At 36.4% G+C, this 111778-nt stretch overlaps 2 protein-coding genes across 2 annotated transcripts; one reads left to right on the top strand and one right to left on the bottom strand.

Annotated features, from left to right (window-relative positions):
* Window positions 1–16413: 16413 nt before the first annotated feature.
* Window positions 16414–39785, bottom strand: NDUFAF5 (NADH:ubiquinone oxidoreductase complex assembly factor 5; the record flags this gene model as incomplete). The annotated part of the gene is made up of 11 exons (XM_084246702.1): window positions 16414–16506; window positions 16670–16752; window positions 17082–17165; window positions 26176–26236; window positions 26649–26846; window positions 28969–29008; window positions 30897–31000; window positions 32431–32478; window positions 33612–33675; window positions 36794–36834; window positions 39564–39785. The coding sequence occupies 11 exons, from the start codon at window positions 39783–39785 to the stop codon at window positions 16414–16416; spliced, it is 1038 nt and encodes a 345-aa protein (XP_084102828.1).
* A 1458-nt stretch (window positions 39786–41243) lies between these two features.
* ESF1 (ESF1 nucleolar pre-rRNA processing protein homolog) lies at window positions 41244–97885 on the top strand (the record flags this gene model as incomplete). Its single annotated transcript, XM_084246493.1, has 13 exons — window positions 41244–41886; window positions 45420–45829; window positions 46387–46500; window positions 47582–47682; window positions 48603–48755; window positions 51511–51625; window positions 54000–54147; window positions 58474–58629; window positions 83845–83966; window positions 86302–86389; window positions 92824–92900; window positions 96138–96284; window positions 97592–97885. 13 exons carry the CDS (start codon window positions 41244–41246, stop codon window positions 97883–97885), a joined length of 2568 nt encoding a protein of 855 aa, XP_084102619.1.
* Window positions 97886–111778: the final 13893 nt, after the last annotated feature.

Raw genomic sequence — 111778 nt, 5'->3', positions numbered from 1 at the left:
CAGTTTAGGGCCTAATGCATAGACTGACTGTGCAATTAAATCTCAGGTGTCTGGAATGTGAGCATCTCAGAGACGGCAGTAAGGGCAAAGGAGTGTGGAAAGCAAAGGAGATGAGTCCCGGTTCTAAGTGTGGATGGAAAATTAACTCCTTAAAAATAAAGCCTGTGAGAATGTTGCTGGCAGGCAAGAACAGAAGACTGGGTCTTGCTATATAGCATAGAATACTACCCGAAATACAGGAACAAGGGTAGCAGGAGCTCATGGATTTCCCATTTCATCTAACTGTTCCAAGTTGTACGGTAAAGAAAATGTCAGGCTTTTCTACCCTCCCGCCATCAGGATAGATGATGGATCCTTGCGATCCTGAATGCATGCCTGATGGCGGGTACCTGGAGTAGGGTGTGGGCATAGGTAGATGGGATTCACCTGGGCTAAGACTGTGCTTTTTAAGGGCGGCGTCACGGGGACGCCAGTAAAAGCCGAAAGAGAAGCCAAGAAAGAAGCAGCAGAAGCCGAGAGAGAAGCAGAGAACGCTGGAGAGCCCAGATAGAGTGAAGACTTGCTGGGGGCTGGGAGGCCTGCCAGCCTCCCGGCCCCCCAGCACCCTTTTCTGCTGTGTACTGGGTAAATCCCAATAAAAAACCTGCAAAAGCCACCGAGGTCTCCAGGACTCTGACTCCTCCTTTACCCGGTCTGCTGGATCAGAAAACCTGCACTGTGTCCACTCCTGACTTTACAACATGGTTAAAAATAATGGCCAAGTCTGAAGACAATGCCAGTAGAACCAATCATTCAATGAGCAGCATTTTGAACAGCACTGTCCTACAGAATTTTCTGTGGGAACGGCAAAGTTCTGTATCTGCTCTGTCTTATATGTGGCAAATAAGTACTTAAAATGTGTCTAGAATTACCAAGCAAACAAACTTTAAATTTTTAAAAATTTTAAGTAAATTTAAACACCTGCAATAGGGTGTGGGCATAGGTAGATGGGATTCACCTGGGCTGAGACTGGGCTTTTAAGGGCGGCGTCATGGGGATGCCAGCAGAAGCCAAAGAGAAGCCGAGAGAGAAGCAAAGAGCAGAGAAGCAGAGAGAACGCCAGAGAGCCCAGATAGAGTAAGGACTTGCTGGGGGCTGGGAGGCCTGCCAGCCTCCCAGCCCCCCAGCATCCCTGCCTGCCATATGCCTGGTAAACCCCAATAAAAGCCTGCAAAAGGCCACTAAGGACTCTGACTCCTTTACCCGGTCTGCTGGATCAGATAACCTGCACTGTGGCCTGTCCTGCCCCTACACAAGTAAATGTGAGTAAAGGCTTTGAAAGTGTGAGCAATTTAGGGTGGTTGAATCATTCACATGTCCCGTTCTGGGCCTCTTCTCTGGAGCCACCCCTTATAGCAGTTCCTACCACCGCCTTCTGCCACTTGGGCAGTTCCTACCTTCTGGCACCTGGGTAGCTTTGTGATGACTGACCAAGGGAGAAAGAGCTGCTTGTAAGCAACCCATCTTTTCTTATCTGACTATGACAATCCCATCCCTTCCATGCTCCCACGAAGCCCCTATTCTTTCTCCTAATTCTGATAACCTTTTATAAAAACTGATAACCTTTGGAATATAACACAACTTTCTAAAAGTCTGTTTTTTTGCCCTTTTATCCTCTACAATTTCTTCCCTAATCTTCTATTAAAGTGGAGTAGCTATTCAAGTCAATACATTTTTTTTAAGTCAAGTGAAGTAAATCATTTTTTCTTTCTAAAGCAGGGTTTCACAGTCATTTGAAGAGGAACTTGCTTCTGGAATTCTGTGTTTTTCCCCAATCTAAAACAAAGCATTTTTTAAAACAGATTTGTGGCTATGAGTGACTGAGGAGAAAATCCTGAGGGAAGAAGGGGCAGGTGGTGCTTCTTGCTGCCTTTCCTTCCCTGGGAATTCAGGAGCTTTAGAGAAGAGGGTTTTGGGAGACTGACAGGAGGAGCAAGGAACACCTGGAACTCCCCACTCAGCTCCACCCTCTCCGGTCTATTTGTTTTCTTTTTCTATCTTCATGATGAAACTGGGAGGTGGATGTAACTACCCTTATTTAATACAGGAGGAAAGTGAGACTAAGAGAACTTGGTAACCTGTTTAGAAAAAATAGGAGCAAAGGCTGCAAGGGCTCATAAATTTTCCATTTCAGCTAATTGTGTAATTAATGAATATGATTGTGGAAATAATGAATTTAGAATTTGAGTACTGCTCTGACTTCAAAATGTTTTCTTTACTCAATATTACTGGCCAGTTATATTTAGCAACTTAACAATTTATTTTAACATAGTGATTTAAAACAACAATCATTTATATCTCAGGAATCAGGCAGGGTGTGGCTGTATGATTCTTCTGTATGGATAGAGGTTCATATTTTTCTATAGAGCTTCTAAGACTTCTAGAAGGCTTGGCTTTAGCTATGAATATTGACAATAACGTCTACATATCACATGTGACCCCTTCGACATGATGGACACAGTTGTGGTACTTAATAGACAGAAGTTCAGGGCTTCTGAAGAGCGTGTTCAGAGACCCAGGCAGAAGTCATATTGCTACTGGGAATAGGCCTGAGTTCTGCTGCCTGTCACTACAAAAAAACCAATAAGCAGAGACAGGAGTTGAATCAATAAGCAGTGCATTTATTTAGATAGCTGGCCAGCGATCAGAGAATGGTGGGTATATCACCTTGAAGAAACCATTCTCCATGGCCATTGGTCTGAGAGAATGGAGGGACCATTCTGCCATCTCATCTGGAGCTGACCTTTTTATAATGAGTTAAAAATAGTCATAAGCAAACAGCCCATCAGAACAGCCCATCATAGTTGATTTTTGTTGTTCTTGGTATTTGTCATGTTCAACACCCAGAATTTGTTATCAGCTTCTCAGTAATCTTGACATTGGTACATTTATGATGTCAATGTCTGGCACTCATTTGGTTATCATTGGGACAGGAATTTCAGTTTTAAAGCCAGAGTTTTAGTTTAAAGAAAACAGATTATTAGTCAGATAGTGCGTCCTTGCAGCCTGTGCTGGGTGTATATGCGCAGACTCCTACACTACAATAGTTATCAACATGTCTCCTAAGACCTACCTCAGAAGTTCCAGAATATCACTTCTGCCACATTCCATTAGTTAAGCATCAGGCTCCACCACCCAATAAGAGGAGTTGATAAGAATCTGCACCATATTTAACCTACTGCATATAAACTGTTTAAAAATCTATCATGGGTTACATATTCCAGCACAGAAATTGGCAGAAGAAAAATGCAGCCTTGAAATTGAGTTGCTTTTCTTGGAAGGCAAGAATTGGACAGATTAATCAGCTCCATGCCTGGCCCCCTCTTCTCATCTTTCAGATTGAAGAAATCTAGGTGTCTGATGATTCTTAGAGGATGAAAAAAAATATCCTCTCTTCCTCAATAGGCACAGGTGCACACATACCTTTAAAGAATCTCAACTCTTTCTCTGTTTGGACTCAAGTGATGCGCACTAAGAGGTACATAGGTCCAGGATGCTATCCCCTGGAGCACCATAGGAGCAGGCTCCATCCACCCTGTGTGTCAAGACTTGCACCTGCCATGCACTCCAGCTAACAGGAGACGTAGCTCAGATCCTCTGCCCTCTGGCCCAACTTCATTCATCTTCCCTTCCCAAACCTACCCCTAAAAGACCATCTCCTCTGCCTCATCTTGTGGAACTAAGGCCCTCCTGTTGAGATGTGGCATGGGATGTTATAAGTATTCCCTGTTCTATAGTCCTGATAACAGAGAGGGGGGTGTAAAGGCAGGAATGGGCACAGTGCAGGTTTTCTGATCCCATGCAGACTGGGTGAAGGAGTCCTAGAGAGTCCTCAGTGGGTTTTTGCAGGTCTTTTATTGGGATTACCAGGTACACAGCAGGCAGGGGTGCTGGGGGGCCGGGAAGCTGGCAGGCCTCCCAGCCCCCAGCAAGTCTTCACTCTGGGCTTTCCAGCCTTCTCTGCTTCTCTCTCAGCTTCTGTTCGTTCTCAGCTTCTTGGCTTCTGCTGGCGTCCCTGTGACGCCGCCCTTAAAAGCCCAGTCTTAGCCCAGGTGAATCCCATCTACCTATGCCCACACCCTACTCCAGGTGCCCGCCATCAGGCATGCATTCAGGACCGCAAGGATCCATCATCTATCCTGATGATGGGAGGGCAGAAAAGCTTGACATAGTTCCTTACCCTGCAGGGGGGAATCAGGAAACTTCACAACCTTGGATCAGGGAGAAACCAGTCCAATCAGCACCCTAAATAACTTTTTCATGATAATTCCTCCAAGCTCTTCCAGCTTGTCCTCCCACCATCATGCACTGTTCTCCACACTATATTTTTAAGGGTCTGTTTTTTTTTAAGATTTATTTTTTTATTTATACAATAGCTGGGGTACAGGTCAGAGGCACAGGAGGGTGAGAGTATTCACCAGAGACAGAGTGGGGAGCAGAACAGGCAGCCAGACTGAAAGCACTGCTGAGGGGAGCAGCGGGCGTGACAGGAGAGGTCTGGAGCGCCATGTAGGAATCTCCCTGGCCGGTTGGGAATCGAACCCACACTGCAGACTGTGGACAGCTTCACAGCACTGTGCTCAACCCGCTGCACCACAAGGGAGACCCTCTCCACATTATTTATAGAAAGACAATACACTATGCCCTGAGTGCACCCTCAATGAAGTCTCCTAATAGAATCAGAGGAAAAGATGGTCACAATATTCAGTCCTTGTCTTCATGAAATCCATGAGATTGGGCACCTTATCACTATACCACCCAAGGGAGGAAGACAAGGGAGCTGGGGGTGTTTATTCATAACTCACAGTGGTCATTAGTTGAGGTACATAAGTGGGGCATTAATTCTCTGCACTTCCAGCCCTCCACATGGCCAGGTGCAGCCCTGGAGCTAACCCTAGGTGAACAGATGCAGGGGCTGGCATTTAACAGTCTCACCTGCCAACAGCAGTAAAGGCTGGAGGGAGGACACCAACATCTGCTGCTGCAGTGATTAAGAGCTGCTTTCTGGACCCTCCCATCCTCTATCCCCTAATATATTGAGCACTTACAGTGTCCCAAATACTCTGCCAAAGACCTGGGATATAAAACGATCTGTGTGGTCTATACCCTTTGGAAGCTTGCAACATGTAGCGTAGGAGAGAGAAGATTCCATCATTAGAGCACCCACCATGTGCCAGGTGTTTTCCTAGTGTTAGCTCACTTCATGCACTCAGTGAGGTGGGATTCTTCTTCCCTTTCTATGGATACACTGTGCAGTGAACTGATTACTTCTTCAGAATAGTATTATCACTAACGGTATTTTTTTTTAAATAATAAATTTTATTTTTATATTCCCCATACAATTGCAACCCCCCCATTCTGATCCCAATCCCTCCCCTCCCGCCCCCCACCCCCAAAAAAGTGTCTCTGGTTCATAGTTTTTTGTTGATTTTGATTTTCACTTTCTTATAGTCATTCTAAATGTTAGTATCATGATTCTCTCACTGATGAATAGTTTCAGTCCGTAAAAGAAATGCAAATGCTAACAGAGTTTAGGAAGATGACAAATGTAAACAGTATGCTGAAATAACTGAATGCAGTAAATCAGGTCCGAGGTGGCCCACCAACACCTGAGTGAGGGGGAAAGAGGTGTGGAAAATGGTCAATTTCTGCTTTTAATTCTCCTCCTCCAGGAGGATTGGGATTACCTGTCTCTGGCTCCTCCTTCATTGAAGGGAGACTTGGTAAGAGGTGTGGATTAAAGAGTAGAAAAGACTTTACTAAAGCAGTAAAGAAATAATCCTGCAAAGGTGCCCACTGAGCTTACAATTTCACTGGGAACCATGTGCTTTTGTTTGGGATCTTCCAAAAGCGGAGCCAGAAACAAGGATTTGAATGTAGGTAATTCATTTGGGAGGTGATTCCAGGAATCACAAATGAGGGAGTAGGAGGGTAGGAAGGATGAAAAGTCATTAAAAATTATTGAGGTCACTAATAGAGGCAAAGGCAACTGTATAATACCAAGATCCAAAAAGTTTTTAAAATACCTCCCAGAATTGTCTATCTGAAAGATAAGAGGCTGAGGCACTTGCCAACCATATCTCTTCATCATTGAGGACTGCCTCGAGGATACACTAGACTATCCCCTCACCAGTCTAGGTTGCTTCTCCGAGGTTTTGGAGAAACCTGAGGCAGAAAAAGTTGTGCAAACTATTGAGCTCCCAAAACGTCTCAGAATCTGCTTCTGTGGAAACCCAAGCTCAAACAATCTGAAGGTACTGTCACATCTTCCAGATAAGGACACCCTGACTCAGAAAGCAGATAAGCAACTTGCCCAAGATCATATTTCCAGTGAGTGGAAAGATTTTGGATTCAAATTCAGAATCAACCCTAAAACCAGTGCTCACTCTTCCATTCTCTCCCCTTCATGTTGTCTTATTATCTTATTGTCAAATACAGCTTTCAGTGTGATAACTATCATTTTTCACATTAGAAATATTAGGCACACAGCAGGGGAGGAGGAGGGAGAGGGTTCAAAATAGGGGAGAGAAGAGCACAAGGGACTGTGGTGATCCATTGCAGTTACTATGGTGGTGGGAGAGCAACAGGGACCACCCCAGAGGGGAGAAATCAAATACTACCCAAAAATTAACAAAGATAAAAAATCAAGTTTCAAAAACATCAAAAAAAATTAGGCAAAAGTTAAATTTATACACTTAATTTAAAAATCCTTTTAAAAATCAAGTTGAAAAGCATCTTAGAGAAAACCCTGATAACATACAAAAATACAAAAGGCATCATTAATCTTGTTATGTGATTCATGGATGACTCAAAATGGAATGTGAAATCTTCATCGTGATCATTCAGTACTGTTGGCCTATGGTATTGTGGTTGTTCTCTGAGCTGCACTCACTACACTGTGCAGTTTTCTCTCCCATACTTCCCCCTCCCCACTCTATGCAGATATACTTTCCAAAGACTGCTCCTTTCCCAGATGGAAAGGGAGTAGATTACTGTAGTAGATTACTATCAGTGCCCCACCCATGTCCAGGAGCCTATTGAGATCACCTGCATCTTCCAGGAGCGGTCTCCTGCCATCCATGGAGAAGGCTCTCTGGCTGCAGGACCATTCCTGGCTCCAATCAGAGCCGGACAGAAATGCCAGTTAACGCTTCCAGGAGCAACTCTCAACTAATGAGCAACAGGAATTCCCTGCTTTCCTTGCCCCTCTGTGGGCTGATTCAGTATATTTTCTGGAGAGTATTTCAGGTGTCCAGCAGATTGAACCCCAGTTGTCCACTGCAGTATCTTGCTCATTAACACCCTCTATATTGACTTCCTACCCCTCCTCTTTTCCAGCCCCTCCCCTCCCCACTCCCTTGCCAAATAAACTATTTGCACTCAAAACATTGTCTCAGGGAATGCTTTTGGGGGATCATAAGCCATGAAAAAGTCCAAGGAAAGTTCATGCTAACTATACTAGAAGACATGGGGTAATAACCGAGTTGGGAGTAATCAATACCAATTCATAGATTGTAAGTCTGTGGAACAGGGATACATTTTTTATTTGGTCAGTATTATATCTTCAGCACCTAGGACTATGCTTGTACATAATTTATCTAAAATATTTTTAAAATAAATTAACTTAGTCTTTAATTAATGGGTCAGAACTCCTACCTCTCTTAAGTTCTTCAAACTTAAGATGACGAGTTTTCCTATTTAATGCCAAAGAAAGGATGGGGGGCCTCCCCTGTGGTGCAGCGGTTGAGCGCTGGTCTGCGAAGCTGCCCGCAGCCTCTGCAGTGCCGGCTCGATCCCCGGCCACTGGCGAGGCTCCCACAAGGCACACAGACCCCTCCTGCTGCGCCCGCTGCTCCCCTCAGCAGTGTATTTATTTCATCAGTCTGTCTGTTCTGCTCCCCACTCTGTCTCTGGTGAATCCTATCAACCCCCTGCACCTATGGCCTGTACCCCCATTCTTATATGCATAAATAAATAAATCTTTAAAAAAAAAAAGAAAATAATAAAGGACAGGGAATATAAAAGGAATCTGAAATGGTGTAACAAATTAAATAATCATGAGGTAGTAATAACTGCATTTGTCAATAAATTATAAAGTTATGATAATTAACCATTTGAATAAAGCAGAATAGAGCACTCAAATAAGCCAAATATGTAAAGTAGCATTTCAAATCATTGGGAAAATGATCTATTTATCTCATAGTGGCTGTTTCCTTGATAATGCTAAATTTTTGAAGTTACAATTATCTAGATCTAAGCTCTTAGACAAAGAATTTTCTTCTCTATATGGTCCAAGGGAGCTGGAGAGAGTTTGTCCTGCTAGTATTCATTTATTCATTCATTCATTCATTCATTCATCCACCATGTTTCCCAAAAGCCTACTCAGTGCAAGCCCCCTGTCACTGTACATAATTGTCTTTTATTAAATAAGCTCAATCCGATATGTGTAAGTACTTAGGATGGTGCCTGGTCCAACCTAAGTACACAGGGTTATCTATTACTACCTTATCTCATTAATTCTAAGAAACATCTTTTCCCAAATTTTAACATCTTCAAAATCAGAATACAATTCACAATGAATGGCTCTCAGAATTGAGGAACTTTGTATTATTTGTTGTTCTCTTCCACTAACTCTAGGGACCTTAATAACTGGGGCACCTTTATCATTATATCCCACCAGCTGACATGCTACCTGGGAGTTACTATGTTCTCAGGAAATTGGTGAAATGAAAGAATTAACACAGCCTTTCTTGATACCACCCCAGCCCCCACCACACACAGATTGCACCTCATCTTTCTCCTCTGAACTTCCAAGACAGTTTGGTCAGATCTCTTTTCTGGCATTTCTCATCTTCTACCTGAAACTATAGATGAGTGCCTGCGTACACCTGCACCACTGATATGAAAGTAGGTCCCTCTATCTTATCTGAGGATCTCCACACAGTATTTAGCACAGTACCTTCACAGAAGTGTCTCAATTCAAGCACTTTGGTTGCAAGAAAATGCACAATGTCAACTTGATTGTAGTCTCCAGTCTGCCTGTGAATTCTTGAGGGTTGTGATGAGATCCTTCTCATATCTAGGAATCCAGTGCCTTACAGGTGTTCAGGAAGTTTTGAATGACCAACTTTCCACACTCAGCTTTCTTTACCCTCTCCAACACACAGTGACACACCTTCCCTCTCCAATACAAGCCCATCACAAGTGCACAATGACTCATGTCTTTACAACCAACACAGAAATCCCTCAAAATTCCTGACTGCAACAGAGAGTTAACTTGGGTCTTTGATTCATACAATTTTCTCTCTGCAGCAAAGCTATTGCTCTGGAGCAAGGCCAATACCTCTCAAAATTCCTGATGCCTTAACTGGAATCCTTGGGGTTTGGCGTTAGGCAGCAGTATTTTTTTCAGTTCTCAACATGCACCCCAGGCTGAGATCTGCTGCAATCTGCTCAAAACGAATTCAGTATAAGGGGTGACTTGATTTTGCAAAGGACTCAATACTGAAGACCTGTGAATGGAGAGTCTGGGGATATCAGCAACATTCATTTGCCACACCTTTCAAGACTCTACCACCGGAGTAGGGAAGGCTCAGCAGTGTTCTCTGCTGGGGTTGCTGGAGTAATGGTAAGTCAGCCATAGGTCACTGGACAACTCTAGAGCACCTACATTCCAGGCCTGTCACTCCAGGACTAGTACTGACCTCAGACAAATAAGTCCCACTGTGAGACTCAGTTTCCTTAACTGCAAACTAAAATTTCTCTGCTGTTTTATAGTTGAGAAATTATGTGATTTTCATCTACCCTCTCAGATGAAAAGGTGTATAAAAGAAAAATGTTTTAAAATCTTTCCATGTGTGGCAAAAGTTTTTAAGCTGAGAGATTTCATTCTTAGCTCTTTTTAAATTCCATCAGCATTTGTCTTTGATTTTTTGTGGTGTATATGCTTGTGTGAAATGAATAACTTACATCAGTAATCAAAAAATAATTTCTAGGTAAAGTATCTCTAAAAAAAGAAACATTCAATTTCTACCAAATAGAGTGTAAGAACAAACCTCTCATATTTAACATCTATTTGGATTTTGCCATACAGACAAAGCTCCTGTCATTTGATTTATTCTTTTTTAAAAGGGTCAGCAACTTAAAGCCGTAGTTGTTTAGGAATCAATCTTGTGTGAGTAAAGAGGGTATTTTTATGTAGGACAAATGGTAAGCTAACATCACAATAGCAATCAATAATTTATTCTTGAAAGTGTCTCTAAAATTCATTCTGTCTAGAATAGCTTACATATTATTTATGTTCCAGCACTGTTCTAACCAAATAAATTAACAACTCATTTGATCTTCACAACTACCTTCCTTGGTGGATACCCTCTATTACTTTCCCTCTTTTATATACTGGGGTCAAGTAACTTGTTCAAGGACACACAGTCAGGATAAACAGGTCTAAAGTGCATGCTCCTAAACACTGCACTGGACAGCCTTGAGAAATTTCATAATATGGCAAGTGAATATGTTCTGATAACTGAATGAGGTTTTCCCAGAATGATACAAATTATTTGACAAGCCTCTACAGAGCCTAGCATTGTACCAGACGGTTTCCCAAAATACATTTAAGATTTTTCAAGATGTTCCTTGATAAAGGGTTATTCAGTTATTAAATCTAGATTGAATTCTAGATTAAATCTAACCTTGAATTCAAAGAGTGACTGACCCCAGAAATTTGTAGCTGAATGTGTCCAATACCAACTGTCTCTGTAGTCTCCTTTGCTGTGCTCAGTATTCCCATTGTCTGCCTGGCAGTGGATCATCTGGACCCTTGCTGTGATTGATGGAACTCTGGTTATAGCAGTGCCAACACCCAAGGACCTAAACATTTAGCTGAAGGGACAGAACAGAACTGGACAGGAAACAATATATAAATGCTAAAGAAAGTGGAACAACTCAAGATGACCTGGGACAAGAAAGCAAGATGAACTTGAGCTAGAAATAAAGAATGAGCTCTCCTGCCTGCCTGTGACTATGCAGGTGCCTCTCTTTTTCTTTCTCATTTCCTAATAAACCTGTCCTTTTAAACTGTAAAAAAGAAAGAAAAAGAAAAAGGATGACTGAGCTTATAGTGAAAGGAATCACTGAGCTTATAAAAAAGGATTCAGAAGTTTGGAGAATAGGCAGTTCCACAAAGACAAAGATCCATAGGGATGAGCACGTATTGGACAGTGGAGAGAACCAGCTGCTAGGTGCAATATGCTTACTGAAGTAGGGTGGGAGGGTGGACACAGGTAAAGAGTGGGGGTGATGAGGAGGGTTAGTAGCTAATAGAAGCTCTGACCTCCAAAAAATGATGGCAAAATAAAATTGTTAATTGCACTAGCTCTGTCACATAGAAAACTGTAATCACTTACTGATTCTGCCATTTATGTGACCTTTCTATGCCTGTTTCATCTGAAATATATGGGGACAATAGTTCTAGTATTTACCTCCTAGGGATATGTGAGGATGAAATGAGAATTAATGCATATCAAAGGCTTAAGCACAATGCCTGGCAAGAGCATAATACACAGGCTTGTAAAAAGAAAGACATGACACATTGGTAGAGGTTGAATGACGCTCCCTTTGTTGATAATAATGAATGTTCAGCTGGCTTCTCAAGAAATGATGCAGAAATTAGCTACAGATTGCAAAGTACTTCATATAAATCCTGTCACTCAGTCTTCCAGAGTGCTGCCACAGGGAACTGGAGTGTTTTTCTGGTGTGACTTTTACACAGGAATGTTTTGCAAAATGCACTAATACTTCCCATTGAAATCTCAAGGTCAGAGCCTCTCAGATTTCATTTTGGACTAGTCCCAGTTAGGCTTCCAGAAAACTGACCCTAATATTCCTAGGGAAAGAAATCCGAGGCATACTAAATGTACTTTGAGAAAGAAGTTTTATTTTGAGATATCATGGACTCAAACCTCAAGGTAAGAATAGCTCAGGTCCAGTTTTCTCTGAAAATAGTTTGTGTTGACTTTACATAATTTCAAGTAAGTAGGCTATATTTTATACTAAAAGGAACAACTTGGCTACCCTGTGCACCAAACTTTCCCCACAGAGAAAGCTTATTAATTATCTAATGGTATGTAACAAACTATTCCAAACAGTGATTGAACCGCAAACATTTATTATTTGTCTTTGTGGGTCAGAAATTTGAAAGCAGCTTAGCTGGATGATTCTGGCTCAGGGTGTCTCAAGAGGTTGCCATTAAGATATCAACTGGGACAGATGGCAGCCAGTAATCTGAAAGTTAGACTGGATACAAAGATCTGCTTCCAAGTTGGCTAGCTGATAAAGGTTTTGGCAGGAGGCTCCTGTTCCTTACCTCTAGCACCTCCTCATAGTGCTGCCCTCATAAGATGAAGGCTGAACAGAGCAAAGAGGAAGCAAAGCCCTTATTTTCCTTCTCTTAGAAGTGACACATCACCACCTCCCTATTGTATTTGTTCGAAGAAAATCATCAAATTCAGGTCACACTCAAAGAGAAGAGAACAAAGCTCCATCTCTTAGGGAGAATATTAAAGAATCTGTGAATAGATTTTAAAACCACACACAGATACTAAAGCATTAGTTCCTTATTTTTTAATAACAACTTACCAGCGTCCACAATATGTTCTATCAATATTATTTTCAAATTGATTTTTCTAAAGCAGAAAGATGAATATCTGTCAAGTATATTAGCAGAGAATTAAAATACACCATTTTCTGGAAGAGAAAGTCTACTTATGTCAGTTTCCTCAAGATAAATTTCATATTAATAACAATACAAATAATCACTGTGAAAAGTATCCTTTTACTTTTTCAAATATCTATTAATAATCATTTTTTCCCACACAGAAGCTAATCCATGGTAAAATATTTTCCATCCTTATGGGATATACAGAGACAAAAATTGTAGCTATCTTCAATATAGGCCACACTAGAAGTGTTTCCACCTAGTGGGTAAAAGAAGGTACTATTGATAAAAGGGTTTGAAAAATAACAAAACTTGTTTCATAGATGTTTCTTGAGTTATGCACATCTTTCAGTGCACTTTTTACAATATCACATACTTGATGTTTAGGGAAGCTTCCACCGTAAATCTATAGAAATTTTTATAAAGCAACAATCTTTTGTTTTATAAATATAAAATTTCATATATACTGCTGCCTCTGGAATTCTCCAGGTAACAACCTGCAACAATTACCAAGAACCAAGAAGTAATCCAAGTGTCCCAGTGGCTAACATACATCCTAGTGTCCATACACTAAAGCCCTATTAAGCCAACAGCTAAAACCATAGAGAAGAACTGGAAGCCTGGCATACGAACCTCAGGATTTGATAAAAACCAACAAAGTCCAAGCATTTGACTTCAAAGGAGTCCTTCCAAACCTCCTTCCTCTTTGCCATAGTATACATGAGTCCTAGAAATCTTCTAATATGAATCTAAATCTCACAGTAGATCAGAGGGGCAAGAAGAACTGACTCAAGAAATAAAGAACTGAATCACTTTTGTCAAGCCATTGGAATTGACAACTGACAGCAAGGAAGAAAAGTATTGGCAAAGAGACATAAAACAAGCTACCTCATTCTCGGGGCCAAAGTGTTTATGACAATAATTGTGGACTTAGGGGCCTCCCTGGTGTGCAAGGGGTTAAGATGTAGCACTGTGAAGCTATCTTTAGCCACTGCAGTATGAGTTCGATCCCTGGCCAGGGAGGTGACCCACACAGCACAGCAGACCTCTCTTGTCTCACCCGCTGCTCCCCTCAGCAGTGTATTTCAGTCAATTCCCCTGTTCTGTTCCCCACTCTGTCTCTGGTGAATCCTCTCACCAGCACCTCTGGCCTGTACCCCAGTTCTTCTATGCATAAATCTTTAAAAAAAAAAACTGTGGAATTATAAAGTTACATTCCATACGCTGTTTAAAGATGTAACACATTTTGCAAAAGGATACCCTAATGAATGTGAGAAAGTATTTGCACATCATACATCTTACAAGGAACTATAATATCCAAGATCTATGAAGAACTCATATAACTCAAAAAAAAAAAAAAAAAAAAAAAACCCAATCCAAAAAATGGGCAGAACTAAACAGACACTTCTCCAAAGACATACAGACTGCAAAAAGGCACGCGAAGAAATATTCAACATCATTTATCAGGGAAATGCAAATTATGACCACAATGAGATACCATCTCACATCGGTGAGAATGGCCCTTACTGGAAAAAAACAGAAACAACAAATGCTGGTAAGGAGGTAGAGAAAAGGGAATGCTCTCACACTGCTGGTGGGAACGGAGACTTGTCCATCCCTTATCCAGAGTTGTATGGAGGGGTCTCAACACATTAAAAATAGATCTGCCATTTGAACCAGTAACACCACTCCTAGAGAATCTAACTGAAAAGTCAAAAACAGTAATTCAAAAGAAAACTTGCACTCCCACGTTCACTGCAGCCCTTTTTAAAAACTACTTTAATTTAAAAGTAAATAATAATGATAAAAAAGTAACAAGTTTTCAAACTATTTTTAAGAATTCATTTATTAAGTTCAATTTCTTAGAAAGATGAGCTCTTAATCATTTGGAAAACACAACTATTCAGAAAAATGAATTAAATCTTGATAAAGAATTCAAGCAAATATTATCTAAAAAGATTTTTACTACTGTCACTGACATTAATTGTATCAGTCATACATTAATTTTACTATCATTCACATTAATTAAGTGTCCTTAGTTATGCTAAATTTTCTTTTTTTTAAAACCAATAATTGAAGCTTATTTTTGAGAAAATCCAGGATAGAGTCTTCCCTAGCTCTATCATAGGTGTCTTCCACATATTCGCTATTGGTTAAAAAATAAAAGTAGTGTCCTTGGTGAGAAACTTCAAATTTGCAGAACTTTAAAACAAATAGTACCACTCTCCTACCTACTTTTCTAACAACCTCTTGCACTGCTGACAAGACACAGAATACCTAGTTCCTTTGTCCCTTACCTTAGCAATAATTACTTAACAGATTTGTATGTACTGTCTTCAAAAGCAAACATAAATACAATATAAGCACATGTCCTTTAGGGAAAACAGGGAATTTATTTTTTCCTCAGTCATCAGTTTGCACTTGAAAACAGGATTTTTTGATATTGTTTTCTTCCTTCAAATTCTGAAAGGTAACTATAAAAATCTTTTGGAGTACATTAAAGGGTACATAATTTTATACAATTCAAAATATAAGTGAATACCTACTATGTGCAAAATACTAAGTTATGTACAGGTCAAAAGGGAAGACTTTTTGTACTCATATAGTAGAGGGAGGAAAAGTACGCAAGAGAGGGAGAGATTTAAGCAAATAACTAACCTAAGACTGGAGAGAGGGAGGGGCTATGCCCAGGTTAAATAAAAAGAATGGTAAATAGCTACCACTAATTGGTGAAAACAGACTTGGTACTCACTCTTGTGTGTATCCTAGCTGTCACATCTTCTCCTCCCTATTCTATGCTGTCTGAGTTTGATTGCTTCCAAGTAATTTTGATGACTGCTAGATGACAACTGGATAGTGGACTTGGAGCAGAATAACAGTACCAAAGGCCTGCAATGACATAAGTCAAACAACAAACAGCTCTTTTCGCCACTTTCACGTGTGATTTTGCTTCTCTAATTCTTTAAGACTTTCCTTAATACCTAAGGTAGGATGGGGGTATAAAATGATGAGGGTCTCACACATATCGTGGAGGTGAAAAAGAATTAAGACTGGAATTCTGATGTTTAAAAATAGGCAAGGAAGGATTCCATGAACAATTTTCTAATGAACAAAGGTATATAATACATCAAGAGAAGAAAGTACATAATCTGTTCCTTTTTGTGACAAAAAAGACAGTGTGACAGATAATTTGGGTTTAAGAATCTTAGAGTAGTCATAAAAAATCTACGCTTTTATTCTAAATGAGTCAGAACTCTAAAACATCTACCAACTAGTCTTTCCTCCATGGCTATGGTCCTCTCACAGAAATAACATCAGAGGGTAAGGTACAAAACATTAATGTGAGTAATGACTTCCCCTCAAGATAGGAATTTATATATGTGAACATTTGTAGGTTTTCAGAGAAATTTTTTCTTGCTTTTGGTCTAAATCTGCACATAAGGCACTAAAACCACTACATAACAGTATCTATATGAAAACAGAAACCATGTGAAACCGAAATGGTTACAAAATACAGATATAGTATTAGGTTATACTAGTGGTTAGTATATTATTAACAAATAGCTTATATATTGCTTCTTGCTTCAAAATGTAATTTTAGATGTGAAATTTACCTCTTTAATGAAAACTATGAACTACAGTAACACTGAATAAAATATTTATTGTGATTTTTTGCTCTCTGACATAATATTGTTTATTTTTCCTAGCTGTCCAAATGACACAGTTGCCGAACCTCTTTCAGCTGGTTGTGCCTGAAAAATAAAGATTAAGGATATTAGAAACACATAAATACATATTCCTAATGAAACCCCTTAATGTTGTTTTATATTAAAGAAAAAAAAAACCCTTAAGTTAATAAATAAAAAATAAAGAAAATAAGAACCCACTGAAAATGTGATTTTGCTTTAATGTTACCTGTGAATCATGGTATTTCCATCCTATCATGTAATAGATCTGAAATGTGGCAGGTACTGAACCATCTTCATTTTTGTACATTTCTACAAAGATAACAATGTTTGTTAAAGTCTTATAAAAAATGCAAACAGGGAAAAAAATAACTCCTGCACAATAAAAGTCATGTCCCCAAAAGAAATGGATACTATGATTCTCAGAGGACTCACATGAAAAATCCTCACTACTGAGAAGCTGACAGTAAGAAAATAGTAAAGTCTGCTTGGAAAAAGGTTAGGCGTTACAGAATCTATGTTTTGAGATAAAGGACAAGAAATCTGATGGTGACATAGGAAAGGAAAAAAGACTGGCAATTTTGAGGGATAAACAAGTTCCTCAGTGAGGCATGGGTGGAAAGAGGGGCCAGTTCCCTCACCTCTGTACACCGCAGCAGCTGCAAGCATCGTATCTCGGTGCAGTAGAGCTTTTCTATTCCAAGCACAATTGCTCTCGCCCATACCTAAAAATAAACTACAGGCAGTTTTAGATAATACAGTAATATCACAGATAGACCTCCATCTCATCCAACAATATACCATCCCCATTCTCTAACAGTTATGCAAAAATAACCTAAACCTAATTTCTCTCTTAGTTGCACTTAGGCTGTTTAGTGATTTTAAGGCAAAACAGGTTGAAGCTCCTTGGATATAAACACAAGTAAAAAGTCAAATTTCAGGGGGCAAATCCTATAAATATTCTTCACTTGCGGGGAATGGTATAATGTAAGCCAGTTGGTCAAAAGTAGGGTGATGCCCTCCAAGTAAGTGATCCATAGTTTGCAAGTGCCTTTGCAAAGGAGAACAAGCACTTACATACCTCACTTCTTCTAAGCCACAAATGCAAGTGCTAACATTATAGATTCAATACATAGTCTAATTTAAACTTAGAAAAAGCTTTGAGACACCAAAGATAGCACCCAAAGTACTATATATTTTCAGATTTTACAAATCCTGGATTAAGTGTATTCTTTTCAGGGGCACTTTTCTTAATGTTTTAAAACATTTAAGATGTTTAATGTTTAAATGTTTATTTTTAATGGGCTAGAAGTAGAGGACATGAAATAATGAAGCTGCCTGAAATAAAAAGTAGTTTCTTTAAAAAAAAAAGTTTATTTTTTGATTTCTTTCAAGTTGATAGCTAAAAGCTAGATATCATACCACTGTTCACTAAGTATTATACATTTGATTTTCATGATTATATATTTGAGTTTTCTTTATGCATATACTCTACAAAATTACCTCGAAAGGTCACATTTTAAACTAGTTTGGAAAACTGAAATAATTTCAAACGTAAAAATCCTTTATATTCATTCTCTCTATACTACATGATCAAAATTTAGTTTCTTTGTCTTTCTATTTTCACAGAAGCAAATCAATTTCCGAGAATCAGTGTTCTTCAGGAGTTTGAAAATAATAACATCCCAAGTTTTTAATGGCCTTATTAGTTGTAATAACTAAACCTTTTTCTTCCTATCAATCCCAAATGTTCCCATAAATCCCCCAAATAATGATCTGACACTGAAAAAAATGTTCCACATCCCGTGAGGTATAACAGCTCCAATTCATTAAAAACAACCATACAAACTAGTAATTAATCATGAAAATAAATCTTTTTTTTTGCTGGCAGCTTGAGGACCTTAAACTAGTCACTCTGGGTCCTTAAGGTGGCCAAATTAGATGATCTCTAATGGCTTCTAATGCTAACATTATAGAGTCATTACACAGTCTAATTTAAAAACATTCTCCTACATAGAGAGTAGCAATTATCAAAAGACAAGTGTTAAATGGGGACTCATTCAAAGAGTCTATTGCAGATGATGGCTGCAGTATTTCCAATGCTGTTCAAATTCCCACTGACATGGTTTACTTATACATTATAGGCAACACTATTGCAAAACAGGCTGAATTTTTTTTAATGTAAATACTTAATGCACCAAAAATTTTTAAATACCTACTAAACAATCAGTGTCAGGATATTTAATTAAATTATTAGACATAATGTTCTTCAGCCAGACCTATGTCAGTCATGAAGAAATTCACTGCTGTATATAGCACATTTGGTAACTGCTGCTAGTGCTACCCACATTTCCCATACAAGAGAAGCACATGGCCATGTTAAACTTCCCTTCTCCTTGCAGAAGAAATAGGATGTGGTATGGTGTCTGGACTTTGCGATCATAATTCCAGTTCTGATCCTTAAGCAAAGTCATATATGCAAAGTATGCATTTAATCTCTACTAAACTCACTTTTAACATCTTCAAAATGGAATGCCAATACTTCATAACAAGTCATAGCAGACTTTTATTGAAAACCATACAGGAGGGGCCTCCCTGGTGGCAAAAGGAGTTAAGACACAACCTATGAAACAATCACAGCCACTGCGGCAATAGTTCCATCCCGGGCCAGGGAGCTGCCCACATGGCGCAGCAGACCTCTCCTGACTCGCCCGCTGCTCCCCTCAGCAATCTGCCTGTTCTTTTCCCCACTATGTCTCTGGTGAATCCTCTCATCCACCATGCCCTGGCCTGTGTCCCAGTTCTTGTATGCATAAATAAATTAAAAAAAAAAAAAAGAAAGAAAAAAAAAAAGAAAACCATACAGGAAACAGGGGCCTCCCTGGAGGCCTAAGTGGTTAAGTTGCAGCACTATGGAGCTACTGGTAGCCATTTTCATACAAGTTAGATCCCTGACCTAGGGAGGTGACCCACATGGCACAATAGATCTCTCCTGTCTCGCCCACTGCAGCAGTGTATTTCAGTCAGTCTGTCTGTTCTGTCCCCGACTCTGCCTCTGGTGAATTCTCTTACCACCCAACCCCCTGCACCTCTGGCCTGTACCCCGGTTCTTGTGTACATAAATAAATAAATTTTAAAAATTAAAAAAGGAAAAAACCATCCAGGAAACACATTTGGGAATTCAGACTAGCTCTGGGTTTTGGGATAACAAAGAAATCCAGGGCCTCCCCGGTGGCACAGCGGTTGAGCACTGGGCTGCAAAGCTGCCCACTGCCTCTACAGTGCCACTTTGATCCCCGATGAGGGTCCCACATGGCGCACAGACCTCTCCTGCCATGCCTGCTGCTTCCCTCAGCAGTGTATTTCGTTAGTCTGCCTGTTCTGTTCCCCGCTTTTGCTCTGGCGAATTCTCTCACCCTCCCGCGCTTCTGACTGTACCCAGTGCTTGTATAAATAAATAAATAAATCTTTAAAAAAAAAAATACAGCCAACAAGTAACTGTTTTTAAGACTCTCACAGTGTTTTTAAGGTTAAGTTCAACTACTGAATAAAAAACCTAATTTATTATTTATTATGGTTTACTAGGAACAATACAGAGTATTGCTTAAAAAAAAAAAAAGTAACTGAACTTACCTTAAAAATCACTGTGAAAGCCTCCAAAACTTTTCATGCATTCATCAACTTGTCAAATTAGATGCACATTCTGGACTTTTTCTGTGAATTAATAATAATAGCAGCTCAAATGAGACATACCACAACCATCAAGCAAAAACACCAAAAACCAGTCTGAATTAACACTATCTTCCAGTGCAAAGAAGTATAAGTGAAAGTCTCTCAAGTCCCTCCCCAACTCCATTCTTTCCCCAACCACTCTTCTTCCCATCTCAGCTGCCTTTGACGTTTTCAATGTAAAGTGGTTGAGAATTCAGGATCTGAGGCAAGCTGACAGACTGGTTTTAAATTCTAGCCATACCACTTACTGTGATCACCTTGGGTATGTTCCTTAACTCCTGTGACTCAGTTTCCTCAAGCATGACAAGAGAGGTTAAGTTAGCTATAGTCTTACCTTCCTCATAAAATCCACCTCATGGGCCTCCCTGGTGGCACAAGGGGTTAAGCACCGCACTATCATGCAAACCGTAGCCACTGCAGCATGAGTTCGATCCCCGGCTAGCCAGGGAGCAACCCACATGGCGAAGTAGACCTCTCGTCTCGCCCGCTGCTCCCCTCAGCAGTGTGCTTCAGTTAGTCTGCCTGTTCTATTCCCCACTCTGTCTCTGGTGAATCCTCTTACCCCCAAATCCCTGGCCTGTACCCCAGCTCTTGTACGCATAAATAAATAAAATCTTAAAAGAATAAAATAAAATAAAACCCACCTCCTGAACAATGCTCGAAGACAAACTTTGTAATATATGAACACAATTGTCCCTCCTCTGTACAATATTCTCAAAACATCACAAAATTCACCTGATAACATCTAGAATCCTCTGGTAGGCTTTCCGAGACCATTTCTCTTCACCTTCCTATTCAATACATTCAAGCAATACTGTATTACTATATAGTTCCTTAAATGAAAAGTGAAAAAAGTTTGTATATTCTTGCAGCTCCATGACACACAAGCCATTTCCTCATGCACAAGCCATTTCCTCAACCTGGAACACAATGTCCCTGCCCCATCCCTACCCCTACCTCAAAATTTGCACCTACCCCTTCATTCTACTGGTAAAGTCATTTTAGCTTGGGTGATACCTCCTTTTCTTTACAAAAGTAGCCCCAACTCCCTCTGCAGATTGAGAGACTTTCTCTTGCGTTCCCCCCTGTATTTCAAAAAACAATTATCTCCTTTTACAGTTAAACGTATCTCTCTATTTCTATGCATGTTTCTTTACTAGAGCATAAACTCCAAAATCAGGAAATATTTACTACCTCCACTGGCTCAGTGGTTAGCACATGGTAAATGCTCAATAAATGCTAGTAAATAAACATAAAATTAAGGAGCTAATGTTTATATCTATTGCTTTTACAAATTATCTGCAGATAACTCCTCTTAATCCCCCTCAGGATAGGAGAATTGAAGACATACGTTTTGTGTCAGAGACTTTACAGTAATAATAAGAAAAGCACTTATTTACAGGTAACATTTACAGGTAAATAGTAGGCAATTGAAAAATCTAGAAAACCCTTAGGGAAGATAGGGTTACTAACTGGGGAGGGGCATGAGGCAACCTTCTGGTGACTGGAAATTTTCTACACCTTGGTCTGGATCATGGTTAAAAACACAAGCAGTAGTACCTTTAATATTAATGCATTTTACTGAACAACTATGCTAACTTCAATGACAAAGACACATAACGCATGTATCAAGTATGCAGTATAGGACTCTGGATTCAAATCATAACCATAGATTTAGACAATGGACAAGATATTAAACTCCTCGCTGTTTCAATTTGCTTATTTGTAAAATTAGGATATTAGAATTATAACTAGCACAAAGTACTGTATTTTTAAATCTATGAGTAGTAAACTTTTTCAACCGATAGGTCTAATAACTTCCAGTCTCTCTTCTTTCTTGAAATGAATCACGAGCACCGAATTTACTATCTAGCAAGTACAAAAATAAATGGTGTATCAAAAAATATTTATCATTACAGTCTGAATGGTAAATCATCAGCCTACCTCTCAAGCTTTTGGATGAAAAGACTCTGTGATTACTCAGGGAAGCCAAGTGCCAAGGACAGGGTTTTGGATGGTGCTGTCTGGCTTATCATTGGTCCCATCATCTTGGGAATATATGCTATACAGGCTGCCAATCCCTGTATTAAAGTAAATGAAGACTATGACAGTAAGTTTTCAGCTATACATCTTTCTCCTTTTCAAGATGAGAGAAGCACAGTACTCAGAATAGGCTAAACAATGGGTAAAATAGGCAGGTACAAGGAACTGTGGAATCAGTTAGAACGTGCCACAGCAAGAATCAAGAAGGCAAGAGCCTGGCACCTAAGCTACTCTCTGGCAAGTGTTCTCTTGAAACTAAATGTTCTCATTTGTAATACTAATAAGGTAGTTTACCAGAGTTATTGAAAGAAACAAGTACAATAATGTACTCATAAAAATCTATGAATCAATAACAAACATGAGGTATTTATTTTAGTAATTCTCTTCCTTTAAAACTGACAAAATTTTCTGGGCCTCCCCGGTGGCACTGTAGATTGAGAGCAGCACTGTGAAGCTGTCCGCAGCCTCTGCAGCACGGATTCAATTCCCAGCCAGCCAGGGAAATTCCCACATGGCATGGCAGAACTCTCCTGTTGCACTCGGCAGACCTCCCCTCAGTAGTGCTTTCAGTCTGTCTGCCTGTTCTGTTCCCCTCTGTGTCTCTGGTGAATCCTCTCACCCTCCCACACCTCTGGCCTGTATCCCAGTTATTTATTTATACGCCAGTATAAATAAAAAATAAATCTTTAAAAAAAAACAAAACAAAAACTGACAAAAATTTTAAGCTCCAGATTAAGGCTCTCCTAGGTAAGTGTACCTGTGGTTTCACAGAACACACCCTTAATCCCTTGGCTACCCCACTAATCAAAATTAATAATGACACTTGTGTAACAAACATCACACATTCTCTCTGAGGTTCTCCTTTGATAAAAATCATTTTCCAGCATCCCCTTCAGTGGCAGATGTTTATTTTTGCATACCTTACCTCTTTTAGAATTGGATAGTAGAGCTTATGTCCTTGTTGCACCTCAAAGCCTCTTCCAGGTCATTACTAGTCTATTAAAAAACCTTGCCCTGCTGAGACGTATATTCTTTCTCACTTCTGCCTTGCTGTCTAGTAGTAGGCTCCATATCACTCCCTCACTGATCAAAGGCTTTTGGCAACTGCTTCAGGTTCCTTCTGTACACCAAGTCCTGTCACCACCCTAGGTGACGTCAGTGTTAATAGTTGTCAGGTACCCATAGCCTCTAAGATTATTTCAGTCTTCTCATCTCTAATGAACTTCATTATTCCACCTCTTGTCACTAAATCTGTAACATGTCGCAGATCAACATGTAACATGTCCCATTTTCTGACCATATCCTTCTATGTGTCAGGTTCATCAACCATAACCATTCTCTGACTACCTAGGAATTACCTATGAACTGCTCCTCTACTTTTTCCCAATTCATTTATATGTGTGTGTATGTGTATATGTCTATGTGTATATACACATAGACATATACACATACACATATATACACACACACACACACATAAATATATGTTTTACTTCCTTTTTTTTCCCTGCTCAGATTCTTTGGACTATTCAATTACACTCTTGGAATTATTTTTTGTCTCTGTCTTTTTGTCATCCTCACCTAGCAAAGCTCCAACTCAAACTAAGCCAACTACCTGTTTTGAGTCTAGTCCTGAGCTGTCAACTATTATTGGAGAAAGTGACAGATCTGTTTGACCAACTTCAAATGTACCTTTACAGATTCTTTAACTTTCTTGGATCAATTCATCTTCCCATTCTCTACAATCACTATTTCAAATTGTTCTGACTCCACTCTCAAACTTCTGACTCTTTCAATCTCAATATTACATTGTTTGACAAAGAAAACAGACTTATTAGATTGGAAATAATCTGCTATTAAACACAAACAGTATGTCCACTAGTATTAACCCTCCTTTCTTCTTTCTATGTCTGTTTCTCCTTCTATTCAATGCCAATTCTTCCCCGAGCCTTTGTATCTACTCCCTGTCACATTCTCCAATACCTGACATCATGAGTTATCCCTTCTCTCTCACAGTCACCTCAATGGAAACACTTAGATTCTTCCAATTAGTACTTCCAGCGCCTCACTGCCTATTCCTCTCCTCCCCCTCTGATATTTGTAATATTTCCACCTCTCTCACCTCTTCTACAGTCAAACTTCTTGAGAGTATAGTAGATATTTGCTGTCTCCAGTCCCTCACTTTCCACTTAGTCTGCAACCTATTCCTATTATTTCTATTCCCAGAACTCAAAGAGCTCTCACCATGGTCGCCAACAAACTTGTTGCTCTGTTTAGTGAAAGGTATTTTCAGGCTGCATCTCCTTTCTCAGCAACATTTGATGCATCTGAGTACTCTTAACCTTACAATACGGTTCTGGTGTTCCTCCTTAATACTTTTCTAGCTATTCTTTCTTAATCTCTGCAGGCTTCTCCATTTTACCAAGTCATTATATGATAGGTTCCTAAATGCTCAGTACCAGACCACTTTTTTTTTTTTTTTAAAGAGGCATGTGTTTTTAGTTATTTATTCGTTTGTTTTTTTGTTTTTTGTTTATACATGCACTGGGTACAGTCAGAAGTGCAGGAGGGTAAGAGAATTCACCAGAGCGGGGAGCAGAGCAGGTAGAAGGACCGAAGTACACTGCTGAGGGGAGCAGCGGGCGGCAGGAGAGGTCTGCGCACCATGTGGGACCCTCATCCGGTGGCCGGGGAGCAGCTGGGGATCGAACCGGTGCCTCAGAGGCTGCAGGCAGCTTCGCAACCCAGCGCTCAACCGCTGCGCCACCGGGGAGGCCCAGTACCAGACCACTTTATCTTTTCACTCCAGGTTCTTATCCTAGGCAATGCTTCAAACACCATCTATTCACAGATGACTCAATTTACCAGTTACCACCTCTCAGCTAAGTACCCACATACTTGACATCTCTTAAATATTTCAAAAGTACTTCAAACCCAATATATTCAAACGTGAATTCAATTGCTGTCTCTACACATACTTGGTCTCTTTCTACTGTTTTCATGATCAATGAAGGGTATCATCTATTTCATTGTGTGAGCTAGAAACAAAGTAGTTATGCTTGAAATGTCTCTTTCCTTCATCTATCCATATCTAAGCCACCAGTAAAAGCTGTCAAATTAACCTCCTAATATCTCTACAATCCATTCACTTCCATCTCCATTGCCACCCCCTTAGTATAAATCATTATCGCTCAGTGAAGCTACTTCAATGTTACAGTTATCTGCCAATCCATTCTTAGCAAAATAAAAATTCTCTGTCTGTATTCTCACCTCTTCCCCATTAAAATGCCCCTAAGAATGTTTTCAGACAAAGAAAAACAATCTTAGCAAGTTCCTAGCACAAGATCTATAGTCCTCATTTACCCAACAACTTAATCACTTAAGTCTCTTTTTTACTCCCTATTCTCTAGCCCAAATGCGCTTCTTTTGGTTCCTGCAGGCTCTTTGCACATACTGTTCTTGCCTGGGACACATCCCTCCCTTCCTATCCCCATCCTTTTCATCCTAGTTACCTCATCTTCACTTTTTTAAGGTCACAGTCATCACTACTTCATAAAAAACTTTATAGACTCTCAGGCCAGGATCCATTCATTTGACAAACCCCAATCCGAAATTAAATCAACTACCTGTTTCTTTGTGCCAGACACAAGCTGCCAGCTGTTGTTCAACACACTGAAATATACCACCATCATCAAATGCACCGTTTAAGATAATCCTGCTTTTTATAAGCAGTTATATAGCATTATGCGCCTCTACTTCATAGCTTACACATGCAAGAAAAATTAGTTTTTATCTCTGTAGTGTTTACCTGAGTGTGCCTTGCCCACTTTAAAATATAAGTTCCGTGAAGATAGTCTGGCTTCTCCTCACCAATGTATCCCTAATGCTTAGCCTGTGCCTGCCAGAGTCGGCTCTCAAAATATAACTCAAATTAAGTCTCAAACTCATTAAGTTCCTTACCTTGTAAATCTTCCATCAATTCAAACATTCCAGGATAGTTAACTTGAATTTCATCAGTGTCCTATTAAAAGTAAAAAGGGGGGGGGGGAGAATATTCACTTGACATTCATGATTAAAAATACAGATTTAAAAAGAGGTTGTTTTATCACTTCAATTACTGCAGTTATTGTTGACATCTGAGAAATAGCCTTCTTGTTAACTGAGGTACATTTTGTTTGAGCTACTTACTCCACTACAAATAATTAATTTTTCTCATTTCCATAGTACAGTGGTTAGCAGATTCACCTCAACAAAATAATTTTTACATTCTTGTGTGTTAATTGAGATATCTTTATACAAACTAACAAAGAGAGCAAGAGCAAGAAAATGCCAAAACCTTTCTATATCATCAATACCTCATTTTCTATCTCTAAAATAAGAAGTTGTCTCTGAACTACGTAATCAATGGGTTACTTGATCCTCTTGATAGTTACCACAGTCAGTGTATTGAAGCCAGCTCTCCCCAGCAGATGTCCTAGGTCATTGACAGCAGTGAATGGAGAGATATGTGGAGAAAATCCTCCTTCCCTTTCTGTTTCTGATAACTGTAATGAACACCGAAGTTCATAGAGCGTGTCACCTCCAAACATTGCACCAATAAATACTCCATCTGGTTTCAAAACATAATGAATCTGTAAGAAATATAAAACAAAACTATTCAAAATTTTATATATAAAAATTGTTTAAATAATAAATACATGGTGTCTAAATCAATATGATTACCATTATTTTGTCAAATTAGTAAACATAATTTAATAAATAATATCTATAATAACCAACTGTCAGAAAGTAATTGCCTTATGATATTATTGTAAAGATAGACAATACATTGAACTGGAATAAGCAGACAGGAAAATGAATGAATGCTATTTTTCGTTAGAAGTGTTTCAGTCTTTATTTAGTCTTTGTTGCTTTTGTTGACTAGAAATATGCCATAAGAACTTAACTAATCCTCATATCAATTAGCCTATAATAAAACTGGTTTTTATACTTAATATATTATAAAGCAATTACAAAATAGTATATAAGCAAACCAACTTAAAAACCTTTGATTTTATTCCTCTGCCCCTTTAAAGTTACTGTTTTCTCTTGTCATCAAACTCCAGTACAGCAGGTACCTATTTAGTACTCAGCAATTTGCAGCTTCTTTCTCCCTCAGAAGATTTATCATTTCCATGGATTTTAGAAGGATTGACTCTTCAGTCTGTATCTTTATGTCATCCCAGAACCCTAAATTCAACTTCAACTGCCTGGGGAATAGACATTTGTCTCTTGTTTCAATCCCCGAACAAATCCAACACATACCCAACACTCATTCTCAAAAAAAGTCCTCGCCCTATCAATTACCATTTTCTATTCCCATTATCTGATCATTACCATTCTTTCCCCCAAATTATTCTCCTAGGCACCTAAACTCAAAACTTTAGGTTGAGCAGTGACTCGTCATTCTCTTTGATCTAATCAGTCACCAAACTGTTGATTTTTTGTTTGCAGAGTTCTAAATGCCTCTCTCCTTTTTACAAGACCTACCATTGCCACCTGAGTTTAGTTTCTCATGCCTGGATCACCGAAACAGTCCCTCTTCTATTTAAATAAATTTTCCTGACATCAGTATTCTAATAAGCAAAACAAAATATCCTGCAGTCACTTAAAAATATATATAAAACAAAGCAGTGACTAGCACATAGTATATACTTAAGACATAGTAGCTATCTTGCCTACCAGCTTTTTTTTTTTTTTAAAGATTTATTTATTTATTTATACAAGCACTGGGTACAGTCAGAAGCGTGGGAGGGTGAGAGAATTCACCAGAGCCAGAGCTGGGAGCAGAGCAGGCAGAAGGACTGAAGTACACAGCTGAGGGGAGCAGCGGGCTGCAGGAGAGGTCTGCGCGCCATCTGGGACCCTCCTCCGGCAGCCGGGGAGCAGCCGAGGATCGAACTGGCACTGCAGAGGCTGCAGGCAGCTTTGCAAACCAGCACTCAACCGCTGAGCCACTGGGGAGGCCCACCCACCAGCTTTTTAATCATGCCATTCTCTTCAAAATACTCCGGTGGCTCTAAATCTGTCACCTAAGTACTTCTAAAACTGGCCTCAATATACCCCATCTCCCAGTTCTATACTAATCTCCAAAATCTAAGGCTTCCTCTCTGTCCTTCCATTCTCCTGAGACTCTCATACCTTTCCTACTTTATCCTGTGATTCTGCCTTCCTAGAATGCTTTTATGCTCTAAATCCAATCCACCCTCTACGGGTCTATTCAAGAAAGTTCGTTCTCTTGAACTTCCCTGGATCACTCCAAACTATAATGATCTCTTCCTTCCCCTGAACATAATGCTTTTTACCTACCCCTTGCCTTTTTGCTGATGAATGTCAACCAGCAAATATTTACATAGCACTCTCTACAGAGCATAGAGAAGACACAAATATAAACAAATAGGTTCTTATAAAAAATTTATCGGCAATTAAGGAACAAAAGAAACACACACAGAAAACGTCTTATATCAATATTATTTCCACAGTTACTTAAGTTTTCTACATATTTAAAACATATCCATTAATTAGAGTTCTTGAATTTCCAAGGAAGGGGAAATGACCCCATGTACTTAATATGCCAAAGAGTATCAAGTATTCACAGCCCACAGAAGAAAATACTTGATTTGCTTTCATTTTCCAACTGTCAGAACTGTAAAATGGGTTTATAATGTTTGAATAACAACATGGATTATGAGAATCAACATTATGTTTTCTCACCTGTTCAAGTGCTCTAGGAAGATCATTCACCCAGTGCAAACTACAATAAGAAAATATATTATTTGTTGTGGCTTAATTCATATAATTAGTATAATTACTTCTAGTATAATGATACATTATAAAAACGTGCCAATTTTGAAATTTGAAATTACACACCAAATTTCACTGATAGTTTTCATACAAATTTTAAAATAAAAAATATTCCTAAGAGAATAACCTTCCATGTCACACTAGAAAATGTGACAGTAAATCACTTTGCTGTTAAGATTTTCTGCCCAGGTTTTTCTTCACCGAATAAAGTAAAAGTCAGTTTTCCAAAGATATACAAATTGCCAACAGGTTGATAAAAAGATGCTCAAAATTATTAATCATCAGGAAAAGCACAATATCATATCACTTTATACCTATTAATGTGCATGCTAAGTAAAATAAGTCAAGCAAAAAAAGACATACTAAACATTCTCATATGCAGAATCTAAAAAAGTCAAACTCATAGAAAAAAAGAGTATAATGGTGGCTGTCCAGGTAAGGATGACAGAAACAAAGATATATTGGTTAAAGGGTACAAATTCTTATTGTGGCAATCATTTTACAATACATACATGAACCTAATCACTATATTGCATACCTTAAATATATATATTAATAATTTTTCAATAAAACTGAGGGGGTGAGATAAAGTAAAAGACATTCTTATCTGGCATCTAACATGAATTGTTATTCTGAGACTTTTTTAAAGGAAACAGTGAAAATAAGTACCTGACAACATGTTCAATGAAGCTCATCAAGTAAATCAAACAATTAAAGCTAGAGATACATAGTATCTAAGTCTCACTTTCTTAGAAAAAAGTAAAATTCATCAACACACCTATAATTTCCCCAGCAAATAGGATTATTCACCAGAACTTTAACTCAGTGAGTTTTCTGATAAATAACACATTTTTTAGTCATTACAAAAAAAGAGTTCTGTGAACTTAAAAACTTAATTCAAGCAACTTCTTGCATTGTCTATTGACTCTATTTAAACTTTAATGACGATAAGTGACAGAAAGACTTCACAGCCTTGGTGTCTGTATAGTCATACTTTCCTGGTGGAGTTGCTATACTCTTATGCTGACTTTCAGGACAGCACTGAACACCCACTTCAAACCATGTTGTATTATATTTATCTTTCATAATAATTGATTGATAATAACTGACTAAATGGAGAAACTGAAAATGTAAGAAATTAGTTACTTGCTAATAGCAAGATGAGCCAAAGTAAAACTCAGGTTCTGACTCCATGCTCAGGAGTCTTTTCTTTAGAATAAGACTTTATGATGATTTTTAATGTCATGATAGAACCTGAATACTTTTCTAAATTTGTTTAGATGCTTCAAAAAGCAAGCAAGAAATTACAAAACTCAATGAAGAAAGCAGCAAAAGTAACCAACTCTCCCAGTCTGCCTGCGAATGAGGGTTTTTGAGACATAGGCCTTTCAGTAACAATATTAGCAAAGTCAAGCAAACTGATGATTGTTACCCTACAAAAAGCTATCAAATGGGTTGTACTGATATAAGAATGTTCTAACATTTGAATTTTGGAGCCAGTATATGATTTCAAATTCCTATTCCCATCAATGTCAACTGCAGGATACTAATTTAAAAGGGAGGAAAACCCTTCATTACACATGAGCTTCAGCAAACTGAGGAAAGCTGGGGGGATAGAGGCAGAGGTGAGATATTAAATCATATTATATCCACTGGGGGGCATAAAATCCAAAATTCTATACCAGAGAAATTTTCCAAGGAATTGAAGATGGTTTGTAAGTTAAAAAAAAAAGTAAACTAAAAATTTACTCCATTATCTATTTTCTTTATCCTATAATATTAATACTTTATGGCATAAATTATAACATAATTTTTGAAAGTATAAATGGTTTACCAACCTTAAACTGCTAACCACCAGGTCAAATGAATTTTCTTGGAACGGAAGGAATTCTTCATCAGCTAAAACACTGACAGCAGGAATTTCTGTTTCTAAGCTATTTTTCTAAAGTTCAAAAAAAAGTTCAAAAACACATTTATAGAAAATTTCAATTACTAATACAATCATAGCATGTAAGATTAAAGTCACTGTTACATTTATGTGGTTTCTACCCCATGACCCCCCCAAAAAAAAACACAGAGAAGGCACTTAAAAAGTATTATTTAAAAAATATCAATTAGATGGAAAACATAAATAGGACATCCACCTCACATTAAAACAAACCTCGGAAATCTGAAAGTTTCAGTGGAATAACTGAAGTGACATAAGTACTACAGGAAATATGGGTGAGCATTTTTACATTCTTAGACAAAAACACTTAAGTAAACGAGACTCGAATGTCAGAAATTGAAAATAAAAAGGCGGATATATTTGGTGATAATCAAAAACTTCTAAAAAGTAATAATGTAAATGCCACACTGGGGAAAATATTTAGAACATATATGATGAAAGATTAAAATGCATCCCCAAAATACAAGTTTTTACTATCTAGAACAAGAACATTCCAAGGTCAACAAAGAAAGTATGAAGTATATGTACAATGTAAAATTACTTACAAAATTCGTGTTAAGAATTTCTAATAGTCAAAAGATATTAACTAGCTGTTAGTAATCAAAGAAATGCAAAGAAAAATAATAATATTCTACTTTCTGACTAGGAAATTGACAAAAACAAAATCACTTTGGTCCTGTTTTGCCAAAGACAAGGAGAAAAAAATACTTTTACATATTTTTTAATCTTTCTAAATGCAGTGTAGAGATACATATCAAAAATTAAAAGACAAACTTCAATAAATCCATAAATTATTTCCAGAAAGAAAAATACATCAAAAATACAAAGTTACATCACATAAGGATACTCATCATATTACTGGTTATCAAGAAACTAGAAATATAAGTGTCTTTCTAAAGTGATTCAGCAAAAATAAACATGGAATATAGGTATGTATCATTTAACAGTGGGGATATGTTCTGAGAAATGCATTGATAGGCAATTTCATCACTGTGTACATGTCACAGAGTGCAATTACACAAACCTAGATGATACAGTTTAACAGACACCTAACCTAGAACTACTGTTATATATTGCAGTCATTGATTGAAATGTCAATGTGTGGCAATGTCTGTATTAATATGGGAATAATACATAGTCATTTCAAGAGATGGTGGGTGTATGGCACATGTCAGTTTTGATGTAAAAGAATGACACGCTGTGAAAAATATGGCACACAAGCACTGAAATGAAACTATGTTTTGGAAAGATAGGTATATGTGATTTTTCCTTTCTCCTTTATATTTCCTGCCTTTTATTCTGTGTATGTACTATATTTATAATCAGAAAAAATAATGCTATTTTCATTTTGAAGGAAATAAAGAGAGAAGAACTGAAAATCCAACCAGGAAATCAGAAACCAACAAGATTAAAAAGTTACCTACCAGAGCATTTTCTGCAATGTCTGTTTGGAAAAACTTTCCAACAGTTTCCTACAATGGAATGAAATTGATCAGATAAAACTAAAACAAAACAAAAATTCCAATAATAAAACTACTATTGAAATTGCTAAAGGAGAAAGTGGTTATTATAGATCTATTTTCAGCTTTGTAAGGCTAGTTTTCTGCATAAAACCAGTATGATACCTTCATATATTAAATATCTTTATTTTTTTCAAATATCTTTAATAATGAATATTGTTGCACAGATTAAAACATATGCAGCCAACTCAGTAAAGTTCCCACTCATGTGCCACAAAAAATGTGGCAATTTCTTTCTGCCTATTAGCTGTTCATTACAGAGCTTACAAAGAGTATAGAAAAATCCCAGCTTCCTTGCTCCTCCCTGGCCTGGTTCCACAAGCCTGGGAGTCCCACTTTATTTCTGCTCCTTTTCTCCCTAATAAGCTTTCTCTTTCTCTTAAAAAAAAAAAAAAAAAAAAAGAGTATAGAAAATCTTAACAAATATGGATATGTGGAGAAACCCTATTGGTTCCATTTCCTTCCATTTTGCCTATCCTCTCTCTCTTCTAAGGGTAAACGGTACCATGATATTTCTCTTTCAGACAAACACCTTATTCTATGTTCTCTTTTCTTCAGAATCCTGTTTCCTCCATCACCATCCCTACCAATTTTTAATTTCTGTCTTCTGTCTTCTGTGTCTCTTTCCCTCACCTTACAACAGGCATAAGCCTCCCAACCTTGAAAAACCTCCCCCACCTTCTAGTTGCTGTGTTTATAATCCATGACTATTTTCACAAATGTCTCTGTGTAATATCACTTACATGTGGAATCTAAAAACAGTCAAATGTATAAAAAACAAAGAGTAAAATGAAGGTTGTAAGAGTTAAATGGTGATTACCAGGGGGTTGGGGGCTTAGGGGAGAAGACTGATATTTAAAGGCACAAAACCGCAATGACTAGTAAACAACCCAGAGAGATCTATTATATAATAACTATAGACAGATAATTACACTATAGATATAATTAGATAGAAAAGTTAAATGTCACTATATATGTATAAATGTTCCAAAAAACATGCTGCTATCTTCAACTTATACAATGATATATGTCAAATATATTCAATTAAAAAAAACTAGCCAATTTTTTCCATCAAACATCTATACCTTATTCAAATGTTGTGCTATGTAACCTCGTCCACAGCCAACATCCAAAGCAAGGGGAAAATCTCTTAAAAAAAAAAAACCAGAAAAATTATGCTTTGTCTGCAATATAATGGTACATAAAATAGTTTTTAAGAAATAATTTCTCATAAGTGAAAAAAATTTTTGTAAACACAACTTACAATGAGTTGTATCATCTACCTTTTCTGCCTCACCTGACAAGTTGTATCAAAGAACAGACCAGACAGAGTAGTTTTGTCTGACCTAGTCACTCATAGGATCACAAATCCATTGGTTCTCCCTAAGTTGCTCCATGTTGTGGGTTTGAAGATTTAATAAGTGTATTTAATTTGATAACACATACAAAGGAATGTAAATATGAAAATATTCAGGATACTTATCAGGAAATAATTATTCCTACTTCTCAAATTTGTTAAGGCAGCAGATGTCTTAAAAATCATGTGAAATACCATGAATTATGAATATGTTAGACTAAAAACATAATACCAATTAAATAGCTGTTACTAATAGCTTACCAGGTTTAAAGTATCATACTATGTGTTCAAAGTTAAGCAAGTTAACCAAGATCACTCAACTAATAAGAATTCAAATTCTGATTTGAATTCTGAACCAGAACTACTATCCCCTCTGCTCCAAATATAGCAAGTGATACCAAAACTGGATCACATATAATTAAAGGCCATAGAGTTAAATACTTGAGGCCAGAAAACAATCTTACTAATAACATTTTTCCCACTAGAATCAAAAAGTCCTTTTGCAATATCCGGTAAAAACCTATACCAAAAATATGGAATGCCAGTATGCAGTTGGAGAATCATTAGAGAGAAAGAACTATTCATTTACTTAATGCCCTCTGTTTTGATTATGAATATAGTCAGTATGGCAAGGCAAAGCTTTGAGATCAAAAAGATATGGGTTAAAATTCTGGGTCTGCAATCTGGTGGCCATAGACAACTGATTTAATCTTGTTGTATCTCAGTTTCCCCATCAAGAAAATGGAAAAGTTATTACTTCCCTCAGGTTGGTAATTCTCAGCTTGAGAATTTTATGAAACAGTGAGTAAAATGTGCAACAAAAGTTAGTTATGAGTTAACTATTAATCTCTGATTATAACATCATTAAGCGAGCCTCAGACCACACAAATACGACATTTAGTAATATGTGGGGTAAGTTTTTAAGTGAACAAGGCCTAAATATCAGTGCTGAAAATATAAACTACTTTTATTAATAATAGAATGTCAGTGCAAGGACATTTAGAGTGGTATTTTTAATAATTTAATTCCCAAGAGTGAATGTTAGTTTAGACATGTTTTTACCAAGCTAAGGGTCATATAAAGACAAACTTAAAAACTAATTCTTCAAAACTGACTATAGAACTGAAGCAGAGAAGGGAGAGGGTGAGGTAAGGGTAAGAATAAAAAGGGAAGGAAGCACAATGGACTAAGGTGGTAGATTACGGGTGATTCAGTGATGGGTGCACTATAGTGGCAATAGTATCTTAATACTGCCTCGATAAAAAATAAATGAATTTTAAAAAATATATAAGTTAAACTTTCATTCATATAACAAGACAAAAAGTATGGACATGCTTTTAGTCATAATCATAGGTCTCTTCATTGACCTGTGTTTTGTTTAGTACTACAACATAAAAAGTCTATAAAATCCAAACTGATTTGGAAACTTTAATGTTTCATTTATTAAATCACAAATAGCCTGAAATCCAGGAAAATGAATGACTACAGTAAAAATAGTAAGTGATTTTTTTCCTTAGAATTAGCTACTTCAGATTTTTTTTTTTAAGATTTATTTATTTATTTACACAAGAACCAGGGTACAGGCCAGATGTGCGGAAGGGTGAGAGGATTCACAGAGACAGAGTGGGGAACAGAACAGGCAGATTGACTGAAATACACTGCTGAGGGGAGCAGCAGGCGTGACAGGAGAGGTCTGCTGCACCATGTGGGCATCTCCATGGCTGGCGGGGATTGAACAGACACTGCAGAGGCTGCAGACAGCTCCACAGCGCTGTGCTCAACCGCCTGCACCACCAGGGAAGCCCACTTCAGATTTTTTAAAATGAAATAAAAAGGATGAAGTGGGTGTCTATTTGCAACAATGATGTATTTTTTTAATCTTATGAAATTAATTCATCCCAAGACTTATGCAACAGAATAAAGCTAAAATATTGAGTTTGTGATTTTCACAAAATTCTTTTGATAGGCAAATGTAATACATTTATCTCATATTGGTCAAATTTAGTGGCTGTCTTTTTAAACAAAAGAGTACAGTAAGTGATTTGCTAATGTCTCATAGTAATTTTAAAACAAAGCCATTGTAGATCTCCCTCAATTACCATGGGGTTATGTTCCAATAGAGCCATCACAAGTTGAAAATATTTTAAGTCAAAAATATTTATGGAGCTGAAGCCCACTACTAATTCCCAGCATTATAAGAAAATATCATATCTCAATTTCTACTGAATGTCTCTTTCATCCCTCCATAAATTTTAAAAATTGTAAGTAAAACCAATATAATCTGTATTTAACTGTGGTTTCCACAATGTAGTTGTAAACCTTGAATCTGTGAAGCAGATGAGAAGGCACTTTTCTCAAATCTGCTTCTATATAATTGTTACAGAACCCTCTTGGTATTAATAAGACTTAAGATAAAGTGTAAGGGGGGAAAAAAAGAGGAAGTCAAAATTAACAAAATAAAACATTTTAAAAAAAGACAGGATAAAATTATCAAGGTCTCATAAACTCATTGGGGAACGATTCTAGGTAGACTTTCTACCTAAGATGGCTAAAAAAAAAATCTGTTTTATTAAACATTTAAAAGTAATTTAAAGGTAAGTTTAGTAAATCTTAAAATTCCTTTTTTGGAGGATTCTTTCATTACTGGTTTTTGTCTGATCAAGTAGATCAGTCATTCAGATTCAGAAGCTATGAGCTGTGTAGTTCTATCTTTTTTTTTTTTTTTTTTACTAGAAAAGAACACTTGCTCTCTCAGACACACAGAAAAAGGAGACTTAGAGAGGGATTAAATCACTTATACTGGCAATAAATTCCTCTAGATCCTGCCATTCAGACAGCAAGTTCTCAGAATTTAGGCTCAAATTTTTAGTCAAGAGTTGATTATATCTAATTATGACAATCATCACTTACCTGGCTATGTCATATACACGATCCGCAATCCGACTTCCAACCTTAAATATAACAAAAGGAAAAAATGAGTGGATTTGACAAAGGTACACTCAGTACCCAGTACTCAACAATCCATAGGCACTTATCTTTTAACTGTTGATAAATACTCCCCTTTATCCCTTTTTCAAACTTTCCACAGCAACTTTCTTTCAAATTCTGATAGGAATCCAGGAAACAAACTGAGGTAAATTGCTTCAGAAGTCAATTTAAGGAAACCAAGACTAAACATTCTTTAGTTTAACTCTTTCAATTCCATGTGTCATAATTCTGCATAGATAAAAAGCAACAGGAAAAAAACAGGCACATGGTTGTTTAAAGATAATAGCATGAGGTATATGAAAGTGAAAAACTAGTTAGCTGGAGTGTATATCACTAAAAAAAATTCTATTAACAAATTTTGTGTAACTCCTAAATGAGCAAACAACTTTTCTAAACAACATTGATAAGTTAGAAAAAGTCAGTCAAATCTAAAGAAACTATGCTTCCCATCCTCTCCTCAATGCCACCCCAATCTAAAACAGATCCTATGATAGGTGTGTACCCTTTGCTGCACTAGCTTCAACTGGCAGGAATAAAGAGGTGGGAATCTAATATTCCCTACATTCCATTCATTTTCTCATAAACATTCCAGAGTTTCTTTTAGGAGTTGAAAGTTTAGAATCTTTTTTTTTTTTTTAATAGAGGCATGCTTTATTTATTTGTTTGCTGGTTTGTTTGTTTGTTTTTGTTTTTGTTTATACATGCACTGGGTACAGTCAGAAGCGCAGGAGGGTGAGAGAATTCACCAGAGCCAGAGCGGGGAGCAGAGCAGGTAGAAGGACTGAAGTACACTGCTGAGGGGAGCAGCGGGCGGCAGGAGCGGTCTGCACGCCATGTGGGACCCTCCTCCGTGGCCGGGGAGCAGCCGGGGATCGAACCGGCGCCGCAGAGGCCGCGGGCAGCTTCTCAACCCAGCGCTCAACCGCCGCCACCGGGGAGGCCCGAAAGTTTAGAATCTTTGGGGATATGAGTGGAAATAGCAACAGTTGTTTTCCCAAATGAGTTCACTTTGTACATCGTTCCTAATATGAGCATACACTGTGTCTATTATAAAAGGTAGTCTAATTTATTAAGGTCCTGCAAACTAGCAAGGCCTCAGTCAAGTTGTAATCCAGGCACTTTTCTTGGAGAAGGGTGGCTAGGGAAGCACATCTTCTAAGTACATGCCCCCATGAACCCTGAACATACATACACACAATCATCTGAGAGGCCAGGAATTGCACCCAAAGTAGGAGCTCAGGAGCAGACCAATGTGTTGCATGGACTTAAAAGAGCTCCTTATACTTGACTTGAATTTTGCTACATTTACCCAGGGAGGAAGGTACTACTGCAAATCCAGACAGAAACCCTGAATCCCTAGTTTAAGTAGGCACAGAAAAGATCTTTCAAACCAGCACAAATAAGTGATCTCCATTTATCTTAATTAATCTTTCCCAAACATAAACCAAATCTTATTACACTTGCTTAAAATCATCAGTCTCACATTTACTTCACTACTGTAGTGCCAATATTAAAATAAGAGCAAAATGTGTCATTTTAAATTTTCAAGCAGCCACTTTTAAAAAAGCAAAAATCAGGGCCTCCCCGGTGGCGCAGCGGTTGAGCGCTGGGTTGCGAAGCTGCCCGCAGCCTCTGCAGTGCAGGTTCGATCCCCGGCTGCTCCCCGGCCACCGGAGGAGGGTCCCACATGGCGCGCAGACCTCTCCTGCCGCCCGCTGCTCCCCTCAGCAGTGTACTTCGGTGGTCCTTCTGCCTGCTCTGCTCCCTGCTCTGGCTCTGGTGAATTCTCTCACCCTCCCGCGCTTCTGACTGTACCCAGTGCATGTATAAACAAAACAAAAACAAAACAAACAAATAAATAAATAAAATAAAAAAAATGCCTCTATAAAAAAAAAAAGCAAAAATCAACAGGAAATACTAATTCCAATGTATATTACTAATGACATGTCAAGAATATAATTTCAACAGAAAATCAATATGAAAAATTAATGAAGTATTTTACATCCTTTTTCACACACTTGAAATCCAGTGTATTTTATACTTACAGCATATTTCAACCGGACTACCTATATTTCAAGTGCTCAGGGGTCACATGTGGCCAAGAGATTACCGTATTGAAAGGAAAATTCAGACACAGAAGAAAATCAAAGTCTACCCCTTAAAGCCCTGACAATCTGGCCTCCCCCGGACCTCTCCCACTCCCTACTCATTAGAGGCTTCAACAAGGGTCTTCAGGCATCAAGAACTCCGCATTTCTCAATCCCTTTGCCTATAAGACGATCCCCCATCTCAGCATGTCTAATTTCTCATGTTTTCTGCTCGTGTGACCTTCCCCGATTATTGCAATCCACTTTATTTACCTCACTTTACTTCTTTAGAGGCAATTACGGTTTCCTCCCCTCCCCCTTCCTTCCCCCCGCACGAATGAAATCCCAAGAGAGCAGCGGTCTTTGCTTTTGCCCTGGCTACACCTTTAATTCAAAAAATAACTACTGAGTGATGAATAAACGAACGAGCGAAAAGCACCTTACAGCCCGAGCCCAGCCCTTCCGAGATGAGTAAAGGCCCAGAGAAGCAGAGTGACAGCTCAAGGTCACACCGCGAGGTGGGGGTCGGTCGGGGCTAGGCCGGTAGCTCCCTGACCCAAGCCTAAGATGGGTGCTGCCCTCCCCCAGCAGCCCCGAGGACTCACCTCCTCTTTCAGGTAGTCAAACTTCACCGTCTCAGGTTGCCGGGCCGCCCAGTTCTTCTGTTTCCTCTTCATATTCCGGTCGAAGATATTTAGCACTCTGGCAGAGGCATTGCGCGGGGGAGAGCGGCTGGAGGCGAATTTCCTGAGGCAGAGGGTCTCCCCGGAGACCCCAGCCGCCCCAGGTAGACGCCGGGGGACCCAAAGCCGCGTCAGGCGCTGCATGACGGACTAATAAGTCGGGAGCCCGCGCGCAATCGTGCGCATGCGCCGCCGAGGCTTCAGGAACTTCCGGAAACCTTCGCCGAAAGAAAGGGAAAGTAATTTGGCCCACTTCGCGTGCCGTTGCGGCGGAGCGTCGCGCGGAGGATTGTGGGTGTGGGCCCCATGTGAGAATCGGAGAGTGCCTGGAAGGGGTAAGTAGAGTTTTTCGTTCCAGAGGGAAGGATGTAGTGGCGCCGAACCAGCCTTTGGGAGGGTGCCCTTCGATGTGTGAAGGGTGCGCCTCTTCTTACTTTCCAGCCTCACTCTTCAGATGTCCTTATTCGTCCAATCGGTCCTGTTGGGGACTTCAACCCAGTATCTGGGAGTGGAGAAGAAAACCCAGGTTCTGGGGCCATCGCGGTGTTCCCAGTCTTAGAGGGTGAGAAAGGGAGGGTGGGCGTCTCAGATGAGATCAGGTGCCCTCGCGTCTCCGAATGTCTTGACGTTTATCGACTGGTTTAGTTCTAAACACTTAGGTGCACTACCTCTAAAAGTTGGATCAGATGGTACCGACCTCGTTAGTCGAAAGACTAAATGCTTAAGTACTTAATCGAAATTTTGAATTTTTCTTGGTATGTAAAAAGTTCTCAAATTTAAGGGGAGAAGTCTAGCTTTATAGTCAAGATTTTAAATAAAACACTGCTTCCCTCCAGTCATTTCCTTTTTGTGCTCAGTAATCAATGACTTTTTTTAACTCATTGCAAAACCAAATCTAGAGATGCTAAACCACTACTTACTACGAAAGGAACAATACCCTGCCCTTTTATATTCTGTGTTTTTGGCTGGAAATCAGCCCCTTTCGGCCTTGGTTACTCCTAAAATAAGTTACAGAAAGAAGTAATTATTGACTTAAGAGTGAAAATATCTGTTTCTTGTAGGGTGTTTGGATTTAAAGAGGGAACTTTGTGAGCTAAATCTGAATTGATTTTGTTCTGTGAAGAGACTGGCCTTGTAGAACTAAAGGCCATTGGAAGTAGCATGTGGTAAAAATGAACAGAATATGGTACTAGAATGTGAAGAAACGAATGAGACCAATGGAGGCATGAGAATCTTTTAGTTACATTAACTTTTAACTTGTGACACAGTTAAACATATAGATGTATAGAAATTGTAAGTGCCTGGTAAGCATTTCCCTCCACCATGAAGTCCTAGAGTTCTACCTGGTTATGTGTTAAATTTGTTTTTCCAAATATTCTGTAATTGAAAGAGAATATTCTTACAGTTAGTGTGTGTGTGTGACTTAGAATAAGTTTGGAAATGTAATTAAAAGTGTTATCTTTATATTTAACTGAAAATCTACTAGAAATATCTTTTCTTTCATCTTATTTAACTATTACTAACCTTGCATTATTCTGACATTTGTGTTATTTTTTAGTATTTGGTTTCTTCGAGAATTTTTCCAGAGAGACACTTAAAAAAATGACATCCCAACAAGAAATAATGAGTGACCAGCGGTTTCGGCGGGTTGCAAAGGACCCAAGATTTTGGGAAATGCCAGAAAAAGATCGAAAAGTTAAAATTGACAAGAGATTTCGAGCAATGTTTCATGACAAAAAGTTTAAGTTGAATTATGCGGTGGATAAAAGAGGACGCCCCATCAACCACAGCACTACAGAAGACTTGAAACGTTTTTATGATCTTTCAGATTCTGATTCAGATCTATCTGATGAAGATAACAAAGAATTAAACCAAAAGGAGATGAAGAAGAAAAAATCCCAGACTAAAAGTAAAATAGAATCCAAAAATCCAGCTGTGGAGAAGAAAAAACAAGCTAAGAAAGTTAATCAAAAGGATTCTAGAAACAAAGATGATTTAGATAACTCTGACAAAATTCAGGAAATGAAAACTGTATACAAAACTAAGAAGATAGATTCCAAAATAAGTCCCAAGAAAGATAGCCAAGAATTTACACAAAAAAGGGCAAAAGGGGAAAAAAACATTTTTCAACTTAGCACAGACTTGAGTCCCAAAGGAAAAGTAAGAACAGCAGACTTGGGCATCTCTGAAATTGTGAAATTTCCCAAGGCAAAATATTCTGAGACAAGAGGAAAAATGCAATCAGGTTGGTTGAAATGAATCTTAATTTTAGGGTTCTTTTGTATTACATTGCTTTTATATTCATATGTTGAAAAAGTAAACCAATGTCATAAGAATATTCATAGTATAAGGGGATGGTTCTAAGGCTTATTTTGAAGTGTAAAATTAAGGGGGGGGGGAATTACCATATAATATTGTTACTAGTTTTTTATTTGGTGCCATACCAGGTGGAAGAAAGATAAATAAAAACTTGTCCTGAGGCCACACAATAATTTTGATTTGTGATAGTTACTAGTATTATGTATTCAGTAACAGAGAATTTCAGAAACCAGAGAAAGTGTTGTATCTTCTCATCACATACGTGGTATCTAAGGAAATAAACAGAGATGGGTACTTACTCATTCAACTACTTTTAACTGGTTCATGGCAGATAAAGCCTGAATAAGACATGGTTCTCCATCTCGGGCATAATGGTAGCTTATCTAATGCCTGTGCAAATTAGAAAAAGGTATGCCCTTCTGAACACATAGAACTTCCAGTTTACTGAGGGACAGTACCTTTGAATATGACAATGGTTTCTATTCCCCTGAGCAGTCATGGCCCACCTGCAGGATGCATGGCTTGGTAAGTGGAATTTGGATTTGATTTTAATCCTTCTTGCTCCTTTGTAGATCCTCTTCTGCAAATAACCTGCTAGCCTCTATGCAGTAACGCTAGTCTAAAGTAACACTGTCCCATTCCATTTGTAGTGGAACCTGGCAGGAAACTGAGATATAGAGAAAAGGGCTATGAGTCTGGTTCCTGAAACGAGAATAAAGTCAGAATAGAAACAATAGCAAGGTTGGTTTGATGCTTAATTTGCAAGTCTTGAATCTTTTAAACATCACTAGATTTAGGACTGTGGCATAATGTAGCATCCATATAATCCTTGTACTGATTTTACAAAATCTTCTTACGTACCTTTTTTTCATTTTTGTAAATCACCTCAAGAAATTAGGATTTATTAGTCAGGAAACAAGGATAAAGTGACTTACCTAAGGATACAAATAGCTGAACCTGCAGTTCAAGTCTTTGAATCTTTTTACCCCACCAGCTTGATTTACATTCGTTGCAAGTCTACAAAAGATATTTGCCAGTAGGGACTAAGTGACTCCATATATAACCATCTTTTGTTCATTATTTATCTATCAATTATCATTCTAGCAACTATTATATGTAAGGGGCTTTTTAAATGCTATAAGGTGAAGATGATGTGAGAAGTTGCAGTTCAGTATTTGTCATTTTAAAGTGTTAATGTCTAATACTTGAATTTTTAAGAACTTATTTTAAGGAAATAATTGTAGATATGCAAACCTGTACTCCTAAAACATTCAGTTTTGTAAACCAAAGGTACCGCAGTAAACATAATAATTAGAAAAAAAGGTAATATGATGTGTAAAAACTGTGCATTGTAGCGTTTTTAAATTTTAAAAAATGGTCACAAATCATTTGAAGCTAGACTAAGTTAAAAGGTTAAACATGTTGGTGATACATGAAGTTTTAAAAATAGATTACAAAATAGTATAAATGGCATGATCAACTACTTGAAAGAAATTGGTGGGTATATCATAAAAAACAAATTTAGGGTGTTATGTGCCAAATAACCATTTAATTGTCTCTGAATGAAAAATTACTAGTCATCTTTATTTTGTTAACTAAGTTTTATTTTCTAAACTGTTTGCACTGAGCATCCAGTACTTTTGTAGTTAGGGGGGAAATGTTAAAGCATTTTTTAAAAGTGCTTGGATAAGTAGTAATGTTTACGATCTATGCCAGAGTAGTGCCTTCTAGGAATAGAGGTAATCTTACATTTTTTAACATAAGAATTTGTACATGGCAGGCTCAGAACAAATAGTTAGTGGGAGAATACTCTGAATGTATTTGCTATTGTCAAAAACATTAGAATACAAGGTCTCTTTAAATTTTCCATCTATCAGTTTATATAACTCAAGTATAATATGTGTATAATTGTATGTGAGATGTTATATGTCAGATAATCAAATTTATTCACATTAAGTTATGTAATTATTTCAACATCTTAGGGGAAAAATGTGACCATCGTAGCTGTGCTTTCAAGGATTTCATTTAGAACAAAACTAATTTTTTTATACAGATTTATTTATTTATACAAGCACTGGGGTATAGGCCAGAGGCGCAGGAGGGTGAGAGAATTCACCAGAGACAGAGCGGGGAGCAGAACAGGTAGAAGGACTGAAATACACTGGTGAGGGGAGCAGTGGGCGAGACAGAAAGGTCTGCCGCACCATGTGGGAATCTCATCCTGGCCTGCCGGGAATCGAACCGGTGCTGCAGAGGCTGCCCACAGCTTTACAGGGCTGCGCTCAACCTGCTGCGCCACCAGGGAAGCCCCCAAACTAATTTTTTATTAAAAATAATTTTTAATATAATGAAAATGATTGGTCATATACAAATTCATGATAATTCCTGTAGCCTCTTAAAGGACTCAAATGCACAGCATATTCAGCATATCAACCTGAACTCATGATCTGCCTCCACCAGAGAAATTGATTTTCTTCCAATGCTGCCAGTTTACTTATCTACACTTAACAATTGTCTAGCCCTGAAGGCCAAGAAACCAGCCTAATCTATATATCTAATTACTATTGGTTTTTACCTCTTAACTGATTTTGAAAGCCAGAAGTAACTCCATTCACTTCTCTGCTTCTCTCCAGCCATGAGCTTTGTGTTACCTTCATTTCTTGTCTGTAATAAAATACTACCCTTATAAGTCTTTATTCATATTCACTCTTGATTCCTCTGGTCATTTTTACAATATAGCCAAGATGATCTTTTCAATACGCAGATGTGATTGTGACCCTCCTAAAAATGTAGTGGTGACTTACTGCTTTATGAATAAAACCAACTTTTGTGTGTGATTTTTGGATAGTGTATTCCCACATAAATCTTCAGTTTAATTTTTTACTTGACTCCTTGCTTTCTGCAATTCAGACATGCTTGCCAGTTTTTCCTGTTAGTGGATCTTTACATCTACTATTCTTGTTGTCCAAAGTATTTCCTTCATCTGCTAGTCTAACTTTGATACCTCTTCTTCATCCTTCAAGTAGCAAATCACTTATCACTCACTGAGATCTGCTCTCTCTATATATATCATTCTCTTTGGCCCTTATTCTGGTAGTAATTTCATTTTTTATGTGTATTGATTGTGTATTGATTTGATTGATTTGATTTGATATCTATCAGTCTATCCTCTTCACTCAACTGGAAATTCATTGAGAGCATTGATTGCTTCTCTTTTGCTAATGATCATATAATGAGCACACGTAAGTACTACATGAATGTATGAACCTATTCTTATGATCTGGGTATTTATTAATATTTCCATTCAATAACTTGCACTGGGTATAAATTTTGCTGAATTTATATTTTCTTTTATTTGTTTTTTTAGAAATAATTTTATCAGATTTTAGGTCAAAATAGCTGTAATTCAGTATCTTGTCTACATTTTCTGAATTTCTTCCTCTTTTTATCTTTTTGCAGAAGTTCCACACAAAATGAATAGAGATAGTAATCATGAAAAATCACCAGCTGGTAAAATGTTTGACAAAGATGATCTGGAGGAAGATTTAGAAAGTGCTAGTGAAATAGGATCTGATGAAGAATCTGAATATGAAACAGCAGGCATTGGTAGAGCTCCGGCTGGTGATGATGACAGCGAAGATGATGAAGATGAAGATGAGAGTAGTGGTGATGATGATGATGATGATGATGATGATGATGATGATGATGATGAAGAAGAAAGTGACAGTGGCCCTGATCTAGCCAGGGGTAAAGGAAATATAGAAACTAGTTCTGAAGATGAAGAAGATATGGAAGATTACCTTCCACAGGAATCTGGTTTTGAACATGCTTGGAGAGAATTAGATAAGGATGCTCCTCGCGCTGATGAGGTGACCTTTTGAATACATGTTTGTGAAGAGCACACAGTACAAGTAACTTTTATGGATGGTAGGATTGATGTCATTAAATTGAGTAGGGAAAACCTTTTTGGTAAATAATTCATTTTTAATGATTCTACTTAAACCATCTTGAAATGATCTATATCTGTATTAATTAGCTCAAATTAGGACATAATAGAGAGAAGTCCTACATATTCATGAAATTTTTTAGAAAATACTTGTTTTAGTGAGCTTATAGTTTAGTTTCCACTACACTTATTGGAAATGATACAGAGTAACATACTTAACTTCCCTTCATATGCATGGATAGCAACGTTTAACAAAGTTAGTAGTTCAAAAATGGGTTCAATGCCATATTTTGATTTAAGAACTAAGAACCAAGTAAAAGAAAGTGCTAAGTGTTGAGTTGTTCTTTTTTATGACTGCTCTCCAGTTCTCTTTTGCATATTGAAAACACTTCAGAATTTGGGGGAAAGAAGGTATTATATTTTTAGTATGTTTTGCAAGCATTGGGAATGATATAATATTTAATATTTCTTGTTTCTTAGATTACACGTCGATTAGCAGTTTGCAACATGGACTGGGATAGATTAAAGGCAAAAGATTTGTTGGCCCTGTTCAATTCATTTAAACCTAAAGGAGGTGTTATATTTTCTGTAAAGGTGAGAATTGATTTCATTTTTAGTAAATAAAAGCATTTTAAGTTAATTTTCATTTTTAAGTCATAATTTTGCTTTTAAGGAAAAAATCTGGAAATTATCTAGTACAGTTAGACATGAAGCTATTAGACACAAAAGTTAGGAAGAAGTAAAATTGTTATTCATGGACTATATGATTGTGTATTCTTTAAAAAATCCAGATAAATCTTTTGGAATGCTATTATATCAATAAAAGAACAGGATATAAGATAAGTATTTTAAAAAAAATTATTCTTTATTGTCAGCATTAACCAATTAAGAAAATAACCATTTTTAGTAGGAGCAGAAAACCATAAAATCCATGGTAATTACCTTAAACACGTATGACCTATATTAAGAAAACTAACACTTGATAAACTTGGAAAACTTAAATAAATTTTGGGATACTGTATAAGTCTTTGTATAGAGAACTTATTTCAGTGCCTCACCTCATAATAGCTTAAAAACTTCAGATGAAGTAAAGGAAAAATACTGAAAATCAAACTACATTAGCAGAATAAAATAGAAAATCAGAAATCCTGGTGAGGGTAAATTTTTCTTGCATGAAGACTGTATAAACTATATGGTAAAATTGTCTAGTTAAAGAATTTTTTTCAGTAAGTATTGAATAGATGTGACAGGTATAACAAAATTGTTTTTCTTCATTACTTATATTTTATATATTTAATCATTTTATGTAATTCATGTAAACTATTTAATCCAGCCATTTTTCATTTATGTTTCTAATGAGTTCCTTGAGCTTGGAATCTCATTTTGCTTTTCTTAATTTTTTTCTTGTATCCAGAATCATTTTGTCCTACTTGGTATATGGAAGAGATACTCTTTTTTTTTTTTTCCCCCCCCAAGCCCTCCATCTGTTACTCAACAGCAAAAATGCCTATTTTTTAAGGTTATTCCTTAGGATTCTTTAGTTTTCTTTAGTGGGTTTGAAAGTGAGTAATCTTTGCCATTTTCATCAAGTCCAGTTGTAACACTTATAGTTCAGAATTGGATATTTAAGAAAAAGAAAATTGATCTAAAACTGATCTTTTTTCTGTGTGTTTAGATATACCCATCAGAGTTTGGAAAGGAGAGGATGAAGGAAGAGCAAGTTCAAGGACCAGTAGAGTTATTAAGTATCCCTGAAGATGCCCCTGAAAAGGATTGGTAATAAGTTACTATGGAAAATAAAACTAAATCACTAATTTAGAATTCTAGTCATTTTAATAGTTAGGACTATAAGTTTATATACTTGGTTAAAACAGGTTGCAAAGCAGAGTAAAGTCTTATTAAGGTGGCACACCATTTTGTATGCATATTTACATTTCTATATTCACGAAAAAAGCTATTGTACTTTTAAAAAACATTTGATAATTGAACTTATTTCCAGTTTTCTCATTCTCATTGCTCTGAATTTTTAAATGTTACCGTTTTCCTGATATAGGTGTATTTATCCTCAAATTGTTTGACTTATTTGAAGATTAAATACAAAAATGAAAGATGATAAAATTATTTACCATGTAGTATAGAAAAAAATTAAGGTAGTTTCAAACCACAAGGTGGAGCTGTCTGCTCACTTAGTAAAAATGGTGGTTAAATAGATTGGTGACAGCAGAGAGCAGATGAAGAACCTGTTAGTATTGTAGTTAAGTGAAATTAAATTTATAACCATTTGGACTTGATAACATGTATGTGGAATAAACATTGTACAACATCAGAAATCTTTGTAATTACAGCTAATACTTTATTAGCATTTTTAAAATACAGTGCTGTAATGAGAAGGCTATATGTAGAAATATAATTATTCTAAAATTTAAAATCAGAGGTAAACAAATGTAATTCTTGCATTCTCCTTTTCTAGGTATCATATTCCAATCAAAATACCTAAATTCTGTTCCTTGTCAAATTAATACATTGAACTTACTAAGTATTTACTGTTCATACAGCTAAAGTTATGAAGGAAAGCTGGATTAGAATGAGGGTCAGCTTGCGTATATTTTTCATGAAATAATTAAATTTGTTTTTAAAAGGGAGATAAGTATTTGTGCTCCTGTATTAGTAAGCTTAACGAGTTTTTCCCCTTTTAGGACTTCTAGAGAAAAATTGAGAGATTATCAATTCAAACGATTGAAGTACTATTATGCAGTAGTAGACTGTGATTCTCCTGCTACAGCCAGTAAAATTTATGAGGATTGTGATGGCCTGGAATTTGAAAGTAGTTGTTCATTCATAGATCTAAGGTAATCCGCTATTTATCTTACCAATTTAATCATCAACACAACATGTTTATAAGAGGTAAAATATTAGAGCTGGTGATGGTCTCTGTTGTTTCATATTCTAAATAAGAATTTTTTTCCTTTTGGATAAAAATCTATCCTATGAAACGGCACTCTTAAACTGGAATGAGAAAATGCTAAAACATTAATGTATGAGTCAATTCTACATTCATGTCTTTTCAAACATGTTGGCTATGTTTTTAGGTTGATGGGTTATATATGAAATATTTCTTTGCTGCTCTTAGAACTAAACCTGGTGAAGTAAGTTTTTAAGCGGTATTGAGATGGGGGCAAAAGGATTTGCTAATAAACTGGTACGCCTAAATCTGTGCTGATAGTCGTTACATCTGGCTGTTTAAATTTACTTAAAATTTTTAAAAATTTAAAGTTTGTTTGCTTGGTAATTTTAGACACATTTTAAGTATTTATTTGCCACATATAGGACAGAGCAGATACAGAACTTTGCTGTTCCCACAGAAAGTTCTGTAGGACAGTACTGTTCAAAATGCTGCTCATTGAATGATTGGTTCTACTGGCATTGTCTTCAGACTTGGGCATTATTTTTAACCATGTTGTAAAGTCAGGAGTGGACGTAGTGCAGGTTTTCTAATCCAGCAGACCGGGTAAAGGAGGAGTCAGAGTCCTGGAGACCTCGGTGGCTTTTGCAGGTTTTTTATTGGGATTGACCCAGTACACAGTAGGCAAGGGTGCTGGGGGGCCGGGAGGCTGGCAAGCCTCCCAGCCCCCAGCAAGTCTTTACTCTATCTGGGCTCTCCAGCATTCTCTGCTTCTTTCTTGGCTTCTCTTTCGGCTTTTACTGGCGTCCCCGTGACGCCGCCCTTAAAAGCACAGTCTTAGCCCAGGTGAATCCTATCTCCCTATGCCCACATCCTACTCCAGGTGCCCGCCATCAGGCATGCATTCAGGATCGCAGGGATCCATCATCTATCCTGATGGCGGGAGGGCAGAAAAGCCTGACATTTTTCCTTACCCTACACATGTGTTCAGGCTTCTCTAATGCAGCTAAAAAAACCTTACGTGTTTATAAATGTCAGTCCTAAAGAAATAGGAAATTGAACTTCTATACTATTTTATGATTAACCTAGTCCTTTGAACCTAGTAAACTGTTCAACAGTGACATTTAAAATAGAAATCACTTCTTGAGATCCAGGTTTGTTAGAGGCTTTATCTTATCAGATAAGCTATTCCTTTCCTGTTCTGTAAAAATTTCAATAGGAGGTACTCATTTAAATGTTTAAATAATAGTTACCAAACTGTTAAAATGTCAGACTCTGAGTATCATGAATTTACATCACATGTTCCTTTCCTGAATTGTTTTGCTCTTTCTGTTTCCCTTTTGGGATATTTCCATGTGGAGTTAGTATAAGTTCTGGCAGTGCCTAGAAAATAAGATCAATGACCTTAGAAAAAAATGTACATTCTCAGTTATATTTTCTTATATACAGCATCAGAAAAGAAAATTTGAGTTTTCTGCTGTGTAGGGTAAGGTAAAAAGTATCAGGCTTTTCTGCCCTCCCGCCATTAGGATAGATGAGGGAACCCTGTGGTCCTGAATGCATGCCTGATGGCGGGCACCTGAAGTGAGTACACCTGGACTGAGAGACTGAGTTTAAAAGGGCGGCGTCACAGGGACGCCAGCAGAAGCCAAGAACCAACAGAAGCCGAAAGAAGAAGAAGAGAAGCAGAGAGAACGCCAGAGAGCCCAGATAGAGTGAGGATTTGCTGGGGGCTGGGAGGACTGCCAGCCTCCTGGCCCCCCTGCACCCCTGCCTTCCATATGCCTGGTAAATCTAAATAAAAGACCTGCAAAAGCCACTGAGGACTCTGACTCCTCCTTTACCCAGTCTGCTGAATCAGAAACCCTGCACTGTGTCTAGTCCTGCCCATTACAGCTGACATCCAATTATCTAGGGGTACCCACTTCTGCCCCAAATATGAAAGTATGCATATTAATAACTTAAAAATGACTTCAGGTATTTTTTTCTAAGTCCATACAAAAGTGCAACTAGAGGAGACCTAATGAACCTTATTTATTCATCCATCCCCAGAAATATCCTTGTTGATGGCTGTGTGGCATATGCTTTTTGTATGGATAGAAACGAAATTACTAAACCTAAATATGATAATCATAGAGTGTTTTACTCTTTGCTTGTTATCCCACCATTGCTGATGCCTCAGAGTTGTTAAACAATTTGCAATAGTTAATTTGTATTTAATAGCTATTTGTGGGGGGAAATGTAAGATAAGATTTTTAGTCTTTAGGAATAAACTGTAAACTTTTTCCTACTTTCAGTGACATCTGATGTGTATGATACTTTAATTTCAGAATATTTAACCATTAGTATTTATATTTGATCTTCCAAATATACAGCAAGTCAGTACTACAGGTCATTTTAAAAGTATAAGGGACCTATGTGTGTTTGCACCTGACTCATATTAACTGACTCCTAAAAACAGGGTTTCTACATATACAGAGTACACTCAAAAATAGTGGAATTACAGATCTGTAGCTTTGAATTTCACAAGTTTTGTGCCGAGATTATTTCTAACGTTGTTTGCCTCATCTACATGTGTGTTCTGTAGAAACTATTATATGGTATGTATGTATAAACTATGACTAATTAAAAGGGAATCTAAACTCTGGTTGTTTATCGCTGCAGCATATGTTTAAATAAATTATTTTTTCTTTGTTTCCTAGGTTTATACCGGATGATATTACTTTTGATGAAGAGCCCAAGGACATAGCCTCAGAAGTGGATTTAACAGCATATAAACCAAAATATTTCACATCTGCTGCAATGGGAACGTCAACGGTATTTCTTAGCTTTTAGAAATGTCTAGCTGGACTCTATTATTTTAAGAAAAGACTTTGTATGTTATTTGCTTATAGCATCTCTGGAAATGGAGAGTATCCAAAATTTTATTTCATGAGTACAAAAAGAAATGAGCCACAGTACATTTGCATTTTTATCTACCACATCTGTTGGAACCTTTTTTCAGATCTTTGTTATGCCTTTAATCCCTAGTCAATTACCTGCAATTGTTTCTGTTTTTTCTTCTATCTTTCCCATACACTCTTATTCAGCTAGATTCTTTAATAAGTAATGTGTTGATTATTAATGTCCTAGGGAGTAGGGGGATGTAGGTAACAGATCCCCAAATCACAGTTAAAACAAATCAGAAAATTTAAAAATAAAAACATTTTTTCTGTAGATATGATCCAAAATTGTAAAAATATTTGAAGTGGAATAATTCAGGACTACTAGTTTTACGCTAACGCATCGCCACCAGCAACCAAAAGATTTCTATTGAATTGGTTTATTACTTAGCCATATACCTTTTCTCTTCCCTACTCCCTACCCACACCCCATAAACCTGTCTACACCTGGATCCTGTGGAAGCTTTCCACTGCCTTTCTGTGCCAAATCATTATGCTCTTCTAAGGATGGGCTAGTGGCAGAGAGGGAGCTACTGTGTCTTTCACCAGTGTGCTGTGGTGGGGACTATTTAACCTTGATTAGTTACTGATTATAGTGGAAGCCCCCAATTATACAATAAGTGAAGTCTAAAAATATCAGCCACATAAAACATAGGGTCATGTCATTTTCAAGACTACAAATAACCGTAGTAAGCCTGTCCAGCCAGCCAGTCTAGATTTCCTAGAGTTTGGCTGTGTCATCTACATCTCTTCCGTTCTACCAACAGTTTTGTGGTGATAACTGAGGCTTAATTACCAGGGAAGGGGTAATTCTAAATCCTGTCACTGGCTAAAACTTTAACACAATGACAGATATTCTAAGGATCCCCTGGTTAATTTTTGCCTACTATATTGTTTTGCTCTGAGGAGATTAGCCTGAGAAAAATAGTTGTGATGAAGATAAAACCTCTAATAGCATCCTATCTGAGAATAAGGCTGCTTACAGGACAGGAGCCAATCACCAGATCATTCATGTTATGGATCAATTCCTGTATTATGGTGGTCTGCTGTACTTCCAAACAATAGAAGCCTTTCTCATCAGTAGCTCTTTTTTTTTTTTTTTATTGCCCATCAGTTTATTCTCTTTGGGTTTTAATTATCTCCCATCTTTACTCTTTTTTTTTTTAATAATAAATTTTATTTTTATATTCCCCATACAATTGCAACCCCCCCATTCTGACCCCAATCCCTCCCCTCCCGCCCCCCACCCCCCAAAAAGTGTCTCTGGTTCATAGTTTTTTGTAGATTTTGATTTTCACTTTCTTATAGTTATTCATTTTCCTGGTCCCTTATTTAAGTTTTCTAGATTCCTGCTATGAGTGAGACCATCCGGTATTTTTCTTTTTCTTTCTGGCTTATTTCGCTGAGCATGAGCCCTTCCAGCGCCATCCATGTTGCTGCAAATTGCATGTGTTTATCTTTTTTGAATGCTGAGTAATATTCCATGGTATATATGTACCACATCTTCTTGATCCAGTCATCTATTTTTGGGCATTTGGGTTGTTTCCAAAGCTTAGCTATTGTAAACAGTGCTGCTATAAACATAGGGGTGCAGGTGCTCTTTGGAATTGATGTTTCTGTGTCCTTTGGGTAAATACCTAGGAGTGGAATTGCTGGATCATATGGAAGCTCTGTGTTTAGTAGTTCAAGAAATCTCCACACAGCTCTCCCTAGTGGTTGGACCAGTTTGCACTCCCACCAACAGTGCAGGAGAGTTCCTTTTTCTCCACAACCTCGCCAACATTTGTTGTTGCTAGTTTTTTTAGTATGTGCCATTCTCACTGGTCTCTTCAGTAGCTCTTAATCTTTTTTTTTTTTTTTTTTGGATAATAGACCCCATTTAGATTGTTTTAAAAGTTTTATTAAGAGATTTCACATAGTTTATAGATTCTTGAAACACCTAGAACTGAGTGAAAAACATATTTTCTCTGTTACATAGTAATTTTTTCAGTGGTATGTTTTCTTTTGTCTGCTCACTCACACACTGATGAATTTTTACTCCCAATAATGAAGTGCCTTGCATAATAGCAGAGAGTTAGGAGGAGGAAGGTAGATTCTCTTTCCACAAATAGAATGCTTATTAAATATGTAATTTATTTGTCTTGGCATAGCCTTGCTTTTTAGCTTTCTGTTAGACTTCCAAGTTAATGATAAATATTCTTTAACAAATTTGTGTTTCTAATTTTATTTTTTTAATGCATTGGTGAAAGGTGGAGATCACTTGGGATGAAACTGATCATGAAAGAATTACAACACTCAACAGGAAATTTAAAAAGGAAGAGCTTTTGGATATGGATTTTCAAGCCTACTTAGCTTCCTCTAGTGAAGATGACGAGGAACTAGAAGAGGAACTACAAAGTACTTGCTAATCTTTTAATGTTCTACATCTGTAGGCATTTGGATGACTAAATTAGAACTATTAACAGAAATAGGTCTTTGATAGTAGCTTGAAAGGTAGCACCAAATGAATTCTAAAACTTATACAAAGAATACTCACATGTATAGTATTATATACACCTATAGATAGTAATCGAGAATTTTTATTTAAAAATATTTTCTTAACCTGAATATCTTTAACCATAAGCATTTTCTTTAAAACCCTAAATTCACAAAGTTTAACCTTTTAGACTTGTCTTGATTCATTTAGTTATGCAGTCTTTTAACAAACTAGTAAAATGCTTTATTATTTCCTTTTTTAACTTGACTCTCCCTTTGGATGGATTGAATATTTCCTACATTTTTCTTGTTGACTAGGAAGCTCATGCTGTTGAATCTGCTGATAGACCTATCCATTGAGTTAATTCTGGTTATTGTATTTTCACCTTTAAAAATCTAGTGTGGCTGTTTTTCTTTCTTTTTTTTTTTTTTAAAGATTTTTTTTTTTTTTTTAAATAGAGGCATGTTTTATTTATTTATTTATTTGTTTGTTTGTTTATGCATGCACTGGGTACAGTCAGAAGCGCGGGAGGGTGAGAGAATTCACCAGAGCCAGAGCGGGGAGCAGAGCAGGCAGAAGGACCGAAGTACACTGCTGAGGGGAGCAGCGGGCGGCAGGAGAGGTCTGCGCGCCATTTGGGACCCTCCTCTGGTGGCCGGGGAGCAGCCGGGGATCGAACCTGCGTCGCAGAGGCCGCGGGCAGCTTCGCAACCCAGCGCTCAACCGCTGCGCCACCGGGGAGGTCCTAGTGTGGCTGTTTTTCAAGTCAGTAATATTACTTACAGTTTTGTATTCATCGCACATATTTTCAGCACTTTTATTTCTGTGAATAGTCAATGATACTTTCAGTTTTTCAAATCTTTTTGACTTGCTTTCTATTACTTTACAAGATATTTCTCTTCTGTTTACATGTGTGCTTGGTTAAATTTGTGTACTAATTTGATATTTGAGATGAGAGTATCTCATTAGAGAGACTTTATCTACTTAGGTGATTCCGAGAATGTATTACTCCAAGTTTTAAGGCTTGAAGGTACCTGGACTTTGTGGGTGATGCAGGTTTGGGTGAGGACTAGTTTATTTCTGATTGACTCTTGAGACTATCTCTGTGTCTGTGCTTAACTTTGTGTTTACTAGTTGAGACCCCCTCCTCTCTGGTTCTTTAACTTTCGTCTTTGTTCTACCAAGCTGCCAGAACTGTAATTCAGTTTCATAGCTATTTCTTCTGCAAATCAGTCAGTGTACTCAGGGCAAGGTAAGTCTTGGACACTGGAATCATCTTTCTGGTGCTGCCTTCTCCTTGATTTTGACTTGGTAATTCACTGATCTGTCAGTTCCTTGAAGTTTTCTTTACTTTTTTCTTCTTTTTAAACATGGAAACTTTGAAGGTGGTTTTTTAAAGTCTTTCATACAATCTGATGTCCTCAGTGAAAAAGGTAGCTCTACTGTACCTACCTTGTCATTAGTGGAAGAAACTCTGAGGTAATCTATCTCATTTAAATTTTTTTTTGATGATTGAATAATCAGTGGTGTATTTTTTAATTCTATATGCTGTTTGCTTAATATAATTCATTTATATAAAACAGAGCTAAAAACCCCATTCCTTTATACTGGATCTGACTCTATTTGGGAGTTTGGTTGCTTAATTGTAATTTGTTACCGTTTTTAGTTATTATCATTTCTCTGATGTCTTCATCCTTTTAAACTAATAGATAGCAAATAAAGAACCATAAATGTTTAACATAAATATTAGTATTTAGCAGGAATGAATATTCTTTTATTTGTAGTGTAACATTTTTCACAATTGTACTTTTGGTTTTCCTTTTGTCTAATGTATCATTTTTATAACCTAAATGTTAAAGTAATAAGTCCTAAAATGCTGTTTTAGTATTACCTTAGCACCATTAAACTAACTTTCTTAAATCATATCACCATTTCTTTTAGACTACTGAAGATATTGCTTCATTTTTCTAAATTTGTCATAAAATTCTACTCTTGAACTGTGTTCCACATATGGAATTAAAAATCTTGTTTTAGTGTTTATAGTTTCTTTCTTCAGACATCTCATATTAATAAAACCACACAATTTCTTAGGTATTTAATAGTCTTCAAAAAAAGTGGTTAAGCACATTTTTTTTTAAGTCTTCAGTAGCTGTTGCTTTCTAATTTTTTTGGCATTCCAAGTATTTGAGTGACCATGTTATTTCTGGTGTGCCCGGAACAGCTGAATCATTTTTCAAATAGCCCTTAAGTCTTTATCACTCATATATACACTAATTTATCTAATTTTATTTATATGCCTATATGGCCACTTAACACTTTCTGTGAAAATTCTGCATAGTTTTTCTTATCAGCTGTAAGGGAAAAGAAAAAAATATTCTACATATACTTGTACAGATTGAATACGGATTATTCAGATTGGTTTCTTTCAATGACATATTGACAGTTGGGCAGCTAGTCTTAGTAAAAAATAACCATTAATTTGTCAGTATATTCTTGTAAAGCTCTTGTTTTCCTGGTTTCAGAATCCTTACTTCACTGCTGCATAGTGAAGTTAAGGTGCTTAAGCCCCCATGCCTTTTTACTATAGTTGTGAAATGAGTATCATAATAGTACCTAATTCGTGGTTGGAATCATTGAGATAGTGTATATAAAGTTCTTAGCATACTACCTCATATCATATATTTTCACTGAAACATTAATGATTTTTTGTATGAAATATATTGTTTTTAAAAACACCTATTTTTCTTCAGTATTTCAATTGATTATAAGCTTGCCTTAATATTTAAGTTAGTGTTCTGGTAGATATATTAGAATATTTGAATGCCTTGTTATTAAGATGTTCCTGGTATGTATAAGAGATCATAGCAGGGCTTCTTTTACAATTATTTTACTTATAGAGCATTAAAGTTTTCACAAAGTTTTGTCTTAGAATTAGGAAAAAGCAGACCTACATGAGTTATGCCACATTTTAGAGCTTCAGAAAGTAAAATTTTAGTACTGGAAAAAATCAATTTAAAGTAGGCCATCAGAGACTTACCACTAAAATTTCAACCTGGAAGGAGCTTGCTTCTAATTATGTTTTCAGAAGTAAGCTTTTAATAGAAAGAACTACATTGCCATTTTGTTAATGTGTTCCTGATGTTTTATCCATTGAATTACGGGATACACGACAGAATTCCATCCAACGTTATTATTGTGGCACAAAGCACAAACAGGAAAAAAATGAATTTCAGCTGTTTGAGTGAAAATGTAAAAGTGTGATAGGATGGAAAGAATGTCCTGGACTATTTTTTATTCATTTAGAGAAAGAAACTATAAAAACATTTATTTAACCAATTTTTTTTTCCATATCACCTTTCTTAAGATGTAAGGACAATCTGTTAACATTGATGTTTCACAGCTAAATGTTTAATGTAAGATATTTTTAGTGACCAGTTTACCCATAACTCATAGAGGAGAGGGTCTTCATTATACTGCTACTGAGTTTTCCTTTACTGGGGAATTTAGTCAGTTTAATAAGTCTGTATGTTTTGCATTAAACCCAGGCTCTTAATTTATGGTTTTGACTTGGAGAATTATAGTGGAAATATAGAGCAAACAAACTTTTCACATATTAGTTTTCTTTGGTGTTTGATGCCCATGAATTTTATACTGTTCTTTTGTTTTCTGAGTGTTTTTGAAAAATTAGGAAATGAAAATGTGAATACTTTTCCATACAACTTAACTGAATTAATTTCTAATTCATTTTTATTCTCATTATATTAATGAAATTCTTAGAGTAAGTATGGTTGCTCACCATCAAATGGAAAGGACTCATTATTCTTCGTTTTAGATTACAAGCAGTTTCCTTTGTCTCATCAATATGTACAGAATACATCCCAGCCACATTTAGCCATACATTTTAAAACCATTCCACTCGATGCTGAAGGATAGAAAGAGAGATAAAAAGCCATCCCTACGTTCTTGCTAATAGAGAAAAGAAGTCTGAGAATGTTATAGGGCTACAAAATTATTTTGGAATATGATTCTCAAGAAGAATATGCTAATTTATATTGCTTATTTTTATTATAAACAAAAACTTTAATACATTTAATATTAAGATGTTAAAGTCAGATTTTTATATTCTGTTGTTGAAATATGTCTGACAGCATTTTTTGAAAGGCTATTGGAGTTACTTGGAGATTTAAAGTTAGAGTTAGAAGTAAATTATTTCTGTATATTAAATGAAATTTTTTTGTTGTTGTTAGGTGATGATGGAGTCAATGTGGAAGATGGGAAAACAAAGAAGAGTCAGAAGGATGATGAAGAACAAATTGCTAAGTATAGGCAGCTCTTGCAAGTTATACAAGAAAAAGAAAAAGGCAAAGAAAATGATATGGAAATGGAAATTAAGTGGGTTCCAGGTAAGAATTCCATACTCACTAACTACTCACTTTCATTTTAGGTTGTTGATTCCAGTTTAGATATGAATGAATAGATTAGCTCTTCTTTGGAAACATAATCTTAAAAAAATCTTAACTTTCCATGAGTATTTTGATGAAGAAAATAATGTAGTATTTGCATACATCATTTCGTTTACTTAGGACTATGGTTTTAAACTCTTGCCAGTTTATTCTTGGTTTCTTTGATTTATTTACTACAAATAGTCTCAATATAGAAACTTGAATCCAGGTACCATGTGTTCTAAAGTTACTAAACTTCTTCTCAAAATGCATAATTTACAAGTGGACTTTCTTCTATAGCTCCTACTAGACCTTAGTGAATTTTCACTAACATGAGGTTAATTACACAGTTTTCATCACAGCTTTGCTATGAATAGTCAAAGAAGTATAGTGCAGTGATTTTTTTAATGGCCTGAAGGTTTCAATTTTTTTTTAGAGTAGACAACACTATTATACTAAATTAAAGCCATGTCAGAGCTAAACAAAAATAAAAGCTAGGATAAACCAAGATTATTTTCAAACATAACTTTTTTCAACATCCTGGACAAAAGTATCCCTGCAACCAATACTGTTTTTGCAAATTATTGCTGTTTACATTTAGGATATCTTTTAAAGGTATACTTTTTGATAAGGAACTAGCTCTTTATTCTCAACTCATCTCTAGATGAAAGAATCTTGCTTGTAGGAATATATTGCTTAAAAATTAAGTATTCTGTATTCAGATACTTGCTTCTAATAGCTAGTATGTTTTTGTACTGGTATTAAAACAGTTATTTACTTAAGATTATTTAAATTTTGGCAAAGAAATCTACCATATTTTTATATTTCAGGGTTCATTGATTTGTGAATATTAGGATGGATACATCTACATATTGTTATAAAAATATGGTACTCTCTTGTAACTCATTTATTTTTAAATATCTGGAAGTAGTGGTAAGAAAAATGAAATTTAAGAGAACTAAATTAATTTAGCTTGGAGAGGAAAAGCCTAAAAAGTGACTTAATTGTTATTTTTAAGTACTTGCAAGATAAATATGTAAGTGAAGACTTGATCTCTTACGTCAGAAGTCACTGCAATTGCCAGTGGATAAACTCTAGAGAAAGATGGATTTCAATGTGTTATAAAGAAAAATTGTTACTAGAGTTGTCCAGCAAAAGAGCACAAAGGCTGTTTTAAGGGATTGTACACCCGTTGTTAGTAAACCTCACAAGACAGTATAACCATAACTCAGGGGTGTTTATGAGGAAAAACAAATATTTTAAGGTCAGTTTCTGACTTGTCTTCTTGGATATACAGTGCCAGCACAGTTTATTTGGGATCAGATAATTGCTCAGAAGGCTACATTGAATACATTATCATCCCTCAGCGTCTGTCATGCATAACTAGTTATCCTGATCCAGTTTGTCAAAAACCATCACAAGGGAGTGCATCGCACTGAAAAAAATAACTTGTATGTCATTGCTTAAAACTTCAAAACCAAGCCATAAAGTGATGAGAAAAAGATTTTTTTAAGCAAAATCCTCCCTCTTTTCTCTGACCTACTTTAAATTATAGAAAACATTTTAATAAAATAAATTATTTAGAGAATGTCAGTCATTCTTTTTTCTTAGCTTTACGTGTGATGATTTCAAATGTCCCTCTTACCCTCTCCTGGCATTGAGTATTATATCAGTTTTTAATGTCTTTTGAATGTTATGAATTATGAGGTTAAAAAATATAAATACTATTTTAATGACTAATACTGTAATTTTATTGAATTTTTTTCTTCCTGCATTTGCTATCATCTTCTCTGCATACCCAGTGTGATCTGTTTTAAATACACGTCTAAATGTGTTACTGCCTTGTTAACACCCTTCAGTGAATTTGTGAAGTAATTTTTTACCTGAGGTTCTTAACTTTATGATTCCAAGAAAGGTTGAGTTTTGTCTGTTAAGTCAAATATGTTATGATTATAGCTTAATTCTAATCTTAGAATGAGCTTATTTAGAAGATACTTTAAATGAGCATTTTAAAATTGAGATACTCGGTTGACTGAAAAAAGAAGATTTAAAATAAACTTGACTGAGAAGTTTTTATAACCAGATATTTCAAAATTATATTGAATAGATCAAATCTAACTTTGTCTTAATACAATTATAGAGGGCAAATAACAAAAATGGTATTTATATTTGTGTCTATAACTAGAAGATTTAAGCAGTATATTTTTCCTGTATTTTCCTCACTTGATCATGGTATATTATACTTTTTATATATTCCTGGACTTTATTTAGTAATGTGCTTAAGATTTTTGCACTTGATATTAAATGCAAATCAGGAATGGTTCTCTGTAGTTTTCATTTCTTGCACTCTCCTTAGTTTTTAGTATCAGGGTAATGCTAGCCTGATGAAGTGAATTGGGAACTTTTCTTTTTAACATTACTTTTTGTCTTGTCTTTTTAATTTGTTGATGTAATATTAGTGCAATACAAAGTACTTTTGGGATGTAAAATCAAAAATTATTATCTACAGTTCTACTACCATAATTCAGCCACTGGGTGATTAGATAGATTGTGGTCAAATTTATTTGTTTATTGTTGAGTATTTAATTATATTTCAGACCTTCCACTGTAGTATACAATTGACATTGAAAAGAAATCTGACCTTAGACTATTACTGATCCCAAACCCAAAAGTATCAGTACTTTCTTAGATCTGTTTATTCACTTTCATCACCAGCTAAGTAATTGACTTGTTATTTTAGTTAAAAAAAAAAATTTATTTTTCTTTATTTATGCATAAAAGAACTGGGGTGTAGGCCAGAGGTGTGGGGTTGAAAGGATTCACCAGAGACACTGTGGGGAGCAAAAGAGGTGGTTCTACTGAAATACACTGCTGAGGGGAGCAATGGGTGAGACAGAGGTCTGCTGTGCCATGTGGGTTAGCTCCCTGGCCAATGATCTAACTCATGCTGTAGTAGTTGGCGATAGCTTGATAGCGCTGAGACCTTAACCCCTGTGCCACCAGGGAGGCCCTGGCTTGTTACTTAGAGACTTTGGCTTTTAAGAGCAATTTTTTAATAAAGATGTTTTTCGGAACCTCCCTGGTGGCACAGCGGGTTGAGTGCAGGGCTGTGAAACTGTCCATAGCCTCTGCATCTTTGTTAAAAAATGGCACAGCAGGTTGAGTGCAGGGCTGTGAAGCTGTCCACAGCCTCTGCAGCCTGGGTTCAATTCCCTGCCGGCCAGGGAAATACCCACATGGCGTGGCAGACCTCTCCTGTCCCAGCCACTGCTCTCCTCAGCAGTGCTTTCAGTCCGTCTGTCTGTTCTGCTGCCCACTCTGTCTGGTGAATCCTCTTACCATCCTGTGCCTCTGGTCTATACCCCAGCTCTTATATAAATAAAATCTTAAAAAAAAAAAAAAGATTTTTTTTTTCCCCACCCCCAATTTTAGAATTGTTTCTGTTGTTTCTGTGCATGTAAGGACTGGTAGAGTGCAGTCAGACCACAAGTGGAAGCTTATGCTGGAAGTCAGCCTCAGTCACTAGTTAAGTTACGTGACTTCCTCACTCATGCAGTAACTTACATGTGTTGTGGATCAACCTGTGGTTCTCTCATAAGCTGTTAAAATTACCAGTGTCAAAACCTCAAATGTTAAATCTCAGAGACCTAGCATCTATGATGTTAGAAATAATCTATAGATTTTTCCATATTTTGAATTATTTTTATAGGATAGCTTCCCAGAAACACAATTACTAGGAAGGGAAAGAATACTTTCTGGGTCTTGAAATTACTGCCAAATTGCTTCCCAAAGGATTATACCAGCTTATAATGCTTCAACAATGAGTAAAAGTGCCAGTTTCATGGAATTATCAACATTGTATATACATATATTTATAGTTAATTGAATGAAGGAAAATTGATCCCCTGATATATAGTGCATTTAAAAAGATTTTAACTAGTATTTTTGAAGGCCCACATGGGGTATTACCAGCTGTGAAACCATAGTTTGTATGTGCACATGCTATATATGTGTGTATGAAATGTAGTCTTTTATGTACTAGACTTGTTAATTTAAATCAATAAGCTAATATTTCAGAAACTCAGTTTACACATTTGGAAAGTAGAACTAATAATGTCTGCTTAATTGGAGTTATTTATAAAGGTACCTCATAAACTAAAGAGTACTATTCATGTTATATTCATATTGTTGGAGTTGTGTTTTAAGAAATGTATCTTGGTTAACAGTTATCTTGAGCTTAGGGTTTTTGTGTTGTTATACTTCATTAAACCACAGAGGGTCAGTATAAGATTATACTGAGGCACTCATTGGTTTTTCTGCAGCTTGGATTTCCAGAATACTAAGTTCTACAGAAAAATACATGTTCTTAATCACTAACACTTGTTGGGATATCTCTTGGTTTAGTTTTTAAAAGAAACTGTAATTTAGACTATTAAAACTTTCTTTTTATATCATATTATATGGTATAATAACATCAGGGGTTTAATCTCTTAAGGATAATGTTAAGGGAGGCAACTAAGATACTCAAGTGTTAACAACTAGAATGAACTACTCTTCCTGTTTATATCCAAATTCCTTATGGAAATGTGATAGTACAGTCTTATTAATTGGGATTATAAATAAGTTAAAATATTGAATGACAAGATTTTTAAAGGGTAGGGATAAGATTAATTTAGGTTCAAGAGAGAATGAGAGGAATGAAACTGGAGACAGCAAGTACACGTGGCTCCTTTTTTCTAAAATCTTTACTGCTGGGAAGTTGCAAACATCATGACACTTCATCTCTTAAAAATTCTTCAACGTATGACTTCCAAAAACATTTTTCTATTGATACAAAAGCATAATGCTGCATCACACTAAGAGAAAACTAAGAGAATAGTAGTCAGATTTCTCTCTTTTCCAGTATATACTTTTTAAAAAAAAAAATAAGCTTTTATAGAGGTAACATTGGTTTATAACATTATATAAGCTTCAGACATGCTGCATTTTAATTCAACATATGTGATACTGCAATTTCATCACCAAAAGATTTAGTTTCTACCCATTATCATACAATTAACCCTCTTTACCTATTTCACCACCACTCTCCACCTCCTTTCCCTCTGTGATAAACACTAATCTGGTTTCTCTATCTAGAGTTTGTTTTTATTTGTTCATTTGCTTCTTAAATTTCACATAAGTGAAATCATGCAGTATTTGTCTTTTTCCCTCTGATGTATTTCACTTAGCATAATATACTAAAAGTCCTTCCATGTTGTGGCAGATGACAAGATCTCATCCTTTTTATAGCTGTGTAATACTCCATTGTGTGTATATACACCATATCATCTGTCCACTCCTCCATCAATAGACATTTAGTTTGTTTTCATATCTTGGCTATTGTAAATAGTGCTGCAGTGAACATAGTGATGCATATATATCTTTTAAATTACTGTTTTGTACTTTTCAGATAAATACCCAGAAGTGTAATAGCTGGATCATATGGTATTTCTATTCTTAATATTTTAAGAGATCAAGGAGCAAGCTTTTGACTCTACAAAAATTGTTTAAAATAAAGCCCAGAAAAGTTCTATCAGGAGATGCTAGAGAACATACATAAATACACACACACACACACACACACAAATACACACATACGTGCACACACACCCCAGAATCAACAGACACATATTCCTGTACAGTAATTAATCATACTAGGAAGACACTATCTTTTGTTACTCAGACATCAGAGAGGAACAAAACCTGTTTTGTCTTTAAAAAAGGTTTTGAGGGCCTCCCTGGTGGCGCAACCTGTGAAGCTATCCACAGCCACTGCAGCACGAGTTTGATCCCCAGCCAGGGAGCTACCCTCATGGTACAGCAGACTGCTCCTGACTCGCCCACTGCTCCCCTCAGCAGTGTATTTTAGTCAATCTGCCTGTTCTTTTCCCCACTCTCTCTCTGGTGGATCCTCTCACCCCCCCCCCCATACCTCTGACCTGTACCCCAGTTCTTGTATGCATAACTAATAAATAAGTCTTAAAAAAATTAAAAAAGGTTTTTGAAAATATCCCCAAGGAATTAGCAATACATTTCTTTTAACTACAGAGATCAGTGTGGTTCAACTTCTGAATACCTAATATAAAACCAACCCATTCTTCTCAGAAGAGATTCACTTTCATTGCATTTATAAAATATATTTTCCCCATACTACAAAGCTCAGAGTGCTTTCCAAACATTCTGTTACATACAAGGTTGAATCTGTCATTCTGAATTTTCTTGAAGTAATAGTAACAGCAAAAATTCATCTGGAAATTTTACAGTGAAATCTGTATCCCTTGATTCAAATACAAGCTAAGGAAGCTGAAAGAAGTTTCTTGACATCAAGAACCTGTCAACCCACTGTGTTTCTCACTATTAGACAGATTAGAGCAATCTAAATCTAGTTTCTCAAACCAGTAATATTTATAGTCCTTTCTTGATCCAAGTTTAGTTTCTTTTAAATATCTACAATAGTTGGATTATAGACTGTCCCACAGTCCTGATATCTTTGACTGTGACTTCACAATTAATTCAGATTAAAAGTTTTTGGCAAGAATTGGCTACAAATGATCTTGTATACTTCGTGTTGCCTCACATCAGGAGGCATATAATGTCAATTTGTCCCATTATTTATACTGTTAATTTTGCTCACTTGGTTTAGGTGATGTTTGACTGTTTACTCCATTGTAGAGGCACATTATTTTCCTTTGTAAACGATAAGTAATTTGTGGGGTGTGTAAATATCCTATTCCTTATATTTTACCTAGTAGTGTTAAGTATTTATTGATAATCCTTGTTAGGTATCTGCTGTGTCATGGTATGGCCTGATAATGAGATAATAAAATTGGAGACCATGGAGTGTAGTGCCAACCAGCAGACTGGAGTTGTCAGTATTACCACCTAAACAGAATACAGGGGAAACGGTGACCTCAAAAGAATACCAGGTCTCAGTGAGAATTAGAGTAAGAGGTATGAGTAAAGAGGATTTTGTTGATGACTAATTATAACTGACTAATGTTGTCAGGGCTTTCTTGCTGAAGAAAGATGGGGAATGGGAATGTTTGGTATCTTTTGAAGAGATGATGAATCTTGTGACAGATTTAAATAGGTGAAAAGCCTAAGGAGTTTAGTACAAAAGATTTTTAAACTACAAAAGTGGTGAGACTGTGAATGTTTTGGGGGGATCTTGTCTGGAACACCCAGAGTTCTTGGATTGTTACTCTTGTGAGACACACAAAGGTCAGAAGAAACAAGGAATATTTTTGTAGTATCCCTCTATTAGAGGAGTACTTTCTTCAGTCCCATTCATTGAGGCATGAGGTAGAAGTGCAGTTCTTCCTTTCTACTTAGTCTTACCTCCATTCTACTAATACAATTCTATTTTATTCCCATATCTGCTCTTTATCCTTGTGCTTCCTTTTTTCCTACCTTGATTCCATCTACTCAGTTCCCCACTTCAGAAGCTTAAACACAGGTATCAGAAACATGTATCTACAACCATTGTTTTACTCAATTTTTAAATTGTAAGTAAAATGTTTTTGAATCAATTGGGTATTCATTTTAGAAGGCTATCCAGTTTCAAACATTTCAATTTTCAGAAATCTCAAAATCTGTTCGCTATTTAGTTTTGGCTTTATCTCTATTTCCATTTGTTGCCAATGTATCCATTATTTGAAGTATATTCACGAAATGTTTTCTTGGTCAGAAGTTTTAAATAACCAGGTGTTTAAAATTTTGAGTTGAGTGTAGAGGAGAGAATTAAGTGGAAAACCTGAACTTTAAATAAGCTAAAAGAATTTGGTTATGGGGAGGAAGCCAGTTCTCAATGCACTATCAAAACTTGTATGCACACAGCTAAGTAGATTGAATTTTAAATCTTAGTGTGCACTCCTTTTTTTTAATAATCCAGTTTAACATTAAATGTAAGAGTTTTGTCAAGAATAAGCTGAACATTTTTATTATGTAAAAACTCTGAATCATTTATGGAATGTCTAATAAAAATTAGAAGCACCTAGGATTATCTAAAAATGATGCTAGTACATTTTCTCTGTAGATTTGTTAGTAAATTTATCAGAATTCACTGGGTTACTTCATAGATTATTTTCTCTTAATCATTAAGATATTAAGGTTTATTTTTTTAAAGTTTTCCAAGAGATTTAAAAGATCTAAAGCAAAACCAAGGATATTGTATGCTAGTAGTTTCAAAGAGTGCTAAAATCCTCATACCTTATAAAGTTTCAAGTTAATTGGTCTGCTGTTTTTACTCCCACAGAATCGCAACTAAATATGTAAATTATCAAAGGCCATTGGTAACTAGCATCTAAGATGGCCCTTTTCTCTTTGCATGTATATCACATGAGTTGTACTGTTTGCATATGTAGTCATTTCCAGACAGTAGTACTTGTTTTGACTTTGCCTTAGATTCACAGTCTACCTCAATTCCGTTGAAAAGAGCCTATAGCATGTGTTGTTTTCGCACAGCCCACAGCTATGCTGATTTATTTGAAGTTGTGAATTCTTTGGTCCTAAAGGCAAAACTTTTGCCTCTTGTATTTCAGTTTGTCCCACTTCATCATTCTATATATAACTGCCTGGCCAGCAAACTATCACTTTTCCTTACACATGTTCCATGTTATTTTGACAGAATTCATTCAGAGTACTCACTTTCAGTCGTTGTGTTATTGGCCTTTTTTCCTAAAACTGAAGTCATATAACCTTAAGTTTACTACTGTAATATATTTATTTCCCTTCTTTTTTTTAATTTTAATAATATACAACTTGCCATTTTATCTTTTTAAGTATTCAGTTCACTGGTATTAAGTACATTCATATTATTATGTAACCCTCACCAGCATCCATCTCTAGAACTCTTTTTCATCTTTGCAAAACTGGATCTGTATATCCATTAAACAATGGTTCTTTATTTCCCCTCCTTCCAGTATCTGGCAAGCATCATTCTGCTTTCTGTTTTTATGACTTTGACTACTCTGAATACTTCATATAAGTGTAGTCATACAGTATTTGTCTTTTTGTGACTGGCCTATTTCAGTTAGCATTATTGTCCTCAAGGTCCATCCATGTTTAGTCTATGTCAACATTCCCTTCCTATTTAAAGCAGTATTCCATTGCGTTTCTATACCACATTTGCTTATCCATTATTCCATGATTGGTCAGTTGGGTTGCTGCCATGATGCAGCTATAACATTCATCTTTACACATCTTCTACAAGTATACATAATTGATTATATCATACCCCACTTTTGCATTCTGCTTTTTGTTTTGTTTCTCAGACTTTTAATTTTTACATGCTTCTAGATAATCTTTTTAACCATAAGGCCTCCACTGCATTCCATTGTATTTCTGAAGTTGTAAGTCACTTCCTTGATAATATGTTTTAGGCTCTTTCAAATGTTTAATTGTTAAGGACAATATTATAACCCTTACATTGAAATTTCTCAAGGATAATTTTTTTTAAATATAAAAATGTTTTGATGAATTTTTTAAATTTCAGAAAATTTTTTTGCTAATCAGCTTAAATTGCAATTTTTATTTTATATAATTTTTGCATTATTTTTCATTTTTGCACAATGTATTCATTTTCATCTTGGTTATAGTCCCCCATACAATTCCCAAACCCTTGTTTTGATCCTACTCCCTTCCCCCCCCACCCCCCTGTAGTGTGTCTCCAGTTTATAGTCCTTGTTGATTTTGATTTTTACTTTATTATAATTAGTATTTTTCCTGATCCCTTATTTAGGTTTTCTAAATTCCTGTTAAAAGTGAGACCATCCGGTATTTTTCTTTTCCTTTCTGGCGTATTTCGCTGAGCATGATCCCTTACAGCTCCATCCATGTTGCTGCAAATTGCATAAGATTATCTTTTTTGATAGCTGAATAATATTCCATTGTGTATATGTACCACATCTTCTTAATCCAGTCATCTATTTTTGGGCATTTGGGTTGTTTCCTATTGTAAATAATGCCACTATAAACATAGGGGTGCAGGTGCCCTTTTGAATTGATGTTTCTGTGTCTTTTGGGTAAATACGTAGGAGTGGAATTGCTGGATCATATGGAAGCTCCATCTTTAGCAGACTGAGGAATCTCCACAAGCTCTCCATAGTGGTTGGACCAGTTTGCACTCCCACCAGCAGTTCAGGAGTTCCTTTTCTCCACATCCTCACCAACATTTGTTGTTGCTAGTTTTTTTAATATGTGCCATTCTCAATGGTGTGAGATGGTATCTCATTGTAGTTTTGATTTGCAGTTCCCTGATTGCAAGTGACGTTGAACATTTTTTCATATGCCTGTTGGCCATTTGCATTTCTTCTTCAGAGAAGTTTCTTTTTAGCTCTTCTGCCCATTTTTTGACTGGATTATTTTCTTTGTTGTTGTTGAGTCTCATCAGCTCTTTGTAGATTTTTGTGATCAGTCCTTTATCATTAGTGTTCTGAGCAAAAATGTTCTCCCAGTCAGTGGGGTTTCTCTTTGTTTTTATCATTGTCTCTTTTGCTGTGCAGAAGCTCTTTAATTTGATGTAGTCCCAGCTGTTTATCTTTGTCTTCACTATCACTGCTTTGGGTGATGTGTCTGTAAAGATGTCTTTGAGGTGCATGCCATGTAGTGTTCGCCTATATTTCCTTCTATGTACTGTATGGTTTCAGGTCTATGTCTAGTTCTTTAATCCATTTTGAGTTGGTTTTTCTGCATGGTGTGAGGTAGTAGTCAAGCTTCATTCTTTTGCATGTAGCGGCCCAGTTTTCCCAGCACCATTTATTGAACAAACTTTCTTTGCTCCAGTGCATATTCTTTGCTCCTTTGCCAAATATTAGTTGACCATAAATCTGTGGGTTTATTTCTGGATTTTCTGTTCGATTCCATTGGTCTGTGTGTCTGTTCTTGTTCCAGTACCATGCGGTTTTGATGATTATGGCTTTGTAGTAGAGTTTGAAGTCTGGGAGTGTGATGCCTCCATTCCCTTCTTTTTTTTTTTCAGGAGAACTTTGGCTATTTGGGGTTTTTGGTGATTCCATATGAATTTCATCAATAATTGTTCTATTTCTTTGAAGAATGTCATTGAAATTTTTATTGGAATAGCATTGAATCTGTATATTGCTTTTGGTAGGATGGCCATTTTGATGATGTTAATTCTTCCAATCCATGAGCAGGGATGTCTTTCCATTTCTTTGTGTCTTCTTCTATTTCTATTAACAGTGTTTTATAGCTTTTTTGTATAGGTCCTTTACCTCTTTTGTTAGATTTATTCCCAAGTATTTGATTTTTTTTGTTTCGATAATAAAAGGGATTTTTTTTTTTATTTCTTCAGATTTATTGTTTGTGTATAGGAAGGCTACTGATTTTTTTTTTAAAAGATTTATTTATTTATTTATACAAGCACTGGGTACAGTCAGAAGCACGGGAGGGTGAGAGAATTCACCAGAGCCAGAGCGGGGAGCAGAGCAGGCAGAAGGACCAAAGTATACTGCTGAGGGGAGCAGCAGGCGTCAGGAGAGGTCTGCGTGCCATGTGGGACCCTCCTCCGGTGGCCAGGGAGCAGCCGGGGATCGAACCGGCGCTGCAGAGGCTGTGGGCAGCTTCGCAACCCAGCACTCAACTGCTTCACCACCGGGGAGGCCCAAGGCTACTGATTTTTGCCTGTTGATTTTGGTGGTGTTGATCCCACCACTTTACTAAACTGATTGAATAATTGAATTAGTTTTTCTGTGGAGTTTTTGGGGTTCTCTATGTGTATTATCATATCATCTGCAAATAGTGATAGTTTAAATTCTTCTTTTCCTATTTGGATTCCTTGTATGTCTTTCTCTTGTCTTATTGCTCTGGCTAGGACTTCCAGTATTATATTGAAAAGCAGTGGTGAGAGTGGACATCCTTGTCTTGTTCCAGATCTTATTGGAATGCTTTCAGCGTTTCACAATTGAGAATGATACTGGCTGTTGGCTTGTCATATATGGCCTTTATGATGTTGAGGTATGTTCCTTGTATCCTAAGAATTTCAAGGGCTTTTATCATGAATGGATGTTGTACTTTGTCGAAAGGTTTCTCAGCATCTATTGATATTATCATATGGTTTTTATATTTCTTTTTGTTGATGTGTTGGATGACGTTGATTGATTTTCGGATGTTGAACCATCCTTGTGTTCCTGGCATGAATCCTACTTGGTCGTGGTGAATTGTCTTATGGATACATTGTTGAATTCTAATAGCTAAAATTTTATTGAGGATTTTTGCATCAGTGTTCATTAGATAGATTGGCCTGTAATTTTCTTTTTGTGTGTTGTCCTTGTTCGGTTTTGGTATTAGTGTAATGTTGGCTTCATAGAATGTGTTTGGTGTTATCCCTTCCTTGTCAATTTTTTGAAAGAGTTTGTGAAGGATAGGCACTAATTCGTCTCTGAATGTTTGGTAGAATTCATTTGTAAATCCATCAGGTCCCTGGGCTTTTGTTTTTGGGGAGGTTTTTGATTACCATTTCAATTTCGCTGCATGTAATTGGTCAGTTTAGGTGTTCTATTTCTTCTTTATCTAGCTTTGGGTGATTGTAGAGTTGTAGGAATTTGTCCATCTCTTCTAGATTGTTGAACTTGTTTCCATATAACTGTTAATAGTAGTCTCTGATTATCCTTTTGATTTCTGCTGTGTCCATTGTGATTTCTCCTCTTTCATTTGCAATCCTGTTTATTTGTGTTTTCTCCCGTTTTTTCTTTGTAAGCCTGGCTAGGGGTTTGTCTAATTTATTTTTTCGAAGAACCTGCTTTTGGTTTCATTGATCTTTTGGATTTTTTTTTAGTTTCGATTTCATTTATTTCTGCTTTGGTTTTTTTATTTTCTTCTACTGGTTTTAGGGGTTTTTTGTTATTCTTTTTCTAGTTCTTTGAGCTTTGAGATTAGGTTGTTTGAGTTCTTTCTTGTTTCTTGATATGAGCCTCTATTACTGTATATTTTCCTCTTATTACTGCTTTTGCTGCATCCCATACATTTAGGATATTGGTGTCCTCCTTGTCATTCAATTCAAAGAATTTTTTAATTTCTTCTTTGATCTCCTCATTAGTCCAGTGGTCTTCCAGTAGTGTGGGTTTCAATCTCCATGAGGTAGGAGAGTTCCTTTCCTTCTTTTTATGGTTTATTTCTAGTTTGATGCCTTCTTGGTCAGAGAAGATAGTTGGTATGATTTCAGTCTTGGTGTATCTGTTGATGTTTGTCTTGTGTTCCAGTATGTGATTGATCCTGGAGAATGATCCGTGTGTGCTTGAGAAAAATGTGTACTCAGATTTTTTGGGTTTAGTGTTCTAGTTTTTATTTAGTGTTTGGGTTTAGTGTTCTAGTTTTTATTTTTGGGTTTAAGCCCAAGTGCTCTAGATCCTTATTTAGAGCTTCAGTGTCTTTACTTATTTTTTGTTTCGTTGATCCATCCATTGTTGATAGCGGTGTGTTGAAGTCTCCTACTATGTATGTGTTTGATCTGTTTTCAAAGATGATAATAGTTGTCTGATATATTTTGGTGCTCCTTCATTTGGTGAGTATATGTTAATGAGTGTTAGTTTTTCTTGAGGTATTGTCCCCTTGATCATAATGTAGTGACCGTTGGGGTCTTATTTTACCTTTTTGAGTTTGAAGTCTGTTTATCAGATAAAAATATTGCCCTTCCTGCTTTCTTTTTTGGTCCATTTACTTGTAGGATTGTTTTCCATCCTTTAACTTTGAGTCTGTTTTTATCTTTTGTAGTTAAATGTATTTCCTGGAGACAGCAAAAGGTTAGGTTTTGTTTCTTAATACAGCTTGCAACTCTGTATCTTTTTATTGAAGAATTTAGTCCATTTACATTTACAGTTAATATTGATATGTTAGCATCTGTATTTGCCATTGTGTTTGTCTTTTCTCTGGTTTTATTTATTCTTTTAATAATTTTTTTTTTTTTGGCCTTCTTTCGTTGTTATTCATCCCTCTGTTGGTTCTGGCTTTAGGACCCCTTGTAGTATTTTTTGGAGTGGGGGTTTAGTTGTATGAAATTCCAGAGTTTCTGTTTGTCTGCAAAGGTCCTTGTTCTTTCTTCATAGAGGAAAGAAAGCTTTGCGGGATAGAGTATTCTTGGTTGGCATCTGTTTTCTTGGAGTCTGTTGACTATGTCCCTCCACTCTCTCCTTGCCCATAGTGTTTCTTTGGAGAAGTCTGATGTCAGTCTGATTGGTTTTCCTTTGAATGTTATCTGTTTCTTCCCTCTTGTCAGCTTCATTATTTTTTTCTTGTCTTGGATTCTTGGGAGCTTTACTATTATGTGTCTTGCTGTATTTTTCCTTTTGTCGTGGAAGTTTGGTGTTCTTCTTGCTTCTTGTGTGTGTGTTTTCAGCTCCCTCATGTTTGGGAAGTTCTCTTCAATTATTTCCTTGAATATTTTCTCTGTTCCTACGTCTCTCTCCTCTCCTGGGATTCCTATAACTCTCCTTTCCTCATGGAGTCAGATAGTTCCCAAAGTCTTTCTTTGGTCTTTTTCCTTCGAACTTCTCCTTCCTTTTCTGTTTTGGTTCTTTTTATTTCTGTGTCTTCAAGAGTACTTATTCGTTCTTCCATTTCTTCTATTCTGCTTTCATTGCTTTTCCCAGAGTCCTTTAGCACCTCCATTAATTCTTTGATCTCCTGCATTTCTTTTACTTCCCTCTTTAGGGACTCAATTTCATTCTGATCATTGATTATTTTTCCCTTATCATTGTTTTCCTTTATGTCTTCTGTCAGTTTTTTAATCACAGCAATTTAAATTCTCTTTCTGGAAAGCTCAGAAGTTCTTCCAAGTCACTGTCGTTGCCATCTAGTGGGTGGTTTTCTTTTTGTGGTGTGTCTTTCTCCTGAGGAGTTGCTAGGTTGCATGTAGTTTTTTTTCTCCCTGTTCCCTGTCTTCTAATTTGCCGTATGTGTTGGGACACTGTGCCGCTGGTACTGGCTGGCATCTTTTTGGTGTGCTCTTTGTGGGGTTTCGGAAACTGGTGGTCCAAACGAGTCAAATACTGTTATGCCAGAAGTCTAGGGAGGCAGTGGTATTTTGAGTATATTAATGGTCGCTGTCACAGAATATTTCCTCCTTCTGTGTTTAATTACAAAGGTGTGTCTTGAAGTCCCTCAAACTTCCCTAGAGGTAGGGCAGCTGGATTGCACTCTAAGTTCAAAAAAAACAGGATCCCCCTCTGGGGTCCAGCTTCCTGCCAGGCGGGACCAGGCTGGGAACCTTCCCTCTCTGGCTCCGCTGGGAGCCTTCCGCCAGTTTCAAGCAGTCTTTATTGAAGAAAGGTCCCTGTTCTAAAATGGCGATGCAGGGACTCACTCCCCTGTGCATCCAGTCTGCCCCTGGCCATGGGTGCCTGCTCACCTCTGCCTCCGCTGGGAGCCTTCTGCTGGTTTCAAGCAGTCTTTATTAAGGAAAGGTCACTGTTCTAAAATGGCGATGTGGGGATGCACTCCCCTGAGCGCCCGGTCTGCCCTGGCTTGGGTGCTGCTCCCCCTCTGGGCTTGGACTGCTGGCCAGAAGGGGCCTGGTGTGGGTGAACTTCCCAGCTCACCTCTGGATCTGCCGGGAGCCTTCTGCTGGTTTCAAGCAGTCTTCATTGAAGAAAGGTCCTGTTCTAAAAAGGCGATACGGGTACGCACTCCCCTGCATGCCCAGTCTTGCTCCAGACCTTATTTCCCTCCTTATGCCTGTTTGTGTGGCCCACCCTCTCTCAGCGCCTGAGGGTGTTTTTGTGATCCCTGGTTTCCAACTATAGGGTGTTGGCGATTTTTTTTCTGGTCACTAGGTAGCACCAGAGATCTTTCCTAGTGTCCTTCGGGAACCGTTTTTAACCCCGTGGGTCAGGGCAACAGAGTGGGAGTGGTGTGGAGAGCCTCAACGGCGTGGGGGTGCTGTGTCTGCCTTGTGCCCCACCGTCGTGGGGATCCCACGGCCTGAATTTCGTGCCCTGGGTCTCAGTTCCCAAAGCCCTCAGGTCCAGGACGCGGGCTGTAGCCCAGTTCAGTGTCCGCAGAAATGGCACCCCGCTCCCTTGTCCAGGCACCTGGTTTCTGATTACTCAGTGAGGGACATTCACCTCAATGAGGGTCCCCTCACGTCTCCCCGCAAGCCTTGGTCGCAGGCACGGGGACCTGGGCAGCCCCAATCCGCATATGCTTTTCAAGCACCCTGCTTTTCCACACAAGCTTATCGGCTGGCCTTGGGCTGTTTGTAGGTCTCCTGGGAGTCTTTATTTTTCTCCAGTGGCACCTGGAGCCCTTCGCTCACCTCCGTGGCGAATTCTGCACGGTTCTCCACGGTTCCAGTTCACAAGGTGCGGTGGCTGAAATAGTTCCTTTCCACTCACAGACCCTCTTGATGCGTAGTTTGTTCTTGTTAGTTGTTTCAGTTTTTTGTTTTCTTTTCCCCTCCTTTTTGTTGGTTTGAGAGTGCCGACTTTGTGGGTGGGGGAGGGTAGCAGGGTTCTGAGCTTTCCTCCCTTCTAGTCTTCTTTTATGGCAACTTTCTTCTTTGGGCAGTTTGCCAGAGTCGCCCCTTTATCTTCCGTGTCCAAGTTCTTGCAGGGACCTGCAGCTTTTCCTCCCTATTAACTTTTTTTTATGGGAGGTCTTACTCGCAGCATTTCCTCGCCACCATGTTGATGACGTCTCGTGCCTTTGTTTTATTGATTCATAAGAGTTCTTCATGTATTTTAGGCTATACTATCATCAGTCATATGTCTTTTTTTTTTTAAATAATAAATTTTATTTTTATATTTCCCATACAATTGCAGCCCCCCCCCCATTCTGACCCCAATCCCTCCCCTCCCGCCCCCGCCCCCCTAAAAGTGTCTCTGGTTCATAGTTTTTTGTTGATTTTGATTTTCACTTTCTTATAGTTATTCATTTTTGACATGCTGCATTTAACCGGCCTATCCCTAGACCATTACCACACATCTTGAAATTGGATGAAGAACCCTAATGACCCCCACTCTAGGCCAGTTGGTATGAGGCCTCTGTGAAGAAAACATCACCAACAACAGCAGATAACCACTTTGAAAGGGCTACAGGGTGCTTCTGTCCTCAGGGGAGAGACAGGTTTCAGTAAGAACAAAAAGATGAAGAAAACGTTCAAAGATACAATAATTGAATCTCCATTGGTTATAGACTATGAATTCCAGAGAACTTAGTGAGCAGTTATGGGAAGTAGGAGATAGTGGCAAAAGAGTGAATGTACAGTTAATTCTGAGGATAAGAACATGGAAGATGAAGAAAAACCTAGTCCGTACTATCTTTTTATGGTGACCAAAATAAAGAACAGTAAAAAATACGAAGACATTTTTCCTGGTATGTTCAAGGTAGATTGTGGTGTTGGTATAATGACCAAACTTGGTCTTTCGCTCAAGCCCAGAAAGCCAAACTCTGAATCGCAAGAGTTGTCTTTACATGAAGTTTTATTAGAGTTGAACATCAAGGGAGTCACCAGAATAAGCACCCAAAAACTGGCTCCCCAAATGGTAGGAATGCTTGGATTATATAAGGGGCAAAGGAATGTGAGGGAAGCGTAGGACTTTATATTTCCAGAACTAAGGAGTTGCCCAGAAGTCTGGGTGACATGAGTCTTCTCAGCAGTCAGCAGCTTTTGGTTTATAAGGCCACCGTCAACTCCAGGGCGCACAGAAATTTATTAGGAGTGTCACACGATCAATTTTCCAAACTTCCAGGGACACAAGTGGAGCCATTTAAGTGTTAATGCCCTGGAGGAGGTAGAGGGAAGAGAGAGCAAAGGGTGTTTAAAAGTTTAATTCCACTTATTCCTTAATTTTTATTGTAGGGCAATTTTTTTATTAATTAGGTTGCAAAATGGAAGAGATCTGGCTATACTGGGATTGTGAGTACTGAGGGTTAGGAACAGAAAGGTATCTATTCTTGTGATGGATGTGCCAACCAGTCTACTTCTTAGTACCTTTCTGAGAAATGGCAAATTTTCTCTGAACTTAAGACTCTTTGAACCCTGTTCAAAGTGAGGAAGCCAGCATAACTAAGGAACATACTATGTTAAGTTAATCCCAGGACCTAGGGACCTCTTTTGAACCCTCTCAAAAAGGGCCTGTTTCACACCATTGCCTATAGTTCCTGGCTTTTAAAAATACTGTACTGTTCTACAGTTTAAATATACTGTATCTAGATCATTTTTTGCTTTATAGCTTTAGTTTTCCTTGGAATTAATTGGATACATCAATTCTGCAAATTTCTGTGCCTTAAAAAATAAAGTATTACCTTTTACTAACTTATTTTCTCTTTCTGGAAATATTTTATATGCATGGTACCTTGTCATTCTGTATCTGCTGATTCTTACTCTCTATACCTTTGAATCTATGCAACATGCAGGATAATTTCTTCAGTTCTGTCTTTTTTGCTGATTTTTTCCTTTACCCTGTAGTCTGCCATTTAACATGATTGTTGACTTTATAATTCAATTGTTTTTATTTGTTTTTTTCCAAATCTATCCTGTGCTTTGATAGTCTTATCATTTAATTTCCTCTTTTGTTTTTTAATGTGCTGATTTTATATTATGTAATAATTTCAAAATCTGTACTCTTTCTGGATCTGACTTGTATTATTTTTGTTTCTGTTTACTCTGGTTCATCTTGGATCTTGATTGTGATCTTTTTGTTCTTGGATCTTTCTTCTTACCTATGGAAATCCTCAAAGGCCTTGGTTAAAAGTGCTTCTTTCCGAGAGTATTTGCCAGGTGCCTAAGGGCACTTCCAGTTCAAGACCACTGAAACCACAAATTGTTGTATTGGGTTATTTAGGCCAAACAGAGTGAATACCAACCTATACCCATGGATTTCTGGTTATAGATCCAGGGAGTGGGAGGGAAAGTGGTTTTACATCCTTTTTTCTACCCTTAGCCAAAGTGCAAATAGACATGTGTTCCCTTTTGAAGAAAGTACAAAGTACCCTCTAAAGGCATCCTTAAGGATTTTGACTTCATGTAGTGGCTTCTGGTGGTTCCTGCCTCCATGATTAGGATTCAAACTTTGCCTCCTGTCCCCTTGACTAGCAGCCTATTAAAACCCAAGATACATACTAGTATTACTGTATGTCCCTAAGGAAAACTCCCAACTTTGGATCTAGCTTAACATTTGTTTGAATTTTCTTGTGACTAGACTCTAAATTATTTTCTTTGTTTCCTTTTATTTTAGCCATTCATTTCAAAGTTTCCGTTCTTGTCTGTAAATGTGTAAAAATAACATTAGAATAAGTAGCTCTTTGATTCTTTTTGCCATAAATTTAAGAGTGATTTCACCAGACTTGGCCAGGATATTAATCTGTTGACATTAGAACAGCGTGATAGTATATAATTGTGATTACAGACTACTTGAAAAGCAGAGAAAGCATACAAATAAAGTACAAATACATGAAACAGGAAACTATAGCTCCCTAATGAGACCCAAAAGTCTCATATTTGAAGTCAGATTTTATTTTTATGATGAGATTTGAATTCACATTTTATTTTTTCAATTTGATTGTTTTGTTTTGTTTTGTTTTTTGATTGGAGTAATGTTTTTACATCATTGTTTGTATTTGGGGAATATAAGAATCTACCCCCATTCAAGTGTAATTGCCAATTTCTAAAAACTTGGTTCATAGTAAACTGATTATACTTGTAAATGGAGGTCATTTTAAAGGAGAAGAAATAGAGATTTAGAAGGCATTAGAGTTTAATAAGCTCAAGGTCAAGACAAATGTGTAGCAGTTGCTATCCACCAAAATAGCTTTCAGACAGTCAACAAGAAGAAGCATTAACACTTACTCATTCAGCACAAACTCTGGAGGTGTCATCTATGGATATCTAATTGAGTTGAGAAACGTAGAAGTAAATGCTTTATGAGGAGCAGTTCCTAATCTAAGTACCTTCTAATTGGTATTGTCTTTATTGTGGCCGTCTGTATTGTTTTGATATAGTAGATATAACAGTATTCTAATAGTACAAAGTATACTATTCAGAGAGCATTTGTTGGCTGAACATGACTAGTGATTTTTGCTGTTTACTATTATTCTTAAGGCTACCTGTTATTTTTTTTAATGTCATGTATTGTTCCCAGGCCATAAAGTTAGTAACAAATTTGAGTCATTTCCTTTCATTCTGCACTTTCATTCAACACACATTTACTAGGTGTGTGCTACATATTCCACCAGAGTTAGTTACCTTTGTTGGGATTTAAAAAAAAAAAAAAAACCCACTAACTATAACCTCTACCCTCATGGAGTTTGCAGCCTAGCAAATTAAAAGGCTATTATTAAAAGTTAATTTTAACTTTTAAAATCACACAAGTAAATATAAAATTGCAACTGTGATAAGTGGTACAGAATAAAAGAATACATGCTATCAAAGTTTAGGAGAAAGGATTTACAGAAGTTCAAGTAAAAATTTCAGAAATTTTGAACACTATTCTAAACAAGTTCTTGTTCTGAACAAATTTTGAACCAAGTTTAAAACACTTCAAATCTTCCTCTTTATCATTACAAAGATTAATAGTTTGAATTACCTGTTGCACTTTAAGCATACCCTGTGTGCATAATAACTTGACCTTACCATGAAATGGATAATGCCACAAGTAAATATCCCCATTAATCATATGAACCTGTGCCCTGTCACACAAGTAAATGTGTTCCTCCCTTTCCACACACCATTGGAGATAACTGGCCAGTTTGAAGGGATGTCTGATGTCAGTGTTGTTTAATGTATGATTGGTGTTTTCTTCTAAGAATCCTTATATCCAGAGTAAATTCCAGCTTGGGATTTTAGATGGTGGTAGTTAGTAGATACATTTTTAAAAGCTTACACTTACAGAATTAAATATTATACAGTCTAATTTAAACATGAAACCATAAATAAATATTGAGTCATGAGTGTTTATAAATATTCTAAATTGAGCTGAAGTCCTTGTTTAAATTAAAAGTGCCACTTTTACCCTATGTCAGAAATCTTAAAAAGCGCATTTTGTTTTTACAAATCAAACCAATTATATTACCTAGTTGGGTTATATTAAGTCATGTCCTGCCCCTTAAAAACTTTTCAAATATTTTAAATGTATAAGGTCAGGAGTTATATATTCTTGTTTTAGTGGATTTTGAAAGGATATTTAAAAGTATTTTTGTATGTATGCAAACTGCCAAATTAATTCTGAATGGACTGCGCTTAAATTATTGTCATAATTGAGTCATCTGTCTTCATGGTTAGCTTTGAAAGAGTTTTTTAAACCCCTTATTGGTAGGATTATTGATGTTATTTTTAACTAATTTGGCAGTATGTGGCTACACACTTAAAATTTTTTAAAACAAATTGTGCAAAACTAAAAGTAGTTATAATGAAGTTGTTTTTCAGTCACAGAGTGACTGCTCTCAAATGAGATGAAAACTGAAGAATGTTCTTGTGTATATGCCAAGAGGCTTCTGGGATGGGCATATTTTTAAGGACTTAGAACATAAACAACTGTGATCTGTGGTAAAAGATTTAAATGACCTCATAATGACAGTGAGAACAAAGCATTTTTTAGTTATCATGGTGGTGTGTTAATTCATTGCAGTGTGTTTGTCATTCTACTATTTTGGTGTGTTAAAATGAAAGAGTCAACCAAAAAAATTACAGACTATATTTTAACTAAAGATGGTATTTCGTTATTGTTGTAAACAAACTAAATATCAGAAAAATATATTTCCTGAGAATAAATATTTTATGAATTATTCTAAAGAGCTAAAGTTCTTTTATTTAAAAAAAAAAAAAAACCCTATTCACATCATCACTCTGGGATTTAGCCATTTTTTGAATCCTAAAGTTTTGATTCATTTTCTGTTGGAGAGAATGTTTCAAACATGAAAGATCAAATAGTTGGCTCGAAGTAAGAATCCCTCTTTCAAGACAGATCAATTAAGTGTTTATTAAGTACTTAGTATGAGTCTGGCACTATGCTAAATATTATGGAATACAAAGGAAAGTGACTTTAGCCGCCTTTGGTCTGTCTGGAAGAAAAGACACACTCAGATGAAACTTGTGAAGTTATTTAAAGACATTGTATAATCAAGTACCAAATAGTATCATTTATATGATACAAAGAATGAAATAACCCTTCTTTTCAGAGAGGACTTTGGATCATTATCTAGGGCAGTGATGTTCATGTAGGGGTGGTTTTGACATGTAGGGGTGGTTTTGACTCTTCTCTCCCCAAGAGGACATTTGGCAGTGTCTGGAAGACTTTTTTTATTTTTGTGAGTAGGGTTACTAGTATTTAGTAGATAGGCCAGAAGTATTGCTTAATATCCTATGATGCACAGGATAGTTCTTTAAAACAAGAAAGTATCTGATCCATCATGATAATGGCGTTGAAATGAGGCAACATGATATTGAACCTACAAATGCCAAAGCTGGTAAATTTGGAAGTTAGGAAATTGACTTCTTTGTCCCCCTGGACCTCTTCTGCCCCTTTCGATGCTCTTTACTTAAGACCCATGGGTCCTAAAATGAGATGAGCATTGTGAATCCATAAACTCCCTGAACACTTTATGCAGACTTTTCCAGTATAGTGTTTACAGGAAAGATTCCAAAGCTATTAAGTTTTCCATGTATTCATGTTCCCCAAAGAGAAAGATTAAGACCCACTCACTATGGACTGGAAGTTAATAGAATACATCAAACCAATGTTCTAGCTACCTAAAAATATAACAACACAGAGCCTTCCTTACAATTGTGCTAAGGTACAGGTAGAGTTTAATTTCAGGGATCAGATGTAATCAGAGGATACTTTTTGGTGAAAAAAAATAGTCTAAATATGTTAATCTAATATTTTGAAATATTAAAATCATTCTTGGTGTATGATGAAATTAGACTGCTTTAAAGATTATTAAAACATTGAAATCTAATAATACAGTACTGTGTGCTTAGAATTTGACAGGACTGATTGTGTGCTGACCATAGGCACAATATGTAAATTGTGGTTTTTGTTACTTAAATGAACTTGCTTTGTCAGGATTGGCCACTTTTCTATCAAATGTGGATCCCACTTTATATTCCCTAGGTGTTATGTATCTGTTGATTCAGTAAGTTATCTGGATATAGTTTGATACAGTCCACATTTCTCCTGAAAACTGTTTAGTAAATTGTGTTTTTCTTAAACATTTTTGAATTGAGGGTTATGTTTTAGACTTGGCATCCAATTAATCAGAGATCCTACCAACAGTATGTCATAAAAATAGATCTACATAACCTTGTATGTACATATAATTTAATACTTTTCTAAATCATAGAAATTTGGAGATTAAGTCTTGGTTTAAAAGCCAAAAGAAAGGGACCTTAGAGATCTCTATTCCAGCTGTTTCATACTATTCTTTGGGGGTCAAGACCCAAAGCACTACATTTAGTTCTTTCATATATTTGGACTTCTACCAAATATTTTCTTGAAAGGAAAAAAATGATGTATGTGGGATGGGGGAGTTGCATTCTTCTGACGTAGATTCACCTCATTTTGCAGATAAGGAACCTGAGACCCAAAGTTTCACATTTTGTTCATGGACTGCACATTTTTTTTTTCTGGGTCAAACCAAGATGTTAGATGTATTTGGTAATTGTATAGAAGAAAACCAAAAGTTCAGTTTCTAACTGTGCAGCTTCCTAGCGGCATGTTCTTAGGCTAGTTGCTAAATGTTCTGTTTTTGTGTACTCACCAGAAAAAAAGGAAATTACATTCTTAGTAGTGTTTTCATTTGCTTAGAATTTAGGATATATCTGGAAAGATAATCAGGATTGCCTTTGTCTCTCTAAAAAACGCATTTTGAATTATTCCATTAATTGTTTATTATAATAATATTTGTTATCTAAATAGTTAAGCTCCCTCCTCCCCAAGCAAAAGATTGGCCAACTATCACCTCCCAAGATTATTACAGAACAAAACAAGCATCTTTATCAAAGGGTATAGCACAGTAGTCATATTTCCATTCCTTTGGCAGTAGTAAAGCTCTTTATGGAATGATAGATCAATTTTGGGCTTTCACCTTCTCACTTTCTCCATTTATTATATATAAACTGCATAAATACGTGAATTAGGAGCTGCAGAATTTAAGGAACAAAGATCTATGAAATATTGATACAACAGCAAATGACTGCATGTGAAGAGCTATGAAGAACAGACTGACCTTGTTGGTCCTGTTGAACATAAAGATGTGACCTACAGGGCCTCCCCAGTGGCGAAGCGGTTGAGTGCTGGTTTGCGAAGCTGCCTGCAGCCTCTGTCGCGCCGGTTCAATCCCCGGCCGCTGGGCGAGGGTCCCACATGGCGTGCAGACCTCTCCTGCCGCCCACTGCTCCCCTCAGCAGTGTACTTCGTCAGGCTGCCTGTTCTGTTCCCCGCTCTGGCTCTGAATTCTCTCACCCTCCCGCACTTCTGACTGTACCCAGTGCTTGTACAAATAAATAAATAAATAAATCTTTTTTAAAAAAAGATCTTTGTTTTTTTTAAAAAAAAAAATGTGACCTTACATAATGCTTGAGGAAAGTTATGAGAATTCTTCCTTGCAGCATGTTTATTACACAAGGATTGTCTTAATAAATGGTTTTACAGCCACCTGTAGTTTCCAAGGAATAAAGGCTTTCACTTGGGTGACAGAAGCAAGTAAAAACACTGTGTTAAAAGTCCACTGACCTTTTGCTACCAAAAATTAACTAGATTATTTTATTTTAGTTTACCTTAATTAAAAGCTCAAAACAATTAAATGTAGATGAATGAAGACTGAACCTAAAGGATTTTCTTATCTCACTTGACCATGTATCAAGTACTGGCTTTGTCTATTTTGGTTTGGTTAGATTTTTTTTTTAATGTTTGTTGTTAGGAAATAGCTTTGATATAAGTTGATCCTATATTACTCTTATTTAAAATTCAGTGTTGCATTTTATCTTGCTACCCTATAGATATGTTGTAAATTATAGTTTTGAATGAATAAAGATAAAACCTCTTTAGAAGTTATTTGTTCTTCTTATTGAGGTAATGTTAGGGTCTCCCTCCCCCCTATCAGGTATCACCACTGCAGTATACCCACCACCAAGTTACCCATAGTCCACCACCAAGTATGACATTTTAAACTATTTGTGTTTTTCCTCAGGTCTTAAAGAAAATGCAGAAGAGATGGTCAAAAACAGATTAGAAGGAAAGAATCAGCTGACCCCTTGGGAACAATTTTTGGAGAAGAAGAAAGAGAAAAAAAGACTGAAAAAGAAACAGAAGGTAGCAATGATAATTATGACTAAATACTGAATAGTAGTTACGAATTATGGTGCTCGTACTTGGCATCCATTATCTCATAATGTAAACACTCACTAGAGTAGCCCTAACAGTTACTGCAATTTCAAGAAAGGGATGAACCCTATGGGGCAGATGTTTTCTGCAAAGCCACAAAATGATGTATAAGCCATGGTAATAGCCCAGAGCCACTTTAACCGCTGTGCTCTAACATCTTATTTTTACATGCTACCTACATAAAATACATAGTTAATATATAAATGTAAAGCATTATGTTCTTTGCTATGTTCTTGAGTAAGAAAGGTGTGTATGGACTTTTTAATTTGAGAATATATACATACAGAAGTTTTTAACATGGTGAAAATTTTGTGTGCACATTTCTATTTTGCAACCTACATTTTTCACTTATTATTATGGCTCTTTTAACATCATTCTATTTTAAAATCCCTTTATTAAGACTATTTCCTGTATGCTAATATGATCTCTAAGAAAAATCTGATTTGACTTCCATTGTTCAGGGATAACATTTTTTCCAGAATTAGAATCCCTAGTAATAGCAAGACCAGAATCTAGATCTCTCACTCAGTGTTCTTTCTTAGGTACTGTAACTCTCTTTGTACTATGTGGCACCTTGTGACTTTCAGTGCTTATGAAAATAGAGGACTGCAAGTTGAATGATGCCATGGAATGATTTTTTTATACCCCTATTGTAGTTAAGTGTTTCTGGAAATGGATAATAAAATGAAATGGGGTTAGAACCCTGCCCTCATTGTTATACTTCCCCAGACTTCCTTTAAAACTAAGTAGGTGGTAAAATATCTTTTAAAAAGAGTAAAATTCTTCAAGATTAAGCCAGTGTATTAGAAGACTTAGAAATGTTTCTTTATAGGAGTCAATCAAATAATCACTTGTTTTTGAGACCTTTAGCAGCTGTTCTCTTTGATTTTCATTTCTTAGCTTTGAACTTATCTTGTGCTTTTTCTCTTTCCCTTCATTGGACTAAGATAAGACTGGACTGATTTTAACATTAAAAATACATCTGTTGAGTGCCCAGTCTGTTCTAGACTCAGTGCTCACTACTACACTTGGTAAATCCGACAAATCCCATCCACCTCCCTAGGTTTTTCTTTATATTGATTTCACAACCTCTTACAGATACCAAAATTCCTGGATACTCAGGTTGCTTAGAGTCAGCTCTCCATATCTGCTTATTCTACATCCATGCATTCAACCAACCCACATCCATAGGTGGTTGAATCTAGGAATGGTGTGCCCAGGATATGATTAACCAACTGTATTAAAAAAAAAATCCATATATAAGTGAACCTGTACAGTTTAAAACCATATTGCTTAAGAGTAAGCTGCATTCTTGGTTAAAAACATGTTATAGCTAAACCTATTGTAATAATTTGGTGATAAAAAAATTCCTAGAAGCTTTTGTTCTGAGAAGGTTATTAATATTAGGAGTTTTTAGGGGTTGGTTAGTCCTCAACTTTTTTTGTTAAGATGACTTAAAGATGTTGTAGATTCTAAAGATAAATTCAATCTGGTTAGTCTGATCTTAGCTCACATATGTTCTGTTTATTTTTTGTAATACTTGATTTTTTCATCTAGGTATACAAATTTAGTAGTAAGTCTGTCAGATTTGATTAGGGAAAATTTAATTAACATATTTGCTTAAAAACAGCCCAAGAGTTGTCAGGGGTGGATTATAAATAAAACAAGATACTTGTTGAAATTGAGTGGTAAAAATATGGGTTCATTATGCTGTTCTTAACTACTTTTGTAATGTGAAATTTTTATGTTGAAAATCATTTTCATTGACCAGCAAATAAATTGTTTTCATTAATAATTTAAAAGATAACCCATGATGTAATACTTTAAGCTATTGATAGTCTTAGCATTTCTCAGTATTGTGATACAAAGCTATCTTTTCATAATTCCTAAAAGTATTCTCTGAATGTCTATATTACTTTATCTCTTATAGCATTTTCTATGTTGAAGTATTATCCCTTATGTATAATCTATTTATGCATCTAACTTAGGTAGATTTTAAAGTGTTTGATGACAGAAACTATGTATCTGATAACTTTCATTTTTCCCCAAATGTCCTACATAGTTTCCTGCATTTATTAAATACTTCATATGTATTTTTTGAACAAGCAAGAATGACTCAGATGGGAGTTATTCTCTAAATTAATCCATTTTAAAAACTGATTTAATTTTAGATTGAATGACTTGATTTATAAGAAATATGATTTTCCTTCACATATATTGTGGTTTTGTAATAAACTGTATGTATAAATATTTCAATTTTAAGGCTCTTGCTGAAGAAGCCAGTGAAGATGAACTTCCCTCTGATGTTGATTTGAACGACCCATACTTTGCTGAAGAAGTTAAGAAACTAGGTAAGCCAGCTCATATATGTAGTTTTCAATTGGAATAAAAAGAAAAAAGGTAATATGGGTAGGAAAATACAAACTACTTATTCTTTTGAAATTGTAGAGCTTCTTTAGTGACTTATAAGTAAGTCTGTCCTATAGAATATTATTGTAGAATGGGTCATTTTGTCTGCTGTACATACAAGAAGTAATTTCATTATAGGAAGTATTTGATAACATGAATAATTTATCAGTTTTACTGAAGGTTCCTTTCAAGAAAATATAGACAGGTTGACTATAAAGGTATGGGGGAAAAAGTCATCTTGAGTGTTTTCTTTACTTAACATATCCACTCACGATCTTTTGCAGAGTCTATGAAGAATTATGAAATATATGTTTGGTTGTATATTTGTATAATTTTTAATTTTTACATGGTATTGCAGTATAAAAGTTTTTCTACTCAAATATATAAAAGTATCTGAGTCTTGTTTTATCCCTTTTGTATTTATCCTGCTTCAGTTTTTTTTTTTTCCAAAGATTTATTATGCATGCAAGAACTGGGGTACAGGCCAGAGGTGGGGGTGGTTGAGAGGATTCACCAGAGACAGAGTGGGCAATAGAATAGGCGGATTGACTGAAATACACTGCTGAAGAGAGCAGTGGGCGAGTCAGGGAAGGTCTGCTGAGCCATGTGGGTAGCTCCCTGGTTGGGGATTGAACTCGTGCTGCAGTGGCTGTAGATAGCTTCATAGGTTGCGTCTTAATCCCTTGCGCCACCATGGAGGCTCTATCCTGTTTCATTTTAACTGAAAGCCAACTTCATCCCTTTTTCCCTGAATTCCTACACTATCTGGTATCTGATTTCCCAAATCCAGGGAACCTTGTTTGCATTGCACACGTGCCACTCATTCTTTCCTTAATACTTTCCTTGTTATCTTTTTGATACACATACATGTATATGTAAAGTTCAGGCCATGCTTTTTAACAAGTCAATACAGAGGCATTTTGTAAGCATTTTTCATTTGTTCTCATACATTTTACTGTCTCTGATCTGAATACCACACCCTTGAATCCCCAAAACCCTTGCTTCTGGAGCAGCACCAAGCTGGCATTGTAAAGAAAAGGATTTCATGATGCTTTCCTGCTTCTTGTCCCTCATGACTATGGACCAGAATAGTTTCTGATAGGAAAGTCAGAATTGCTCAAAATTATTTCCTGATAGTTAGGGTCTTTTAGTACTGACATTTTATTGATGACAAGGAGATCAAGATGAATAAAGTCTAGAATAGAATGTGAGATTCTTAAGAATTGGAAAAGGAAATGGAAACTTAGAATATTCTGCTTTTTATCATCCATGAGTGGTCATTTCTTGATGATAGACTTATCGTCTGATTCAGGAAACAAAGTTTGTAGTGGAGAAATATGAAGGATTATAGTTTCCTTCTCATTCCAAAATGCTTCATTTGGCATGTGAAATCTAATCAGATTGCAGAACTTAGGGTAGGACTCAAAGAACAAGTTAAATAGTTTGATAGGTTGGAGAAGCTTGTGTCTTGGAGTTAGCATTTTCAGATCATAAATAAGCTTTTCTAACATTAATATCAAAAGTTCCAAGGGGGAGTATAGATAAAATTTGCTTATTTTCAATGTACTTTTTGATCTACATTTTCAGAATAATTATTTTATATAATTACACTATTTTGAAAATATGGTTGATGCCTTAAAAGAAATAAGTAGGCTGATATAGACAGCCTAACTGGGAGGAAGAAGAAGCATAGCTTATTTTATATAGGATAGACAAAGAAGGCTTCTCTGAAGTAGTGAATGACATATGAGCTGAGACAGAATGAGGGGGAGTCTGGCATAAAGTGCTGGGTTAAAAGCTTTGCAAAGGGGAATGTGGGTAAAAAGGCTGTGAGGTGAGAAAGAATTTGTCATGTAACAGAAATTGAAAGATACCTGGCCAGAGAAGGAATTTGGTATGAGACCAGGCGAGGATACAGGACCAAACATGCAGGGCTTTATCATTTCAAAAAATCCGGTTTTTACTCTACTGTCAATTGGAAGCCACTGAAAGGTCTTAATGTGATGTGATCTGGTATTTATTTTATTAGCATATTGCTCTATTTCCTGTGAAGAAAACAGATTGAAGAAAGACACTGGCGAGAACTGGGAGTTCAGGCTTTGGTAGAGATCTGGACAAATAATGATGGTTGACTTAGAGGGCATGCCAATAATGGAACTAGAAGGAGAAAAAGAAATGGGATTCTGGATATATTGTGAAGGTGGACTAGCTGATTTATTTGGATAAGGAAAAAATTTAACCTAACTCCTAGATTGGTTTGGGTCTCTAAAAGAATGCTTTTCCGTTTAATGAGTTTAGAAAATAGGTTTAGGTGAGAAATAAAGTCTGTAGGTCTATTTGTGTGTAATCTCCTTGAGATGTCAGTTAGCTATCCAAATGGAGGTATAAAGTTGACATAATTGTGAGTCTGGAAGATCAACTTAAAAGTCAAAGTGCAAAAGCATATAAACTATGGGACTAGAGGTAAAAAGTACTGATAAGAGAGGGGGATGTGATTGTACTATGAGGTTGAATAAAGCCTCCAGTCATACTTGAGGAGGTACTTCAGGCCCACCTCGGAAATATTGTAAATTTTCTTTACTGGCCATGCAATAAAGCTGGCGATAGGAATTTTTTGGTGCATATAAAAGTTATGTTTATACTATACTGTAGTCTATTAAGTGTGCAGTAGCATTATGTTTAGAAAAACAGTGTACATACTTTAATAAAATTTGACAGAGATAAGTGAACACATGCTTTTGGAAAATGGTGCCAATAGACTTGTTTGACATGAAGTTGCCACAAACCTTCAATTTGTAAGTATCTGCAAAGTACAGTAAAGTGAAGCACAATAAATGAGGTATGCCTGTACTTGGAAAGTAGGGGGGGAAAGCTTAAACTGAGAAGGAACAGCTGCGAATAGGAAGAAAAGCACTGGTGTCTGGACAGGTGTGTAGTTTAAGTCTCAGGGTTGAACAGGACAGAAGCCTTTTAAGCCAGATAGATTTGGATACATGTATCCACCTTTCCCTTGGGCAGTCCCATATTGCTCTTCAAAATACAAAGAAGTTCACCTTATTGATTGATGCCAGGTCCAGTGTTTAGCACAGATCAGGAGCCAATGTAAGTACTAGAAATATTTTCTAATTTTTCCTTCCTTTACACTGTAAACTTGCTATAATTTTTCTGTTTTTCTCTAAATGACAAACTTGAAGCTTCAAGAAAATAATGTCCTTCTGAAATTATTTTTTTATGAAATATTTGTTTATTACTGTCTAATTACATAACCTCTTTAATAAGATTTTATTTTCGAGAAAATAAAATGAAGTATATCACATGTAAATGTACCCTATTAAAATGTATTCATTTTTTTGATAACTTTGGATATTTGGTACATTTTCATGAAAATCTAATAATGTACATATATTTGATTCATTCAACCACTTTGTTGAGTGAGATATACTGCTTGTATGTTTTTATAATTTACAAATAATTTCCTTTGCATTCTATCTCTAATCGAAACGTCAGCTCATTTTATAGATGAGTAAACTAAAACTAAATGAACATAGTTGAAATGCACAAAATTCAGTGGCAGATGAACCCTAATGGTCCCCTTCATTTTTTTTTTTTAAGATTTATTATTTATTTAGTCAATACCTGGGGTACAGGCCAGAGGCCTGAGAGGATTCACCAGAGACAGAGCGGGGAGCAGAAAAGGCAGATGGACCGAAAGCACTGCTGAGGGGAGCAGCGGTTGAAACAGGAGAGGTCTGCCGCATCATGTGGGAATCTCCCTGGCCGGCTGGGAATGGGACCCGCGCTGCAGAGGCTGGGAACAGCTTCACAGCACTGTGCTCAACCCGCTATGCCACTGGGGAGGCCTCCTTCATTTTTTTTAAAGATTTATTTTTATTTATTTATGCATACAAGAACTGGGGTATAGGTCAGAGGTACGGAGCTATGAGAGGATTCACCAGAGACTGAGTGGGGAGCAGAACAAGCAGATCCACTGAAATGCACTGCTGAGGGGAGCAGCAGGTAGACTGCAGAGGTCTGCTGCGCCATGTGGGTCAGATCTGCCATGTGGTTCAGCTCTGGGGCCAGGGACTCATGCTGCAGTGTCTGGTGATAGCTCAATAGTGCTGAGACTTCATCCCCTGCGCCACCAGGCAGGCTTGGCCCCCTTCATTTTTGTAACTCTGTAAGCACATTGTGAAGACCAAAGCCCAAGCCAGGACCTATAAGAGCTAGAGATGGCTAGATTTCCTAGCAAAGACACAGTGTCCAGAGGAAGATTAATAGACAGCGTCTTATTATGGGCATTGATCTTGGATGTAGAAACTTGCTGCAAAATCGTGAATCACGGGCCTCCCTGGTGGCGCAAGGGGTTAAGGTGCAACCTATGAGGCAATCCGCAGACTCTGCAGCACAAGTTCTATTCCACATGGCGCAGCAGACCTCTCCTGACTCACCCGCTGCTCCCCTCAGCAGTGTATTTCAGTCTATCTGCTTATTTTGCTCCCCACTCTGTCTCTGGTGAATCCTCTCACTCCCCACACCTCTGGCCTGTACCACAGTTCTTGTATGTATAAATAAGTAATCTTTAAAAAAAAAATTAGTGAATCACTAGGAGCCCTGGTCTGCACTCCAATGAATTCCCTTAACTACTCTTTCAAAAGAAATGTTCAACTAAGCCCTCTGAAGCTACTTTTTTAGTTTTTTTATGGGAACAGTTCTCTGGCATTGTAAGTAATGGAAAATGGAATTTCCTTTAATAATCCTTTTGCAAATCATTTTTTTGCAGTTTATCTTTTTCCATAAATGTATTCTGTTACATATTTTCCTTAAAGAGAGAGTATTCTCAGTAAGCATTGTTAACTATAAAATTCTGACTTCAAATTTCTAGTCTCTAAGTATTCAACTTGTTAGAGTCAATCCATATGTATTTTTTGCAGCAATTCCAGGAGATCAAGATGTGGTTTTTTACTTGAGAAAAGAGTCACTGAAAAATAAAGATAACATTTCAGAATAGACACTTTCATTTCCCTCGTACTCATCATACTAATATTAGGTATCAGTTTTAGCTCTGACCATCTTGAAGATTCTTTTTTCCTCCCTTGTTGCAACTTTCCTTTCAAGTTTATTTTTATGACTTTTCACCAGGTTGTTATAAAATCCAGATTAGTTCATTGTGGGCTCTTTGAAATTATTTCCCACAGCTGTATGTGAAGATCTTTATTTCCTTTGTGTTATAATCATATACAGCTATACAGCCTGATTTTTTTTTTTTTCCGCTGCCATGAATGATCTCCTACATATGTCACTTGTCCATTCACTTAAAAAGGGGCTCTTACCTTGATAACATAATAGCAGAAGCAAATTTAGGTGTAGGGCACAAGTGGAATCTTGATGATACTTATATGTATAAATACATTCATATACTTTAATACAGAGAAAATATTATTTAACATGGATACATTCCCTGAGTAACAGTTGAGATAGGAGCAGTAATCATTTTCACTTTAGGGAGGACTGCATGCAATAATATTTCTGCTTGGAAATACAGACAGATGCTTTGGTAGCACAGGTGGGTTTTGTAGTTGAGATGTTTTTATACAGAAAAGTGTTTATATATTCAAATCACTTAGGTTTTGTTGTGATTTGTTTCTATGTTAGGAAAGTATTTCTTCTATTTTAAGTTCAGGTAAAAAGTCTCTTGTATTTTCTTATAGGATCTGTTTATTTTAATGTCTAACTCTTTACCTGTATTTTATTTTTACTGTATTTCATGAGGCAAGACTAATTTCTTTTTCAGGTTTTGTTTTGTTTTTCAGAATAGAGCAAATTGCCCAGCACCAGTCTTTGAAGAATACTTCTGCCCCCCCAATTTGTTTATAATGCTATATTTTATTATATACTAAACATTCTAATCTGTTCTTCTTGTTTTATACACTGTATTTTGTTTTACTTTGCATAGTACATTTTAGTACACCAATGTCACTCATATCAAATCTATTTTATTAATCAAGATTCTTTAAGTAGAATCTCACTAAGAATTTTATTAAATGTTTATGTTTATCATGATTGGATATTGAATTTTAGCAAATGTTTATTCAATGTTTATTGAAATGATTTTACATTTTTCCTTTTTTAGTTGATATGCAATTATACTTTGAGAAGAAATTCCTTCTTTATAATATTTAGTCAGTTCATCCAAATGTAATGAATTTTTATATTCATAGCTATAGTCATCTATCAGTAATTTTTTTACATTAAATTTCTGTACATTTATTGCAAGATTATTCCTAGTTATCTTGTATTTTTGTTTCTAGTATAAAAAGATTGTTCCTGATAGTCTTTTAAATTTTACCCCACCTCTGTTGGCTTGTTATGTCAGGCATAAAGAAAACATCGATGAAATCTTCAAAAGATGGTGCAGCTCCAGAAGAAGAAAGTGAAATAGAAAGACAAAAGGTAAAACTTGATTACTGTTACATACCTCATGGATAATATGTACAGTTTATTATTTTTTTTATTTATTTTTCCCCTAATATATTTATTTCACCCCTGCTTCGGGGGTTATAGGTTCAAACCTCTACAAATGAATATTTTCATACCCTGCCCACCACTAGTGCCCAGACAATCCTTTGCATGTTTCATTGGTCCCCTTCTCTCCCACCACCATTGTCCTCTGGTTACGTCCATTTTGCAATCAGATGTTAAGAGTTTATTACTGGTTTGGTTTGACTGAACCTTTGTTGTGTTTCTCAATATTCCACATATAAATGAGACCATCCAGTATTTGTCTTTCTCCTTCTCACTTTTTTCACTTAGAATTATACATCCATGTTGTGGCAAACAACAAGAGTGCACTCTTTCTTATAGCTGAGTTGTATTCCATTACACACACACAAATACACACACACTTTTCTGATATTCTTCTCTGTCCTTGGGTATTTGGGCTGTTTCCATAACACAGCTATTATAAATAGGGGTGCAATCAATATAGGAGTACATATATCCCTTCAAATTCATGTTTTTATATTCTTTGATTCCATATCTGGGAGCGGAATTGCTGGGTCACATGGGAGATCCATTTGTAATATTTTGACAGACCTCCATGCTATTCCTCATAGGGCTGGACCAGTTTACCCTCCCACCAAGGAGGGACAAGGGTTCCTTTTTCTCCACATCCTCACCAACACTTGTTTCTGGTCTTAGTGATATAGGAATATGTACAATTTAAATACAGTTCTTCATGTGGGTAGTCCCTAATTAAAAAAATAATCATAACTGATCTTAGCAATGAAATTTATAAATAAGTTTAATAAAATGCATATTAAATATTTTATCAGTGTGGTATTCAAATAGATTTTTACTAAACATTTCTCCAACTGATGGAAAGTTAAAATTTACCTTAAGCCCAAGGTTTAACAGTAAGTGTCTTACTATGTGAAACTCTTACTATAATTGAGACATAATATTACTATTAAAACAAAAATCATATAACCATAAATTTTAATTCAATGAGACTTTGTCCTGTAATGCAGACTTTGCTTTTATAACTTATCAAATACTAATTCCCCTCCATTTTTATTACAAACGGAAATTTAAAGGACAAAATTAAACCCTGTCTTGGCAGTGCAGTGAACTTTATGCATCAGTGATGCCAAAGATCCACGGCACATAATAACATGTATTTTTGCTGAAGTAGGAAATGGAGGCAACAATTTCACTATCACTGACATGGTCACCTAAATTATACTTTTTAAGGCATCTTTTCTAATTCTCCATTTATTGTAAATACGGTAGTGCTCATAGAGTTAAAGAGCACAAAGAAATTTCCTTTCTTTAAAAAGAAAGCTAACTGCTCTATGTTTAGTAGATCCAGAAATCTCCACACAGCTCTCCACAGTGGTTGGACCAGTTTGCACTCCCTTCTGGACCTACTAAACGTAGAGCTTCCATATGATCCAGCAATTCCACTCCTAGGTATTTACCCAAAGGACACAGAAACATCAATTCCAAAGAACACCTGCACCCCTATGTTTATAGCAGCACTGTTTACAATAGCTAAGCTTTGGAAACAACCCAAATGCCCAAAAATAGATGACTGGATCAAGAAGATGTGGTACATATATACCATGGAATATTACTCAGCATTCAAAAAAGATAAACACATGCAATTTGCAGCAACATGGATGGCGCTGGAAAGGATCATGCTCAGCGAAATAAGCCAGAAAGAAAAAGAAAAATACCGGATGGTCTCACTCATAGCAGGAATCTAGAAAACTTAAATAAGGGACCAGGAAAATGAATAACTATAAGAAAGTGAAAATCAAAATAAATAAAAAACTATGAACCAGAGACACTTTTAGGGGGGCGGGGGTGGGAGGGGAGGGATTGGGGTCAGAATGGGGGGGGGGCGGCAGTTGTATGAGGAATATAAAAATAAAATTTATTATTTAAAAAAAAAAAAAGCTAGCTGCAGGTGCCAGTGATAGAAGTGAAAGGAAAATAAAGCGGTGTAAGGTGCTAATAGAGGAAGATAGGCAAAAGTCTGGCAGCATACTCTTAATTTTTCTAGTAAACATGGTTGCTTAATCTAGAGGGTTCCATTTAAAATTACCATGGTCAGTGGAAAATATGTATTTAGTGGATACTTGTGGGTTCCTATGAGCTGGCTACTAGCTGGCCACTCATGGGCAAATGTGACCTATTTGCTCTCCACGAATTATAGCAGAGCATTCCTTGACTACCTATGGAGTAAAGCCCTATATCATGAGGCAGGCCCTGTAATGCCTAGGCTGCTGTTGACCTGATTACATAACTCAGCTCTCTCCATGGTGGTCTTCGGGTAACTGCCTGTGATAACATCAGCACATATACTTTGCTGATGCAAATGTCTCTTGATGTATGGTCACGATGTCCCCTTTACTGTTCCTCATAAAACTTTGTCCCCCATTCCAACCCCACCTTTATACCATTGTTGCATGATCACCTTTTACTAGCTTGTATGCTTTCATTAAATGGCACAAGAACTTCTACTCAAGTAGCAGAGTCTTACCTTGCAAACCTGCTCAACAACTGTTGTGTCCCCCGCCGTTGTGTCCCTTATCACATTCCTGCACAAAGCGGCAACAAAGCTCCTGTTGCACCAGATACTGACATTACTTTAGATTTAAAAAACACATATTAGCATCCAGCCTTGATATAAATGTTTTAATACAGAAAAAGTAAAGGCAAAAATAAAAGAAAAAAGAAATTTCTTGTTATTAAAATTTATATTTGCAAAGTTTAATTTGTATCACAATATACTACACATTTGCTAGATTTTGCATCATTGCTTGAAAAAAACAAATGAAAATGGAGAATTTTTATTTGGAAGACTTGGGGACACATGTTTCTACATCCTACTGGCCGGTTACCCATAGTAAAATATGATCTGATTTTTTTTTTTTTTTTTCAGTACAAACTTTAACCACTATTCTGCTCTTAGTCATGTTGCTTCTAAAAATTTTGCCTTAGTGTTCTACAAAGAACTCTTTGTGAGTTTTGGTAATCCACAATCAGTTTGCAGATGACAGATGTCATCCTGGAGCAGTAGTGACTGAGTTTTCTTTTCCTAGAGGGGATATCTGCCCCCACTACTGTTCTGGGGGTAAAAACATTGATGTTGTAAGTTTGAACTTTTTTGTTTAAAACTTATAGGCTGAAATGGCTTTGCTTGTGATGGATGAGGAGGAGGAGAGCAAGAAGCACTTCAATTATAACAAAATTGTGGAGCACCAGAATCTGAGCAAAAAGAAGAAAAAACAACTTATGAAAAAGAAAGAATTATTAGAGGATGACTTTGAGGTAACCAGAGATAAAACTTATTAGCCTGTTAAAACTGGAATTGAACCAAAAGTCAGCTTTTTTTTAATGTTAGAATTGCATGCATTGTGATACTCATACTAGGAAACATATACATAAGTCTAAATAAGAAACAACAGGTTCACACAATACCATACTACACTCACTGCATACAATGGTCATTGCAGTAGACTATGCTTTTTTAATTGCTAATTCCTATTACCATTGCGCCTTCTTTTCCCTAATTTTGCTAAATACACATTCCCAATATCCATACAATCGCTGTGCATGAGTTTGAGTCCTCTACAGAAAACACAACAGCTGTCAGAAACTACTTAATGATTTCCAAGTGCTAACATGGAAGAACAAGGGGAAATTTTTAAATTTATTCAAAGAATGGAGAAAGCATACAGATTAACATCCAAGTAGCATATAGAGGGCTTTTGAGAACATGCTGTAACTCCAGTTTATGTAAGTCAGTTCCATGTATTCCGGTCTTCCACTGAACTTTTCAGTGAATTGGTTGTTTTATGGAAAGTTAAAAGCAAAGAATGATATATAGAAAAATCTGCTATTATGAGAACTATCTTCACACCTTAGTAATTATGAGCAAAACCATTTTTCATGGGTGTTTGGTGGTAGTATCACATCATTACTATAAGTAGCACTAGTCCATCTACAGATGAACTCATCTTTCCCGTCGGAATGATGGATGGCAGTGAGTTGTGCTACCTTTCTTGCTGGTCACCTCTGTGCCTGTCAACACTTAAAAACTCAACTGCAGTTAAGGGTACACTCTTAAATGTAAATTTTGTGCTTTTATAAAAAGATAAGAAGATAAATTTGGGACTTGTAGCTGACCTGATCTTGGTCTCAAGGGTGCTCTCTTTCTCATAGTGGTCTTTAAATCTTTTGCACAGTGGCCACTAATTTTAAAGTTTTTTTTGTTTTTGTTTTTGTTTTTTTTGATGTACTCAAAATGCAGAGACAACACATAAAACTCCAGTAGGAGATACTATCACTGGCTTAATTTTCCCAGCCAGAAATAGTTTTAACATTGGAAGCCTGGGGAAACCTTCTACAGTGGCTTAAGTGACCAGATCACTCTATATACACATTATAGGCATTCCTTAAAACCTTCACGATAAGAATAAATATGTTCTGTGCATTGTGGTTCAAGCCTTAAAAGTCCATTGAAGATCTGTGGGAAAACAGGGAATCAATCCAAAATGCACCCATTTGTATTTTATATAATCAATAACTTGCTGATCTAATTTTTTTTAATTCATGTTTTCCTTTTGGACTTGTAGGTAAATGTTACAGATGCACGGTTTCAGGCAATGTATACATCCCACTTATTCAATTTGGATCCTTCAGATCCTAGTTTCAAGAAAACAAAAGCTATGGAAAAAATCCTTGAGGAGAAAGCCCGGCAGAGAGAACAAAAAGAACAAGAACGTACTCAGGCAATAAAGAAAAAAGAGAGTGAAATTCAAAAAGAATCACAAAAGAGGTCCATTGATCCTGCCTTGTCAGTGTTGATTAAATCTATAAAGAACAAAACAGAGCAGTTTCAAGCAAGAAAGAAACAAAAAGTCAAATAGCTTAACTGTATGATTTTTCTTTTTGGATTGAGAATATGATCTCCTAAAGTATACAGAATGGTTAAAGGAATATTTTGGGGGAACAAAGAATAGAATAAAATCTTACTATGATCATTTTAGAATTTCTCTCTATAAGTAATGGTTGGACTTAATTGTGTGTGTCTGACAGATTTTTACTGTATATTTCCAGTGATTAATAATAATTTAAGAATTACCCAAAATATAGGATTTATCAAATTTTTGTTCTATAAAATTCAGTTCATCCTTAAAAAAAAAGTTAGCTTTTTTAATGACTGTTTGAAATTGTAAAGAATAGAACAGTGCCCTATTACTCAAACTTAAGTCTGAATAAGAGGAACAATTTGAAAATATGTGTGTGCAATACATTAAAATTTCTCTGGAAGCAGGAGGCAGGTTTAGATTTCTATTAGGATATTTATTTTTCTAGCCATAATGGATAGGAATCAGTAACTTTCTTTGTTGTTTGGTCATGTTTATCATAGTTAGCCCATAAGATTATTTGCAAATAAAAGTATGAAATATTTTTATTGTTTATAGGACTGATTTATTTCATATATTTATTTCAAATGCCCTCTGGAACAATATCTGAAAAACTGATTCTTTAAGATTACAAGTCCATGAAGAGGCAGTTCAAGATTTGCATTGCTCATAATTATATTTGAATTGTTTATGAGCACTGCAATGAATTCTGTTTGTAGTAACAGAAAATTTCTTCTGCCCTTCACATTTTTGGAATGCTTGAAAGGGTAATATGCTGTTACAGAGTTTTAAAAAATCTTAATTCTTTTAAAAATTAAAACATATCTTCAATGCCTTAATATTCCTAGATCTCATCTGATCTAGATTATCTAAGTTTTAGACAATAAACTATTTAGTGTATAAGTAAATTAAAATAAAAGCCAAAATGGCCACTTGGACAAATGATAAATATGGTAGTTTTTGAGAAGTAGTAGGAATTTGGCCAGGTTTCTGGTTAATAGTAAATTTGACATTTTTTGGTATTAAAAATTCAGACCTAGCAATGTAGTATATTTTTTCTAGAATAAAATGTTGTAAGACTCACAGTGATATTAATACAATAAATATATGGATATACAAATAGTCTCTGAAAAGGAAAGAAAAAAAACTATATTGTTCATTGTAACAGAAAAATGCAAGGAATTGTGCTTTTATCATAAAACACTGACAGGTTATTAAGTAAAATAAAGCATTGTTCCTACTGATCCCTGTATTTAGCTATCATCAATGAAACATCATCAATCTTAATATGCTTATTAGTATAATCTTAATACGCTTATTAGTAGTTGTATAATTAATTTCATTTGTGCCTGGAAAAAGATTTGTTTCTTTTAAACTTTAAATTACAACTTAAGGTTTACCCAAAATTTGATTTTAAGGTTCCTGGTTTTTTGGTTTTTAATTGGTTTGTTTTTTTTATTTTTGAGTCCTTTGTTAAGTCAGTGCATTTAATTGTAAATCTCATTTTACTAGTCCAAGTTATGTACATCCTTGGCTGTTTTTCTCAAAAGATTTTATATTTTTTAGGTAGAAAAAAGTGAGACTAGCATTATCATATCCTGCCTATAATAAACATCTTAAACCAAGAATGTTAGATTCCCAAAAAATAGAAGATTAAAATGTGAGAATATTTCAGGTATTCTTAAGGTCGTATTTATTTAAATTATTGTGGTTATTACCAAGACCATAGAGAGTAAGAGAGTATTGTCACATCTAGAAAAAAGCTGTGACTCAATACCAGTGAAGCTCTAATTTCTCAGACATTTGTCAAAAGTCTTGGGGACCAGCTTGGTACCCACTGTCAATACTACTTTCTGAAGGGAATTTGTTAGACACATGAGCAGAAGAGTCATGACTGTGCTCTATATTGTCTATGGAGTAGGCCAATATTAGGTAACATGCTGGTTTTTCTGCTCATTAGTATCACTTAGGGTATCATAAAAATTTCTGTGGTCAGCCAGTCTCCTAGCCCTATTAAATTAGATGTGTGGAGTAGAATCCAGGCATGATTATTTTATAAAGCTTGCCAGGTTACTCCAATGTACAGCTAAGGTTGAGGTCCACTACTTTAGAAGAAAAAAGACCCAACTAATCTGGTTTTTGGTCTGCAGATTAGAGATTAGAATAAACTCGTTATCAACACTCTTAGCTCTTGCTGCTAAAAAGCGCATCCAAACATAGTGACTTGAAACAGCAAACATTTATCAGTATTTCCTAGGAATCTGTGGGTTGACTGGGCAAATGTAGGCCAGTTGAACTGCTGAGATGGAACTTTTGGGGAATCCATATATCCAGGGCCTCAGCTGATATGACTGGAGCAATAGGGGATCACTTCTCCAGTAGGTTCATACAGACTTCCTCACAGGTAGCAGAGGGTTCCCAGCTCCAGAGTAAGTGCGAATGTACAAGTGCTTTCCAAATCTGATAGTATCACATTTGCTATTTTCCCATTTGCAAATCACACAGATAAAACAAAATCAACAGGTGGAAAAGACACAGGCAAAGAGACATGAATAAAATTGAGACATTATTAAAAGAATCTACACCTTAGTTAGGTTTCCTTTTCTGGAGAAAGTAGCTTTCCCATTGGTTGATACAAAGTTTTTCCAGTTTTTGACTATTGAGAAGCTGTTATTCATGTATAGGTGTTTGTGTAAAATAGTTTTTTGCATTTCTCTGTCAAATACCTAGGAGTGGAATCCTGTGACTCATGGTAATTCCATGTTTATAATAAACTGCAAAAAGTTCTTTGCCATAGTTCTATTATTTTGTATTCCACCCCCCGCCCAAGAAATATGTGAGTTCCAGTTCTGCATCTTCACCAGTATTTGATAGTCATTTTTGTGTGTTTATTTTAGTTTTTGCCATTCTAATAATGTGTACTGGGATCTCGTAGTTTTAATTTGCGTTTCCCTAATGACTAATAGTAGTAATCTTCATGTGCTTTTTACCATCCATCTATCATCTTTGGTGAAAGAGCTACACTGTTTGCCCTTTTTTTTTTTTTTTTAACTAATTTACTTATTTTTCTTGTGTTGAATTTTAAGAACTCTTTATACCTCTGGATACAAATACTTTGTCATATATGTGAGTTGCAAGTATTTTCTTCTAACCTGTGAGCCTTGTCTTCATTTTTTTAAGAATCTTTCATAGAACAAATTTTTTATTAAGTCTAGTTTATCCATTTTTTATTTATGGATTGTCTTGCTATAAAGCTAAGAACTTTTTGACTAGGTTTATTGATTTTTTTTTCCTGTTTACTACTAAAAGTCTTTCAGTCTTATGTTTTACATTTTAGACTCATACTGCATTTTGAAGTAATTTTTGTACAAGGTGTGAAGTTTCAGTTGATATTAATTTTTTTCACATATAGCTGTCCAACTGCGCCAGCAGAGAAACTGGACCACTAAGGGAAATATGTGCACTGTTACTGCCACTCTCAAAGACAAAAGCTTGGCAATTTCTTAAAATAAACCATAAGATTCAAGAATTTCAATCTTGAGCATTTATTCCAAAGTAGAAATTATATTCATACAAAAACTTGTACATGAATCCTATAGAAGATTTATTTATTTTTGCATACAAGAGCTAGAGTACAGGCCAGAGATGTGGGGGGTGAGAGGATTCACCAGAGACAGAGTGGGGAACAGAACAGGCAGACTGATTGAAATACACTACTGATGGGAGCAGCGGGCGAGTCAGGAGAGGTCTGCTGCACTATGTGGGTTGTTCCCTGACTGGCCAGGGCTTGAACTCGTGCTGCAGAGACTGCGGATTGCCTCAAAGTGTGGTGCTTAATCCCTTGCGCCACCAGGGACGTCCCAGATTTATTTATAATAACCAAAGACTGAAAATAACCCAGATGTCTTCAATGGATTAAACAAAACTCTTCAGTGATTAAAACTCCATACCATGGAGTACTTAAAAGCAATAAAAAGGACTGAAGTACTTCATATATGAAACAACTAGGATAAATCTCCAGAAAATAATGCTGATTGAAAAAAAAAAAAAGACTCCTTCAGGGTTACATACCATATAATTACATATATGTAACATTCTTGAATTAGAAAAATTATGAAAATGGAGGGCTGATTAGTGGTTGCTAGAAGTTAAGGGGGAGGATTAGTATAAAAGGAAGTGAATGTGGTTTCGAAAGGGCAAAACAAAGGATCCTTATGGTGCTGGAAATGTTCTGGATCATAACTGGTTGTACATAGATGCAGCTATGCTTCTGATAAAAGTCCGTTAATACAATCACATTGATTGAAATGCTGAAACAATCATTCTTGGAATAAAGTCCACTTGTATTATCCTTTTTATAGTTTATCTTGATTTGCTAATATTTTGTTGCTAATTTTTTAGGCAATGTTTGTGGATATTCAGTAGTTTTGTAATTGTTTGGGTATCAAGGTAAACCTAACCTTATAAAATTAAGTGTTCCTCTTTTATTTTCTGGATAATACTTATATAATTGGTGTTATTTCTTCCTTAAATGTTTGCTAGAATTTACCATAAGCCTTCTGGACCTGAGGTTTTCTTTGTAGGAAAGTATTAAACTACAAGGTCAATTTCTTTGTATACATGGAACTATTCAGGTTATTTATTTCTTAAGTGAATTTTAGTAGTTTGTGTCCCTTATGGAATTAATCTTTGTCATGTAGCTAAGGCAAATTTTTTAAGTCTGAAGACTCAGGGTGCCCTCTTTTTTCATTGTTAGTATTGGTGATCTTTGTTTGCCATTTATTTTTTGTGAATCTGAGTAGAGATCAATTTTCTTGACCTTTCCTATGAACCAGCTTTTGATTTCATTCTTTTTTCTCCATAACTTTTCCAGTTCAGCTCATTTTGGTAATATTCCCCCAACTCTCCAGAAACCAGATTCCAAGCTTATTTTGTTAGTGATACAACTCAGTAAACCACCAGCCAGCAGAATGCTTCCTCTCTGGTAAGGTCTAGATCTCAGTCCTAAGAGAGAGGCTCTTCCAGATTTGCTCCTTATTATAGTACTCTGCCTCAGCAACTAAAGTTAATGACTGTACCATATATTCATGATTTCTGTATTGTTTTAGAGTTCTTTTTCCTTAACTGTTATTTATCAGTCCTGTTATTCTTAAGACATTGTTACAATGATTGATTAAAATTTTCTTGTTTAAGTTACTGTTTCTTTTTCCTGATTGGATCCTGACTGACATCCAAGGATACAAAGATAATCTACTCACCTGAATCATATTGAATCCTGAAAGGTCCTCCTAGTTATAAACATTATATTCTCCTGCATTGCCCTTTCTGATCATGAAGGTTTTCTTGAGTCCTGACCATCCAGATTATCCATTACTTTATAACAAATCACCCCAAAATTTTGCAGGTTAAAATAACCACAATTATTTATTTTTTCAAAATAATTCACAGGACTCAGTGGTTAGGGCTATTACCTTCTCCATATGGGTATCACTTGTGGGTAGCTGCTGAATATTGTAGGCTTTGCTTCCACAATTATAGTTTCACCTAGTTTGAAAGCTAATGTTAGCTATTGACTGGGATCATGTTGGATGGGTCCCAAAGGTGAGGCATTTGGAAACTCTAACAATTATTTGATCTACATTCAGATGCAGAGTGTCATTTCTGCCATCCATGCAAATATAGTAAATGCGCCATCATTTTGAGGTCACCTGAATGAGGCTTTATTCTTTGCATCTGAAGAGTATTAGTAGCCCCAGGTCAGCAGAGACTACTGGGTCTGCCAGTATTTGGACCTAGTAAATAGGGTTATTAAGCAGGTTAGACAAGAAGAAAAGTTATGTATACTCCTTAAGAAACTTTGAGTGTGACCAATGTAGTTAATAACCATGGACTTTGCATAATTACTATTTTACTCCTTTACAGTCTGATGTGGAAGCTAATGATAGCTTCTAGGTACCTTGCTTTGAAATCCAGATCAGACTGAAATCTTTGTTTCTTCCCTTCTTTCACATTCCTGCCTGGAATGTAGATGTATTGGCTAAGACTTCAACAGCTATCTTGGATCAAGGGAAGAACCACAAATTATTATCTAAGGATAACATTATAAGCTGGGGGAAGTCAGGATCCTTCAGGACATTGTAGTCATAGGCACCATGTTTAAGCCGCTATTTTCCTTCCCTACATCTCAATTAATACCAAGACAAATATGGTGGTATTGGAATATAGTGCACATGGACTATTTTGGAGATGATTGCAGATGATATCTCCATAAAGAAACTCTTGATATTATTACATTATGGCTGGAATGCTTGCAACTTGCCAGTGCCAGAATAGGATGGTCAGTAATGTCAGATTTCTGGATATGCACATGAGTCAAGAGAAATGAATCAAACCCTCTTAGAAGACAACTGGAACTCTTCTAAAATCCCTGCTAACATTAGAGTTTAAAACTATATGCAGCACCCCTATTATTACTTATTATCACTTCCTCAAAAAGTTTAGGAAGAAGAGTTGCCAATGCAAGCCGAAATCAGGCATATGGGAACATGGAAATGCATATATGAGAGCCTGTACTCAGCCGTAAGTATGGGTTCTGCATTACCCAAATTTTGCCAAGATGTGGAGATGAAAACTCCATGCTGTACGACAGTGCCAAAGCAAACAGTCTAATAAATCACTTTATATTAAGGAAAGTTGTGAGAAATGCCAGCTGTTTTCGTGAACTTTTTAAAATTAAAATTGAGTTGTTAGCCTTCATCATTACACATGCTTTTGTCTTGAGTATCCTGTCATGAATTTTTTTCACACCTTTTACTAAGACCTGAAATTAATTAGCAGTGTCTTTATTCTTAGACCAGTAAGAAATACTAAACCCTTTCCTGTTTCAAAAAGTGTCTCTAATGAGAAGGGCAGGAAATGGCCTATAAAATTTACTAAAATTTGTTTTTAATTTTTTGGACAAATTATCAAAGTAAGAATTAGTTAGAAAATATCTTTAAATTAGAAGTGGAACAACTTAAATATTTTTAAATTAGAAGGGGAACAACAGGGCCTCCCCGGTGGCGCAGCGGTTGAGCGCTGGGTTGCGAAGCTGCGCACGGCCTCTGCGGCGCCGGTTCGATCCCCGGCTGCTCCCCGGCCACCGGAGGAGGGTCCCACATGGCGCGCAGACCTCTCCTGCCGCCCGCTGCTCCCCTCAGCGGTGTACTTCGGTCCTTCTGCCTGCTCTGCTCCCCGCTCTGGCTCTGGTGAATTCTCTCACCCTCCCATGCTTCTGACTGTACCCAGTGCATGTATAAACAAAAACAAACAAACAAACAAACCAGCAAACAAATAAAGCATGCCTCTATAAAAAAAAAAAAAAAAAAAGAAGGGGAACAACAGATGAGTTTAACCTGACACAGCTCATCATTTGACTAAAGAAAAACTCTGAAAGCAATTTGATTTGCATATGTTCCTCCACTTGGTTCCATTGTCTATACCTGTTCTTGGAAAAATTTGGACTTCTTATGGGGAGCCCACACAGTCTCAGGGAACACACAGGGGAACAGTGTTTCTTCAGATTTCTCCAGCTCCAAGTGGACCTCAATTCCCCTATCCATTCCCTTAAGAATGTTGCAAGTAGCACAAACCAATGCAAACTAACTTAAGCAAAAATTTAAAAAGACGTGATAGTGGATATTTATTTTAAGGGCCCTGTGGAATTCCACAGCACAGAATCCAAAGGCAGGAAACCAAGTAGTTCTCAGGAAGAGACTGGGAGCAGGAACTAGAATGTCCTCAGAAACTCTCTCGCAGTCCTGTTTTCTTTTATTCATTTTGTTTTACTCATTGCTGCCAATATGAGTAAATCTCTCTCCTTAGACCACTGGACCAGTTGAATAAGATGACCACATCAGAGTTTCCACATTTTAAGTTACAGACCCATTTTTAATATATTTCCTAGAAAAAAAGGAGTTTTGACTTAAGTTTAAAAGAATCAGAAATGAATTTTGAAATTTTCATCATGATTAACCATTTTCTAATTAACCATTTTCTAAGCATTTATGTGGTCACATACAATATTAAGAATGGCTTGGTTAATTTACTTTTGAATATTAAATATAATCTAAAAAACAATTTTACACTATCATGATATAATCTAAAAGATATTCCAAACATTTAAAACAACTGAATTACAAAGGATTCTTAGTGTCTATAGAGAGGTAAAATAATAAATTTATTGACAGGAAAAGAATTTTATCTTCTTCAAGTGAAAGATGACTTTATTGTTAAAAACCTGGAAAAATGTATTAACTTGGAAATTTTTTCTTTAAACTTTGTCTTGATGACAATCTATAAAGCTCTTAACAGATATTAACATCCTTATAAAAAAAACTCCTACATCTGATCTTCCTTTTCCCTGAACTAAGAGGAACTTAGACTGTCCGGCAATGTGCATGCGACGCTGGTAACAGGGATTGCCTTTAAGGAACGGCAGAAAAAGGAAACCTACTTCTTGAAACACCTTTGTATTTGGCTTTGTTTTAGTGTACCCACTTAAAAATTCTTTTAAAATCTCGTTTCTAGTAAAGAGACATATAATAATGATTCTGATCTGAAGCGTTTTATTATAAAGGGCATTATTGGGACAGCGGTAGAAATTGAACGGCCTGAAGATTAACTGATAGTGATGTAACAGTGTAAAGTTCCTGATTTTGATGACTGAATTTCAATAGGCTGAATGTTTATTTGAAGGTAATAAATGCTGAATGGTTTAAGGGTGATGAGGCATCATGTTATCAGCTTGGTCTCATCTGACTGGAGACCAAATATCTTTGTAATATCTTGCAACTCTTTAAGTTTGAGATTGTTAACATTTTTTTAAATGTTTTAAAATTATTTTATTACTAGTGCAAGCTCTAAATTTTCAGAAAGACAATATGATTGACGAAAGTTAAGATCCAAATTGTGTCCCTTGTTCACCATCAGCTATGGTTAATGGGAGCCAGTGAAGCTTCCAAAAGTTTGACAAAATAGGACTTTGATCATGCCAACAATCAGCTCTAGGATCCAAGACAAGTCACAGACATCCCTTCAGATGTCTGTCAAGTCATCTGACTTCAAACCCCAGCTCTTCTACTTACTATATCTAAGTGAGCTGGTCCATTGACTTCATCTCTTCAGACCTAATTTTTCACCTTTAAATATAGTATTGCCAATAATATCTTGATTTTAAGGATTGAAAGAAATACCATTCAAAAAACCCTTTGATCATTGCCTAATACATAGTAAATTCAGGAAGCCTTAACTTCTTCATGTTATTCATAACATTTCAGAAGTAATCCTTCCCCAACGACTTTTCATTTTGATAGAGTTTGGCAAATCCTTTCTGGGAGTTGCTGTTGACGGAGGACATGGTTTTGCTGTTGGCCATTTTTCTGGAGATAATTTATATTAATATAAATGTAAAACTCTTGGTCAAACTCACTTAAGAGTCTAACTTAGTAATGTTAAATGAGATAGACTCAAAGAGAAGTTTTATTTATATTTTAGATGTAAACAATAATGTAGACTGCATAATGGCCAAGGTCTTTATCACTGTAGAAAAGAATACTTTGAAATTGTGTCAAAAGTAGATTTCCCCCCACTTAGTATCCATAATTTGGAGAGATTTTGGCCCCGGAAAGACAGATTGCCATAGCTGCTCAAAGGCTTCCTGTGACTGACTGTTCTGAGATCGGTCTTTTCACTTTGATTGCCTTGAGAGACTCTGCTGCCCTTCTCTTGTCATTAGATTATACTAATTTCTTCTATCAGAGGTAAGCCTCATTTCTAAGGTTCATGGGTTGCAAATATTAGTAGGATGATACACAGCTCATAGATTCAAATTAAGAATGAAACAACTTGCCAAATGACAGAATCCAGGTATTTTTAGTCACCTGGTTCATCAATACCTTCTTCCGAGGATTCCACTCCTACTTGTCTTAGAAACAACTGTCTTACAAATTAGCAACACTATTCAACTCTGTTTCCTGGGATGGGAAGTGATTGGTCCAGCTTGTCAGTGAATCCATTTAGTCCACTCCCTTGGATTCTTGGGTCCTTCATTTGCTGAAATAGCAGGCAGAGTGAGTGGAATTGAGTTTATTTCCAGAGGAAGAAGACAGAAGGACAGAGAAGACCAACCCAATCGCAACTGACTTCCCTTTTTCTATCTTTGTCCCTAACTTGGTTTTTCTAGGCATATGTGGTTAGCAAAACCAAATGAAAAAAGAGAAAGATCTTCTCTTTGTTGATTTTATTTTTTTGAAGTTTATTTTATTTTATTTTATATATATATATTTTACACCATTCTTTAATTTTGCACAATGTATGCTTTCTCATCTCGGTTGATTTTAATAAACCAAGCTTACCAAGCTATGTTGTGCCTAGAGTCACTAATGCAACTCAGAGAAGCAGTGTGAACAGAGCTGCTTGGAAAAGCAAAGGTAATTTGAGAAAAATATGCCAAATTTCAGTGCTCCTGTGTAGCACTGAGAGAGTGCACCCAAACTACACCATGTATATAGAACCATAAATATGAGTGATTACTGAATGTGTAAGTCAGACAAGCAGGAATATAGCATACTTGTTGAAACCACAAGAGATTCTGATTTTTTATTATTTATTTATTTATTTATTTAGTTTTAGAGATTCTGATTTTTTAAATAACTGAAAGAGATGAGACACACAGCTCCACATGATTTCTATTACTCTTGCTTTCTAAAATTAAATGTATTGTATTCAATTAATTGTGACAGTTGGTTTTTGTCTTCCTTTTATGTATTTGGGGATTCCAAAAATAATTACACTAAGAAACACGGACACATATTTTAAATAACCAAGGGAGCCAAAGAACAAAATGGCTGTAGTAGTGTCCCTTTGGAAAAGACTTAGACCTTTTCTTCTTTATCTTTGCAACAAGAAGTGAGTGGACAAAGTAGAAAGAAGGGAAGATAAAAATGAAACGTTTATTAACTCTTGATTCTAGAGAGGGAAACCGGAAATATGGAGAGCAGCAGTCATTGACACTAGTGTGATTGTAGAGTAAAAGACAGATTTGCCAGCCAATTTTGATCTCAAAGTCCTAGCAGGAAACAGAATTCTTCTCAGGTGGCTCAAATATAGGGGCTACCCAGCAGTAAACAATCTAGGCAGTAAACCATTTTGAGCAAGTGAACAGTAGGAAACTGTCACCTCCTGAAGTGGAAGTACCCTGGAAAGGAAGTTCCTTGAGCTCTGAAGAAATGGATGCACTCAACAAAGACTTTCTGGTGGAACTGCTCCTGTGTCCTTCACCAAACATCTGTGAAAACTATGCAATCACGTCCAGTTAAATATTACAAAACCAGCTATCCAGGGGGAAAAAATAATCCTGATTTATAGTGTTCATCAATTTGCTGATTTCTCTACTATACACGTTCCCACCATGATTTCAAGTTACCAACATGATGTCACAATACAAAGTTGGGAAGAGATGCACAGAAGTGGTCATTGAGATCTGATATGAGCTGGTTCCAGCACACCACTGGACTGGGGCAAGGATGCAAATAGAGGCCCACATACTATATGTCCAAATACTTAAAAATTACAAAGTAGGATTTTACACAGGATGTGTTCTGTAATCCTGCTTTGATAATTATAGTAGATATTATGTGCATCAGCCAGACTCCTTATATTCACACAGTTATCTTATACTCATCTGTTCTCCAGAGAAACAGAACCAATAGGACGTGTGTGTGTGTGTGTGTGTGTGTGCATATGTAGAATGAAATTTATTTTAAGAAATCAGCTCATGTAATTATGTAGACTTACAAATCCAAAATCTGCAGGGTGTGCTGTCAGGCTGAAGAGAGACTTCTGGGCAGAATTACCTCTTGTTCAAGAGAATTAGTTTTTTGTTCTATTCATTCCTTCAGCTGATTAGATGAGGCTCACATATACATGGGAGTCAGTTTGCTCTAGTCACAGTCCACTGATTTAAATGTTAACCTTGTCTAAAAACACTCCCAAAGAAACATCTAGAACAATGTTTGGCAAAGTATCTGGGCACTGAGACCTAGCCAAGTTGACACATAAAATTAGCAATCACAGTACTTCTTAAGATAACTGCTGCTGGATCCTTAGCTGCTGGAAGTTTCAGCTGCTAGCTCACATGAATCCCACTCCAGGCATTCCCTCTGTTGAAGTAGATGCCTTGCTCAAGATCAAAACCCTCAACTCCTGGGCCCCTGCCAGGGCATGTTGAGGTATGAAGGCCATGTTTGTTTACTTCAGGTTGTTACAATACTAGCAGGCCATCCCTGATACTGAACTCCCCATGGAGTAAGCTGAGGAGTTTGTTGTAACTGCATCCCACTTCAGCTTTTCTTTCTACCCACTCATGCTTTATGTAGAGTTGTCCCCTTAAAGTCCCCAATGAACAACCTGCATGCAAATCTCCACTTCAGAGTCTTTTGCACCTGACTCAGGGGTCAGCAAACTACAGCCTGCAAGTCAAATGCAGCCCAGTGCCTAATTTTATAGGTAAAGTTTTATTAAAACACAGCTATGCCCATTCGTATGTATGATCTATGATTTCTTTCACACTTCAGTCAACAAGAGTGAAGTAATTGCAGCAGAACTATCTGACACACAATGCCTAAAATATTTACTATCTAGCTATTAACAAAAAGATTTGTAGGGCCTCCCCGGTGGCGCAGCGGTTGAGCGCTGGCTTGCAAAGCTGCCCGCAGCCTCTGTGGCGCCAGTTCGATCCCCGGATGCTCCCCGACCACCGGAGGAGGGTGCCACATGGCGCGCAGACCTCTCCTGCCGCCTGCTGCTCCCCTCAGCAGTGTACTTCGGTCCTTCTGCCTGCTCTGCTCCCCGCTCTGGCTCTGGTGAATTCTATCACCCTCCTGCGCTTCTGACTGTTCCCAGTGCTTGTATAAATAAATAAATATAAATAAATAAATAAATCTTTAAAAAAAAATTTGTAAACATCTGTCCCCCAAACAACAAATATATCTTTATAACCACAACACTGAAATACATGCATAAACCTGTGGTTTTTTAATAATTGAAAGTGAATTAAATATTTTAAAAAACTAAATTTAATTTTTCATACATATCATTGGTCTTGTCTTATGAACAGCAAAGTTTGGAAGACTAATAAAGAGATAATAAATTAATAAATTTATTCTATATATATGTATTCCATAAAAATAAATGTCTTAGTTTCTGCAAAATCACTATTTTATAATCTAAATTTCAAATAATTTCTTTTGTTGTTAGTAAAAATGACAGAATTAAAAGTAAAATATAATTGTACTTAAGTATTTAATATTTTTATTTTATTTTATTTTATTTATGTATGCATACATGAGGTGGGGTGTATGCCAGAAATGTGGAAGTGAGAGGATTCACTGGAGACAAAGTGGAGAGCAGAACAGGCAGATCTACTGAAATACACTGCTGAAGGGAGCAGCAGGTGAGTCAGAAGAATCTGCTGCGCTGTGTGTGTAGCTCCCTGGCCGGGGATGGAACTCATGCTGCAGTGGCTGTGGATAGCTTCATATGATGCATCTAACCACTTGCGCCATCAGGGAGGCCCATTAATATTTGAATAAGTATTCATAAACTTGCAAAGTAAATGTAAATAACACTTCTTTTTCATTTTTTGCTTCACAACCCTTTTGTTCTAGAATAGTAAAATCTATTCATTTTTTAAGAAATTATTAGTTTTATATTTAAATAAGAACTACAATGGTCAAATTTGTATTTACATTTTTTAATTTGATAAAATTTTAAAAGTTTTTATAATTTATATCTATTCAGTTTTGATGTTCAACCAGTTGCCAAATGTACAAAACCAGTATCATGTGTCATTCA

This window comes from Talpa europaea (assembly GCF_964194135.1).
Source record: "Talpa europaea genome assembly, chromosome: 11".
NCBI classification, from domain to species: domain Eukaryota; kingdom Metazoa; phylum Chordata; class Mammalia; order Eulipotyphla; family Talpidae; genus Talpa; species Talpa europaea.
The sequence above is the reverse complement of the archived record's forward strand: the minus strand, read 5'-3'. Positions and strand labels throughout refer to the sequence as shown.